Source organism: Girardinichthys multiradiatus, chromosome 23, assembly GCF_021462225.1.
Source record: "Girardinichthys multiradiatus isolate DD_20200921_A chromosome 23, DD_fGirMul_XY1, whole genome shotgun sequence".
Classification (NCBI taxonomy): Eukaryota; Metazoa; Chordata; class Actinopteri; order Cyprinodontiformes; family Goodeidae; genus Girardinichthys; species Girardinichthys multiradiatus.
Window position 1 is genome coordinate 21,896,591 of NC_061815.1, and position 102,957 is coordinate 21,999,547.

At 38.9% G+C, this 102,957-nt stretch overlaps 8 protein-coding genes and 2 long non-coding RNA genes across 11 annotated transcripts in view; 6 read left to right on the forward strand and 4 right to left on the reverse strand.

Annotated features, from left to right (window-relative positions):
* si:ch211-153b23.7 (TNFAIP3-interacting protein 3) overlaps window positions 1-1,609 on the forward strand; it is an 8,209-nt gene extending 6,600 nt beyond the window's left edge. Inside the window, exon 7 of the mRNA XM_047352923.1 lies at window positions 1-1,609. This exon is cut by the window's left edge and continues 181 nt beyond it. Within this exon, the coding sequence (XP_047208879.1) occupies window positions 1-47 (47 nt within the window). The 3' untranslated portion in view covers window positions 48-1,609.
* A 6,513-nt stretch (window positions 1,610-8,122) lies between these two features.
* Window positions 8,123-8,785, forward strand: LOC124860614. The gene is made up of 3 exons (XR_007036401.1): window positions 8,123-8,489; window positions 8,609-8,616; window positions 8,713-8,785. It is a non-coding gene; the product is annotated as an uncharacterized LOC124860614 (long non-coding RNA).
* A 7,539-nt stretch (window positions 8,786-16,324) lies between these two features.
* Window positions 16,325-17,938, reverse strand: LOC124860024 (glutamine amidotransferase-like class 1 domain-containing protein 3, mitochondrial). Its single transcript, XM_047352970.1, has 5 exons — window positions 17,819-17,938; window positions 17,324-17,436; window positions 17,042-17,213; window positions 16,748-16,949; window positions 16,325-16,666 (listed from the first exon to the last, which is right to left on the reverse strand). Exons 2-5 carry the CDS (start codon window positions 17,429-17,431, stop codon window positions 16,474-16,476), a joined length of 675 nt encoding a protein of 224 aa, XP_047208926.1. The 5' UTR covers window positions 17,432-17,436; window positions 17,819-17,938; the 3' UTR covers window positions 16,325-16,473.
* Window positions 17,939-18,001: 63 nt separating this feature from the next.
* Window positions 18,002-23,832, forward strand: LOC124860023. The gene is made up of 9 exons (XM_047352969.1): window positions 18,002-18,455; window positions 19,928-20,041; window positions 20,124-21,800; window positions 21,901-22,000; window positions 22,083-22,231; window positions 22,326-22,438; window positions 22,530-22,619; window positions 22,710-22,832; window positions 22,927-23,832. Exons 1-9 carry the CDS (start codon window positions 18,401-18,403, stop codon window positions 23,137-23,139), a joined length of 2,634 nt encoding a protein of 877 aa, XP_047208925.1. The 5' UTR covers window positions 18,002-18,400; the 3' UTR covers window positions 23,140-23,832.
* Window positions 23,833-35,369: 11,537 nt separating this feature from the next.
* LOC124860058 (threonylcarbamoyl-AMP synthase-like) lies at window positions 35,370-38,059 on the reverse strand. Its single transcript, XM_047353035.1, has 6 exons — window positions 38,039-38,059; window positions 37,753-37,944; window positions 37,167-37,329; window positions 36,845-37,010; window positions 36,199-36,293; window positions 35,370-36,117 (listed from the first exon to the last, which is right to left on the reverse strand). Exons 1-6 carry the CDS (start codon window positions 38,057-38,059, stop codon window positions 36,005-36,007), a joined length of 750 nt encoding a protein of 249 aa, XP_047208991.1. The 3' UTR covers window positions 35,370-36,004.
* Window positions 38,060-38,245: 186 nt separating this feature from the next.
* LOC124860119 lies at window positions 38,246-38,648 on the reverse strand. Its single transcript, XR_007036273.1, has 3 exons — window positions 38,609-38,648; window positions 38,437-38,529; window positions 38,246-38,350 (listed from the first exon to the last, which is right to left on the reverse strand). It is a non-coding gene; the product is annotated as an uncharacterized LOC124860119 (long non-coding RNA).
* Window positions 38,649-41,388: 2,740 nt separating this feature from the next.
* LOC124860907 (cis-aconitate decarboxylase-like) lies at window positions 41,389-45,603 on the forward strand. The gene is made up of 6 exons (XM_047354512.1): window positions 41,389-41,499; window positions 41,986-42,040; window positions 42,343-42,533; window positions 42,774-42,866; window positions 43,195-43,400; window positions 44,056-45,603. The coding sequence occupies exons 1-6, from the start codon at window positions 41,485-41,487 to the stop codon at window positions 44,978-44,980; spliced, it is 1,485 nt and encodes a 494-aa protein (XP_047210468.1). The 5' UTR covers window positions 41,389-41,484; the 3' UTR covers window positions 44,981-45,603.
* A 13,660-nt stretch (window positions 45,604-59,263) lies between these two features.
* Window positions 59,264-61,916, forward strand: zgc:174917 (uncharacterized protein LOC565650 homolog). Of its 2 annotated transcripts, XM_047354461.1 has the most exons (8): window positions 59,267-59,297; window positions 59,441-59,526; window positions 59,755-59,939; window positions 60,356-60,608; window positions 60,696-60,787; window positions 60,886-61,025; window positions 61,111-61,215; window positions 61,309-61,916. In XM_047354461.1, exons 3-8 carry the CDS (start codon window positions 59,810-59,812, stop codon window positions 61,384-61,386), a joined length of 798 nt encoding a protein of 265 aa, XP_047210417.1. In that variant the 5' UTR covers window positions 59,267-59,297; window positions 59,441-59,526; window positions 59,755-59,809; the 3' UTR covers window positions 61,387-61,916. The 2 variants fall into 2 exon arrangements, with proteins under 2 accessions (XP_047210416.1, XP_047210417.1); XM_047354460.1 differs by lacking the exon at window positions 59,441-59,526 and having other exon boundaries at window positions 59,264-59,297.
* A 4,304-nt stretch (window positions 61,917-66,220) lies between these two features.
* On the reverse strand, window positions 66,221-71,309 carry si:ch211-153b23.5 (uncharacterized protein LOC321177 homolog). Its single transcript, XM_047352857.1, has 5 exons — window positions 71,156-71,309; window positions 67,212-67,324; window positions 66,932-67,103; window positions 66,639-66,840; window positions 66,221-66,557 (listed from the first exon to the last, which is right to left on the reverse strand). The coding sequence occupies exons 2-5, from the start codon at window positions 67,317-67,319 to the stop codon at window positions 66,365-66,367; spliced, it is 675 nt and encodes a 224-aa protein (XP_047208813.1). The 5' UTR covers window positions 67,320-67,324; window positions 71,156-71,309; the 3' UTR covers window positions 66,221-66,364.
* A 240-nt stretch (window positions 71,310-71,549) lies between these two features.
* On the forward strand, window positions 71,550-78,122 carry si:ch211-153b23.4 (uncharacterized protein LOC335392 homolog). The gene is made up of 9 exons (XM_047352856.1): window positions 71,550-71,798; window positions 75,046-75,159; window positions 75,241-76,917; window positions 77,018-77,117; window positions 77,200-77,348; window positions 77,443-77,555; window positions 77,647-77,736; window positions 77,820-77,942; window positions 78,046-78,122. The coding sequence occupies exons 1-9, from the start codon at window positions 71,744-71,746 to the stop codon at window positions 78,091-78,093; spliced, it is 2,469 nt and encodes an 822-aa protein (XP_047208812.1). The 5' UTR covers window positions 71,550-71,743; the 3' UTR covers window positions 78,094-78,122.
* The last annotated feature ends 24,835 nt before the right edge of the window (window positions 78,123-102,957 follow it).

Consider the following 102,957-nt stretch of genomic DNA (forward strand, 5'->3'; position numbering starts at 1 on the left):
ACCCACTCTGCCCAAAGCACCCCAACAGGGACAAAGAGTCCAGCTGAAGGACCAGCAAAAGATAAAACAATGGGCTTATCAATGAAGACTGATGTTGATTGGTTTCCTAACCAGTGGTTGTTTTAGGCTAGCAAGATGAGAATCCTGACTTATGAAAAAACTAAGCTAATTTCTTGGAACTCATTTTTTTGTACTTAATACATGTATGTATTTTCTTGAATATCTGTCAAGTTTGTTCCTTTTTAACATATGTTTATTACCGCTTTACTCTGACTTTATTAGTGAGAGAATATTTTATCAGAACAATGCCTATAGATTTATTTTTTTGTTTTTTTTAATCATTTTTGCACTTTGTGATTGAAGTTTTCTTTCAAACTCCCACAAAATACCTTCAGAGTTCAATGGGCATGCACTATAATTTGTAGTGTCATTATAAACATAGTTTAGTAGTCTTTCTAAATTTAATAAGTTCATGTTGACTGAAAGTTTTAATGCCATGCTTGCTGTTTCTTGGCTGAACCTAAATCCCTGATCTGTATCAGAGAAGAAGTGACCTCTTTGCATGTTTTACCGCATATGGATCATGTAACAGAAGGAAATATATATGTGCCTTGCAAAAGTGTTAAAACCACCTAAACCTTTTTTACATATTTTGTAATGTTGCAACCACAAACTTCAGTCTTTTTTCTTGAGATTTTATGTGATAGGGCAATAGAAAGTAGTGCATAATTGTGAAGCTGAAAGAAGTTACATGTTTCACAATTTTTTGCAAGTTAAAATCTGGTGTGCATTAATATTTAGCTCCCCTGAATTAATACTTTGTAGAAGCCCCTTTTGTTGCAGTTGCATATGTTTTGGGGTATATATCTATCCGCCTTGCATATGTAGTGTTTACCCGTTCTTTTTTGCACAGTTGCTCAAATGTGGTGAGACTGTGCAGGGAACATTCATGAACATCAATTTTCAAGTCTTGTCACAGATTCTCAACTGGATTGACTGGGACATTCTTACACAGTAGCTTCTCTAATGTTACTGTGGGGCCTATGCTGCCTCTCTGCTCTCCTTTCCTGGTCTGCCAGTTCTGGTTTTCTTGGTAGATTTGCAGTTGTGCCACATTCTTTCAGTTTTCCTTCATGTCATGATACTGTTTGGGCAGTGATGTTCTATATAATAAATTCACAAGACCTTAACACAGAATGAATTCAGAGAATAAATTACACAGATTTTGACCCTGTTTACTAATTACATGGCTTCTGAGAGAAATTTGTGTAATTACATTTTTTAAGTTATTTTAGATAGAACAAATATACTTCCATCTTATGTTATTAGTTGTAATTAATTTAATTTGTTTAAAACAGCCATAATATTCTGTTATTTTTCACATATTGAAAATGCAGCTGATGCATCTGCAGGATTTCTTTTATTTATTTACTTTTTTTTTACAGACCTTGTACCTTGAAGAATGACAGTAGCACAATATGAGGTAATGTTAACACCATTAGACATTATATTCAAAGGGATAGCACTGTAAAATCTGACAGGAAAATTAAAAGAAAAAACATGCTTCTAGTTTTTTAATTAAATAAACATAATTCATTCTAAAGCTTGACACTGCCCCTTTTCTGCCATTTGTTACATTTTTATTTCATGACTTTAGAACATGGCTCACAGTTATGTATGTGGGAGTATTACATGCACTGAGTGTTTTAAATATAGTAAAAGTTACATTTTATTATCAACAGAAATATAAAATAGTAATGGCTATATATCATAAATATATGTTGCCTGAAATAAATTGCCGTAGTATAGAATACTCACTCCAGTTCAGTCCTGGTTCAGCTATCCGCACACCAATCACACTCATATCACTGATCATAGTTTCATTCTTGGATTCTCTAAGCAGTAACAGAGATAGTAATGATTTGAATGTTATATGACAAAGGGCAGTTATTCACAATGACCCACTTAAAACATCTGAATTAGCCTTCATGTCTGTGAGTTTCACCACACCTACACCACTTTTAAAGCAGTTTTCTGTCATGCATGTTTCTCTCTTTTTCTCCCAGAACTGTGGGTCACAGAAGTGTTTGGCCAATTATTGTAGAAGGTAAAAGTCAAAACAGTTTGCGTCCTGGATGTGTGGGGTCTGTAGATGCTTGAATGGTTGTCTTATGTGTCTCTGTGTTGCGCATTGTTGGACTGGCATCTTCTCCAGGGTGCACCCCACTTCTTATTTATTGACCACTGGAGATAGGCACTAGCCCTTACTAAAGGCAGCTGGATTAATGGGCGTCTAGTTGCTTCTTCTGAATATGTACTCATTGATTTGGGGAGTCTGTTGAAATGTAGCACAAAAACTTGTTAATTTAAAAGCAGATATCTATAATTCATTATTCACTGTTCAACAAATTCTATATTCTGTCCTAAAAGGGGTGACACTAATGTTCATAAAAGTCTCATGCTCCTCTGCAAGACTTTAGACAACACTGATGATGCCCCAAGACATTTAGCATAGAGCTTTCATTTTGCTCAGAGCATAACAACAGCTCCTGCAGCAAACAGAAAACAATGTAGAATTGTTTTAGGTAAACTCTTGAATAGGTTGATGCAAAATCGCCTCATCTGACCACGCAGCCAAGGTTGCTCAACTGTACCACCATGCCTGTTGATACAGATTAACACTAGTGGCTGCCAATTCTGTTCTTCTGAATAACCTGTCACGTTTGTTTTGTAAGTTTCTCTATTGCCACAAACCTTATTTAAATAAATGGGTCAATGCAATCATCATCTTTATCATGGGCACGTCTAAAACATGCAGGATTGTGTGTCCTGAGGACAAAGGTTAGGAACCACCGTTTACACATACCTAGGATCTCATTAGAAGCCCTTTGCTGCCATCTAGCGTTCACAGTTTTATGCAATTATAGTTTCACACATCTGCATACTAAATACATATATTTACATATTTTGTATAGGCTACCTCCAAAGTAACAATCTTGACTTATTATAGAATCAGTTTGACAGCGAAAAAGGTGATTATTTTATAGTTTGTATATATATATTTTTTTAAGTGCCCTAAGATTACATTTGGTATATAATTGGCCATATAAATAAAACAAATTCAATTAAATTTAAAAAACATTTACATTTTTCTATAACTGTAAAAAAAATACAGGCAGTGGGAATAACGTGAACAGTACACAATGTCTTTTATGATGCCTTCTTCAGTGCATGGTAAAAAGGGTTCAGGGGTCACGGGTCAGGGATGGTGGTTCAAGATGTGGACCCTGGCATTGTCATCCAAATATATATATATAAATAGTATATATCTCATTGGATGACAATGCTAGGGTCCACACCTTGATATATATATATAGTACTGCTCAAATGTTTTAGTCATGTGTCATTAAGAACTATCTTGAGCCTAAAGAACAAGACTTACTGGAAGTGATGGTATGGTCCCCACAGAGCCCTGATCTCAACATCATGGAGTGTGTCTGAAATTACATGAAGAGACAGAAGGATGTGAGAACGCCTACATCCACATAAGATCTGTGGTTAGTTCTCCAAGATGTTTGGAACAACCTACCAGCCGACATCCTTCAAAAACTGTGTGCAAGTGGACCTAGAAGAATTGATGCTGTTTTGAAGGCAAAGGGTGGAAAATCCAAATACAGGTCCTTCTCAAAATATTAGCATATTGTGATAAAGTTCATTATTTTCCATAATGTCATGATGAAAATTTAACATTCGTATATTTTAGATTCATTGCACACTAACTGAAATATTTCAGGTCTTTTATTGTCTTAATATGGATGATTTTGGCATACAGCTCATGAAAACCCAAAATTCATATCTCACAAAATTAGCATATCATTAAAAGGTTGTCTAAACGAGCTATGAACCTAATCATCTGAATCGAGTTAACTCTAAACACCTGCAAAAGATTCCTGAGGCCTTTAAAACTCCCAGCCTGGTTCATCACTCAAAACCCCAATCATGGGTAAGACTGCCGACCTGACTGCTGTCCAGAAGGCCACTATTGACACCCTCAAGCAAGAGGGTAAGACACAGAAATAAATTTCTGAACGAATAGGCTGTTCCCAGAGTGCTGTATCAAGGCACCTCAGTGGGAAGTCTGTGGGAAGGAATAAGTGTGGCAGAAAACGCTGCACAACGAGAAGAGGTGACCGTACCCTGAGGAAGATTGTGGAGAAGGGCCGATTCCAGACCTTGGGGGACCTGAGGAAGCAGTGGACTGAGTCTGGAGTAGAAACATCCAGAGCCACCGTGCACAGGCGTGTGCAGGAAATGGGCTACAGGTGCCGCATTCCCCAGGTCAAGCCACTTTTGAACCAGAAACAGCAGCAGAAGCGCCTGACCTGGGCTACAGAGAAGCAGCACTGGACTGTTGCTCAGTGGTCCAAAGTACTTTTTTCAGATGAAAGCAAATTCTGCATGTCATTTGGAAATCAAGGTGCCAGAGTCTGGAGGAAGACGGGGGAGAAGGAAATGCCAAAATGCCAGAAGTCCAGTGTCAAGTACCCACAGTCAGTGATGGTCTGGGGTGCCGTGTCAGCTGCTGGTGTTGGTCCACTGTGTTTTATCAAGGGCAGGGTCAATGCAGCTAGCTATCAGGAGATTTTGGAGCACTTCATGCTTCCATCTGCTGAAAAGCTTTATGGAGATGAAGATTTCATTTTTCAGCACGACCTGGCACCTGCTCACAGTGCCAAAACCACTGGTAAATGGTTTACTGACCATGGTATCACTGTGCTCAATTGGCCTGCCAACTCTCCTGACCTGAACCCCATAGAGAATCTGTGGGATATTGTGAAGAGAACGTTGAGAGACTCAAGATCCAACACTCTGGATGAGCTAAAGGCCGCTATCGAAGCATCCTGGGCCTCCATAAGACCTCAGCAGTGCCACAGGCTGATTGCCTCCATGCCACGCCGCATTGAAGCAGTCATTTCTGCAAAAAGATTCCCGACCAAGAATTGAGTGCATAACTGTACATGATTATTTGAAGGTTGACGTTTTTTGTATTAAAAACACTTTTCTTTTATTGGTCGGATGAAATATGCTAATTTTGTGAGATAGGAATTTTGGGTTTTCATGAGCTGTATGCCAAAATCATCCGTATTAAGACAATAAAAGACCTGAAATATTTCAGTTAGTGTGCAATGAATCTAAAATATATGAATGTTAAATTTTCATCATGACATTATGGAAAATAATGAACTTTATCACAATATGCTAATATTTTGAGAAGGACCTGTACTAGATGGGTTTTCATTGCACTACTAGCGTCCGATTGATTTGTATTTGAGTTGTGATCTGATTACTAACCCAGCTGATGACTTCCATAGCTTCCACAGTTTTTTTTATTTAATTTTTATTTTTACTGCCTAATGGATAGAATTTCAAATGTAACAGTAAAATATTTCAATCAAAACAGACTGAAGAAGAAGTTCAGCTTTTGTAAACTACTTAAAAAATGCAGACACATTGTACTTAATTACTGTAACAAAAGTGTTATTTGTTTCTTTCTACCCCTGCTGGCTTTAGTACCGAAATTTTTTAATGTATTGCTGCCCACTGTTAGCCGGCAGGCCCAGTAGCACTCGTTCATGTCCACTCCGCGGCGCTGAGCGGCTCTGTCTGAATGGATAGAGGAGAGCTGCGTGAAGCTGACACCCCACCCACTTGAAAAATTCCAGCAAATAGACAGAATGGTTAGTGCTTCGTTTGTGCAGGTTTGTGCCGTTAAAATTTTTGTTTGTGCTGTTTTGGTTTCTGAGATATTAAAGATTATTTTTTAGGTCATCCAGAGGTCACCATCCCCCCATTTTACTCCGAATTCAACCGGAGTGGGCTCATTTTTTAGTGCTTCGTTTGTGCAGGTTTGTGCCGTTAAAATTTTTGTTTGTGCTGTTTTATTTTCTGAGATATTATAAGGTTTAATTTCGGCCGATGACGTCACCATCCCCCCATTTTACTCCGAATTTAACCGGAGTGGGCTCATTTTTTAGTGCTTCGTTTGTGCAGGTTTGTGCCGTTAAAATTTTTGTTTGTGCTGTTTTGGTTTATGAGATATTAAAGAATATATTTTTTTAGGTCATCCAGAGGTCACCATCCCCCCATTTTGCTCCAAATTGAACCGGAGTGGTCTACCTTTTTAATGCTGTTTGTGCCGCTTTTAAGTACAAGCTATATAATTTTCTTTCAGGTGATCACTGACGACTTAAATCGATGACGTCTATGGCCTGCGCTGAACATCATCACCACCATGAGGTGGGCACATGACCAATATATTCATAGTTGGACAGTATTTCCCATCCCATACATGAAGCTAGTAAAGACATGGAGAGGTACTTTAGCCTAAGTGAAGCTTTACCTTAAGTGGACAAAAGTACTTTTTTGCAGATCAGAGCTGCTGTTAGACTTTATAGACTAACCATCACTGCTTCCAACAAACAATAGGTTTTCTACTTTCATGCCAATATTGAAGTTTTTATCTGATCAAGTTTTTATCTGATCAAGTTTTTATCTGATCAAGTGTTTACATAAATGTTGTCACCACTGTCACCTGATTGTTCTGCACGCCTAATTTAATATATATAACCTATACCTTACTGATAACTGCACAGTATTGGATTTTTCCTCTCTTTTATTGTAAATCCCTTTCAGCCTTTTTGTGATTGTTTTTTGCACTTTGTTTCTTATAGCTTTTAGTTTGGGTAAGTTTTCTACTTTTTTAGATAAATATGAACTTGTGTACTTTCATTGCCTTATGGTTTGGTGCTGACACACTCAAATGTTCCTATTGTGGAACAATAAAGGTTTTCTATTCTAATTAATTGAGAGAGGTAACCATGACTTCTGAGATCACGCATAACCAAGTTACTGTTTGAAAATGTAATCTACATTATACTTTCAAAGAAGAATAAACACTTCTGATTTGGAAAATTAACTTTATGTTATAAATCACCACAGGCAAAATATGGCATACTTAACCATCTAAGAACTTGTAACAAAGAACATTAAAATAGAACCTATTTCTGGTCAGGAATATCAAACCATGGCAAAATGTATTTGCCTTTTGATCTGGGCTTCTCAGAAATTTTCTCCCAAAATGTGTTGATTCACAGCATTCAGTCTGCTGTGTATAACACTGCATGTGGTTGTATTGTCTTCTTTTCAGACACAGTCTTCACTATATTTGCCAGGTCATCATAAAGCTCCCACACACATGGAGCTCTTCGGCAGTATGCAATGTAATGTCCCAGACCATCTTTAGTCAAGCTTTCCTTGGAGAGCAACAGTGGGGGGAAATTCACTCAAAGGAAACTGAGTTGTGTTTGCAAGGTCAGTGTCAATCCATGTTATTTCTCCAATGCTGTAGCTGTGAGTAACAGTTCCAGCACAGAGCATTTTTCCTGAGGTGCTGGCTCCTGTTTTGAATTCAAGTGGACATTCTGATTCCTTCGGTAGTGGGCGAAGGCAGGGAGACTCCGGAAGGAAGAGTCCATTTTCCACTGAAATGTCAAGCTGAGCTTTGCCAGAGTCCATCAGCACAGAAATGTCAGGAGAAACAAATGGTACTTCCCTTGTTGTTCCTTTGTTTAGCTGGCAGAACTGTGAAGAGCAGTGTTTTGAGATGTAAACGCTGGATATATTTCTCATTGTTTTTCCAATGACCGTGGAGATATTGCACTGGGCATCGATTTGATGGGCACCAGACCTCAACTGGATTTTTTCAAACATTGCACTAAGCAGCTCTGCCCTCTGTGAATAGATCTTTGGGGTCACACCATTTGTTGCAATGGCTTTTACCAGCAGCAAGATGGGGTTGTCACTGTTGTTCCTGACAACATTTTGAAATGCTGAGCTGTCACAGAAAGCACAGCATAAGCACTGACAAAACGCATCAAATGCACATGTGTTCAGAACAGAAATTGTTGATTTCCCAACTCTAATCGGTTGATGCAGGTTTCCATTTTTTAATAGTCCCACTTTCACTCTTTTTGCCCCAAAAGATGGATCTGCATGGAGCCATTCAGTGCAGGAAGTAAGATAAGAAGTTCTCTTCCTTTTTTTGGGTGGAAGAATAAGTCCCCTCCAGTTTTCAACCACGTCTTCATCTGTTGGAGGAATGTTTGTGGTTTCATCGGATTCTACAGATTGGTGAGAATCCATTCTTGTCTTGGCTTCAGCACTGTGGGTAGTCATGGATACAGAGTTTGTTTCGGAAACTTTTGCTAATCCAGATGTTTCCTCATCATTTTTCGCTTTTGCAGAACAAATCCGCATATTTCCTTCTATAAAGGAAAGATGACGAGAAATAAAGCGATCAACTCGAATGGGTAAGTTCTCGTGTTTAAAAAGGCCATGCTTTACATTTTTGAATTCTGCTTCAACAGTGGCTGAGCTTGCCGTGAGGTTGGTGCTTTTGAAGAGGGGGACCATTACTCCTGTCCAAAGTGGTAAGTAACTTGCTAGTCTTATTATGTGTGGAACAATATCAGGGAGGAAATGGATGTTGTCCCTATCCCCATTGGCTGCAGCGAGTGACCTGCTCTCCTCGCATATGTTTGATACCCAGCCACGTAGGTCAGTCTGGATCTCGTCAAAAGAATCCACTTGATGCATTTCATTTGGATCTTCAGCTGGAATGATGATGGAGTCTTCTGTGATCTGGGTTTTTAGATATTTTTTGCACATCTCTGATTCGAGAGGGACTCCAGAACTATCATCACCCTCTGCCTCACTGAGGGCCACAACAGTGATGGCATGTATTAGCTGTTTTGCATGGTCCAAGCACTGTGATTGAAGAAGCTTTGCTATTGCCCTGACAAAGAAATCTTTGACACGGTGTGACTTGTTTTTCAGGCAGTCCCACTGACAGATCATCTTTATGCAGTGTGCCACATCAACCCTGATAAAACAAGGAGGAAGTTTTGCAGACTGGTTCCCAAGTAGCAAACGGAAGCATTCGTTAATGTATGTCTTCAGATCGGGGTAAGGAGTGAAGGCCTTCACCAGAGCACCAAGAATAGCCAGAGAAAAGTCACTCACGGCTTCCTTTGGTATAGCAGCACCTGTACGAAGCCATTCTGTCAGCCATGTTGCAATTGCATTAATGTCGTGTCTCTCTGACAGCATTTGCACAACTGGGACTGAGCAGTTGTCCCCTGTCAGAACACCTTGATATAAGAAGATGTGGCCAGATGTACCATTTGGTCTCACCAGTCTTCTCACAACTGAGCCAGTTGCATCAAAGCAAACTACTGAGGGGCATTTTTTGGACAATGCCTTATACACATGTAGCTGTGTTTGACTCCAATAGTGGCAGAAGAACTTGTCTAGACCAATGTCTCTTATACTACCACTGTGAGGTGTGCTATATTTTAATAACTGCAAAGACAAAATGGGATCTTTGTCACCTAATTCCAAATCTCTTCTCTCCTGCTTAGCTTTTCGTAGGGTGGCCAAATTTGGAAGGTGACTTGGCTCAGCATCTCCAATATCCATCAAATCTGATGCCTTCGCTGACCTCCATACAGCCGGCTCCATCCTGCCCTCACACAGCTCTTTTGAAATCTGTGCACGAAGGTTTCCAGACATGAACCTCTTGGATTGCCCAGTGTGCAGGGAGATATCAATGTCTTCGATGGAGCACTGAAGCAGCATTTGGCTGTTTACCGTTGGCTCTCTAGCACAAGTCATTTTAATATGGCCTTGACACTCTTTACAGAAGCCTTTGATATCTATATATTTGTTTGTGACAGTTGGATAAACTTTTGCTCTCTGGAACACAAATGTACATGTGCTTTTGATCTTTTTCCAAATCAGATGGTTAATTACATGACTCCAAGTGCCAGGCTTCAAAATCATGTATTCCCTTTTGCCAGATGATGAAAACTTGTCATTATATTCCACTTTCTCTGGTACAAATTTGATCCATTCCTCAAAAGGAACTTCAAGCTGAAAACCTGAGCAGTCGTCTTGTCCAGGAGAAATGGAGCCAGAGTCAAACTCTGTGTCCACACTGCTCTCACGATCACTTTCCTGCTCACTGATCTCCAAACATGACCAGATGTTGTGTCTGTTAGATTTTACAAAAGTGTACAGGGCTTTTGGAGACATCTTGTTTTCCAGCTGCTGACTTCATTCTGTCCAAATAGTGGCAGCTGGAGTGGCTATTTTGCCATTTAGAAGGATATCCTCTTTTGAACTGCAGAGAACTGCAATAAGGGAATCCCTGTCTATTGATGGCTGTCGAGGAATCTAGTTAAAGAACGAAAAGGCTTTGATTAGCATTAATCAAAATATTATTCTGGCCTATATAATCTCCCAAAGCCACAAAACATTGATATTTCAGCATTCTATCACAACTCAAAAACTCAGTTTAAATTGTTCTCTCAAATCTGTATGCCATTTATGCTGTGTTGTAATTATAGTATGTTTTTATTTTATTTTAAATGTTGAATTTTTTACTACTACTTGTCTTGTGAATTTTCAATTGAAGTATCTGTTCAACTTTAAAAATGTGTCTTAGTTCTGTGGAGTCTACTGATGTACCTAAACATCGATGACTAAAAATGAATGGAATAGCTGCAAAATGAAACCTTGCCGAATCTTTGTTTCAACATTTTTTAAAAGTCTGGACTTTTAAAAAACAGTGTTTTATCTAAAACCTAAACATTATTAGCTTACTTACCTTGTACAAGTAGTAAAACGTTTAAATTACGGCCAAAACAAGGTAAGTGGTGGGGGTCAGTACGTGGGTGGAGCCAATCCCTATGACATTGCGTGAGAACTTAGTATATCAAAGTTGCCAAGCGCTTTTAAAAATTCTTACATTTAATGTCAGAAATTAGAAATTAATGCTTGATGCATTTTAAAATTTTATTTGAACAAAAAGTAAATTACTTGGTTATGAACTTTGAGCCAATGACCTACTCGCACTTCCGCTTTTGTCCAGCGTACACGAGCTGAATTAGATTATTAAAACCACAACAGTAACACAGAACAGTTATTGAAATTATAAACATTACATCATAGTGGTCGCAGACCATGTCAGGTTTTGGGCAAGGAATGTGTAGCTGCAGCTGGTGGATTTTTCCCCATTTGTGAGAGGATAATATTGAATTGCTGTGTAGAAAGATAAATGTATTGGTGACTTAGTAGACATATTTAAAGCAAATTTCTTTGAGACCAAAAAAGTTTCATAATCTTTATTAAGGAATAAAGTGCAAAACACTATAACAAGGCATACATTTTACAACATCGGATAAAAACACAATTTAACTTGCATGATGAAAGAAAAACACGAAATTAATAACTGCTTGCTTGGTGGTGATGATGTTCAGCGCAGGCCATAGACGTCATCGATTTAAGTCGTCAGTGATCGCCTGAAAGAAAATTATATAGCTTGTACATAAAAGCGGCACAAACAGCATTAAAAAGGTAGACCACTCCGGTTCAATTTGGAGCAAAATGGGGGGATGGTGACCTCTGGATGACCTAAAAAAATATATTATTTAATATCTCATAAACCAAAACAGCACAAACAAAAATTTTAACGGCACAAACCTGCACAAACGAAGCACTAACCATTCTGTCTATTTGCTGGAATTTTTCAAGTGGGTGGGGTGTCAGCTTCACGCAGCTATAGAAGCCGTTGAGGCGTTGAGGCATCGTGGCCCCGCAAAACAAGAGCGTGCTGCGTGACCACGGATCCGAGCGCGACAGCACCTCCACGGACTGAACCACCGCCACTATGGCAAGTCAACAGTGCCACAAAACGCCACTTTTACCACTCATCTGGTCAAAAGGTCCCGCAAAAAAACCCCGCAATTTTATAAGTCAGGACGCGGTAAATACGGCGAAAATCCCATCCGCTGAACGACGATAAAACGGCGTTTTCTGGTCATTAAACGCCGCTTTTTAAGCACTGACAAAACTCCGTTTTTTTTCGCCGCTTTGTGACATTTTTAAGCCGTCTAAAACGGCGTTTTCTCAAATTAAGCAGGGGCCTGCCCACATTCTTTTTATCCAAATAATTTAAAACCTAGCCACCCAAGAGAACTAGAATTGCAGTCCCCACTAATTCATTACAGATCAACTGTGCTGAAAAGAGATCTGTTATTTTCTGATGGATTTCATATATTCTGCCGCACTGTGTCAGAGTTTGCTTCTGTAATCAATATTCTCAACATTAATTTGAATGTCTTTAAAGTCAAAAGCAGAGAAAAAATGCAATAACTGTCTTAAACAACCGAAATGCAATTTTGAAATGGCTGTAATACCTTTCTCCTCCACCAGATGGCACTCGCACGGGAGCTGGTCCACAGAAACGCTATCTGTGGACATTTGGTGGTTGTAATGGTATTAAATACAGGAAAATAAATATTGTATGCTATGTTTCCCGTTATTTTTCTATGAACAACATTAGAAATATAAAGTTTTTTTTGTTTTGCCTTTTTTTAATTCCTAGTGTTTATTACTGTGATTTATGTATTTTCAGAATCTACCAATACACTGCACAAAGAAAATAATTACAATCAAGTTAGACAAGCATGTCAGCATTGAAAAAATTGATGTAAAATATAAAGTGCACTAAATGTTTGTTTACTTGTAGTTCTTATTATTATTATTTTCAAAAAGAAGCTCCATCTGAACCAAAGACTGAAAATTAGACTGCAGGGACTCCTAGACAGTTTCCTTAAATTGCTGAATGTTATTCAAGATAACAAATTTAAAAGATTCGTTTGTGATTTATGAATATTGCATATGGATGGATTGAAAATGATGCATACTATGACATTAAAAAAGGTACAGAAACAAGAGGATATGAAAATCAATTGTTTATTTATGCAGGACTAATTTACAACAAATACTTCAGCATACTGTTCAAAAATTATCAGATACATTACAACCAGTGGTGGAGTCAGGGCAGGTTTCATAAACTAGAATATCGAGACCCCTATTTTTCACCAAAAAAAGACCATTCTACACAGCTTATTTGTACTAATGAGTGTTTTTTTTTAATGTAAAATACTTTATTTCATATAAATATAGGCTTTATTTAGATCTAATATGATAAGGTTTACTCTGTGAGGTTGCTTGGATGAACACTACAATGCAGGAGACTTAGAGCCAGCATTGCAAGTGGTAACTTATTTTAATCCACACAGACCCAATATTTTCTTCAGTGCAAAGTTTATACATGTTTCTGTTTGCTGTGAGCGATTGAAAACCAAGTCAATTCGTTGTTTGTGCACACAATCATGGTCAACAAAGCTGCAATGGAAAGGGACAAAAAGATGTTCAGCAAGTATTGTTTTGTGTTTTCATAATTATTACAATGAACAGTTGAACAAATACCAACGGAGCATAAAATGTTATCAAGTAAAAATGTTTTTAACAATGTAGGCCTAAACACAACTCATTTAGTATGGCCAAAAACTCAGTAGAACTTTATACACATACACTTAATGTAGTATTTAAATATATATGTATCTCAACCAATTATGATTTCAAAATACATTTACACATACAATGTGAGATGGAGACACTCAGACAAAATATTTTTGTAGTATTTCACAAATGTTAGTTTTACATTTTACTATATCTGACACCAGTAGAAGTCTTACATTTTTGTTAAGCAACACTGTTTTCTGTCTGCATGTAGAACAGAAGTGGCTGTAGCAAGGAGATGATGTGATCTGAAATACCTGGGGTTGCCTACTTTAGGATTAAATGCTTATTGACTGAATTATAGAACCAGATAATTTTTTATGCCATCCTGCAAATCTAACTTGAAGCGTGCAGAGAGGGTTTTCTATTGTTATCTGGGCCAGTAGCTCAGGTGAAAGTCCCTCTGTTTTATGTTACTGATTAGCTTTATCTTAAAATTAGACCTTACAGAGTCAGTATTTAGTATTTCACAGCCAACTTCAGCTTGGATGTCCCGCTCAGCTTCTGCCTCTTCCTGTGTACACATCCTCCAGGCTCCCACTTTGCAGCTCTGCTGCTGTTCAGAAATGAGGTGTCACCCTTATTTTAGCACTGTTTGAAGGGTTCAGTGTAACCTTTAGGGTAATGAACGACGGCAGGCAGACAAATCAGGACTAAATTGGTTTTAAGGAATTCTCAAGAGTGCACTCAGTTGCACAGTCACGGTGTCAAATGTGTGCAGATAACCTTTTTTTTCTTAATCTTTTGACTCATTGTCAGGTTAGGTAGATTGGGAAGTGATGATATGGAATACAGCAGAAACAACATAATAACATGCATTATTATGCATGTTATTATGTTGTAATAACATGCATGTAATTACATGTAGGGGTTGAAGTGCGCAGGTTACAAGCGTGCAAAATTGGAGAATTGGGACAGTAAGAGTTAAGTCATCGACTTGCACCACTGCACCGTAACTGCAACATCAAAAAGGGCGGGAACCAGTGCTGTTTTCAGTCTTGCTGCTAAAAAAACTATTTAAAACTGCAACAAGCAATTGTTTTGAGGAGAAAGTGCAGGAAGCAAAGGAGGTTTATACACCAGACTCTCGCCGCGCCAGTGTTTGTTTGAAAGGTAACTTCAGTGTTATGACCTACTGACTGCCCAGATTCACTCTGAACCCAGTGGTTTCTTACAATGTTGAGCCTGGAAAACCAGTAAATATATATATATTTGTTGGCTTGCTGTCTAAAGTTTACGCAGTTCTTATTATTCTGATTTGATGGCTGGTTACGTTGACGGTCGTGATTGGTTTTTGCTCAGAACGTCATCTGCAGCAGTGAATTGTGGGTAATATACTTCGGCGAAGTCCGCTTAGATGCGGGCTTCGCCGAAGGGCGGATGTGGGGCACAAAGGGGGCGGGGCTAAGGACGACTCTGGAGAATTGGGACGCACTACGCACTCGAACCCATCAATGGGAACGCGCAATTCGGGGACACAAGGGTGGAAGTGCGAGTATTGGGACAGGGCCAGGTGTTTTCACCGAGATGGAAAACACTCAATGTCCTGGAGTACTTAAGCAGGAAGCAGCCAGCATCTCGTGGCTCGAGTATTAGCCTCTGTGGTAGCTACTCAGGCTGGCTGCTTCCGGACCAGGTGTTGTGCGAAATTCTGTTCCCCTGAAATATTCTGTTCCCCCTGTGTCGGGAGCGCGCACTGCAGCCAGATAGGCGGAATCGACCGTCTTCACAGATTTTTTGATCGATTTGTCGGTAAAACGACGAAACGTATTCATGTCAATGTTGTTACTTAATTTTGAATCAACAGCTCCTAGAAAAAATAAATCAATACAAAATGAACCTGGTCTTGTGAGGTTGTTTTTGCGCAGTTTTGCGCTGTTTCGCCGAAAGAATCCATGTCTTTTCCAACTTGTGTCATGTTCACTTTAAGCTGACGGACATCAGTCAGCCACCAAACACTGTACCATTATCAAAGCAGTAAAATGTATTTTATAAATCCAGTATTTTGTCATATTTTACATTAGAACGCGATTTACCAGAAAAATAAGCTACACTCTCATCTATTCAGGAAGCCAACAGAGTGAGCATTGTTTTATTTCAGTAATAAAAAAGTATAAATAAACACGACGTGTTGGAAAACAGTGTTTGGTGGCTGACTGATGTCCGTCAGGTTAAAGTGAACATGACACAAGTTGGAAAAGACCTGGATTCTTTCGGCGAAACAACGCAAAACTGTGCAAAAACAACCTCACAAGACCAGGTTCATTTTGTATTTATTTATTTTTTCTAGGAGCTGTTGATTCAAAATTAAGTAATAACATTGACATGAATACGTTTGGTCGTTTTACCGACAAATCGATCAGAAAAGCTTAATAGAAGCATAAAACTACAACAGCAAAAAAAGCTGACAACTTTCCGACGCCTCATGTGATTGAGGGTTGCCACGTCTCGCATAGGTACGAACCTGTAACACCAGTATGCAGAAAAAGAAGAGTCGATCTTGCATTGTGCAACGTTTTTTGGGGTTGTAAATGATTTTATTTACAACACAGAATGCAGGGGCAATGATAGTGGGCAACTGTTTGGTTGCCTATATGGTGTATTGGAAAAGTACTGAGCGGTCAATAAGCAGACCGAGATTTTTCTTCGTTTAAAACAAAACTTCCCAAACAAAGCATATAGGTTGTTTTTACACCTGTTCAGTTAAAACTAAAAATATCAACTCCCCACTCGTTTGCCGTTGGCCAATAATCCATTTAAATGTGACCTGGTGTCAGAGGAACTCCAGTTATCCTGATAAAGATTTAATATTCACAAAATAAAATATATAACAAAATTATAACTTTTTGAAAGCCTTTTATTGAAAATTGCAAACAAGTCACACTGTAACATGTAAATCAAAAGCAGCTGCTGTAGGTCAACATGTTCATGTTGAAACTAGATATTTTAAGGAAATAAATGCAGTCAAATATGTACCAAAACATTTTAGGCCAGTTTCAGTGTTTCTTGAACCATGACGCCGATTCCATCAAAAACTTTGTGAAAGGGAGCATTGCACATGAAGGCACAGGTAGTGACCAGCTTGTTTTTGACGTCAACATGAGCTTCATCCACATCTTTGTTCACATGTTTGCAGCCCATGTCCTTCATATCTCCTGCTGTCTGAGCATACGGCCACCTGAAGATGAAAACACAATGAATGTTCACACAGAATATCTGAATAAATCTCTCTTCAAAGGCTAGATAGAGTAATACTCACTTTTCACACTGTTTGTCCTGCCCCACGGTGAGCTCACAGCCGGGCAGCAGCTTTGCAGCCAGGACAGGAGAAATGCAACACATGCCCAGAGGCTTTCCAGCTTTGTGGAAATCCTTGATGAGCTTCTCCAGATGTGGCTGGATGGTGCAGTTCTTGTTCTTCACGGCCCAGTCGCTCAGGTTCTTAGCCACACCAAACCCTCCTAAAGGAGCACCAAATGATTTGTTCAAAAAAATTACATTTAACACAGAAGTTTCTCAGACATACTTCTGGGTTTATATAAGGTCATCTCACCTGGAATGATGGCAGCATCAAACGCTGAGACATCCAGCTTGGCAAGATCCGTCACCTCGCCCCTGGCAATACGGGCGCTTTCCTGCAGGATGTTCCTCTTCTCCTCAGTAGGTTTCCCCTCACAGTGATTCACAACGTGCATCTGATCTGCATCTGGAGCAAACATCTGCACCTGATAGCAAACAACATTCTACATTTTAACCTCTCCAAAAATGCTGTTTTTAAAACAGACGTGATGTTTCAAAGTCTGACAAATGAATACTACTTTTTTTTTCTCCTTACTTTTGCTTCAGCACGACTCAGATGGACCAGGACAGCTGATGCCTCATGGATTTCGGTGCCATCATAGACTCCACAGCCTGATAGAATAACTGCAACACGCTTTGCCATGATTACTAAAAACAAAAACAAAAAATACATAAAGATGCAGAGAAACAAATTTTTCCCCATTTTCTTTTAGAATGTCTGTTAAGCATTTTGTTTTCCAGCAAAATATGCAGACTTGCCAGTATAACTTTTGCTGAGCCGCATAAGCTTATATAAACATTTACACATTCAGGCAAGAAATTAGTCACCAGAGAGTTGTTGCTGCCAGGTATCACTAATAGGATTGCTGATACATTACAGAATAGAGAGCCTGCTGTCTGTACTAGATTCTTAAATAAACAACACACCTAAAGTTTATTGAGAAACTAGTTTTGTCTACCGTTGTGGGCCTAATCTATGCAGGAAATGGCCATAACATAAGAAGCTAGTGCAAGGAAACAGATGTCTTACCTTGAAGAGGTGTTGAAGGTGACTTGCAACTAACAGAGCTACTCAGTGCAGGTTTGATGGCAAAGCTGCAGTGCTACACCTTTAATAGTCCTTTCTCCTCCCACAACCTTTTGTTTCAGCCACTGACATCATGTATATCAAGGTAACAAGGAAGACCTGTTACCTTGGAGGAGAAACTGCTGACTCATTCCGTCTCATCAGCATAGTAAATTGACAGTAAAACAGCACAATAATGCAGAAGCTTTACTGTAATTGCTCTGATTTGTGACGTGTAACAGAAATGTTTCAGCAAAAGGAAGGACATTACTTTATCTGGGTGAATTTGATTTAGATTAAAATGACTAATTAACCATTCATCTTTTTTTTAGACTACACTGATCACAGTCACGTAAAGGTATCCACATAAGTTTCGAAATATATTTAGATGCGAGACAGAATAAGCACCTATGACCAATTCAGCAGCATTTTCAGTGGCATTCCCATCTCCACTTCCCTGTAAGGTGAGGCTTATTCCCCTGGGTGACACCCTCCCACTCTGCCATATAAAAGCCACCGTACCTTTGATGGACACCCACTGCTGTCATGGCTCAGCACGGCTCACTGGACAAATCTGTCGGTATTCTCAGCATCTCTGCAGGTAAACAGTTCATTTCATGTTTTCTTTTTTTTTGTTTTCTATGAGCTTTAGCTTTTGGGTAGTAATCATCAGCGAATTTATTTTAAGTAGTAACATTAAGCATAACCTTAACAATTTTACCCAAACCTTTGCAAACAATCCAATTTACTGTTTTGCTTTATTGTTACACATTGTAAAGGTTCACACTGGAAGAGAGAGAGAGACAGCAACTGGAAAGTTGTATGGTAGGAAAAGGTCTGGTAGAAAGAGATAAACAAGCAATAGTGATAACTAAAGCATCGAGACGATTGTAAAATAAAACCCATCAGCATATCAGCTGATAGATACACTATAGGCCAAACGTTTTAGAACGCCTTTCTCATTTAATGATTTTCTTTATGTTTATGACTATTTTCATTGTATGTAGATTCTCATTGAAAGCATCAAAACAGTGAATGAACACAGATGGAATTATGTAGCAAACAAAAAATTGAAAAGAACTTTAAATATGCTTTATATTTCTTAAAGTAGCCACCCTTTACTGTGAGGACTCAAATATCAACCTTTGGCCATTTCTCAATGAATCTCTGGGAAGTTCTTTCAAGACTCTTTGGCCACCATTTCAGGTGACCCCCTCATGAAGCTCATGGAGAGCACGCCAAATCATCAAAGCAGTAATCAAAGCAAAGGGTGGCTATTTTGAAAAATATAAAATATAAAAATGTTTAGAGTTATTTCACGCTTTTTGTACATAATTCAATGTGTGTTCATTCATAGTTTTGTTGCCTTTGAGAATCTACAATTTTAATAGTAATGAAAATAAAGAGACCCATTAAGTCAGAAAGTGTATGTAAAACCTTTGACCAGTAGTGTATAAGAAATGGGCAAAAAACTGGCCTCCTCTGGGTGTGTCTTAGATAGTGGCCCCATCTTAATAATTTTTTAAGGTTTGATACAGGTAAAAAGTGGGACCAGTAAGGGCCAGAGATGAGCTACGCAATTTGAAATTGTTTTCCACCCATTTGAGACCCAGCGGAGACCTAGGAATGTTGTCCAACTGGTTTTGCAGGTAGGGGTTGTATTTACCCCACTCAAATAGTTTCCATAGAGGAAGCTTATTGTTATCCCAGGTCCACAAGGTAAACATTTAGCCTGAGGCAAGTCCTAATTCAGCCCATATACACATACTGGGTGTAACATATTACATCTCAAACCAACATTTTCAGGATATTATTAGTGGTGGAGAAGTACAATCTGCACAGCAAAATTACTGATTTATTGTGCTTTCTTCATTTTGCCTATTAGCTGAATATTTTTACAATACATGTAACAGTTAGGTAGTTAAACAAGCAATAATCTTGGGCAGTAATATGTCAAAGCACTGATATGCACTTGTTGTTTAATATGGCAAAGCTTCATGTGTATGCTTGAAAAAATAAAAAGGACTGCTCTTTATTTGAAGCCCTGGATAACAACAGGTTTTTGAATTTCAGGTTCTCTCCTGCTGTTAGTGAACAGCTATGGCAGCTCTCCTGATAAAGACTTCATCCCCCACACTGCACTGGGGATATTACTCCTCATCATTTCAGCCCTGGTAGCTTTCACAGGTTTGTTTTCAACATGTTTCTCTTAACATATTTATATTTCCTGCTTGTTTCTGCCTCTTGACCCTGACTTGTCTCTTTCCAGGTGTCCGTCACAGTCTGTCCCACTCCCAGCTGTTTTCCAGTGTGTGTCTGACCGTCTCTGCTCTGTGGTGTGGGTTGGGTCTGGTCTACATCCTGATAGGACAGAGTGTGCTGCCGCTCTCTGAGCTGAAACCTTCTCTGATCCCTGGCCTGGCGGCATTTACGTTAGCCCTGTTCATCATAGGCACTGTTGCCCTCTTTGTGAAGAAACCAGTTCTTCTGGTCATAGCTGTCAGCATTTCCTTAGCCTGTGCCCATCAAATCGCTGGTCTGTCAGATTCAGGGTTTGGTCAGTCTGCCACGGCTGCAAACTACTTTCTGGTTTGCCTTGTTTGTGCTTATTTTGGCTTTGGACGTCTGCTGTCCACCATCACACAGGGTAAAGTGAGACCTCCAGGTACAGTCATGAAACAGAAATTTGAGCTGAAAACAGAGCAGAACCAGAGCTGCAGTGATGTAGTCAGTGTAGGTTTGGTGATGAACTTGTTATCTGCCTCTGTAATAGCCTGTCCCCTGTTAGGTGTGGTCCCTCAACTCTCTGTTGGCCATGTCCCCTGGCTTTGGACAGCTGGAGTCTTCCAGCTTGGCATGTGTGTCCTCTTTTACCGAGCTATGGACACACTAGCTGCGACTTTCTATGGTTTTACATCCCTGCTTAAATTTGCTGAGGGTTACAGCGCTCTGTTATCTTTGTACTCTATTCAGCCGTTCTCCCCTGTTCCCTTCCCTGTTGTTTTTGCAGTTCTTTTCTCCGTCCTGGCACTGTTCAGCTGTCAGAAGAGCTTATTGGAAGGCATCTACCAGTTATTCTTTGTAGCTTATTGTATTTCCATCGCAGCCCAGCCTCAAGGCTTCTTCCAAGCAGGCACTCAGGGTGTGCAGGGTGCTATCTTTGTAGCTACTGCTGGAGTGCTTTTTGTAACCACATTTAACATGGTCTCCAGTACCAGGATTCCTACTGGGCAAAGCCACTTCAAAACTGTAGTAACCAGAATTCGGAGTATTACTCTCAGTGCTCTCGATAAAGAGCGACATACGCCTCACCTGGGCTACTCCAAGTATGCAGATGCAGAGGTGTTAGGCCATGCCTGCAATGTTCTGGCGGCTTTTGCCATCACAGCCACAGTTGGGGACAGGAACCCTCTGGCTGTGCTGGTTCTGCCCTGGGCAGTGATGGCTGGGGGAGTGTTGCAGCTCCTGTGTGGCTCCGTTGCATTCGCCCGGGGTAAAACCTTTGAGAGCACAGCCTTCATTCTCTATGGGTTGATGTGGACGGTGTGGGGGTTGACACGATTTGGTGGTCTTTACGGTGAGACCAGAGGCTTCAATGTTGCTGTTGGGATCATTTGCTTCATGTTGTTTAACCTTCTGGTGACAATTGCAGCATTGTTTTTGAATGTTGCCTGGTTTGTCTACGCTTTTACATTCCAGCTCATCCTCATTAGCTTCCTGCTGGATGCAATTGGTGCACTGCCTTATGGTTACGATATTGGCGTCACAATCATCTTTGGTCTTATCAGTTTTTATTGTTTCTTGGCGCACCTTTTTAACAGCACCTTCCAATCCCCCCAAATGCCCTTAGGAAGACCTTTAGTCAAGCTAGGTGGGTTCGAAGGAGGAGCAGGGGTCTGTCCGCATGTACCAGCTCGCAAAGCAACATCTGTACAACAGATAGCAGGTGAGAAATATAAGATAATGTTAGTAGTTTTTAGTTTAATCTCTTTACATGTTTGACTTGAGCTCAGTTTTTCTTCTGCTCTGTATTTTTGTGGATGTAGAAATCATGAAAAATGGAGGCATCTGTGGAATGCCAACTGACACTGTCTACGTGCTGGTAGCTGCCTGCAACAGGCCGGATGCAGTGATCAAAGCTTACAAGTAAGTTTAATTGTCAGGAAGCTGTCTATGAGTGTCACAGTTTTCTTGTTTCCTCTGACTGGTCTTTGCTGTTTAAATTCAGGGTAAAGAAGCAGGCTCAGGACCGACCCATGTCCATGTGGATCTCTTCTGTAAAGCAGCTGGAACCTGTTAGACACCTACTAAGTCCCCTGCTCCTGGACTTCATGGAGGCTGCGTGGCCTTCATCTATCAGCATGGTCATACCCAGAGGTGTGTTATTTCTATTTGCATGACAAACACTTTGCAAATCTGTTGCCTGGTCCTAAGTGTGGTGAGTACTATAATTGATTCTTTACGCTAACAGGCCCGTGGTTGGACATATTTGGTTTGGGAGATGCTGCCATACACATCGGGACTCCACAAAGCATTGCCATCAGAAGCCCAGACTGTGCAGTAGCCACACATCTTATTAATCTGGTAAAATCCAAGGTTATGGTTCAATGCCCATCTCGGTTTAAATAAAAGCAATCTTGCATACCCATTAATAACATTGTTTTATTTCTGAAAGGTGGGTCCAATTGCAGTAACCTCGGCCAACCCCACAGGTGAGGCGGACACAACTCACCATAACCAAGTTTACGCCAAACTAGGAAAAAAGGTAATAACCATGACTTAGACGGAATAAATTTATGAGGAAATTAAATTTTTCTGTGATTTTTCTGAAGACATTCTGGGTTTTGTTGGTTAGGTGGAAGGGGTGTTGTGTGATGGACCCTCCCCAGAAAATATTGCATCTACTGTGGTTGACTGCACCAAGATTGAAACTGGACAAATTGGTTTCTTCAGAGTGGGCCTCATTCCAAAATCCAAGGTAATACTAACAAGGCCATTTTTTGCCTATATGTCAATAAAACGTTTTACTAATTTATTTGTGATCTCTGAATTTTGTATTTGTTGTTTTTAAGGTCCTCCAGATTTTTGAGGAGGTTAAGAACCGGCACAGACAAGGGCAAACGAATCCTGCCTTTGAAAACGATCAAGCTCCTCCAGACACCCAAAGTGAGGAAAGTTGGGAATGGAGTGAAATACCTGAGTCCAGAAATGAAACTGAAAGTGAAAATGAAAACTCAACATCCTTTACTACACATGAACAGATTACAGACCTCAATGACTCTTAGTATCTATTTTTGGAACTTTATTTTGCATATTTTAAATATGTGCTTACTTGTATTATGTCAATGAATATAAATGCATGTAATATATATTATACCTGGATGTGGTATTGAGTTGTAGGGTTAAATTTACATTTTGTTTCATCAAATAGCAACATCTTATGTACATCATAAACTGTATTAAAAAAGCTATAAATGTAAATGTGTATATTTTCAGTTGTGCTATCTGTATATATTTGATATAGAGCTCCTGCTGAATAAGAATAGCAATATTGAATGTGCACTATGTGTATTTGAAGGATATTACATGTGACATCTCTTTTACATAAATACAGTCTGATCTACAAAGTAGGTTGATTGCATTAAAATACTTAAAAAAAACACGGCTCTTAATTTATGACAGCAAAGTTTGTTAAAAATTATTTTATCTTGATAAATAGAACAGTAGAATAAAGACACTTTTAAAGTTCACTTCTGTCTCTGATAGTGAGGAATTGCTACATCTGTTGTTCCAATTTGGTTTTAGACAGGTATTAAACATAACTTTCATTAACGCCACACTTCTGTATTAAAAATGTGTTTTTATTGGTCTGTTGTAATATTCTAACCTTAAATGTTGAAATCATATTGACTATAAGCAGAAAATCATAAATAACAAAAGATTGAAAACATATTATGTAATAAATCTATATAATGGGGTACCCTTAGTGTGTCTGTATATACACACGTATATATATATACATATACATATTTTGACAGGACATGTTAAAAAAAGAACAGTATTTATTTGACTTTCAATCTGTATATACAGTATGATTATATGATGTATATATAGCTAGTTTGGGCTGCACGGTGGCACAGTTGGTAGTACTGTTGCCTTGCAGCAAGAAGGGTTTGACCCCCGGCTGGGGGTCTTTCTGTATGGAGTTTGCATGTTCTCCCCGTGCATGCGTGTGTTCTCTGGCTTCCTCCTACAGTCCAAAAACATGACTGTTAGATAAATAGGTCTCTCTAAATTGCCCTTAGGTGTGAATGAGTGTGTGCATGGTTGTTTGTCTTGTATTAAGAAAAAGAACATGATTTATTTGACTTTCAGTCTGTATATATGATTAGTTTGAACTGATCATGTATTTGTGTATGACAAGTTTTTTTGAGAATCAGTTTTATTATTAGCTATATTAAATTATATAAAGAAACTGAATTCAATTGTCCTAATGCTAACCAGTGATGTTAATTTACTTCTTTAAGTGATGAAATCTTGTTAAAAGAAAAACCATAACATTAATTATCAGAAGAACTAAGTAAACACAAAGGTTTTACATTAATCTGACTCCTTGTCATTTTGACCTCAGAGTAAAAAAAACATGATTTTATTTTTATTTAGAGGACTCCTTAGGGAGTAGAACGTGTCTTTTGTTTGAAGCTAAACTGTTTTGCACGTCCTCAGATGATGTTTCCAGGCACGGTAGCATTGTTTATATTCGATAGAGCAGTATTGTTCCATATTTTTCTTAAAGCTACATATTTCTTATTAAATCTATTGACACAACTAGATGGTCCCACTGTGAGAAAGAGAGCCTAAAACTGAGGACTCACTGCACAACTGGTGCAGCCTAAAAATATTTTCTTAAGACCCCGAGTGCGCAGTAACAGGCTGATTTCTGCGGGTATTTGTATGATGAATGAAATACTGCAGATTACACACATAATAACTGCAGGGATCACAGACTGCATGGTTTGTCAAACCAACCGAGGACAACTGTATACATAAAAATCCGAGACAGAGAGGTTAAAATCTGATCTAGGAATATTCCTTTTACCCTGGTAAAACAAATCCTTGGTCTATAGTGTGGTCTGAAAACCAATAATATCCAGAGACCTGCAGCTTGATGGCAGTGGCCAGAGCGGAAAGGGCAGATGATTTGAGTTCATACAGAACCAGGAAGTAGCTCAAATTACCACTCAGAACATGCAAAACACCTTCACAACACACTGAACCTTGTCAAAACAACTGAGGACAATTGAACACATAACATTTTTTATCGAGAATGGTAAAAAGCACAAACAGAGTAAATCTGTTATAGCTCTAATATATAAAAGATAAATATATCAGGGACTTGAACTGATTACATTAATTAGATGTGTTTATACATTAGTGGATTGTAAAATACTGAGTGCATTCTGAGTGAGTAGTTTTTAACATCTTATACTCCATAAGTTCTTATGCAAAGAGATCTTTGAACCAGAGCTATGAAATACTCACAAACTGTGCATATAGGTAAATTAGATGTTTTTCGTAGCTTTTTGTTTAGCTATAATTACAATAATAATAATAATAATAATTAATAAATGAACAGGTGAGGTCACTGATCATTTTATTTAGATCCTGACAGTGTAAAACAAATTCGTCATACCTTCTTGTTTAAACACTCTTTCCCTGAAATCCCCTGAACAATGACGTGTTGTTTGAATTCATTGTTTCCGATGAATCTCATTAGCACAAGTTTCTGTATTTCTGCTTTTGCTGGTTTCCTGGTTGGCAGAAGCCTTTGTTAGCTGCTTTTCAAAGTCAGATTCCAAAGATCATTGCTCTAATTGCCTTTCACGTCACTGTTTAACTTTCCTTTTGAGTGGGTTCATTTCGGTGTCTTTTGTTATTTCAAAAGATTCCCATCAAAAAAGGTGGATACTGTTGCAACAAAATAATCTGAAAAAATTATAAGAACTGTGAGCTTGAGCGCTGTATTAAATTGTACATCAAGTAAATCAGTCACGTATTTCACCATTAATTAAACAATCTACTTAAAAACCTAATGTGAATCATTTTCCCTTATAAATGGACAATCAGTTGACAAATGAGCTACCAATTCATATAAAGTGGAACTTTACCAAACTGTACAGGTACTTACTAATTAAAAATATAAGTAATAAAACTAACTAACACACATATAAGAACAAACAGCTAAGATTGATTAATTGACTTCTAATGATTAAAGATAAAAAAGTGTTCTGAAGTAATGAAGACTTACTGCAGCAATGGGCTTGGCAGAACAATAGTGCTATTGGCTAAATCACTTCTTCCATCTCAGTAATCCTCAACCTCAACTTTTGGTTTGTCACTTTCATTTTTGTGAAAATCTTTAACAAAAATGATGTTTAATAACTGACATGCCATATAATGCAGTCAAGTTTAACATTTGAACGCATTTTCTTGCATGTGCTTGTTGAATAGGGTCAGAACAAATCATTTTAAATAACTAAAAAACGAATAAACTAATAATTTTAAACTGCTCAATGTAATTTGTTAAACACCCAATCAAGAATTTTTAAATGTAGTTTGATCATAAGAAAATAAGGTCTATATCATACACATTGTATACATACAAATCCCCACTGCAAGGTATTACTTGCAGTTCAGTGTATTTTTGTTGCAGCAGACCATACAATAGAATACTGGATGTTTTATTACTTTGTCTTATTTCTTCTTACATTTATTTTAGTTTTTATACCTCAAGATTGAGTGGGTGTCAGTTAGCAATTTATTATGTACTTACATCAACTCAAAAGAGTAAGACAAAAATAATCCTGTTATGTAAGACATTACAAAGAAGTAAAAGTGAGACTCTTGCATCCTGTGAGAACTACATCAACTGAAAGATTCATAAAAAAACATTTTTGGCATTCACAGGTATGTAATTGAAAGGAAAATATTGGAAGAACATAAACTCAAAGAGACAACTTTTTCTAATTCCATGACCTGTGGAACGAAGGAAAAGGTCAAAACAGTATAGTGCATTGATTTTTATGTTATGGAAAGCATGAAAGAAAGCAGCTCTCAAGACACAATCCGACTCCAAGGTTCCTTATAGTCACACCATGAGACATTGGATTGCTTTTTAATGTGTGATTTGCCAGGCAGTTCCTGTGATTTTTAAGACTGCATTCTTACTTAAATTTAAAAATGATAAGTTTAGTCAGTCTTTATATCTGCAACTTTACCTGCTGATATGTTTGCTGCCCAGTTTTTATCTCTACATTACTACAATAATTTGTGTCCTGTTTTCTAGTTTTGTGCAGGTGAAGCACAGTAGACTAGAAAGGAACTATGAAAATCTAAAACAAAACAAAAACATGTTTTAAAGGATTAAAGATCAGGAAGAACTGGTTGAAAGAATAAGATTATTGTAGTCTATTTGAAGGAATAATGGGTTGTCATGATGGCATGTCCAATAACTGTTTGCATTGGACTCTGTTCAACTAAATAGTAAAAAAAAAAGATAGAGCAGCAGTTCACAAGAACAATGTCACAATTGTTCTGCCTTTAACTAATTTAGACCAAATGAAAGATCTCATGTCTATTTTAGAGCACCAAGATTTATGGGGCCTCTAAGCAGAATTTGGGCCCCAAACAACTACTCTACTAAAACAGTTCCAGTTCTTAAAATGGGCTGTGCCTAGAGCCAGTTCTTAACCGGTCTGGTTTGCTTTGGGATGTGTGTATTGATTTATCATTTTCATGACATGGAGACCATAACTCAGTTTTAGAATTGAAAAAAAAAAAAAAAAACTGCCGGTTTTGTGGACAAAGAGATCAATAGAGAGAGAATATCCAGAGCCCTGAGGAACACAACTCTGTTGGGTGCTAATGGTGTAGTGCAAAGTAGTGTTGATAAACAGGACTAAAACTGTTTAAGCAGGCATTTTGTCTCTTTCCAAGGATTAGCATTATATATTACTGTTTAGAGCTATTGCCCTGAGAGACTCCATGTACTGTCTTTTATCCAATAGAGTTTACAACTAGCTCAGAGTGTATACGTTCAGAGGTGTTTATCTCATAGATGAACTCCCTAAATGAGCTCCTGCTGCCATGAAATCTTTACTTTTTCTTTAGTATAGAAAGGATTGCTAGAACAGTGTCTGTCTCTTTTGTTTGTCTACTCTGTCTGACCCAGTTGGTCTCTTTTTTACCAATTTGATTAAGGTCTGGGATCAAACTGGACAGTATCAATGATTGACTTTCAATCTTTATATATGATTAGATTGAACTGACCAGATATTTCTGAGTATGAATGTCATGAGTTTTTTGTTGTTGTTGTTTTGAGACAAAATGTATTGATAATTGGTTTTATTATTAGCTATATTAAACTATATTAAACTACAGTGAATTGTCTTGACCAGTGATCTTGATTTACTTCTTTAACTGATGAAATCTTGTTAAAAGAAAGCCGATACCATTATCTTCCAGAAGAACTAAGTAAACACAGTGCTATGTTGTTATGCGGATGACTGCCAGATCTTACAAAGCCTAATAGTCCATACTCCATCCAACCTCTCCTAAAGTGCCTTGATGATTTCAAAGCATGGATGACTGTGAATTTTCTGTGCTTTAATGACAAGAAAACTGAGGTCATTTTATTCAGCCCCAATAATAATTCACTTACTCCTCTTTCAAACCTTGGTGATCTGGAACCATTTGTCAAACAACAGGTTACAAATCTTGGTGTAACGCTGAATTCAGGCTTCAAGTTCAGTAGACAGGTCAGCAGTGTATTGCAGAAAAGTTTCTTCCAGCTACGTCAGGTAGCGAAACTAAAACCAGTCTTGTCAAAACATGATCTGGAGATAATAATCCATGCATTTATCACAACGTGTCTAGATTACTGTAACTCACTTTATGCTGGGATCAGCCAGGCTTCTCTTTCACACCTTCAACTTGTCCAGAATGCTGCTGCTCATCTTTTATCAGGAACACGCAAACACGAACATATCTGTCCCGCTCTGCCTGTGTGCCAAAGAATTGATTTTAAAATTCTTCTCTTAGCTTTTAAATGTCTAAATGGCCTTGCTCCTCCATACCTTTCTGAATTGCTTCACACTTTTGTTTCACCAAGGGCTCTTAGATCATCCGAACAACTTTTTTTGACTGTACCAAAAACTAGGCAGAAACTCAGAGGAGATAGAGTCTTTCAGTTGTGGCCCCATAATTATGGAACAAGTTGCCATTAAATATCAGCCTGGCTTCTTGTCTTACTTTTTTTAAGTCTCTCTTAAAACCACATCTATTTTCAGTGACATTTGACACAGTGTGAGTTGGTTTGTTGTTCTTCTTTTATTGCTACAGTTTGTTGTGTTATTTACTTTGTTTTTATTTTTGGTTATTTTTCACTATTTTTATTAATTGTATACCTTTTAGTACTGTACAGCACTTTGGTTTAGAACATGTTTTTTGTTTGAAGCAAAACTGTTTTGCATGTCCTCAGATGATGTTACCCAGAAGGGTAGCATTGTTTACATTCAATTGAACAATATATTTCCTGCTGTCCCATATTTTCCTTGAAGCTACATATTTGTGATTAAATCTATTGACTCAACTAGATGGTACCACTGTGAGAAAGAGAGCCTAAAACTGGGGATTCACTGCACAACTGGTGCAGCCTTTAACGATTTTCAAAAGACCCCGAGTGCACAGTAACAGGCTGATTTCAGTGGATATTTGTATGATGAATGAAAAACTGCGGATTACACTCTTAATAACTGCAGCTGATGAGGGATCAGAGACTGAACGGTTTGTCAAACCAACCGAGGACAACTGAATACATAAAAATCTGAAACAGAGATGTTAAAATCTGATCTAGAAACATTCCTTTAATCCAGGTAAAACAAATTCTGGCTCTTTAAAACCTGGGGCTTTCGGGGGAAAAGGGACTATATAGAGTGGTCTGAAAAGCGATAATATCCAGAGAGCTGCAGCTTGATGACAGTGGCCAGAGCAGAATGGGCAGATGATTTGAGTTCATACAGAAGCACAAAGTAGCTCAAATTACCACTCAGAACAACCAAGGCATGCAAAATACCTTCACAACACACTGAACCTTGAAGCAGAGGGCCAACAGCAGCAGAAAACCACAAAGAGTGCCAGGTGAGAACAGAACCTCACTAAAATTGATCAAAAACCTATTTCCAAAATATAGAACAGTCCGTAAAGTCTCAGTTTTAGCTACAACATTCAGATGGTGTAATCAACATTGATTATTGGATTTACCTGAACTGTATCAACAGCTTAGGCTTCAGGTGTGGGGGATATTTTCTTGGCAAACTTTGGGCGCCTTAGTACCTGTTAAGTGTTGTTCAAACACCACTACCTAAATAAATATTGTTGCTGACCATCTCCATTTCTTCGTGACCATTTGGTACCCATCCTCTGAAGGCTACTTTCCACAAGATATTGCACAATATCACAAAGCCCATATCTGAAATATCTCAGACTGGTTTCTGAAACTCCATAGTGAGTTCATATTTATTCTAATTACTTCCACAGTCAACAGATCTCAATCTAGTAGACCATCTCTGGTATGTTGTGGAACAGGAGATTCATATCATGGATGTGCAGCTCACAAATCTGATGCCATCATGTCAATATGGACCAAAATCTCATTGGAAACGTTTCCAACATCTTCTTGAATCTATAGCATGTAGAATTAAGGCAGTTCTGAAGAGAAATGTGGGTCTAACCCATATATCTGTCAGGTGCACCTGAAACATGAAAATATGATTCATAAATTGTCTATATCTTTTTCACAACTGATGGTTGAAAAAAATTTTAATGGTGTTGACACAACTTAAATAAAGCGTTCTCATTGTTTAAGATAAGCAAAATCACCTCTTTACATTACATTAGCCTCTAAAAAGTAAAACAAACAAAATAAAAACACACATTCCAGGTCATATAAAACAGAGGTTTTAGAAATATGTGTTACATCTGATGAACTGAATGAAGTCCCTTTTCCAGTAACAACTTGTAGACGGTGACTCAAATGTGCTGAAATAAGCAACAACTCATTGTTAGGCGTCAACCCACACTATGATTGAGAACATTTTGGAGGAACCAATCAAATCTGAAGTTTGCGACAACAATTTTATCTTATGTAAGTGCAGGTCAGCTGGAGGAAATTAAACGGCTAACAAAGAAAACTTGTGACAACCAAGAAAGCAATGAAACCAGAATGACAGAAACAAATGCTGATGAGAAGATTAATCACCAGGAGGAACTGGTTCAAACAACACCTCATAGTTCAGGGTATTTCAGGGAAACACAGATTTAACAAGAAGCCACACCGATGAATGAAAGTCTTTGCACATTTAGGGTGTTTGGCTTGAAACTTTGGTTTTGGCTTCTTATTTTTTGCAGATGCTGTGATTCCGTTGGTGTTTTTAGGCATGACCTTTAGCGTGCACTGGAGCATCTCATATCCCAGTATGAGAATGTCCACTGGATGCCTCCCTTTAAGGTTTTTATGTGCATGTCCCTCTGGAAGCAGACTCCGAGGCAGATACAGAAGATGCTAGAGTGTCAAGATATATACAGTTTTCCTTCTGGAAAGCCTGGAGATCCCCCAAAATGAATGGTAGAGAGTCACTGTAGTAGTTTCCCTCTTCGAACTACTGGCAATGTGATTGAAAAAGAAGATGGGCAGAAGACTACGGACATTAGAGATTTTTGATAAATAACTGCTGAACAATGCTGATTTCATTCAATGTTAATGAATGAGCTGATCTGGTTACTTTAGTACTGTATAAAGAAACTAATTGATCCAGCATACCAACACACTAAACTGTATTTCCCTGAGCTGTGAGGTGTTGATGGAACCCTTTCTTCCTGATCATGAATCATCTCAGTAGCAAAAGAGTCTGTCATTCTCTTTCTATTTTTATCTGATAGGCACGGGGTTTTGTCCTTTGTTAAGATTTTTTTTTTTTTTTTTAAATCTCTTCCACTTACGTAAGATAGACAACAGGACTAAATATTTTAATTCGGTTATTTCCTTTCTGTGGCAATTCTCTTCCTCATTTTGTGTGTCTGTGTAAGGGTTAATGTTTAACAATTGTCTTTCTTATTCCAGTAAGCTTGTGAGTAACTGCTCACATGATATCACTTCAAAAGTGTCTTTCAAGAAGTACTAAAAAAACTACCTAACAAATAACACAGGTAAAAAAATAGCTAAAAAGATTGTAAACTGAGATGACAATGTGACAAGTATTACACAGATATTTATAGTTTCATAAGTTTGAGTTTTTAAAAAATTACATGCAATTTTAATTTTACCTGAATATTTAGTGCAATTAAAAAAAAATAAAGCAAAGATCTGGAGGTTGCGAGCTTAACTGTTTTGCCACAGCAAAAGCTTCAACAAGTTCCAGAGGAGTATTTGATAAGCCAGTGTTTTCCCTAGATGCTTAATTTCTCATGGGGACAATACAGGTCCTTCTCAAAATATTAGCATATTGTGATAAAGTTCATTATTTTCCATAATGTCATGATGAAAATTTAACATTCATATATTTTAGATTCATTGCACACTAACTGAAATATTTCAGGTCTTTTATTGTCTTAATATGGATGATTTTGGCATACAGCTCATGAAAACCCAAAATTCCTGTCTCACAAAATTAGCATATTTCATCCGACCAATAAAATAAAAGTGTTTTTAATACAAAAAACGTCAACCTTCAAATAATCATGTACAGTTATGCACTCAATACTTGGTCGGGAATCCTTTTGCAGAAATGACTGCTTCAATGCGGCGTGGCATGGAGGCAATCAACTTGTGGCACTGCTGAGGTCTTATGGAGGCCCAGGATGCTTCGATAGCGGCCTTTAGCTCATCCAGAGTGTTGGGTCTTGAGTCTCTCAACGTTCTCTTCACAATATCCCACAGATTCTCTATGGGGTTCAGGTCAGGAGAGTTGGCAGGCCAATTGAGCACAGTGATACCATGGTCAGTAAACCATTTACCAGTGGTTTTGGCACTGTGAGCAGGTGCAAGGTCGTGCTGAAAAATTAAATCTTCATCTCCATAAAGCTTTTCAGCAGATGGAAGCATGAAGTGCTCCAAAATCTCCTGATAGCTAGCTGCATTGACCCTGCCCTTGATAAAACACAGTGGACCAACACCAGCAGCTGACACGGCATCCCAGACCATCACTGACTGTGGGTACTTGACACTGGACTTCTGGCATCTTGGCATTTCCTTCTCCCCAGTCTTCCTCCAGACTCTGGCACCTTAATTTCCGAATGACATGCAGAATTTGCTTTCATCTGAAAAAAGTACTTTGGACCACTGAGCAACAGTCCAGTGCTGCTTCTCTGTAGCCCAAGTCAGGTGCTTCTGCTGCTGTTTCTGGTTCAAAAGTGGCTTGACCTGGGGAATGCGGCACCTGTAGCCCATTTCCTGCACACGCCTGTGCACGGTGGCTCTGGATGTTTCTACTCCAGACTCAGTCCACTGCTTCCGCAGGTCCCCCAAGGTCTGGAATCGGCCCTTCTTCACAATCTTCCTCAGGGTCCGGTCACCTCTTCTCGTTGTGCAGCGTTTTCTGCCACACCTTTTCCTTCCCACTGAGGTGCCTTGATACAGCACTCTGGGAACAGCCTATTCGTTCAGAAATTTCTTTCTGTGTCTTACCCTCTTGCTTGAGGGTGTCAATAGTGGCCTTCTGGACAGCAGTCAGGTCAGCAGTCTTACCCATGATTGGGGTTTTGAGTGATGAACCAGGCTGGGAGTTTTAAAGGCCTCAGGAATCTTTTGCAGGTGTTTAGAGTTAACTTGTTGATTCAGATGATTAGGTTCATAGCTCGTTTAGAGACCCTTTTAATGATATGCTAATTTTGTGAGACAGGAATTTGGGGTTTTCATGAGCTGTATGCCAAAATCATCCATATTAAGACAATAAAAGACCTGAAATATTTCAGTTAGTGTGCAATGAATCTAAAATATATTAATGTTAAATTTTCACCATGACATTATGGAAAATAATGAACTTTATCACAATATGCTAATATTTTGAGAAGGACCTGTATACAGATGTGTCTATTTTACTAAATAAAAAGCCTAAGGGAAAACTAATCTCTGTTCCTTTAAAATTAAGACATTCATAGAGTTATCTACAGCAGGTCAGAGTCATTTCCACAACACTGTCTCTAAAGTGGCATCTTCACCAGAGTTCTTATCAAATCATTTGGTTTAATGAAAAGGAGGGGAAACAAATCTGGGCACACTGTTGCTGAGGAAATTGACCCACTTTATAAACTCAGATTAAATCTATTGAAATTGTACGTTGATCATGTTTTGATGATTTTAATTTGTTCGTCCAAGGTGTCTTTAGATGGAGACCAGAAAACACTTTAATCAAAGTTAAATTTTCAGGGCCAAACTCCCCAGTCTTAATATTGTTGGAGTTTCTACCTTACCACCAAATGTTTTAGTGTCATAAAGAATAATTTAAAATCCTCTTTGTGAACTGAGATAAATTTTAGTTTATCTCACAGTTTATCTTAGATCTATTAACTAACGTATGTGCTCGTAAACAATTTACGTTTGTGTAAAGTGGATAAATATTACGCTTTAATAGTAAAAAAAAACATTCAAAAGTAAAAATGACCAATACACTAAAGAAATCAATACATAAACCTCTCAAGCTCAACAATTGCCAAGGCTCAAAGTAAACAATTGCTGTAAAGTGAGAGACTCGTTGGACAAATCTCAGCTACTTCACAGAGAAAATGGCTGCCAGTATTTTTACATTGTTGATATGTGTAAGCTGTAAGCAAACCTGCCTGTTTTCACAGGAGTTACTCTACGTGCTCCCATCTTTTCCTCAACATTTTGACAAAATCCTTGCTCTTCCTGCAAGAGCACCACTGGAGCATGCTAGTGCCACAGATATTGTATATGTGAAGACAATGTTGTGCAGAGCAATAAAAGTAAATAAGAAGCTCTGGATTTCATTTTATGTTGAATGAAAACATTTGCCTTTTTTGTCTAATAACTTTTTTTAAACATTTTATAAAAGTCTCAGAGGTTACATCTTAAATAATCTAAGCTTTCATTAGAAAAATGTGGACATTTTATTGTTTATATAATTGCTAAGATAGTGAAATCTTTAAACAAAGTTAAACTGACTTGTTCACATTTAAAACCTAAATATTTATTAAGTATTTAAATAAAAGTATGGAGTAATCATATTTATATACTGTTCTGTAGTCAACACAAGACTCGTGTTTTTTGTTTTTGTTTGTTTAATTACAGCAAAAGACAAAGAATAAGCATCAAAAATCACTTAAAAACTATGGGTTTATTTTTTTATTGAAAGTTGCTGTACCTGTTTCCAAACATCTGTAATTTTATTTGAAAACAGAATAAAAATATAATGAAGGTTCTTAGAATGTGGCACTCAAATCCAGACAGGTATGCCGGAGCATTGCAGTAATATGAAGGAATTAAATATAAAAAATAAAAAGTAAACTTACAAAACCCATTGCATGGCATGAGGAGAACAAAACATGATCGTGGACAAAAAACAAAACAGGCATAGCAAATGGCAGGCAACACTGCGGCCATGGAACAGAAACAGAAACAGTAGAAAACGGGAGCTTAAGTAGCAGAAGAGACAGGTGAGTGGCATGAGCATGATGACAGGGACAGGTGGGCTGAATAAACTGATGGCACAATGGCTGTGGAATAGTGGTAAACAAGCATGACGGTGGCTGAACAGAATATATACAAACTATCTAACCAAAGGTAAAATTCATACAGATGAAAATAATCTAAAATGCACAATGAGCAGAATACAAGAATAAGTTAGAAACTAAACCTAAAGGAAAAAACACCTGGAGAACAAAAACATTAATGAACACAGGTAAAATAACTGGAAAAGACTAGACCTAAATGGAATATTTAACAAAGTAAAAGTACCTTTATTTTAGCTTTTTATTTATTTATTTATTTTATACATAGCTCAACATCATTGGAGTAACAATGCAGAACAGCTCCACCCAATGTTTCATTGCAAATAGCTCTAAAGTCATACAGTGTCATAAAGAAACTGAAAGAGCCGATCTTCCCGGCATAGTGCTTTTTACTCTGTCAAAGATCTGTTGAACCTTTGCTGCAGGAACACAGCCTTCCCTGAGAATGCTGATGATGCCTGTGGAAACAGTTTGAATTAGTTAGGAAAAAATGGCAGGGGTTAATTTAGAAATAAATCAGGAACTGCTGTGAGTTTTACCTTCATCAATCCTCAGACAGTTGACCACAGTGGAAGCAACAACCTCATTTGAGTCGCCATCACAGAGAACCCCCTGGATCTTGTGCCCCAGTCGACTGCAGTAAATCAAAAAGTATTTCATACAATTAAAGCTCCGATAGAGCTGCATTTTCAGTAGTACTCAAAAGCATGCCTCACAGATTAAATAAATTGTCTAAAAAAGTTGCTAATGAATCAAGTGCAGCCATGTTCTCCATCATTAAAATGTATTTTGCGGTTTTGAAGATGACTGCTTCTTGTTTATTTTTAAGAACACAAAATAGCAGATTTCTGATTTGGCAGGCTATTCTGCATGTCATAGATACTGTATAAATACGGGATGTGACACCAAATCCGATGCCAAATATTGTCATGTTATTGTGACCCAACTGATGTGTACAACTGCTTGACATTGTCCCAAAGGTCAGGACAAATCTGTGAATGTTAAGATAAGAGTACTGTATTAATGACAAATACTTGAAAGAAAATCTACTGGAAGAAGACAGATGAAACAAAACTAAAATGGCTGAAATGTGTGAAAAGGTAAATATTGTGTTAAAAAAAAACACATCTGTTGAGACTTGCAAAACAAAACGTTCTACTGGCCCCATGAAACATAGTGTCTTACTTGATGACCATGCTGTGGTGGGTGCTGTCTGGTTCACCACTGGGGTTGGCTGATGTAATAGCGAGGGGTCCAGTGATGTCACATAAGTGGCAGGTCACCGTGTGGTCAGGGACACGGATCATGATGCTATCCCTGGTGCCAACACGGTCATAAGCTGCTCCCACTCCTGCAAAATAAATATTATTTCTTATTATTTCTTATTATAAATGTTATGAACATTTTGTTTAATTTCCATTCCATGTAACTTCTATATCTTCTAATTCTGTGTAAGATTTCTGGATGAGCTATAGTAATGGAGTATAAGCTTCGGTAAAAATCTTACCAAGCTGTAACAGCCAGTTTCCTTTGCTGACGATGCAGCTGATGCCTCCTGGATACACATTCCTCATGAACTCCCACAGCAGAGGACTGAAAGGAGGCTTGGCTGCTACCAGCTGCTCTACACTAGAAATGCAAATGCATATAGGCTTCTCTGCTGGCCGGTCCTGGAAAAAGGTCATATTTCAAAAGATGACAATGGCTTCAACATAAAATAAACATAGTTCAATTCAATTCAATTTAGTTTTATTTATATACCATCAATTCACCACACATGTCATGTTAAGGCCCTTTACAAAATCAATTAAATCGAATCATACAGATTTCAAGTCAGGTACATACATTCCAATTAATCCTAACTACAGTCAAATTCAATTTAGTATTCAAATTACCTAAAAGGTTTTCTATCTCAGGAAACCCAGCAGATTGTATCTAGTCAGTGACTTGCAATATTCACTCCTCCTAGGATGAGCATTTAGCGACAGGGGACAGTCGCTTGCATTGACTTTGCAGCAATCCCTTTTACTGAGGGATTTCACATAGTGAAAATGTAAATGTCATATTATATTTTAAAGCTTTTGATTTCTTACTTTGATGTTGTAGATTTTCTCTATTGCCTGGGGATTCTTGCAGGAGGCAGCCAGAGCGTACACAGTGTCAGTGGGAATACCACACACTCCTCCCTCTTCCAGAAGCCCAGCAATTTTTAAGAGGCTGCTGGAGAGGCGAGAGCTAGCCACCGGACAGGGCAGCTCCGGGGATATTTCTGAATTCATTTTTCCCTAAAATCAGACAAAATACAGGGGATATGCTTAATGATTCATGTGTAATTGACGAGTCTAAGAGCATTAAGAGTTTTGCAATTGGAGTAATTACCTTGATGAGGGGAGGCCCCATTGGCAACACTCTTTGTGAGAAGATGCAGTTTATCAGTGAAGCAAAAGTGCCATAAATGCATACGAGAGACACCATAGCAAGCATGGCAGCTGTGGGAAAAAGTAATGTCAAAATGAGCATATATTGAGGTCTATGTAGATTCAAATAACCCATGTTACTTCATTAATGTGGCTTTTGGTAACTTACTTTCAAGCTCATATGGCAGTTTGTGTAGGGTGGAGAGAAGGAAGCAGACCAGAACCACCTCCATGAGTGTTGTTAGAAACAGAAGAACCAGGTTTCTATAAGCAGCTGGAACAGTTAACAAAAAATTACTAAAGTAATCAAAACAAACCAAGACACAAATATCTTCAAGTGAAAACGTGCAGATATCTTACCAATCAATATAAGAAAAGCATTGATGACCAGGAAGGCGATGGCTCCTGCAGTAAAACCATAATCTGCCTCAGTGGAGAGCTGAAGCTGGATACCTGGTGAAACGTAACTTGAGATCAGATTCCTGTTGGCAACAAATGCTGTCATGCTGTTTATATACTTGCACTGACATACCTGCAAATCTAAACCATGTCCACGTTGCCCAAACAACCACCTCCTGTCACTTGCAACCTGCTGACATAGGCCTGGATGACAGCTCCAGAGATCAGGAGCCAGGGGATGGTCAGGTGCAGGAGGGAAGGGTTTATACTCATACTTCTTGAATGAAGAGCTGACAGAGCTGCTACTCCATTTGAAAGATAGAACAGAGGATCTGAGGTCTGATCAGTTTGTGGCAGCACATCCTGATCTCCCTGTTTGGTCCTGCATCTCAATGCCCTACTCAGCTGCTCAGAGGACATTGGCTGTGGTCCTACAGGTATGAGGGACTTTTCTGCAATGGTGTTGATGAGACGGGTGAAGGTGCCGTAGATGGAGACTGCAGTGAAGAGAGAACAAGCTACACCAAAGAAAATGTAGTAACCCTGCAGAGGGATCTGAGGGATTGTAGAGACTGTGAGCAGGACAAAGAGCAAGTTATGGATCAGTTCCAGGACGTCCATGTTCAGGCTCCCCACACAAAGCACCAAGGCTGCCACCACAAAGAACCAGTCCCCTACCATTGCTTGCCTTCCAGAGTCAACTTTACTATCCTCCACTATTAACACAGACACCACAAACTCATCCCAAGCTTTGATGAGCCAATATGTGGCGTGGAACCCAAACTTTGTGGTGTGGTAGCAGTCTTGGCGCAAATGGGCGTAGTAGCTGGAGAACAACTGGGCAACTGAGATGATTGATACCCATGCAACACCTAAACCAAATGATTTCATGTACCCAAAGCTGTAGAAGGCAAAGATGAATGGAGCAATGGAGTCACAGAAGAAACCTAAAGCCATTGGCTCTGCATATTTTGTGTTTTTCTTCTTCTCTTGGCCTCCACTTTGGGCTTTTCCTGAGTTGGGGGTCCCTAGTAGGAGAACATTAAAGAGTGGGGTCCCAAAACCTTTCAGTGCTAGACGCTGAGTCAGACCTTTGATGAGAAGAGCGGCTGAACCATAGATGGCAAAGATCAGAATGAGTAACTCCAGAACCCCAGAGACCACCAGAGCCCAGGAGTCTGCTGCTAGAGCTACTGCTTCAAAGATCAAAGTGGCCGTGATAGCTCCAAACACAAAAGGCATGATGTAGTTGACCGTGGCAGAGCAAAACGCAAGAAGGAAGGACAGGAGAATGTAGGGGACCAGGCCAGCAATTGCTGACTCTTCTATAGACAGAGATAAATAGTGCTTCATGGAGTAATTGAGAGACGTGTTACTCATCATAATGTTGGATGAATTGTTCATTATCTGATCTACCGATGATACCATATTTAGATTTTCAGACAAGGCACCATAGTAGATTCTAGTAACACCATAACTTCCCCAAAGAGCAGCATAGCCAATGAAGGCAGTACCGCTCAGGTGGTCGTATTTACGGAAGGAGAGCAGTCCAGCCACCAACTGGCATACACCACCAATCAGGATGAGATGTACACCTGAAAAAAGAGTTGCAAAATGACAATACGTCCATCTTCTTGGAAAATCTAATTATGCTTTATTTTGTTATTTTGTATCCAATTTTACCTGCAAGAATGTTTTCTACTCCAACTGGAGCTTTGCCACTGTGAGCTGTATTGAAGTTCTGAAGAAGTACAAGGAATGCACTGATCCCATTTGACAACATGCCTAACACTCCCGGTTCACCATAGAAACTGGAAGGAAACCCATCTGATGCTGCCATGATGGTTTCGGTTTTGGACTGTTGTTCTGATAAAGTACACCACAGAGAATAAGTATATGTTCCTATGTCTATAAATTAACACACTGACGACCTTTTCAAAATTATGTTTCACTGTTTAATGCCTTTGCATTAGGATTCAGACACAACGTTTTTGCATAAAAAGTTACACAATAGTACTGCTGTTCTAGGTATGGATGACAATCATTGTTTTCTCAGCAACTGTTTGCAAAATCATACTACTGAAGTGACATATATACTCTAAAACCTGAAGCTGGTGGTATGATTAAACATCTTGGCTTGTGGAATCCATCATATTTGGCACTGTAAATCTGACCACACTGGTTATTCAGCAATTCATGTTGCACTCAAGAAAAATAGAGCAACAAGTCTTTAAATGACATAGTTGTAAGGTTTCCATGACACTGAGGGCACTCTGGTTTCCGCACTGAAGCTAGAAGCTTCTACATTATTATTATTGGTGATTTATTTTAAAAATTAAAACAGTTAAAAATTTTACAGATTCACATTTATTCAAATAAGAAAAATATTGTTGACATAAGGAGAAAACATTTTGGTCAATATTTTCACACATTTTGATATGTATCATATAATCTAAAGCAAATAATTGTATCTCATACATGCAGAGATTAATTGCCACCCAAATTCTAAAGTTTTATGTTTTATGTCCTGCCTAAGCCTATAAATATATTAACCAATAATGTAGCTTTTGATAGTTTTATACAATAAGAGACAAGTTGTACTAAACACAGCTGGATATAAAAAGGAAGACTTACTTGGTCAAGATGCTTCAAAGATGAAATGCTGAGCTCTCCTGATGCACTGATGCAGCGTTAATCAGTATAAGACTCTTCTGATTGTAGGAGGAGTTCCACACATACCTCTTGAGCTTATTCACATTGTGTTGACTTTGTCATCATTTTCTGCCTCGAGATGTTTTAATAATGAACAACACAGAAGTTCTTACCTCCTTCTTTGTTCCTCCTAGGCAAGCTTAGATACCTGGGCTATATAAGGTGACACCATCTCCATTAGAGCAACATCCTACAGACAGTCTGAGCTAACAGCACAGAGAAAGGGAGAAGCACCGAGGGGAAAACAGGCTTTCTTAGAGAAGTAAAAACACAGAGTGAAAAATCGCTGAAGGGATCATGTTCAAGCTGCAGGTAAACAATATTTATGCAATCTAAGAATACACTTAATTGTTTGCTTTCAGGACTGCATTTAAAACATTTTAATGAGCTTTAAACATTCCCCAAAAAGTGAACCAGGGCAGTTTATGTTAACATTTTATTTCCAGTTAACTCATAAAAAAAGGTGTTTGTTGGGTTAAATTGATTTTATCTAGTAAATATAACATCATAAAGTAAGATTTACTCATCTTATTTGCTTTCATCTAACAAAATACAATTATGTGGAACCAGTCTCCTAAAATGTTTTGATTGTATGTCTCATATTTCAGCATAAACTGCTGCAGGGTGTCATACAGCACTACAGCTGTCAACAAACATTTTATTTAAATACTGCCATTGACACTTCACTTCACCTGTGTCTGGCAAATGTGACCAACAGGAACTGATCAGATAAGAATTTTACTCATGTAACTGATGTTGTGTTAGATAATTTCTGCATTCTACTCCTTTACTATACAGAAAACCCTCAGAGCAATCCAGACTGCCAGAAGAATCCACAACTCTGCTGTGGAAGGTGGGATTTTTTGTGTCTGTATAGTGGCAGCTTAGAATATAGCATTAATTTATTTTCATTTGAATATTTTTGATTAGAAGTGTAGCATAGTTGAAGTGAAAATGTTCATTCCTTAAACTTATTTATATCTCAATGAAACCGACATCAACATTCTTTATATATAGTTATATATAGCAAATAATTTAATCCGGTACATACCGATAATGTTTTCCTTTAGCAAAAATGTTCTAAACTTTACTCATCAAATCTTAGTTTCCTATCAACAGCCAAAAAACATCTGTTTTTATTCCGTTCCCTTTCAGTGGTGTTGAGAAGGCCAGCTCCTGAGGAGACAGTCACTGCAAGTTTTGGGAAGTTTGTCAGTGGGGTCAAGTCTGAGCACTTGTCCTCTGTGGTTCTCCACCGCAGTAAAAGGATGGTGCTGGACAGCATTGGTGTTGGTCTCATTGGTAGCACCACCGAGGTGTTTGAAATGGTGCTACAGCACTGCAAGGTGAGACAGAAAATATCTCAACATAAACGCAAACATAACGCAGAAGAAATACTGCTTCGGTCTCTTGAGGCAAAAATGTAGAAACAGCAAAATTATTTAAAGCTACATTTTACATATAATCAAATAATTAAATTAAAATCTTACTATAAGCTAAATATGTGTTTTTTTTAGCTGTGAGTGAATTTTTATTCTTTATGTTTTATGGGAATGTCATTGCAATGTATTTTTCTTGAACCTCAGCACATGTATGGTCCTGATCACGTCAGCTCAGTGTATGGACGCAGAGGGGTCAAGCTCTCCCCAACGTTGGCAGCTTTTGTCAATGGAGTGGCGGTGAGTGTGGTTATATCACTCTATTATTACAAACAGATTGTTAGTATTTGACAACTGTAATAAGAAACATCATAATATAATCAGGTAAAAAGTTTCACATCATCCTTTGTGTACCTTTGGTAAAAGTGTCCAACATTACTTGCTTTGAAGCATCTAAAATCTAAAAGAAACATTACAGTTTATATCCTCTTTTAGACATTGGCTCTTTAACTAAGAGGACTGCCTTTTGTTATTACTAAACAATTTAAAAGAAAATAAATTGTCCAATCAGATCTGTCGGTCTGGTACAGTTTATTGATAGCTTTGAAACAGTTTTATGTCCCCACAGACTCACTCCATGGACTTTGATGACACCTGGCATCCAGCGACTCATCCATCAGGAGCCGTCCTTCCTGCTGTGTTAGCTCTCAGTGACATGATGCCAGCCAGCAGGAAACCCAGTGGTCTGGACTTCTTACTGGCGTTTAATGTTGGCATCGAGATCCAGGGCCGCCTGATGAGGTTTTCCAATGAGGCCCATAATATTCCTAAAAGGTCAGTTCCTCAGAGGGTGGTTGAATTAGGTCTATCAGTCTGTTTGTAGCTGAAATACATTGCCTATGTATTATTTTCATTGCTTCGAATGAATGTTCATTAAAAATGTTTAGTTGTAAATGCAGCAGTCAATAAGTTGTTTGGAAGATTTCTCTGTGTAGAGGAAGAGCTGTGCAGAGTGAAGCAATGAAAGGACTCACACACTTTACTTCATAGTGTTTTTCCACTGCACAGTACAGCAACTCAGAGCTGTTTTCTCTACTGATGTGTTTGCCTCTGGACTGTGATCCCTTTGGCTCATTTTAACTAACTATGTTTGTTTACACTGCTCCTTCCTGAAACAGTTGAAGCTGATCCAGATTTCAGGCAGGACAAAAGGTGGTTTTGATCAGCAAAAAGTTGCACACAGTTTCAATATTTTAAGTCTGGGTACATAGAAAACAACTAGCAGAGAAAACAACTCTTCATGTTTGGCTTAGAGACTTTTTAGGGATAATGAGGCAAGTTTCCTTTGCATCATCTTATTTTTTTTGTTCTCTGCACCCTGTAACTACAAATGTTTAACACACCTAATACTGAAATACCAACCTTTTAAAATACTTGTTACAATGTTTATGAAGTACATATTGAGGTCTCTCTGTGTGTCTATCCTTAGGTTTCATCCTCCCACTGTGGTTGGTCCTATGGGAAGTGCAGCAGCCTGTGCTCGCATCTTGTCTCTGGATCCCTCTCAGTGCAGTCATGCCTTGGCTATAGCTGCTTCCCTGGCTGGAGCTCCGATGGCTAACGCTGCCACTCAATGCAAGCCCCTTCACATCGGCAACGCCTCACGTCTGGGGCTTGAAGCCGCCCTTCTGGCCTCCAGAGGCCTAGAGGCCAGTCATCTGGTCTTGGATGCTGTTGCAGGAGTGGCTGGCTTTAATGCTTTTTATGAAGATTATGTGCCACAGCCTTTAGATTCACCCCATGATGGCCATGCATTCCTGTTAGAGGAGCAGGACATGGGCTTCAAGCGCTTCCCTGCCCATCTGGGGATGCACTGGGTGGCAGATGCTGCAGCTTCTGTCCATAAGCTTCTTGTGGGAGTTGGTCCTGGAAAGGTCTTCACAGATCAAGTCCAGGACATCTTGCTCAGAGTCCCCCTATCTAAATACATCAACAGGCCTTTTCCTGAGTCAGAGCATGAGGCTCGTCATTCCTTCCAGTTTAACGCCTGCAGCGCTCTCCTGGATGGTGAGGTGACCGTGCAGTCCTTCACCCCAGCTGCCATGAGCCGCCCTGAGCTGCATGCTCTGCTGAGCAGAGTTCGGCTAGAGCATCCCCATGACAACCCTGCTAACTTCAACCTGATGTACGGAGAGGTCCAGGTCACACTTGTAGGAGGAGACATCCTGAGAGGACGCTGCGATACCTTCTATGGTCACTGGCGCAACCCACTGACCATCGAGAGCCTGAGGAAGAAGTTCAGGAGCAACGCAGAAGTGGTGCTTCCATCAGAGAAGGTTGAGCGGCTGGTTGAGGTGGTGGACAAGCTGGACAGACTTGAAGACTGCAAGGACCTGCTCTCACAGCTACAATAAATTTACGTTGCAATTAATTTAAATATATAATATGGATAAAGGGCCTCTGGAATTTTTTTTTATTGTCTTATGGCAGTTTCTTTTGAGTTTAGCTGTTACCAATAAACACACATCTGTAAATGTTTTATCATCATCATGCTGCTTTAAAATGTATTTATTCTGTTGCTCAAATTATTTTGTTTTAGGGTCATCTTAATATAAAGGGCTTTTGTTCAGCAGTTCTTATAAGCTGATGTGTAAATAATGTGAAATCCATCAAATGTAAAATTCTTAGTTCAGATGAGGAATTTTGGCTTGAAGTTTATTACATTTAAAAAACTATTTGTGAATAGGATTTTCTGTTAAACTGAGCTTGTTCAACATCATAATGTAAAACTGATGTGCTTGTCAGTGTGTGCTTAACAGCAAAATGTACAAACATAACAAAAAAATATTTCTTTACTGAAAGAGTAAACTAAGTTTTACATGTTGCACTTTTGTAGAATGTGGACATGGTTTTAAAACATGCTTAAAAGTCAAACTATGCCAATTATATGTGTTTCTTTACATTATACGGCTGTATAAAAATATGTGTGAAAATATTACAAAGGAACATTATCTATTGTATAAAAAATGAACATCAAATAAATGTACATAAAAGTTCATCAATAAACCATAGAGTTGTATTCATAAAACTGTTGTCATAATTCTTTGTTACAGTAGTAATACTTTATAAATCTATTAAGATCTAACAAGTACTTTTTATTTTACAACCTTTTTTAAAAGATCCTTGAGACTGATCACTTTGTAGTACAGTAGAAATAAGTTTTCTCTGTATTCTTCTTTTGCAGTTTTTAATAAATTACATTTTCTAACACCATGAACCAGATTTAAATTGTCCCATTGCACTCACCCAAGATCTTACCATATACGCAAGCTTTAAGTTTAGCCACTGAAACAGTTTTTTTCTTACTTGTGACAAGTTGTCTGATAATCTAAGAATAATATTAATTGCCTGAAAAACAAATCTCAATAAGGTGGTGAACTGCACCATGAGGTGGAGGATTTGTACTAAGCTTTACAATGGAAAAGTACTGCTGCCAATCGGAAAGTGAAATTTCACAATAACAACAAATATTCAAAGCAAAACATTTTTCATACCTGCTGTTTATTACTGAATAGAACATTGTAAAAATGTAAGATGCTGTGCTGAAACTAGTGGAAATTCATGATGCTAAATAATTTTTAAGTCCTCTTAAAATAAGTTTTTACTATTAAACTAGACTCAGGGGTTTAATTTAGTGTTTAAGACTCTGACGTGTGTTGGTTATATGGTAACAAGTAATGTTCACAAACAAATATTAAAAGGAAGGCTGGTGTAAGACAACAAGCATTCATCAATTCAGGGGTTTATACCTGAAAACGCCACAGAAAACAGTTAATCTACAAAGCAGGAAAGGTATAAACTGCAACAAACAATTGGATCTGCAGAGAGGATCATCAGGCCTGACCTTCCCTCCAACCATGATTTATACAGGTCAAGGGTCAGAAAAAGACAGCTAACATCTCTGTTGACCCCATACATCCTGGTCACAGGTTGTTTAGACTTGTATTTTCAGGTTAGCACTACAGAGCACTAATGGTAAAACGATCCACCATAGAAACAGTTTCTTCTCCCAGGCTGTCTTTCTGTTAAACACACTGAACACCTAACAGCCAGAGTAGTCAGCTACTCTGCTGGAAACAAATAAGTATGACAACCTGCCTTCCCTTCTCTTATATACATTTAAAAAAAACACTTGTATGTAAATACTGTTCCTTGTCTTTATTTATTCGAGTTTTTTTACACATTAAAGTTGCTATTGTCTAAAAATAGATGTAGGTTGTGAGTAATGGAAACCACAGTCAAATTCCTTGTTTGTGCACTCAAACTTGGCCAATAAGGTTGATAGCTGATTCTTAAGAGTCTTCAGCCAGTAACTCATGCTGACGCCTGTATTTTACAACAGGTGATGAGCAACAGCATCCAGTTAAGAGGAAGGCCATCTAGAGGACACAAAGAACAACAATTGAACAAGAAAGAGCAGCACAATGCTCTTTGTTCTTAGGAATCTGTGAGAAAATCCAGTTTCTCCACATGAATTTCAGCTTGATACAATCGGAATCATTACATGCCCTGCATTTACCTTCATGACTCATTTCCTGAGTATCCTTATAGAGAAATTCATCTCTTTAAAAAACAGTATTCTATTTAATAGCTTTGCTACCAATTAATATTTTATTTAGACTTGGTTATGTAGACTTGTTATCTAGACTTAGTTAGATTTGGTTGTGTCATCTGCAGAAATACTCGGATGATTCTGCAGTCGTGGGGTGGATCAGAGATGGACAAGAAGCTGAGTACAGGAAAGTGATGGACCGCTTTGTGGCATGGTGTGGAAACAATCATCTCATTTTGAACGTGACTAAAACAAAGGAGATGATTGTAGATTTTAAGAGAAACAGGAATAAGTCAAAAACTATTTCCATCATGGGAGAAGAAGTGGAGGTGGTGGAGGAGTATAAATACCTCGGTGTTCACCTGGACAACAGACTAGAGTGGAGATGCAACTGTGAAGCCATCTACAAGAAGGGACAGAGCAGACTGTACTTCTTGAGGAAGCTTAGGTCCTTTGGTGTTTGCAGCAAGATGCTGCATATTTTCTATAAGTCTGTTGTGGAGAGTGTGATCTCTTCTACCATCATCTGCTGGGGAAGCAGCATCAGAGCCAGGGACTTAAAAAAGCTCAACAAGCTGATAAAAAAGGCTGGTTCTGTTCTGGGGACTCCTCTGGAACCTCTGGAGATCATTGTGGAAAGACGGATTCTTCATAAAATGAAGAACATTATGGAGAACCCTGAGCATCCTCTTCATTAGACTGTCCTACAACAACAGAGTGTCTTCAGTCAGAGGCTTCTTCAGATCTGCTGAAAGACGGAGCACTACAGGAGATCCTTCCTGCCCACAGCCATCAGCATCTACAACGGCTCTTTGAAAAAACCTTCGTAATGAGCTACAACAACATTTAATTTCCCTTTGGGATTGATAAAGTATTTTTGAATTGAATTGAATTGAATTATGTCCACTGACCTTTTGGGGGGATCTTTTTTAGGAGAGAGTATCTTGTTTTTTTATCTCTTGTTTGTTTGCAGGTCTGCTGTTACACCTCATTTCTCTGTACTGATTGTCTGACAATAATTTTGTGGTTAATCTTCTCCATTTTTGTGTCAGATGGAAGGTTTGGTTGGTGTTCTCTGCCAACTTCTTTGAGCTAAAGTTTCTCCTGTTTTGTTGCCAGCCAAGCAATTGAAGTATTGTACGTTTGTTTTGGTTAGATGAGATTTGCTGTTATGTATTAATCAGAAGGGGTACTTTTGTATGTTACTTTGGCCGTGGAGACCATGACGTTTATTGCGTGACAAATATTTGTTAAGTCCTGTGTGAACCCTGATTTGAGTAAATAAATCCTTTTTTTTTATGGTGAGCATAGTTTTGTTTAGAATATTTAAGTTCGTTAGTTAATTAATTTACTTTATTAATTTTGTGTTACACCCTGCTACTCCAAGACTTTCATTTAGGGCTTGTTACAGTCTGTCTGAAGGTCTTATTAAATTTGCCTTTTAACTTTAGTAGCTTTTTTCTTCATTTCCAAAAGCCCCTGATCATTTTCAGAAGAAATCTTGTTTTGTTTGTTTTTGTTATCGTTAAATCACTTAACTCTGACATATAAATCTTTCATGCAAAAAGTAAACCAGCTGTGACAGCTATCAATATAGCAATGAGCCAATTTTAAATAGGATCCTTGGGGAATTTGACACAAACATTATGTTACCAAACAAATTTTCTTGCAATTTATTTGATTGAATCGCCAAAAAATTACCAAAGACAAAAGTTTGAAGGAAATATAACAGTATTTAAGCTAATAAACTGAAACATTTTTCATGCAGTAATTATTATGTGTTGTGAAAGGAAGATGGCGAAAGAAAAATGCTGATTTCACTACCCAAGTTTGTGATTTCTTGTTCGTGTTAATTTGTTGTACTGGGATGACTGTATGATCAAACTGTTTATTTTCAGGCATTGCCGGTCACAATACTCATGATTTCTCTGGAAAGGTTGATGAAGAGTCGTCCCACTATATTGCCTGATGATGTCAATGATAACCCTAAACATATATTTTCTCCTAGGTGAAGAAGGCCTGAAAAGGTGGCCGGGACCAGCCTGACAAATGGGTCCATTGACACATTATTACATGAGATCTCTGGGGTTCAGGAACAATAGGAATCCAAAGATTGTGTTTGAGGATTGAACGTGTGATTGAGAAGAGTGTGACAGGAATGAATGAATGCCCAAGGTATGAATGATGAATGATGTGGGCCACATGAGTGAAAGGTTCATGAATCGAAAGGTATGTTTTAGTTTCTGTGAGCTCATTTTTTGTTTTGGGTTTTGATTCATAGTTGTGTTCAGACAACTAAAGAATGTTTTAGAGTGCACCAGGTTTTGTTTTTCATTTGTTTTTCTCTAATGTCGGTGTTCCCTAAATGTGTTCAGATGCTCATTGGAACAATTTTCTGGGTTTTAGTTTCAGAGGGTGAAAATTTAAATTTCTTATGAATTTTCTTGAGGTGAAAGTGGATCTAAATTCTCTTTGGGATGGGAACAGAACCAAATAGAACCTGTCATTCTGTCATAAGGGTTCTGGTTGAATAATTTGATAATAAATGATTTGGCCACCCAAACTTCCTTAAGAGGGGAGGCTGAAGCCGGCATGTGTTGTGTGTCTTAAGTGTTTGTCTAAATTTCTGTTTCAATGTTTGTCTCAAATGTTTGTCTGACTAACCTTTAGACTTCAGAGAAAACAAAAAGAAATAATAATAATCATAGGATGGAAAAATGGAAATGGATATATTAGGAAAAAATGACTGGTTATAGTGATCAAATGTTTAACAGGAATGAATAACTAAATAATGGTATGATTAAGGGTGTAGAGAATATGCAAATAACTTTTTCTAGTATTAGGGGTAGAAGTTACGGGGAAGGACCCCAAAGGTATAATTTAGGTAGATATAATAAAATTATCAACATGCTTGAAAAGTAGGTTTTCCAAAACACTGGACACCTTCATGGTAAATGATGCAAATACTTTGTTCTGGGGATGATTTCAAAAATATTTTATGGAAAGTAACGGTTTGTACATATCTTGGCTACTAGTTAACGGGCAATAAAGAAGCAACTAACTGGGTTACAATATAAATATGATTTTTGGTTAAAGGTGAGAAGATGACTCTATTACATTATCTACATATAAGATTTTCTTGAAACCAGGAACTGGAACATTTCCTGTTCCCAACAAGCCCTAAAGGAAACTGTTATTGATTTTAAGGGTTCTGACAACAGAGTGAAAGGATGTAGAGATGTGCTTGACACTTTCACCAGGTTGGCTGAGAGAGCTAATCACACAATCAAAAAACAATTTGCTAAAGTAATACACAAATTAAGTGGTTGGATGCGCTGCCCTTGGTGATGTTTTACATCAGATCATCCCCCACTGAGCTCATGGGTTTAACTCCACTTGAGCTGCTGACAGGAAGAACCATACCCTGACCTTTCACCTCCTCTCTCCAGTTGGGGTGTGAACCCAGTCTGGATTCACAGAGAGAACAACTGACACACTATGCTCAACGATTCTAATCTGCTGTGAAGTTTTTGTCTCATAACACACAGGAGGCTCTAACCAAAGAACCAACAGGAGAAACAAATGGAGCTCTGGATGAGGACAAAACTAAGGTAAGCAGATCATATTGAAGGAAGGGAGAGCCATCCTCCAAAGGAAACCTCAGAGAAATCAGAAAGCACCTGAGGAAGAGCACACGAATAGGTTCGATTGGATATCTTTTGACTTAACATTTCATTACCAGCTAACACATGAAAAATGTGCTTGTGAAAATAAATTTATTTATTCCAGAAACCATAATGTCAAAAGGTAAGATTAACTCATCTTTTTGCTTTCAACTAACAAAATACAATTATGTGGAACCTGGACATTTTGAGTGGGCTGGGTTACTTCAACAGAGGGAACGTGATAAAAATTAAACAATACAAATTCTATTTGCTGGGTTAAAGCTTGAAGGAGTATGTCCTAGTAAATTTGAAACAAGGACACAAAATCAAAAATCACAGAGGGAAGAAGGATTTCTAAAGTAAAACTGTGTGAATAATGAAAAAAAAAAAAGTGTTATTTCTGTGAATGTGGGAAATTGGAATCATTTGCATGAAGGGTTAAAGGAGTGTTCAACTATTTAATCAATTTGAATAACTTTGTGAATAGAAATTATAACTTCTTATGTGCTTCTGAGTTATTTATTTATAGATGATGTCGTTTGCAACTTAGATTGTAAATTAACTTGATACAAGGCCTTGAAAGTTTACTTGCTGCTGAACAGAACTGATTTATGGGGAATAATTGCTTTAATAATTATTAATATTTGCTATTGACTGGACAGAAAAGATGTACCCTGGTTTCCCTCTCCCTCCAGGATGTCCTGACACCGATTGGCCTACTTCGTCAGGGGGAACCTTTCAGAAAATGTGTTTTTGAATTTGATATGTCTGCTAGAATACAAACTGCTTCCTGTTAGAAACGATTCTAAGCTTTTAAATGACTTCAAGGCAAAACAGGAGAGACAGCTGAAGGCTGCGTAAACGGGATGTTAAAATTATTTCTTGTCAAATTAGAATAGCTTTGGATATTATCCTAGCAAAAGAAGACGGTTTTGTGGTGTTTTTGGAGAGGCTTGTTGTTATTTTATTTGCAACAATTACAGCACATGATGGATCTCTAACGAAGGCCCTAAAAGGATTGCAATCACTGTCCATTGAATTAAAATCGCATTCAGGAATCGATGAACAATTCACAAAAATTTTTGAGACGGGGTTTGGAAAATGGGGAAACCTAATGGTGGGTATATTCACTTCATTGCCTGTTGTCATGATTAATGACAGATTGATTAAATGAAATTAGTTACGCACATGTTATGAATGAAAGTATTAATAGGACCTCGCAGGTTATTTTTAGTTATGTGTTCACCTCTCCATAGGTTGATTTTTAGGACGTGTTAGGTAATAAGTGGAGGCTGCTTGAAAGTAAAACGTTTTCTAATTGTGCTAAACAGGTACATTGTTTTTGATAATGATGAAATATTTTTGACTAAGATCCATATGATTAAGCCACTATGTGGCCTGTTTTAATGATAGTAATAGTAGTTGATGATTACCTACGATTGGGCGTAATCTGCCCAGTATGAACAAATAATTTTATATTCCATTTTAAGACTCACCTTTTCAGGTAGCTGAACCTGCCAAAAGACGTTTGGGGATGGATGTCGCTCAGGCTGGCAGAGAAGACGCATGAAGATAATCAACACTTAGGGTCTACATTAACTGATTCACATGATGTTAGACAGAATTTTCTGCTGTGCTTCAGGCTGTTGTCCTTTCTCTCTTTTCTCTAATTCATGCACATACAGGTTTGATGGGGTTAGACTTGTCTCCACTAGGTGTATCAACTGTTGCTTAGACACAACCATGGGTCTACCGGAGAGATGGCGTTCCTCCTTGGGGGGTGGGGGGGAACCACGTGACAGCTGGAAGGAGATTCCCTGGTCATATATAGGTTTAACACACATACAGGGTTGAATGATTGTTTCGGGGGTGGGTATCCAGTTGCAGGTGGTCCACTACCCAGTGCCAAGGGGATTAACTGATCTAAATTAGTGAGGTGCCTTTAAATTACACCTCATCAGGGGGGATGTTAGAAATAACCTTTATTGTTATGTTCATAGCTGTTTTTCCCTTTTATACTATAGTGAAATAAAGTATAAGTTCTAATGTTTCCCTTTTATTAGAATAGGATAAGAATGCTCATCGACACACAGTACAAGGTTTGTCATAAATTACCTGAGGCTGGGGCACTGGGGTTGATAGTGGAGCAGCCGGTATAACTGGGTTGATTAGAAACCTACAGCACACTTAGATTAAGTATGGACACCCGCTACTACACAACCTAACAGATAGACACCACAATGGTGACACATAGTCTACTGATAATCACTGAGGGAGGGCACATCCATTGCATTGGAGTGCCAGATATAAAAACTGTATGTGACCTTCTATTGAGGCTCTTCGTCATGCTCTAACAGACTGCGACGGTCCGAGACGGGAGCCTCAGCGCTGATCTCTGTAATCATTCCTCTGCCTTAATTTAGAATAAAAGAGCTAAAAGTTATAAACTGTTTGAGAGTCGTTCCTTTAAGAGTCTTTAGATAGAATGGTGACTGTTTCTGGGGTCCAAGGACCGGTGGAGCTCCAAGGCGTCTGACCGCCAACAGGGTGCGGTAGCTTTGGACAGGAGGCTGATTAAGCCTACTTTAAAACCTTATAAGATAGTCTCGCTCCTTTAAAGCAAAGTATAAAGACTTTAGGGGGGGTTTAAACATTGTTCTATTTATCTCATATTTTCATATTTCTACATTTATCATAAAAATCACCCTCTTTATATACTAGTTCTGTTGTAATAGGTCTTGAATGGACCAGGCACGTTCTTATCCAAAGTCTGCAAGCAATGGGATGTGTGGGGTGTAATTGTAAGCATCATAATACCTTTATTATTTGCTAATTCCAGTGTGTGATGCAGACACCCTGGAATTTTCTTATCAAAGTGGAGAGAAGTTGACTCACAAGAAGAAAAAATCCGGACTTTGTCTTTATAAGTTTTATTCAAAGGCATTCAGCGTTTGAATGACTCTGTCACCAAGCAAGTCAGTTGAACAGAGCCCCGACCAACATTCACACACAGTATTTATACCAGAACATGACAGTGTTCTCTCAACTTCAAAGAGTCTGTGTTTTATGACCCAAACCTTTCTTGAGTTCAAAGGTGACAAGGTTATCTAGGAACAGACGTAACTGCCCTTCCTGACATCGTCCTAAAAGATGAGTCTGAACCATTAAACTTCTGATAATGGCTTTTACAGCTTCTTCCTCTAACACAGATGTTCACTGGAGTGAGGTAAACCAAAGGTCATACTCTGTGGAATGCCTACTGAAAGAATTTCCATCGCAAGGACATAACGACCAATTTCACCCTCTTCGCTACATTCTCACACTACTCTCCAATTTTGCATTCTGCATTATTTGCTGTTATTTCAGCTTTTAACTTTGTTCTCTCTCTTCTCTTCCTAGAAGCTACAACTGGCCTGACTCTGTGTCTACCTGTGACACCTTTCTGGAGAGGGGAATCGTCCGAGCTTCTGCTGGCAACAAATTCATGCTCACCCTCTACCGATGATCCACATAGCCCTGTCTTTTAGTATTTAACCCTTTCTCTCTCCTAGACATGGCGATTGACTGAGCTTAACTGTAACAAACTCTATGTGCTCTCTTTCAGACTCTAATCTTGAAAACTGGCTCAGAGTTTATCTGTTCTTTCTTTCTAGGTGAAACAACTAAAGGAGCTACATACATTAACATTACTTTTCCTTCCCATAGAAAGTACTCCTGGATCAGTGCTTCTGTGTTCTTTTGTGTCTCTGCTCTGTTCTCTCAAACCCGCAGTCGGTCGTGGCAGATGGCCGCTCACACTGAGCCTGGTTGTGCTGGAAGTTTCTTCCTGTTAAAAGGGAGTTTTTCCTCTCCGCTGTCACTACATTCATGCTCAGTATGAGGGATTGCTGCAAAGTCAACGCCAGTGACTGTCCACTGTCTCTACATGCTCATCCGGGAGGAGTGAATGCTGCAAGTCACTGACTGGATGCAATCTGCTGGGTTTCCTTAGACAGAAAAACTTTCTATCCAATTTGAATAAATAACTAACTCCGACTGCACTGTTCAATGGTTAGGATTAATTGTAATGTATGTACCTGACTGTTGTGAAGTGCCTTGAGACAACGTGTTGTGAATTGGCGCTATATAAATAAAACTGAATTGAATTGAAATGCTTTTAAAGAAATGTGGGCCTCATGGTTATGAACAAGTAGTTCAAAGGTCTCTGCAAAGGTGTCTTCTTTGATCCAACTGGATCTGGTGGCAGTACCAATTGATCCTGGAGGAGCTCCAGTTATAAAATGTGGTTTGCATCTAACCCATGGGAAGATAAACATGGGAGGCACTGCATTCCCAGTAGCCCTGACTGCACAGACCACAGCCACAAGCTCTCTTCTTTCAGCTGAAGTGACAACCCTTATCTGCTTCTTTCCACTTGCTGCAGCTAGCTATATTGGTCTCTGAACTGTTGTCATACCTGTTTTGTCAGGATTATAAATCATATTTCATTGGAATTTAAACCTACAAAACAAAGGAATGAGCAATGATAAGAATCGAAACCTTTTGTAAAATGTCCTTAACTACTGTATAACCTACAGTTTTTATCAACATTCATCAATGCTATTAACTTTAGCCTATTTAATCTGTCACCGGTCCATCACAGTGGTCAGATTGTTAAAGAACTTTCTAACTGTGGTTTTGTTAAAGGCTTGACCCAAAAAGGTTGCTTGAGCTGTACTACAAGAAAAACATTGCATGTCATAAAGGTATTTTGCCAACCTCGACCTAAAGGAATGAAATTATTCTTGTTAAGAAAATTTATAAAACTAAGAACCTTTTCTAACTCAATAACGTGATGTCTTGCTTACTGTACCAGATTGACCATAAATTTCCTGTTGTTAGGGACAGGCAAGTTGTTTTACTATGTAATTCTTTGAAATAAGGCCATGGACTTGGTCTGCCAGCATTTCGATGTGGTCAGCCAGCTCCTTCTACATCTCTTGTGTAAAGACCCAGTTTGCTTCTGCTGTTTCACTGTAGTCTGTTGCTAGCCATTTTTTGATCTCAATCTGTTTTTTAAACCTTTGCAGTGTTGATCTATCAATGTTTCTGTCTTTTGCCACAGTTCTAAAGGATTTTCCATTCTTAACAGTGCTTTCTCCATCTCTTTCAATTGTGTTAAGCCCTAGTTGGTCCTTCTCTTATACATTATTGGCATAATAGCTCTTATACGATGTGAAAAAAATATGACTAAGTTATTAGCTTTTGGCAAGGGTACGTTGAACCAGTGTTTAAATTTAACCCATGGACTTTGGCTCACTTTGCCCATATTGGACAAATTGGTCCAGTTTAACCTTATTAGCTAAACTGGACCAATTTGGTTTTAAACCATGGACAACAATACCATAAAATAAAGTCACTTCAACGTAACTTTCATTAAACATGAAATGCTAAAAATTTACTTTGGTAAGGGATAATTGGTTAATTGTGTAAATAATATTACCACTTCTCACTCCAGCCTTTTTCATTCTAATTGAAATCATGGCTGCAACCTGAAAGCAAGGTCACATGACCCCAGGCAAGCATGGTTTCTCAGATAAAGGAGGTGGGTTATCTTACCCCTGGCTCATCTTACCCCATTCTCCCCTACTTTCTTTTTACCATGTGTGCCTTGGAGTCTACAGATTGGTCCTACCTGTGGAAGTCAATCTTTTTGTGTAGTTCTTTTATTACTGAATTTATTTATCAATTTCATTTTGCAATTTCAAAAATGTGACATTTGATCTAATTTGTCATCAATCAAAATTTCATAGAGAAATACCATTTGCACAAGCATTTGCTCTGAAATGACGCTGTATTTCATTTACCACGAAATGTGTTTGCAATGGCGTAATGTAGTTAGAGAATAGGATGAATAATCAGTTTTGAAAAGGGCTGTCAATGTTTCCTTTGTTGATGAAAAGATATCTGTGATGGTTTCCTGGTCACAGGTCATAAAAACCAAAACCAATGAAACATATCACCTAAAGAATCAATGTGAACAAAGGAGGTTGAGGTGTTTTTTTTTTTTTAAGTGTTTCTAAGAATATTTACAAGGTTCCTGGTTCAGACCATAAATTATCTCAAAACGTTTCCTTTTGACAGGATGTGAGATCAAGAGTACTTCCTTATGAAAATCCCAGCAGTCATTTTCAGTTTTTTTAATTACTTGTTCTTTCAAATGTAGTCACTGATTGCCTTTAAATTTGGAGGTTATTTTATTACCATTAATTTTTTCTGTTTTTCTATTTTCTAGCACTTTTTTATGCAGATGACTGCCATGTTTATTTTCTGCAAAAGCAACTTGGTCAGTACTCTGTCCAGCATCTCCATGACTGCCTTTTTGACATCTGGAAATGGATGGCACTGAATTTTCACAATTGTAATGAGAACAGGGCTGTTGTAATGCTATGTGGAGCCAGTGGCACCTGCACTATTTAGCATATTGATCTTTTGTACCTGACCTGTACCTGTGTGAAAAAACAACTATTACAGATAAGTAAAAAAAAAATGGATATTGTCCTTTAACTTCTCATGTAAGAAAGAAAACAATCACAAAGTCAGATCCCCTGTTTTTAAAGGTTTAACAAAACAGAATACATATATAAATATATATATATACAGTACAGACCAAAAGTTTGGACACACCTCATTCAAAGAGTTTTCTTTATTTTCATGGATATTGTAGCTTCACACTGAAGGCATCAAAACTATGAAATAACACATATGGAATTATATACTCAACAAAAAAGTGTGAAACAACTGAAAATATGTCTGATATTCTAGGTTCTTCAAAGTAGCCACCTTTTGTTTTGATTACTGCTACGCACACTCTTGGCATTCTGTTGATGAGCTTCAAGAGGTAGTCACCTGAAATGGTTTTCACTTCACAGGTGTGCCCTGTCAGGTTTAATAAGTGGGATTTCAAGCCTTATAAATGGGTTGGGACCATCAGTTGTGTTGTGCAGGAGGTGGATACAGTACATAGCTGATAGTCCTACTGAATAGACTGTTAGAATTTGTATTATGGCAAGAAAAAAGCAGCTAAGTAAAGAAAAACGAGTGGAATCAGTCCGCACAATTGGGAAAACTTTGAAAGTGTCCCCAAGTGCAGTCGCAAAAACCATCAAGCGCTACAAAGAAACTGGCTCACATGAGGACCGCCCCAGCAAGGGAAGACCAAGAGTCACCTCTGCTGTGGATGATATGTTCATCCGCGTCACCATCCTCAGAAATCGCAGGTTAACAGCAGCTCAGATTAGAGAACAGGTCAATGCCACACAGAGTTCTAGCAGCAGACACATCTCTAGAACAACTGTTAAGAGGAGACTGTGTGAATCAGGCCTTTATGGTAAAATAGCTGCTAGGAAACCACTGCTGAGGACAGGCAACAAGCAGAAGAGACTTGTTTGGGCTAAAGAACACAAGGAATGGACATTAGACCAATGGAAATCAGTGCTTTGGTCTGATGAGTCCAAGTTTGAGATCTTTGGTTCCAACCACCGTGTCTTTGTGCGGCGCAGAAGAGGTCAACGGATGGACTCTACATGCCTGGTTCCCACCGTGAAGCATGGAGGAGGAGGTGTGATGGTGTGGGGGTGCTTTGCTGGTGACACTGTTGGGGATTTATTCAAAATTGAAGGCATACTGAACCAGCATGGCTACCACAGTCCAGTTTAATCAGGGTAACTTTGCTGGGTTCTGGTGTCTGTTTTCGCAGTTACTGGGTGACAGGTGAGGTACACAATGAACAGATTGCCTGTCCACCTCACAGACGCAAAGACCAGACAACCACGCAAACACACAACCGGACCTAAGGGCAATTTAAAGTGGGTTGTTGTGTAGAACAACTTATGTGACAAACTGTTGATATTTCATGTTACATTTCCCATTACTGAGAATTGAAAAGGCCACACAATTTTAAACACGTCTGCTTTCATTTTCAATGCTTCTTTCCTCACTGTCTCATGACTAAACATTTTGATACTTTTGGTGCATTATCATGATAGTATAATATAAGGGTGTGATGATGTGTGAAACTAGATCCAGTAATTATGTATTATGATCCACTTTGAACTGTTTTTTTTTTTTATTGTGTTTCTTTCAGAAACTGTATGACTATGTATTCTCAGAATGTTTTTCCTGCTACTGGAATACAGTGGAAACAATAAGAGGTAACATGAGACTGAATGCACATACCTTCAACAAAGAAAAGGTTTAAGAATGGTTTCTGAATTTCCTGCACACACCTCCATGATCTCACAGTGATAAAGCCTTGTGTTACAGGAATAGTATGGTATCCTTGAAATGTTAGGACATAGTTGATGCTGTGGTGGGAGTTTCCAGATTATGCTGTAGAGTATATAGACACTGACAGAAAACAACTTGGCAAAGTGTAGACTCACTGAGAGCAGGAGAAGATTGAGCAGACAGCAGGTATGCTAAGACAGTTTCTTCTGTGGTAATAGTTTAGACATTGCAGAATACAATTTTATTCAACAAAAGGAAGAAGATTGCACCATTTGACTATGTTGCATGCATTATTTGTAAATCAGCAGTATTATTCTGCTTTTGTAAAGGACTTGGACAATAGAAAGGTTTTAGGAGAGTTCTGTGCCTCTGCAATGCACAGATGTTTTTTAGTGCACACTGAAAAAGGGTGTAGGTAGGTGTTTTTATTATACCTACAAGTAAATTAACTTGATTCAAGCATGTAATGAGTTGCAAACTCTGCAAACTTAGCACAGGTGGGTGTGGTAGTACTCATTTATTTTAATCGTATGTTATAAATGTCTTATAACCAGCAGGGGAAGAATCAAGGTCAATTTAAAGACATGGCTTTAATAGCATTTACTAAACTAAAACTCTGTTCAACTTTTAACTCCACCTTCAGCCTATTACCAGTCTTGGAAGCAGAAAGCGAGAGGCATCAGCAGTGAAACACAAAGATGAATACATCTGCAGCTAAACTACAGGAGAGCTACCAGCAGGAGGGCTTCCTCTCACCACTGCCTGTGCTGGACGAGATAGAGCTCAAGGAGGCCAGGGAGGCCTTCGCTAAGCTGGAGGAGGAATTTGGTATGTAAGATGAAAAGGGAAGTTGAAATAGTTAGTCAGAAAAATCTCCATGGTATAAAGGATCCAAAGTGAGTTGGAATAATTGAAGTTAGTCAGAAATTGTGAAAGATGTATAGTTATGAAACAAATAAATTTTCATTTTGCTTCTTATTCTTTTTTTCATTTATTTTCCTGGTGTTCAATATTTTTCCCTTGTGTCATTTCACTTTATTAAACATAGATTAATTTATAGACTTATTTGTTTTAATTTGTGTGGATTTCCAGGGTTGTTATCAACAACTGGTGTGAATTTCACATTAATAGTCTAATTAGGGATATTTCTGCTGAGAAAACTGTTGACATATTCAATACATTATTTTAGCAGCTGCGTCTAATTTTATTTTCTTTAAAACAAAGTATTTGTGTGTATCCAACAGGCACAGAGTACACTAAGTACAGCCTCCACAATGTTCATCTTCAGTACTCCTGGGTGATGAACCTGACCAAACACCCCCGTATCCTGCAAGTGATCCAAGCCATCTTGGGGCCTGACGTCATTCTGCTGGACTCCCGATTTATCTGTAAATACCCGACAGTCAAACAAGCTGATGTCCAGGAGAACGAAGATCACCAAAGCAAACCTGTTACAGACAATGAGCTCCCATATGTGGCCTGGCACCAGGATATGAGGTCAATCTAACTTACCAAAGAGAAGTGAAGCATTTAAAATGGCTGTATTTATTGTTTCCATATGATTAAAACAAATGGTGTTCACAGGTACTGGGGTATTGCTGGTGGACCTGTTCTCTCTGTGTGGCTTGCTCTTGATGACTCACAAAAAGAAAATGGAGTCCTTCAAGTCATTCCAGGTACCTAAGCTGAATTTATTGTTTTGTGCATTTATGAATCATCACTGACAGTTCATGTTAACTGTATGCACCACATACTTGATGTCTGTCCCCTATAGGAAGCCATGGCTCTGGCATGTTGCCCCATCGCCAAGCAACCCGCCCAGGAAACCTGCTGTCAGTCAACCAGGAGATCCCAGAGGAGCTATTGCAGGTGGACAAAGCTGTGATTTGCCCTCTGAAAGCTGGACAGATGTCGGTGCGTACATTTGTTCTTGTGGTAAAACTTTGGGGTTATAAAATGGTCTGAAAACAAGTTTATCTCAACATGACTTTTTTTCCAGATTCATGATGGACTTCTTGTCCATGCAAGTGATGCAAACACTTCCCAGAGGAGGCGATGTGGCTTAGTGATACGTTATGTTCCCACTTGTGCCTACCCCACAGAGGTCAAACAATCATGTTCTCTTAGCTGATGGTTCTTTTAGAGTGTTTGTCTTTCTTTCTTACTAATAATTTTTTTTGCTCTGTTTTCATTGTAGGATCCTGATCGGCCCAGGAAATTTCACGCAACACAATTGGCCTGTGGGGTGGACCAGTTTCACCATTTCTCCAGTTAAAGCACATGAAGGACTTGTGGAGACTTCACAACAACTACTTTGACACTTCGCCAGATAAATTGAATGTCTATTTTACGTTTATCCTGAATTATATTTATATAAAATATATTTTTCGATGGTACATTTTGGAATGTAAAAACTATATTAATTTCTTTTAAATCAGCTTAAAACTTTGCTTAGGGTTACATAATAATAAAAAGCTGAAGTTAACTAATTTTAGATGTTTCCCTCGTGGTCGTACCTTGATGGTTCTGTCATAGATCTATGCAAAACTCTAATGTGATTGTCAATAAAAACACATTATCTGATTAAGTTATTCTTTTAAACTGTCAATGCCTGTTTAAATCTGGTAAATAAATTCAACAAAATGTTGCTGGAAAACATCTAATTTTCTTTTTTTAAGTCACATTTCTGTTCCTTTTTATGTGGCCAACAAGGAGTGTGGTTTTCTATAACTGAATATACAGAACTTTAACTTTGAAGACAAAAACAGTGGCTTGGCTCTAAAAGCGGAAAGGGAAATTAACTGTTCTTTTGCTGATCCCTAAGTAATAAATTTAATTTCTTGCTAAATATGTGTAAAAGTTTTCCTGCTATTAAAATAAATAAATATTTTATTGTAACAGTACAATCTCTGAAAAGTTCTGAAAATTCAATATTTAATAAAATATTAAGAATATTTTTTTCTAAACCTACTTGTGCAATATTTGTTATTTGTAAACCCCCCTTTTGCCACTTAGCATTTTTAATATTTTACAGTTTTTTACGATTGCTTAAGCACAATTTTGAAAAAAGGGCTCAGAATTTCAAAACACTACACACAATTAGGACAGCAAAGTACCCAATATGCAGAATACCTCAGATCCTGTGCAAGATGAAACACTGTTGTAAAAACTATATACACATTTTTAAAAACCTTATTACATTACCATATGAAACACATGCATACATACATTTCATAAGGCCAGTTACACATTGCTGTGTTTAACAGAAAACACCTTTAGCAAATCTGCCTCTCAGTGATTGGATTATTTTAAGCAGAATACACAGGGAAAGCGTAAATATACAACATGATAAATTCACCAAATACAACACAAGATCAATGCTTTAGACTATTGAAAATTTTATTTATTTCTCTACATATACCCAAAATCAGTCAACATAGACAATCACAACAAAACATGCCCCAAAACTGTAAGCCCAGAAAATAAACAAATAAAAATACTGTACTAACAGTACAGGTTAAAAGTACTGTAAAGTAAAAGAAGAAAACAAAAATAAATCTGAATAAAATAAATTGAATACTACACATACATGATATATACATAATATACTGTGTCTAACGTAAACAAGTGTGTTTAGTGTTTCACAAATCACTGTGTGTATTGTTCTGCAAAATGTGTGAGGCTGACTTTGTGTTTATAGTGATTAGAATCTGGTCCAACGTTTTGTTCCTTGAGTTTAATGTGTTGATTATTATGTGATTCTTTTGTTTTTACTGTTTATGCAATCATAAAAAAACTGTAACATTTCACAAGGTTTGAGTATACAAAGAAGGGGACTATTCTTTGCACTTTCTGTAGATCAAGGGTCTTTATCTTCAGTCCTCGAGAACCATTGTCCCACAAAACTGTAGATGCACCCTTGCTCCAGCACTCCTGTATTAACTGAATGGCTCATTATCAGCTGCAGAACTTGAGGAAATGCCGAAGACGCAATTCAGCATTTATAAATATAAATATGTTGGAGCAGGGCTGCATTTAAGTTGCAGGACAGTGCCTGTCCTGCCTCTGCTCCTCTCCTTTCCTGATCTGCAGTATTTAGGTCTGAAAACTGAGCTTGTAAGAAAAGAATACGTGTCTGGTGAATAAATTTTGGGTTAATATGACATTTTTATGACATATATGACATTTCTTGAATAGCTATTGTTGGTAAAAGTCTCAACCATGACCCACTTTCTATTTTTTTAGCAGATGCTTATATTGGGCATGAGCTTTTCCACAAAGCTATTCTTTGTTTCATGCCATACCCAGTAGAGACATGTAGGTCACAGCTAATGGTTGTTATGATGGAACAAGGAGGAACACAGAGGCCAACCTTTACGGCTTTTTACCTCCTTAACTGTCATCTGCATTGTTCATAGTGGTAACGTGAACTTGGGTCCTTGTCCAGCCTGGTTGTCAGATTTCCAGCTTTTTTTTTACTTTTTGATTGATGCTAGTCTTATGAGTGTAGATATGTGCAAGTCTAGGCAGATAATTTATACACCACTAAAACAAGAAACTATGGATTACTCGTTTAAAGATCCTAGGCACTAAAAAATTGAAGTACTATATAAACAAAGGTTTCTTTCACAAACATTTATAGTATAACTTATTGGGGTCCCAATAAGTCTGGCACCAATGCTTTTGTAATAAATAATTATTTCTTAACAGGGCATTCTTCCCACTAAATAGAGATTAAACACTGTAAAATGTGTTGGAATTATGATTATTGATTCATTAATATTTATCAATAATTATAATTGAAAATCATAATTTGACAAAATTTATTTCTTAACCAAAAAAAATCTTTACTTATGAATCGAAATCAGAGATGTCCTCTGGTGTTGTACTTATTGCTCAAAGCCCTTGATAATAACAATTATTAAATTCTCAGTAATAATTGATAACTATTACTAGATGTCACTGTTTAATCAACCGTTTCGGCAGTGGGAAACTTTGACCTTATTTTGACTGACAAATCACTTTTGCACCAAATAAACACAAATGCCTTCTCTTTATCTACGTGAATATTTATTAAATCAACAGTCCTGACATAATTCGCTCTCCAATTCAATAACCTTCACCTAATCAAACATGCAAAGTTCTACACAAAAAGGGGTCAAATATGTAACTAAACAAATAAAACAAAACAGCAGTGGGTGTGTATGGAATCAAACCAGCAGTTATGGCAAACAAATGATAATGTGACGCGGAGCGGAGTTTTGGGAAGCGACGCGCCAAAAAGTGTAGCTCAGCGGGACACAGGCGGTCATAAAACCCCCAAGCAAAGTTGTAAACTCAGCGCACACAAAGGATCATAAACATTTTTGGCGGCAAACCAGGTGTTACAACCCAGCAAAACAAACACAGCTTGAAAAGCACAGCGGCTTAATTCGCTTAGTTTTCTCGTTGGCCAAAGAAGGAGGAAGAATAAAATCCACGTTGGACTTCTTCTCCAGATGGATGCGCTTCAATTGCTGGTCCGGTTTCCAGCGTGAAAAGCAATGGTGGGCTGTCTCATACTCTGGTGTATAGTTGACTGTGGCCTCAGAGCTGCGACGCCCCCGTCCTATCAGCCGTGGTGACCGCTGTAATTTGTAGTAGCGGACTGTCCTGGGATACAAAATGGCCGAAAACGCCGGAAGGCCTGGTGGTGTCCAGCAACGTGCAAATGGTCCAATATTCAGCAAAAAAAAATTGTCCAACAAATGTAAACCTTCAAACACCTTCAAATGGAAAACTTTTTCATTAACTACGTCTTCTGTCAGCTTTAATATTGTCTTGAGTCGCCTGGGTTTGGTGTTTTTTTTTTTGTTTGTTTCTCTGCACTTCCCTATTTATGTTTTTTAGTTGCTGCAATTCTAATTCATTAATTGTATATTAGGGTTGTAGTTAATTCTTCTGTCTTGTTACATTTAGATATTTATGTTACTTCCCTGGATTTCTCTGTGTTCCTGCTTGTCTGTTAATTAGCCTTCCTCCTTCAGATGTTCTGCATTCTCCCTGCCACAGATGCTCCACATTACTTCTGGTTAGCTGTTCTGGTTCATTGGTCATTTCTCCACACTGCCTCTGTTAATAAGCTGTTTGGTTTTCATTGTTCGTCACTGATTCTCCTGTTAGCCTGCCTGCTCCATGCCAGTACCTCTGCCTTTGTTCCATGTTTCTGTGTAAGTTACCATTTGTTTATCATTAAAAGTTGTTCAACTCACCATGTGGCGCCCATGATCCTGTTTGCACTATTGTCCTGCAAACCCCAGTACATTGTGACCAGTGTTGGCAACGTTACTAGTTATAATTACTAGTTACTTATCCCAAAAAGTAACTCCTGTTAGTAACTCAGTCACTGCCCTATCAAAATAACAAGTAAATAGGCAAAGTAACTATTAAGTTACTTTTTAGAATCTCAAATGATGTTACAAGTTGGTGACCAGAAAAAGCATGGTGTAGGATTGTCAGAGCTCCCGCTGGCCGCAGCAAGGCTCGGGGTGTTAGCCACAAGTGTTGTGGAAGGGTGAGACAATGCGAGGTTCTTCATAGGGCTGGAGTTGCTAGTCATGGATGTTGGTAATTTCCTTGTTCCTGGACATAACTTATAATAATCTCTCCGCAGCAGACTGTGCTCTTATTAAACCCCGCTTATTGAGTTGTAGTAATGCATTGTGATTGTAAACATCATTACAGTGAGACGGAAATGAGAAGTAATTGGTTAGATTATTCCTTTACCGAAAAAGTAACGCAGTTACTGATACCATTAATTTGTAACCCCGTCACTCCCAACACTGTGACATACATACTCTGTGTGATCTATAGAGCAAGTCATAAACTAGTAGAGTTTAATAAACCTCTTTAAACTTTGCAGTGACACTCAGACATAAGTAAACAAAGCCTAACAAAATTAAGCTTTTTTCCCATTTTTATATATGACAAAAAACTGCTAAATTATTTAAAAAATCACTGTCATCCATATAGTGTGGAGCAATCGGAGGTTGTTTTAGAATACCATACTGCATACGTTGTGTATTTGTATATATGTATTTGTAGTTGCAAAGAAAAATTGTCTGTTAAACTGTAATTTTCAGGAAAGCTTTTATTGAAAATATCACTGATGCCGAGATAAATTTGTTTAATTGCAGTTTCTGAAGAAATCTCACAGTATCTGTAATGATTTTGTGAAGAAAATAAATAGAACTGATTAAACACCAACAATCTTTTTAGGCCAGTTTCAGTGTTTCTTGAACCATGACGCCGATTCCATCAAAAACTTTGTGAAAGGGAGCATTGCACATGAAGGCACAGGTAGTGACCAGCCTGTTTTTGACGTCAACATGAGCTTCATCCACATCTTTGTTCACATGTTTGCAGCCCATGTCCTTCATAGCTCCTGCTGTCTGAGCATACGGCCACCTGAAGATGAAAACACAGTGAATGTTCACACAGAATATCTGAATAAATCTCTCTTCAAAGGCTAGATAGAGTAATACTCACTTTTCACACTGTTTGTCCTGCCCCACGGTGAGCTCACAGCCGGGCAGCAGCTTTGCAGCCAGGACAGGAGAAATGCAACACATGCCCAGAGGCTTTCCAGCTTTGTGGAAATCCTTGATGAGCTTCTCCAGATGTGGCTGGATGGTGCAGTTCTTGTTCTTCACGGCCCAGTCGCTCAGGTTCTTAGCCACACCAAACCCTCCTAAAGGAGCACCAAAGGATTTATTCAGAAAAAGACATTTAACACAGAAGTTTCTCACACCTGCTTCTGGGTTTATATAAAGTCATCTCACCTGGAATGATGGCAGCATCAAACGCTGAGACATCCAGCTTGGCCAGATCTGTCACCTCGCCCCTGGCAATACGGGCGCTTTCCTGCAGGATGTTCCTCTTCTCCCCGGTAGGTTTCCCCTCACAGTGATTCACAACGTGCATCTGATCTGCATCTGGAGCAAACATCTGCACCTGATAGCAAACAACAAACATGGTACATTTTCTAAAAACACTTAAACCTCTCCTGGTTTTCCATCAACACAACATTTTGACAGATAAATACACTTTTCTTGGCCTTACTTTCGCTCCGGCACGACTCAGATGGACCAGGACAGCCGAGGCCTCGTGGATCTCTGTGCCATCGTAGACTCCACAGCCTGATAGAATAACTGCAACACGCTTCGCCATGATTACTGAAAAACACACACATAGATATGTTAACCTAGTCAAAGCGAGGTCCTTTAAAGTACCAAAAGTGCCCTAAATCATTCATGGTAGGGCTTGAATTTCTTTTTTTTCTCCATTTGGCAAGTAGGTTTAGACTGAGAGATGGCCACTTGGCAGCTGCTGCATGTTCAAATAAAACATTTATAGAGCCAGGTGTGAAATGAGTCTCAGGAGTGCTGCAGCTAGTTAGCAGCACCACCTGACTCTATGTTTTTCATTTTGTGTGAAATTGTATTAGTGGAAATGAATAATCTTTGGCTCTATTACAGTTTTTCTCAGTTGCTAAAACTCTAAATCTTACTGTCTCAACCAAACGCTCAGTTGCCTGAACCCACTGATTGAATCAGTCACTCTTTTGGCAAAACCATAAGCACCATAAGCACTTGCTAACACATTTCATTGTGATGCACCTGTGTTGCATAATGGTGAGCGCTGGTGGCAACAGTCAACCACAGTTAAAGCACAGGTGTCACCGGTTGAACAGAACAACTCAAAATTTTACACACCTGTGGCCAATGATGTGAGGGAACATACTATATATGTCAGTTCAGAGAGCACTGCTTTGTGAGGCACTACAATGGATAGAAATCTGAAGTATATATCCAGACACATTCACTGTTGATTACTGTAAGCAGTGATTCGCTGTAATGGCCTAAAACACTTTTTCTGTATAACGTATAAAACTATATTTATTTCTACAGAGAGTCTTTCAACTGGATGCAATGGAAAGACCCCATGAATACATCTACATGGATGAAGCTAGGTTTAATCGCGCCAAAAGGAGAAGGAGAGCCCATAACGTGATTGGGCAATGGGCCATTGTTGGTGTCCCTGGGCAGCATGGTGGCAATGTCGCATTATGTGCTGGCCTAAGTATTCAGGGGATTTTCCACAATCATGCCAACCTGGGGCCTTGCAATACTCACCAGCTCCTCATTTTCCTCAATCACATGTGAGATGCTCTGTTAGGGCAGCAGAATGAACATCCCATCTATGTTGTTGTTTGGGACAATGTGAGTTTTCACAGACCCCTCCAGGTTAGAGAGTGCTTCAATGTGAACCACGTTTTTTTCAATCGTTGCCTTCCACTGTATTCCCCTTTCCTGAACCCCATAGAAGAATTCTTCTCCTCATGGCGGTGAAAGGTATATGAACGCCAACCTTACACCACGGTAAATTTCTTACAAGCCATGGAACCAGCCTGTAGTGAGATAGTTGTGGAGGCATGCCAAGCCTGGATACAGTATGCCAGAGGTTTTTTTTCCCATGTTGCCAGGCCAGACAAAATGTGACCTGTGTGTCCAGGGGGCAGGTCTATGGCTCCTCACAATCACTATTGCATATTTTTATGGAGAAACCTTGTATACAAAAGCGCGCTCACACTCAGACCCACAGGTGTTTAGATTCAGGTGTTAACAGATAGACAAATGTTCTACATTTAGCCGCATTTACCGCTAAATACATTTGCATTAATAATACCATGCACTTTTGGTAAAAAAGTTGGTAATATGAATGTTTCTGCAGGTGTAGAAGCAAGCAGGGTGTTATCTTGTATTCTCTTCATCCTTATTTCTTTCCACCATTCTATTCTCCTTCTCTGCCCTTTTCCTTTTTGAAATATGTCTTAGCAATTGAGAAAAAATGTTCATCAACTGTTGGTAACCAATTTCTACAGGTTTTCTGTGAACCAAAATTTATAATTATGTTTTTGAGATAACAAATTATGCCCTTTTAATCAATCAAAATTATTCTGAGGTTAATAGCAGTTTTTTCACATGTTAAATGCTAAAGTGTTAAATTAAGAATAATTATTTAAATTGGTCAAATGGTGTTTTAGAAGACTAGGCAACATTCATCCAGTGGGAGATTGTTCATTTTAGTTGTTGGAGATTTGACTTGGACTTGGAAAAAATTACTTGTTAACACCACTTTCCAAATTTAGTTTGTCCCATTAGACACTGTCTAAAGCAGGGGTCCCCAAACCCCCAAATCGAGTCCCAGAGAGCGTTTTCTCCAGACTGCAAAGCATTTTCTCATTTGCTATGCAGATATAGACATTTTATTTCTGTCGGCTGCCATGTCTGTCATTTGAACGGGCGCGATGGGCAGCTATGTGGGTCGGCAACATTTTGGTCCACAACCTGAGCCTGATGGTGGTGGCAATGCACCACATTGTTGTATGCCAACCGCCAGAAGACGACAAAGAAGAAGAAGCTCTGCAGGGGGTTCTAGGCATAGCTATTAATACGTACATACACAAGTCCTGTCCCAATAATCGCACTCCCACCCTTGTTTCCCTCAATTAATAGGTTCGAGTGCATAATGTGTCCCAATTCTCCAGATTGGTCTTTCGCCCCGACCCCTTTGGGCCCTTGATCCACACTTCAGCTAAGGGCACATCTAAGCAGACTTAGCCAAAGTATATTAGCCACAATTCATTGCTGCATGCAACGTTTTGAGCAAAAACCAATAACAACCATCAAATCAGAATATTAAGAACTGCCTAAAGTTTAGAAAGCAAGCCGAGGTGCAAGTCGATGACATAACCCCCACTGTCCCAATCCTTCAATTTTGCATGCTTGTAACCTGCACACTTCAACCCCAACAAGCACTTTTACAAAGTACACACTTCAGTGGCATAGGGTGTAGTGTGGGTATTGGGACAGGGCCATAATACTGTATGTATACGTATTAATCTCTATGGTCTCAGAAGGTGAGGCTCCACTCCACTCGGTCTCTCTCTTCTCTGTACAGTACCAGTTGTGTTTCCACTGACCCACTGATGGCTGGAGCTATGGCGGTTCTACCTACAGCCGTCAGTGTAGTGTGCTGTGGCGCTATTAACGTTACTGTTAATAGCTGCTAAGTTACTAGCTTGGGAGCTCATGCTCCGATTACAGTGACTTGGAGGTGAACAGATGAGTGAGTAAAAGAAGATGGCTTTGTCAAAAATACATAAAGTGGACTATGAAAATCACACATTTAAAGATGAATGAAAAGAAGCATACACTTTCCTTTTAACTTCTGACGGGTGCAAGGGCAGTCTGCCTCATATGTTCTGAATCAGTTGGACTTATAAAAAGTGGAAATCTAAAGAGACATAATGAAACATAGGAACTTCAACCACAGCTATCCACCTGGTAGGACAAGGAGAATAAATTAACTGAGGGGACAATATGAGTGAGTTACACGGCTGATAGCACAGTCTCTCACGGCACAACAGCGAACAAACGAGTGTTCATTGTGAGCACGGTGGATGTTAGGAAAACACGAAAAGCCTTTTCCTGACTGGGAAATGATCAGAGAGTGCATAGAAGTTGTGGCAGAAACACTTTTAAATGGAAAAGAAGGACAACTTAAGGAAAAGGTTAAACAAATTGCCATGCTTGCTACAAACTCAAGGAGAACAGAACTGTTAAACCAAGATGTACAGACCCAGTTCGACAGTGCCATTCAGAGTGTGTTTAGTATTGGTACTTAAATTGGATTGCACTTCTGTAGAAGAGATGATATCATGGGCATATGAATAATTGATCAGTAGTTAAAAAACAAAAACTCTAAATGTCAAATAAATATGAAATAAAATGAAAGAAAATATGTATGTCAGTTGATAGGTTCAACACAAAAATTACTTGTTTAGTAATACAGGTTATGGTTATTCTTTTTAACCCACTTTTTGGTAGCCATAACGTTAGACAATCTCTTTAACCCAGTTTTTACGGGTAAATACCTAAATAGATGAAACCCTTATTTTAATAAATTAAAAGGCAAACGGATCGGGAGCATAGATTACTTACCTTATTAGGTTTTTGTAGCAGGCTGTTTATCCTGTTGTGGAACACAGTAGTGTGTGTAGAAGTCTTTAGTGTTGATTTGAAGGCTGATCTCCGACCGAAGCGTTTTTATAGTCCCCCCCGCTCGCTCGGTCTCCTCCCACCAACTTGCGGTCCAGCACGGTGTTGGTTACAAACATGGGTTTAATGGTTAATATGTGAGATAAAAATGTCGAATCATTGCTCTGAATGACTGTTTCCCCAGCTGTGGTGACGCCAAGATAAAGAGGTGTTTAAGCACACCCTTTCAGACGCACGAGTTCTGTAAAGTTGCGCAAAAAAGGAAAATGAATCAAGTTTAATTACGTCACTACGAAAAGCAAAAATGAAATGTGTGGGATTCAAGGGCATTTAAGAAGATTTAAGAATAAAAACAATATTTTTTCAGGAAAACTGGACTTAAAACTGGAGAACAGCCTCTTGTCCTCCTGCCTATTTCAGTAGGATTATTCCCAGTAATTTCACAGGAAAGCGCAGCTCCAGTCTTCTGTGTTTATGTGACTCACAGGGGTATCAAAGTTCCGCTCACATCGTCAGAGCAGCACTGCTGCTATGGCTCAGTCCAACTCAATTTATGTGTCCGTCGGCATCCTGGGCATTTTAGGAGGTAAGCCTTCAAGTTTACATGATTAACATTTCTGTTTACTTTTAGAGAACATTTTTTGAGTGTTCAAGGGACCCAGGAGATCTATATGATTAGATGTCTCACTTTGTAAATTATATTTAAAGAACTGATACTTCAAAGTTCATAGTTTTAGTTACTTCATAGTTATATCAATAATTACCTTATTTAGATGCATATCAAAGTTACTGTGCATTATCATTAATTAGTTAATGAATGTAAAGTTGTTTTATAATTCGACATGACAAGGAAGCATTTGTCATAAATCCTCCAGAAATAAATGTATTCAACTCTAAAACGTACTTTATAACTTAACGTTTTGTAAAATGTGCTTGAATGTCATATGTTTTTATCAAATATTTTCTTGTTTGTTATGCTGTTACACTGAATAATTATATATATATATATATATATATATATATATATATATATATATATATATATATATATATATATATATATATATATATATATATATATATATATGTATGTATATATCAGTGGGATAGCCAGAAATTACTTTTCAGCCAGAATAGGTGGGCCAAATAATTATAATTGAATGTACGTTTATTCTTAAGTTCCACTTTTGCTTCAACAGATATGTGTCTCCATATACTAGAAACCAACAGAAACAGCTTTGAACAAAGCACTCAGGCCAAATAAAACATAGTAAACCTGTAACACAAGTACCGCTTACTGACATAGTAAATAAATAATAAAAACTCCAACACAGGCACCACTGTGTCATTTGTTTGATCAGGTTCCTCGTTTAAAAAAAAAACAAAAAAAAACGCAATAAAATAATGATATTACAAGCACTAACACAAAACAACTCAAAGTTCCAAAACCAGCATTGCAAGAATGTGATAACCATCACTGTATGTTACAGCAACGCTCCCATAACCTGTTACAAAATTGTCCAACAAAAAAACTGAATCAAAATTAAAAAATGTGGGCCCACCTTTACAGTTGTAATAATACATCTGTCTACAAGACAAGGCAAAGTCGCCGGGGTTTACTGTTGAAGATGGATATTATTTCATTATAATCCAAAGAGTCAGACAGACTTCGTTCAAAAGACAAAAGAGCAAAGTTGTTCAAGCGTGGAGTTGAGATCGAGGCCCTCAGTCTTGATTTTGTTCAATTTGTAGTTGAGAAAAGTCTTTCCACAGTACATTAAGTGATCAGCAGGGTTATGAGAATGTAGAAAGCAACAAACCTGCAGCTAACATTAGTCCATAGGTGTCCTCTTTAAACCTACAGTTCAGCTCTGTTACCTGTCTATCACAAACTGCATTTCACATATGTCCTAAATCAGCATTACTTCCAACACTGGAAGACTTCCTCAAAGAAGTTGTCACCACAGTGTCCTTCAATCTCTCATTTTCCTTTGTCTCAAGGAAACAACATGCAGTAATATCAGTCTTGCTCATCGGTCCTTCAGTTAATTTCAGCACTTTGTCAAAATCTCCATCTGTATTTCATCTGAACTTGGAAAAACTGACTTTCAGACATCCAATCAGACTCATACAGTCTGACACACATAAGGAAGGAGTCCTTTAGTTGCAAAGTCAGAAATATCAAATAGTTTTTTAAATGTCACAAGCAAAAAGATAAACTTTTTGGTCTGAATTTACTTCAATAGAGACTCTCCTTCCAGCTTTGTCTGTCCATTTTCCTCTGAAAATTCAGAAAGAGTTTCAAGAATTACATCGAGTAGCTGCAGTGTTTTGCTCACAGAACCTGACTTTAAACTCCATCAGTGGCTCTCTCCAGCTCAATCAGCTTACTGAAGGAGTGCATTTCTTTTTGCAACTGCATAAACCATGTATGTCTGCGGGCTCCAGACATGAAGCTATGAAGCTGATTGACACTGTCAGAAAAAGTTTAGATGTTTCCTGATACTTGAGCAACAGTCCATGCGAGTTACAGTGCACATAAACAGTGTGCGGGAACAGTTGCTTCAGAAGTACATGCACTCGACCTCTGTTTCCCGACATCATAGATGCCCCATCAAAACAAAATCCTATGGAAACGGATGGATTAAGCTCCAGGGGTTCCAGGACGTCCAGGATCTTCCTTGAAATTCCTTCAGCAAACATATCATCTGTGTCAGTATATCCAAGAGCTCGCTCCTTTATCAGCCCACCATGAATGAAACAGAGACAAACAGCTTTAATCTCAAGTTTAGATTGGTCTTTGTACTCACCTGCTATTATGGCATAATATGTGGATTCATGTAATTCCTTTCAAATTTTTCTAAGTAATAATGAAGCGGCACATTGTTTCAGTTCATTCAGAATGTCGGGACTCATCAGGGTGGCACTGGCTGGAAGCTGTTGAAGCATGTTTTCAACTTCAGGATTATATTTGGAGATCAGCTTGAAAATTTCCAGAAGGTTTCCGCTGTTTAGCTTCTTCTGTTTCTCTGTGCCCCCTAAGAGGAATGTCCTGTTTGGCACACATCATAACAATATCCAACACCACCTTGACATGCTGACGGTTTCTTTCAACAAATGTGGTGTTTCCACCATCTCTGTGCATTTGGTTTAATACACTCCTGCGGCTCTTAGGCGCATAACTTTCTACGTATGCCGCCAGTTTACTGACAGGTAGAACATGTGTGATATGTGATGTCATCGGTCACCAGGTCCTCCATTCTTTGTTTTTTGAAAAACTTTTAAATGGACACTTGTTTTGTCATTTCTAAATTGCCTTTGTCACTACAGGTCACAGTAGCATTAGCAAAACACGCACACAATTAGCGCTAGCTTGCCTTCAGAGTTCAGAAGTCAAACAGTCAATGACAGCAAGTCTTGCAAAGATGGAATTACCTCCTCCAATTACCACCACCCATATATGCTGTTAATTAAAATTTTATTCTGTTTCATTTTATTTTCTTTTATGATGACTTTAAGCAACATCGGTGAAAAATGAAACAAAATGATATATATAATTTGTGCTTCTTTTTTCAAAAAAGCCATGGTACAAAATGGGTGGGTCTAGGCCCATCTAGGCCCACCCATAGCCACGCCCCTGATATACCACTAGACAAAAGACTAGTGGTACTTGGCTTAACAAAGATTGTGGTCATTATTACTGTGGATATTATGGTTGGTAAGCCTTTGTCTTTATTTCAGGAGAGAACATACAATGTTGAATTTTTATTTTAATTGGGGGCATTGTTTTCATTAAATTATGTCAGAAAAATAATTGTGTACTTTACTTTCAGGTTCTCTCCTGCTGTTAGTGAACAGCTATGGCAGCTCTCCTGAAAAAGACTTGATCCCCCACACTGCACTGGGGATATTACTCCTCATCATTTCAGCCCTGGTAGCTTTCACAGGTTTGTTTTCAACATGTTTCTCCTAACAGATTTATATTTCCTGCTTGTTTCTGCCCCCTGACCCTGACTTGCTCTTTCCAGGTGTCCATCACAGTCTGTCCCACTCCCAGCTGTTTTCCAGTCTGTGTCTGACCGTCTCTGCTCTGTGGTGTGGGTTGGGTCTGGTCTACATCCTGATAGGACAGAGTGTGCTGCCGCTCTCTGAGCTGAAATCTTCTCTGATCCCTGGTCTGGCAGCATTTACGTTAGCCCTGTTCATCATAGGCACTGTTGCCCTCTTTGTGAAGAAACCAGTTCTACTGGTCATAGCTGTCAGCATTTCCTTAGCCTGTGCCCATCAAATCGCTGGTCTGTCAGATTCAGGGTATGGTCAGTCTGCCACCGCTGCAAACTACCTTCTGGTTTGTCTTGTTTGTGCTTATTTTGGCTTTGGACGTCTGCTGTCCACCATCACACAGGGTAAAGTGAGACCTCCAGGTACAGTCATGAAACAGATATTTGAGCTGAAAACAGAGCAGAACCAGAGCTGCAGTGATGTAGTCAGTGTAGGTTTGGTGATGAACTTGTTATCTGCCTCTGTAATAGCCTGTCCCCTGTTAGGTGTGGTCCCTCAACTCTCTGTTGGCCATGTCCCCTGGCTTTGGACAGCTGGAGTCTTCCAGCTTGGCATGTGTGTCCTCTTTTACCGAGCTATGGACACACTAGCTGCGACTTTCTATGGTTTTACATCCCTGCTTAAATTTGCTGAGGGTTACAGCGCTCTGTTATCTTTGTACTCTATTCAGCCGTTCTCCCCTGTTCCCTTCCTGGTTGTTTTTGCAGTTCTTTTCTCCGTCCTGGCACTGTTCAGCTGTCAGAAGAGCTTATTGGAAGGCATCTACCAGTTATTCTTTGTAGCTTATTGTATTTCCATCGCGGCCCAGCCTCAAGGCTTCTTCCAAGCAGGCACTCAGGGTGTGCAGGTTGCTATCTTTGTAGCTACTGCTGGAGTGCTTTTTGTAACCACATTTAACATGGTCTCCAGTACCAGGATTCCTACTGGGCAAAGCCACTTCAAAACTGTAGTAACCAGAATTTGGAGTATTACTCTCAGGGCTCTCGATAAAGAACAACATACGCCTCACCTGGGCTACTCCAAGTATGCAGATGCAGAGGTGTTAGGCCATGCCTGCAATGTTCTGGCGGCTTTTGCCATCACAGCCACAGTTGGGGACAGGAACCCTCTGGCTGTGCTGGTTCTGCCCTGGGCAGTGATGGCTGGGGGAGTGTTGCAGCTCCTGTGCGGCTCCGTTGCATTCGCCCGGGGTAAAACCTTTGAGAGCACAGCCTTCATTCTCTATGGGTTGATGTGGACGGTGTGGGGGTTGACACGATTTGGTGGTCTTTACGGTGAGACCAGAGGCTTCAATGTTGCTCTTGGGATCATTTGCTTCATGTTGTTTAACCTTCTGGTGACAATTGCAGCATTGTTTTTGAATGTTGCCTGGTTTGTCTACGCTTTTACATTCCAGCTCATCCTCATTAGCTTCCTGCTGGATGCAATAGGTGCACTGCCTTATGGTTACGATATTGGCGTCACAATCATCTTTGGTCTTATCAGTTTTTATTGTTTCTTGGTGCACCTTTTTAACAGCACCTTCCAGTCCCCCCAAATGCCCTTAGGAAGACCTTTAGTCAAGCTAGGTGGGGTCAGAGGAGGAGCAGCGGTCTGTCCGCATGTACCAGCTCGCAAAGCAACATCTGTACAACAGATAGCAGGTGAGAAATAAAAGATAATGTTAGTAGTTTTTAGTTTAATCTCTTTACATGTTTGACTTGAGCTCAGTTTTTCTTCTGCTCTGTATTTTTGTGGATGTAGAAATCATGAAAAATGGAGGCATCTGTGGAATGCCAACTGACACTGTCTACGTGCTGGTAGCTGCCTGCAACAGGCCGGATGCAGTGATCAAAGCTTACAAGTAAGTTTCATTGTCGGGAAGCTGTCTATGAGTGTCACAGTTTTCTTGTTTCCTCTGACTGGTCTTTGCTGTTTAAATTCAGGGTAAAGAAGCAGGCTCAGGACCGACCCATGTCCATGTGGATCTCTTCTGTAAAGCAGCTGGAACCTGTTAGACACCTACTAAGTCCCCTGCTCCTGGACTTCATGGAGGCTGCGTGGCCTTCATCTATCAGCATGGTCATACCCAGAGGTGGGTTATTTCTATTTGCATGACAAACACTTTGCAAATCTGTTGCCTGGTCCTAAGTGTGGTGAGTACTATAATTGATTCTTTATGCTAACAGGCCCGTGGTTGGACATATTTGGTTTGGGAGATGCTGCCATACACATCGGGACTCCACAAAGCATTGCCATCAGAAGCCCAGACTGTGCAGTAGCCACACATCTTATTAATCTGGTAAAATCCAAGGTTATGGTTCAATGCCCATCTCGGTTTAAATAAAAACAATCTTGCATACCCATTAATAACATTGTTTTATTTCTGAAAGGTGGGTCCAATTGCAGTAACCTCAGCCAACCCCACAGGGGAGGCAGACACAACTCATCATAACCAGGTTTATGCCAAACTGGGAAAAAAGGTAATAACCATGACTTACTTGATAGGTTCCGCAGAGGAAACATTTTTCTTGTTTATGTAGTAAATATCAGTTTTGTTGGTTAGGTGGAAGGGGTGTTGTGTGATGGATCCTCCCCAGAAAATATTGCATCTACTGTGGTTGACTGCACCAAGATTGAAACTGGACAAATTGGTTTCTTCAGAGTGGGCCTCATTCCAAAATCCAAGGTAATATCGACAACATTTCTCATGTTCTCTCCATGTAGATGAAACCATTTTATTTTAGTGTGATTACTTATGTTGATGCCTTCCATTTTCCCTTGCTCTTAAGGTTCTTCAGATATTTGAAGAGGTTCGAAATCGGCATAAGAGAATTTAAGTGCACCCTTTCATCAAACATTTTGACAGGTGGGCGGGACTTCCGGTGAGGGCGGGACTTCCGGTGGGGGCCATGTGCGCGCCATGTGGTTGCCATGTGGGCAGGGGGGTGTGTCCAAGGGGCGTAACAGTGGATGTTGATTGGTTGTCGTCATTAGGGGCGATACCTTAAATGAGTCAATTAAAACACAGGGGTGTGTTTAAGGGTGTTACGGGGAAGGCCTTAAATGAGCCAATTAAAACACACAGGGGTGTGTTTAAGGGTGTTATTAATAATCTGTATGTTTTTTCAGGCGTTAATACATCTAAAAATAAAAAATAAAAAAAAAAGACATGCATCCTTTTATATTTTTAAAGGTATAATCAACTTAATGTTGACCTATCACATGAAATCTTAATAAAGGAACTGTGTAACCTGACAGAATTGTAAGTTAATTTTGCTTTACAGCAGGACCTATTTGTTGAATATATGAGCCAGTCTAAATCCGTTCAAAATAGAAAAGACCTAAAAAAGTAAATAAAAAAAAATTGTGCTTCACTACATCGATGGAACGAGAAAAACCTTCAGCTTCTGCGTCAACATACTGGAAAAGCAGCTGAAATAGGTAAGACGAATATCAGATTAACAGAAAAAAAAAAAGAACATCAGTATACTGTTTCCAAGTTACAAATTGACTAGCAATGATGTGTTTGTTTTTGAATCATGAGAGACTCCATTTTAGGAAAAAAAGAAAGGAATGATAATTTTAGTTACCTGTAGCTTTTCTAAAAAACATTTTACTTTTTCATCTTAGAGTTACAGGGGTTACAACTGTTAGGGGCGATGTCAGGAAGGGGCAGTTACGTCTGTTTCTTAGATAACATATCACCTTTGAACTCAAGAAGGGTTTTGTAAAGGAACTGTGTAACCTGACAGAATTGTAAGTTAATTTTGCTTTACAGCAGGACCTATTTGTTGAATATATGAGCCAGTCTAAATCCGTTCAAAATAGAAAAGACCTAAAAAAGTAAATAAAAAAAACAAAAAATTGTGCTTCACTACATCGATGGAACGAGAAAAACCTTCAGCTTCTGCGTCAACATACTGGAAAAGCAGCTGAAAATAGGTAAGACGAATATCAGATTAACAGAAAAAAAAAAAGAACATCAGTATACTGTTTCCAAGTTACAAATTGACTCTAGCAATGATGTGTTTGTTTTTGAATCATGAGAGACTCCATTTTAGGAAAAAAAAAAAAGGAATGATAATTTTAGTTACCTGTAGCTTTTCTAAAAAACATTTTACTTTTTCATCTTAGAGTTACAGGGGTTACAACTGTTAGGGGCGATGTCAGGAAGGGGCAGTTACGTCTGTTTCTTAGATAACATATCACCTTTGAACTCAAGAAGGGTTTTGGTCTTAAAAACATAGTCTTTGCAGTTGAGATAACACTGTCATGTTCTGGTATAAATACTGTGTGTAAATGTTGGGGCTCTGTTTTATTGGTTAACCTCAGTGTCAGGGTCTTCAAATGCTGAATGTCTTTGAACCATAACACTTGTTACATTGAAAAATACCAGTACTGACAAGAAAAAATGTCTCGAAGTCATATGGGAGCATGAGTGGATTGAAATGAAAAAATCAGACCCAGGGGTGATCAGCTTTCTTGAGAAAGTTAATGCACCCAAACCGCTATCCCCCCGGGATGCGCTGTATGGTGGACGCACCTGTCCTATGAAGTTGAGGTACACAGCGGAACCGGATGAAACTGTACACTATGTGGATTACACATCTCTGTACCCTTATGTAAACGCCAACTGCGTTTTTCCCCTCGGACACCCCACCATCATTTACAAAGATTTTGATGACCCCAGCAGCTACTTCGGTATAATCAAAGCTGTGGTCTACCCACCACGTAACCTGTTGTTCCCTGTTTTACCTTACAGAACATCCCAAGGTAAACTTGTGTTCACTCTCTGCCGCTCATGCGCTGAATTAAATAACCAGTCAGGTCCCTGCATGCATAATGATCAAGAAAGAGCTCTGACGGGAGTTTGGGCGAGTGTAGAACTATGTAAAGCTTTGGAGTGTAGTTATCGTCTTGCTAAAATCACAGAGGTGTGGCATTTTGAAAAGAGAAGTGATACAATCTTTAAAGGTTACATTCATTGCTTTTTAAAGGGTAAGCAGGAGGCTTCAGGCTATCCGTCTGAAGCAGTGGATCAGGAGAGTAAGTCAAAGTATATAAGCGACTACAAACTGCATCAGGGCATCCAATTAGACCCTGAGAAAATCGAGATGAATCCTGCCAAAAGGCAGGTTGCAAAATTGTGTTTAAACAGTTTTTGGGGGAAATTTGCGCAAAGAAGTGATCTGTCTCAGACCACAGTCATCACTAACCCTGAAGACTTTTTCAGCTTCATGTTCTCGAGTAAATACAGGGTTAACTATTTTCATTTTTTCAACCCTGAAATGTGTGTAGTGCAGTGGAACTACAGCAAACGTGTCATATATCCACCAAGTAAGACAAATAATGTGTTTATAGCAGCATTCAACACCGCTTATGCACGTTTAAAACTTCTCAGCAGCATGGAGAAGTTACAGGACAGATTGATTTATATTGACACGGACAGTTTGATTTATGTGACAAAAAGTGGTGAAACTCCTCTGGAATTGGGGAATTATCTGGGTGATCTTACTGACGAGTTAGATGGTGACAGCATTTCGGAGTTTGCATCGACAGGACCCAAGAGTTATGCATACCAGACCAAAAACCGTAAAAATGTAATGATACGTGCTAAAGGCATCACTCAGACGCATGAATGCAGCGAGAGGGTCAATTTTGACAGCATCAAAGGGCTGGTCGAGGGCTACTTACAGGGGTCAAGTGAGGGTGTCATTGAAATCCCCCAACACACGATCAGGAGGGATAAAAAGAGATTCCGTTTGACAAACGCGACATTTCTTAAAAAGTTTCGACTGGTGTATGATAAGAGACGTCTTTTTTCTGACGGGACAACTCTGCCTTTCGGTTATTAGAGTTGAAGAAGAAATAAAATAAAAAGTCACATGGATTTACAGGAGATTGATTTTGATCCTAGATTTAGAGCCCCTTTCTCATGTATGATAGTTGGACCCAGCGGCTGCGGGAAAACTTTCTTTGTAAAAAGTATCTTACAAAACTGTAATCATGTCATGGATATTGTTCCAGAAAATATTGTATGGATTTACACATCTTTTCAACCCATGTATGCTGAATTGCAGAAGATGAATAAAATATTACCTTTGTGGAAGGATTGCCTCATTCTTTTGAAGATGAAAACCTGTTTCCTCCTGATCAGAATCATCTGATTATTCTAGACGATGTTATCGCTCAAGCCTCAGATGATGAAAACGTGATGAAGGTCTTTACCCAGTTTCGTCACCATCGTAATATGAGTGTTATGATGTTGACTCAGAATGTTTTTCATCAGGGAAAGTTCAGTCGCACTATTAGTTTGAACTGTAATTATATGGTGTTGTTTAAGAACCCGAGAGATAAACTCCAGCTGAATATACTGGCCCGCCAAATGTTTCCATCTCAAAAGGGTCTCTTCTTGGAGAGTTTTGAAGACGCAACGAGAGAAGCTCATGGATATTTAATCATCGATTTTACGCCTACCTGCCCAGAACATTTCAGACTGAGAACGGGGATACTTCCTCAGCAGTGGCCTGCTGTGTACGTACCCAGAACAAAGTAAGTCATCATGTCAGCGCGTATAAAAAGGAATTTACCATTATTCAGAGCTTTGTACCAGGCCTGTCCACAGAAACGTAAAGATATTCTCGCACACTGCTCTCCCGACTTTTTTCAGGCTCTGTGCGAGATTGCACTGAATATCCTAAAAGGTAACATTAAACTATCACCCTCTCAACACCGACACTTGAAGAAACAAAGAAATATCATCAGATTGTTGGGTGATAAAAGAACCGGGATAAAAACTAAACAGTTGGCTCTCAAAAAGCAACGAGGTGGTTTTATTCTGCCCATCTTAATGGCTCTTGCACCCTTGATCGGTGATCTAGTGGGTGGAATCATCAGGAGATAATGTCTCTCAGAACATCGCAGAAGATGTTTCTCATTTCCCCTCATCAATTCAAGCGTCTGACCCAGTCAGACACGTCCATCAGACAGACGGCGGAGGAGAATTTGGATGCTGAAATGAGAGCGATATTAAACGAGCCGGGTTTGACTTATGAAAAAATCAAGAGATACGATGCTCTTCTCCAGAGGTATCTGACTTTACTTAAGCAAGGTGTCAAAGAAGAAAAACAGCGGGTCAGTTTAACGCTGCAGCGTGACACAGAGGTTCCTGAACATGAGCGGTCCCAAGAAAAACAAGGCCCAGGGCAGGACGAGGCCCCTAAGGATCAGGTTCTTACGGAAGTACTGAAAAGCCTTCCTAAACACAATCGTAAAAATGCCGAGTACATTTTGAAGAAATTATCCGAAAGAAGTGAGAGTTGGACTTCGCGAGGTGAATTTGTATTTAACGGAAATATTATAAAGGGGTCCCACATGATTGATTTGTTGAAAAATCTCATGCTTCCGTTTAAAAAATCTGGAGCATCACAAACCCGAGGATGGTCTGATTTTCTACACTCCATGTCAGAAGTAAACATACCTATATCTTCAGTCATTAACCCTTATGCTCGTGAAGAATATAGACGTTTCAAAACAGAGGGTACATCGATTGAAAATGGGGGTACACCCCCCAGCGTTAAGCAGAGAAGAAAAAGAAGAAGAAGGCAGATACCTCATTCTCCCTACTGGTCGAGATCTGAGCTGGAAGATCCAAAAAATGCTGATGGGAGATCAAAAAGGTCTCTTCGTAAGACGACACTACCACCCCGATGGATTACATTTTCACCATAAACCGTTATAAGAAAAATGAAACATGTAGTCTATTTCTTTTATTCAATAAAATATTTATTGATTATATTTTTCAAGTCTAACTTCGTTCTCTACTTCACACACTAACATATGATATCATTACACAAATATTAAATCATAAGAAGAAAAAAAAAACAAACAATGAAAAAAAAATAAAAAAAGACATTTTAAATTCCATAACAATCCAGAAACATCTCCAAAGAGCATGTTCCGTGAGTATAAAATGTACAACTTTGATTAATGACACATTTCTGATATTTTTTCACAAAGTTAGATACCATTAAATCATTCCTAATCACATCTCCGGTGTATTTCGACGACACTTGCTGCATTGATAATCCGCACGCTCTATGACATAGATAAAAAATGCAATGGTGACCGCACACAGTGGACAGAGTGTTTTGAAGCTGATTATTATGATACAATATTTTTGAGGATCTGTCTTCTAAAAATGTTACGATGCTTGACGGGTAGAACTCGAAATCCGGAGAGAATCCATAAGAGTCAAAAAAGCTGGATTGACCATTCTCATCCAATGTCAGAGCTAGCCAGTGTTCTCCCGGCATGTGTGAAGGATGTGTATTCACAATAAAGTAGGCCGGCCCTGGGAATTTGTCAGCTAGCAGCGGCAGCTGGTCGCACGGCCACACACCGCAAAACAAATCTCCCAGCAGATGACGCATCAGGCTCTCAATTTCATGATTATTCATGCCTGATTAGATTAATAATAATCCACCAGCACACGCCTCTTTGAATCAATCTCTAAAATAGAATCATAACAAGCGTAGATGATCAGCGTGGTGGTATATGGCAACGGGTTTCTGAAGCGCATTTCCAATCTTAAATTCCCACTGGAAACTGGAGATAGAGCATCTGTGTCCTCACCCGGGTTAAGATTAAATGTGAATAGAGAGTATCCTTGATTAAATTCCTGACGTGATATACTCAGTGGACGATCTTTTAGATGTCGTCCTGTAGCCGTAAACAAGTTGTAATACTCTCTCACTGAATGACCTTGGTTAAAATTTGGCTGGAAGGCTTTAGCAGGAATTTGTCTGCCATCCTTACACAAAGCTAAATATTCCATATCAAAATGATTAAAGTCAAACGGATTGAGATTGCGTGTTCCTGTAAAAGCGTCATGATCCAGTAACGCAATCACCACATACTTGGGAAAGATGCCTAAGAAAAGATTCTCTTGGTTGCATACCCTTGAATTTTCAGGGATGGAATATGTTTTTACATTCACACGTGAAAGTGGATACAGAGCATTTGCTTTCATTAAAGCTGAAGCGTGCCCCAGTCGTACAGCTGGAGAGACAGTAACTTTTTTGATAAAAAGAGATGCTCCTAATATCCTGAGTTTGTAAGTGGAGTCTCTTGCGGCCATGAGACAAAAGGCATCGTTGGCTCTTGTAAGTTTAATTTTAAGGTCAACAGAGTTTAAAAAAAGTCTCTCGCAGAAAAATATGTCGGCATGCAGGGGGCCTAGGAGATGTACCTCCCTGGAATTTGCCGTAAAGCCTGCTCTGCTGTTAAGACCTTGGTTAGGGCCGTTAGTTGTAACAATAGAGTTCAGAGCACCTGCAGTGTCTTTATAAAAAAGACCAGAGCTAAACTGGGTTTTTAAAGAATCCTCAGAAAAGTTTAACAATGTCTCAATCATGGCTCTATATGGATGTGTAGCGCTGGATTGTGAAATCATTCGATCTCCGAGAGTGACGTCACACTGACTGAAGATGGTGTTTAACGGGTAGTTGATGAGCCCTACAGGTGCATCATCTGGCAGGTTTGTTCCATTCTCGTTAGTAATTTTCACTCTGAGATGCAACAGCGTATCGTTGAGATCCAGATACTTTTCTCCGTCTCCCGGAATGAAAAACTCGATCGGCCCTCCATCAGTGATTGCTGATAAAGGCTGGATCTCGGTGTAAATTTTATCTTCGATCGATAGCTGCGTCATCGGGGCAGAAAATAAGTCCAACTCTGCCAGCGTGCACTCTGATGATTTGTTATGTAAAACAGCCATTATTTAAATATATCAAAACTTGCGGATGACTTCCTTCCTCTTCGTTTGTCAGCTGCGACTGATCTCCTTTTTCGCGTTTGTCGTTGTTTTTTAACCGTCCTTAAACGATCACCAGGGGGTCTTGTTCTGGGTCTTTTGGATAAAACCATAATTCCTGAACCTTCTTGACCGTCGATGTGTGTAGAACCACTCATTTTACTCACGGCTCTACCGATGACATCCGAAGCGATATTTGATACAGCCGTTTTAAGATGGGGTTTTGCAATTGCAAATCCTTTTTTAACCAGAGGGGATACGAAGCAGAATTATTTTGAAAATAATGATCCAATTCCGCGTCCGTACATGACCGGGGCCCCATAAAACCCTGGCAGATTACCGCCTGATTGACTTACATAGTAATTTACAAAGCGATTTGGATCACGTCTCAGACTTAGATGTGCCATGTTCTCTCTTGCCTGCTTGATGCAGTGTTGAATGACCAGCGTAATATGAATGATAACCAATCAATCTTAGAGGTTATATACATATCTCTGGAATAGTTTATACAAATAAAATTTATCTCAGGCTACGTTGTGATATCACCGGTCTGAAGTGTAGTCTTATGACGGTCTTTCCATAGACGAAATTTACAGGAACGTTTTGGTCCGATTTAATTTCTATATTGATATTTTCAATATGTCTTCTGGAGACTGGAAGGTAGTGGGCGGGGTTAAACGTCTGAGTAATCATATCACTGAATGTGCCTTGTACTTTGACGGTCCGCAGTAAAGGTGCAAAAGTGTCGCCTACTATTTGTGGGCTGACCACGTCGCTGTAACAGTATAGGTGATAGAAACCAGCCTTTATATCTGCCGGAAAAGGAGCCAGTTTTGGTTCAGAAACATGAATCCATTCCCCTGGTTTCACGCCCATCATATAAGCTAGAGTGCTGAAGAAGCGTATTTCATACGGACTATTTGCTTGAAATGCAAATCTCTTTTGAACTTTGCTGAATTTAATGCGTAAACCCGATTTCAATTTTTTGAAAAACATTTCCATCTCTGTCTCGAGTTGAACAACGCTGTTATAGTAGCCACTTCTGATCCTTTGCGTATTGATCTCCACATCACCAACCTTCCTCCATTCAAAGTAGGCATCATAATCCGGTAAATTATGCCATGTATGAGGGTATGAAATCTCGGCTAATGCAACCATCCATTGGCCTTCTAAATCAATATGTTGAGCTAAATTTACACGGAAACTTGAACTGGTATTATTTTTAAACACTTCCATGCTAGCATTAGATGGAAGAGTAACGTAAAAGCCATCATCCTCTACCTGACGGTTCATGATGCTGTGTCAACTGTGAGGTTTAGTGCAAACCTTTTTTATACGTTTCGAAGTTCATCAAACTTGATCCAACTGTTGAATTTCTCAGGCCAGTTTTTCCAGCTTACAAAACCTGTTTGACTCCCTTGACCGTACGTCGTTTTAATATTTTTTCCACTTGATACATCTTGTCGTTAAATATTTTTACTTTTTGAAGTTCCTCAGCGTAAAAGGAACCCTCGATAGGTTCTCCATCCAAATCTTTGAGTTTGTATACAGGAGGAGAACGGGGTATCCGGTCATAGACTGTAAACACTTCATCCGTAAAACTCTGTTCGTATTTTTTGTCAAACACTCCACGGACCTTGGATATTCTGACAAGATCCCCTTGTTTAAACGTTGTCACTGAGTCCTTGCAATATCTGTTGGACTTGACATCATACAGATTCTGAAACACTTGAAAGGCATTTTCTGGGGTCACTTCCATAGGGCTCATTTTAATGCTGGAGTGGTAGGAATGGTTGTAGCTTCTAGCTAGGTTTTGCAGTACATCGACGTACCGCCGGGTATTGTTAGCTGTAAAATATCTCCACATCCTTGTTTTTAATGTGCGGTTAAATCTCTCGACCACTGAAGCTTTTGCTTCACTCGCTGTGGCAAAATGTTCAATACCGTGTTTCTCCATTAAAACTTTAAATTTCTTGTTAAAAAATTCTTTACCGGCATCAGTCTGAAGTTTTTTGGGGATCTGACTTTCTGTAAAAACTGATTCAAATGCCTTTACCACCTCAGCGGCTGTTTTCCTCTTCAAAACTCGTACATACGCCCTTTTTGAAAAGATGTCAATGACTGTTAATAAATAATTATAACCATCATTTTCCATGGCCAGAGCTTGCATGTCACAGAGATCAGCCTGGAACTGCCTCAATGGTCTGGTGACAAAAACTCTGTTTCTCGGGAACTTTATTCTTGCAGGTTTATGTAGAGTATAGGTATCTTCTCCTGATAAAAAATCTTTAACTTTTTCAACCGCAACCTTCTTTCCCGTTTCATCTTGCATAACCCTCCTCAGCCTATCTACACCCCCAAAACTTCCCGGATTTGAAGGGCTATAATATACTTTCTTCATCAGCCGTCTTCCTGCCATCTCTGCCGATTACTTGTTAAATAATGAGAAAAAACACACAGGAGGGTAGATTTATCCTTATTGTTTTTTATTTTATTTTTTGTATTTAATATAAACAAAAAACAACCAGAAAACAAAATCAGATAAAATGCAGATGAATTCAAACACTACTAGCTTTTTAAACAACACTTTTTGGGAAAGGTTCCTACTTTAATTGTATTTAATAGTAAAAAAGAAAAAAGAAGAAAAATCATATAATGCAGATTAACTAAAGTACTGGAATACTAAAAAAAAAAAATGATACAACAACAAGTCATCAAACATGTGAGATCAGTTTGTCAGTCCATAGCACTCTGAAACAGAGTTAAGTTGTTTGAGATGTTTCTCATCGACCATGCGATCATAAACGTGCGCTATTGCACTGTGGATGCCTTGTACCGATTTCAGTTCATATAAAACCGTCTTGGCAATCGTCTTCACTCTGAAGTCATCCGCTTGTATGCTTCGAAGTACCAGAAGATTCTGAATAGCAGGAATGAGTTTGGGGGTTACGAGTCGTCGTACGATGCGTTGAAAGTTGACTTGGTAATAATCCTCCCCCAGTACCTCCAGGCAATGGTGTTGACGCTGGCTTGGGTGGTTCGTTACACATCCACAGCAGGTTTCTCTGAGATAGTTCAAAGAGGTTATGTTGAATAAATGAAGTATCGCTGTTTTCACCGTATTGATGAGGGTGGTTGAGAACCAACCGTCAATTTCGTCCTCCTGGTTACTCTCATCCTCTGCTGAAGGCTGAGGGTCCTCCATCGGTTCCAGGGTTTGTGTAGGGGCTTCGGTAGAGGGTGAGTAGCCGGTGGCTACCTCCTCCTCCACGACCACCTTCATGTCTTCAGGCAGGACATTCGCGTCTACAGACTCAGCCATGAATAGCGGTGATGGTGAGCAGAGGTCTGGAGAAAGCGGTAGATATTTCATGTTGTATCCTGTAGGTGATGCAGGACTGTAGTGGTTCTCTGAGAATGAGGATGTTGAGGTGGATGGTGAGAAGAGGTCAGGGGAAGGCGGATGATATGGTCCAATGTTGAAGCTTTCATCGTGCTCAGGAGAGAAGTGGATCTCTGCTCGGTGGTTGTAGAGATCCCTGTATGGTGTCGGTCCACTCATTCTCATGATACGATTCTCAGTGTCTGTGAGCTTGCAGTTATCCCCCCGTATATATATCATAGGAAGGGGCGTGTCCTCAGAAGAGGGTTCGTTCTAAACGTAAAACAGGAAACGTCAGCGTTTTTTTCACTGACATGACATCGATCCAACTTCGTGACTTTTGGAAAAGGTCGGAAAGACGATGTCCAATTTCACTCATCTTCTCTGCCCAAGCTTCAAACGGCAGAGCCAGCATTGTCTTGAATATGCCGCAGTCCTGATTGAAAGCCTCCAACACAAACAGATCTGAGGGACTCGTCCGGTTGTTCCTGCGTCTGCTTGCCCGAAAAGACCAGCGGCCATTTGCTGTGGTTTTTGACCCCCACACTGCGCTAAAGAGAGGTTCTCTCTCAGCTATTTCAACATCGGATGGTATATGAAACATTCTCGCCCGTTTTACAGGTCGAGGAGACAGTTCATTTTCTTCTTCTTCTTCTTCCTCCCTCTCTTGCCTTGAGACTGTTTCAGGGCTATCATTAAGGTGCGGGATTGCAAGCTTTAACACAGCCCAGTCGCTGTGGGTGAGTGTACACAGAGCCAGTGATCCATTAAATACCTCATCTTGATCCAATTGATACAGGCAAAGCTCTCCTATTTCATACATGAAAATATAACCCCAGCTGCCAACCAGGCCATATGGCTCCAAAGACCATTCTTCCTGCAGAGTCTTGAACGGGGGTCTTTGTACCCTGCAGATGTAGTATGTTGATTTCTTAGGAGCATTCAATTCACGGGATGAATACTGGTAGACGGTCACTGGGGTTTCGCACAGAACTGACATACCTCTTGGCCGAACCGAGGTCTGATTTTCAACCATGGTTGTTGAAGTTGATTTTGGATCCTCATCATCGGTAGAGTATGTCACGACGGGAATTCCGATAGGTATCTCCGTTGAGGAAGTATATGATGCAGTTGCTTGTTCATCATCATCATCTTGGCACGCGTTGCGTTTCTCCTCCGCTTGACGATAAACTCTCTTAACTCTAGCCATTGTTGAACGGGTGTTCTTTTTTTTCCAACGAATGCTGCATGTAAAGTGCAGAGTTTTATCTCTGTATTTAAAGTAAACACTAAGGCACGCCCTATTGTTTTCATTGGGTTATTCAAGGTTTAACGATGCTTACAAACACACCCCCTCTATTTTTAATTGGTGCTGATGCCAAACAGTTTCCGATAATACCATATTTGTCTTGTTCTATTTATAACAAACACACCCCTGTGTTTTAATTGACTCATTTAAGGTATTGCCCCTAATGACGACAACCAATCAGCATCCACTGTTACGCCCCCCTTGGACACACCACCTGCTTGACCACGTGACCTCCTGCCCACGTGGCAACCACATGGCGCCCATATGGCCCCCACCGGAAATCCCGCCCTCACCGGAAGTCCCACCCACCTGTCAAAAAGTTTGATGAAAGGGTGTACTTAAATTCTCTGGCATAGACAAGGGTATACCAATCCAGGATTTGAATTTGATCTACCCCTACAAGACATGCAGAGAGATCAAAGTTCAACAAACAGGACAGAGTTGGAAAGAGGAACTGGGAACTTAACAGCATACACAGTTTTACCTCCACAGAGTCGAGACGTCAGAAATGGCTCATAACAACCCATTTTAGTGCTGCATACATAGGTGGCTAGTGATCAAGAGTCTGATAAACACAAATAGCTGCTAAATTACCTGGAAAAATACTTAAAATGTGCCACATATAATAGTATAATAAACAGAATTTAACAGGCAAAATAACAAATTTATTTTTTGTACTGAATGTAAGTTTCATATATGTGTTTGCCTTTTTTTCTGATTTTCATGGAATTTTTATCTCTAATAATAAAATGTCTTTGTTGCATTACAGTTTCTGTTGCATTATTACATACTGGTAGTCATGTGGGTTTTTTTCAGTTCAGTTATTGAAAACATTGTCATGAAAACTTTCACAGATCTTTTAAAACTAAAATTCGCCTGATTGAACATATTGTTGTTGAGATAATTGCACAAAAATAAAGCAAAAAAAAAGTAAAAATATTTGATAAAAATATTAAATTTGAGTGAATGTGTGATCATTTACAGCAATGGATTTTTAAGAATTCTCTTTTTGTCATTATGCACCATATTTTCATATACTCGTACTCGTACTCATACTCGTCGTCTTCCGCTTTATCCGGGACCGGGTCGCGGGGGCAGCAGACTCAGCAGAGACGCCCAGACGTCCCTCTCCCCAGACACATCTGCCATCTCCTCCGGGGGGAGCCCAAGGCGTTCCCAGGCCAGCCGAGAGACATACAGGTCCTTCTCAAAATATTAGCATATTGTGATAAAGTTCATTATTTTCCGTAATGTCATGATGAAAATTTAACATTCATATATTTTAGATTCATTGCACTCTAACTGAAATATTTCAGGTCTTTTATTGTCTTAATACGGATGATTTTGGCATACAGCTCATGAAAACCCAAAATTCCTATCTCACAAAATTAGCATATCATTAAAAGGGTCTCTAAACGAGCTATGAACCTAATCATCTGAATCAACAAGTTAACTCTAAACACCTGCAAAAGATTCCTGAGGCCTTTAAAACTCCCAGCCTGGTTCATCACTCAAAACCCCAATCATGGGTAAGACTGCCGACCTGACTGCTGTCCAGAAGGCTACTATTGACACCCTCAAGCAAGAGGGTAAGACACAGAAAGAAATTTCTGAACGAATAGGCTGTTCCCAGAGTGCTGTATCAAGGCACCTCAGTGGGAAGTTTGTGGGAAGGAAAAAGTGTGGCAGAAAACGCTGCACAACGAGAAGAGGTGACCGCACCCTGAGGAAGATTGTGGAGAAGGGCCGATTCCAGACCTTGGAGGACCTGCGGAAGCAGTGGACTGAGTCTGGAGTAGAAACATCCAGAGCCACCGTGCACAGGCATGTGCAGGAAATGGGCTACAGGTGCCGCATTCCCCAGGTCAAGCCACGTTTGAACCAGAAACAGCGGCAGAAGCGCCTGACCTGGGCTACAGAGAAGCAGCACTGGACTGTTGCTCAGTGGTCCAAAGTACTTTTTTCGGATGAAAGCAAATTCTGCATGTCATTCGGAAATCAAGGTGCCAGAGTCTGGAGGAAGACTGGGGAGAAGGAAATGCCAAAATGCCAGAAGTCCAATGTCAAGTACCCGCAGTCAGTGATGGTCTGGGGTGCCGTGTCAGCTGCTGGTGTTGGTCCACTGTGTTTTATCAAGGGCAGGGTCAATGCAGCTAGCTATCAGGAGACTTTGGAGCACTTCATGCTTCCATCTGCTGAAAAGCTTTATGGAGATGAAGATTTCATTTTTCAGCACGACCTGGCACCTGCTCACAGTGCCAAAGCCACTGGTAAATGGTTTACTGACCATGGTATCACTGTGCTCAATTTGTCTGCCAACTCTCCTGACCTGAACCCCATAGAGAATCTGTGGGATATTGTGAAGAGAACGTTGAGAGACTCAAGACCCAACACTCTGGATGAGCTAAAGGCCGCTATCGAAGCATCCTGGACCTCCATAAGACCTCAGCAGTGCCACAGGCTGATTGCCTCCATGCCACGCCACATTGAAGCAGTCATTTCTGCCAAAGGATTCCCGACCAAGTATTGAGTGCATAACTGTACATGATTATTTGAAGGTTGACGTTTTTTGTATTAAAAACACTTTTCTTTTATTGGTCGGATGAAATATGCAAATTTTGTGAGATAGGAATTTTGGGTTTTCATGAGCTGTATGCCAAAATCATCCGTATTAAGACAATAAAAGACCTGAAATATTTCAGTTAGTGTGCAATGAATCTAAAATATATGAATGTTAAATTTTCATCATGACATTATGGAAAATAATGAACTTTATCACAATATGCTAATATTTTGAGAAGGACCTGTAGTCCCTCCAGCGTGTCCTGGGCCATGCCCTGGGCCTCCTCCCGGTGGGACGTGCCTGGAACACCTCCCGAGGAAGGTGTCCAGGAGGCATCCGGTATAGATGCCCGAGCCACCTCAACTGGCTCCTCTCGATGTGGAGAAGCAGCGGCTCTACTCTGAGCCCCTCCCGGATGGCCGAGCTCCTCACCCTATCTCTAAGGGAGTGCCCGGCCACCCTACGGAGGAAGATCATTTCAGCCGCTTGTATCCGGAATCTCGTTCTTTCGGTCATGACCCAAATTCATGGCCACAGGTGAGGGTAGGAACGTAGACCGACGTGTAAATCGAGAAAATAATAAATTATTTTCATATAATTTATTAAAATTTGTTTTTATTATTATTATTTTAAAAGCCAACAGTCATCAGTTATGTTCCTAAACATTGGTGGCTCTAAGCAGATTAAACATAGTTTTATTTACTGTTCTTTAATATTTTGTTGCACATAAAGGGTGAAAAAACGTCACATTTATTATGATAAAAGTGAATAGCCTTATAACATCAGATTATTTGAGAAAACTTTCACCCAATTTCAGATTCAGGATCAGACGACTGAAGAGGTGTTTCATAAAAGAATCTGGAACTACATTCATTATCTAATTTCCAACAACATAAAGCTTTTCATGTGAAGACAGAAGAAGAAAATATGTCTGGAATACAACATACTAACATTGCTTTAATCCTTTTGACAAAAACGACATTAAACCATGTTAGCAGAACATTTGCTCCTATTTAGTCTATGACAGAGAATGTCATGTAATATAAGGCTGATGTGTAATATAACTGACATCAAAAGTTTGCAATAACTACGAAGAGGTCTTTAACATCACAACTGAGGAATTGTACCCCTCTCTCCTTTGCAGGTATGTTTTAATTCAGTAACATTGGAGGGTTTGAGGTTGAACACCATGTTTAAGGTGATGCAGTATCTAAACTGGATTTCAGTCCAGACTTTGGCTACAGCTCTCCAAAAATTCATTTAGTTTTTTTTGAGTCATTCAGAGGCAGCTGTGCTACTATGCTTTGGATCATGGTTCAGCTGCATGGAGAACAAACAGACCGGCACTTTGCCCAGAGAATTACAATTCTACTATTGTGAGCCCAGTCTGCCTGTTATTCCTCACAGTCGTAAATGCAGCTTGAGACAAAAATGTTTATTCAAGAAACAAAACTATTGACAGCCTTCAGGTTGGCAACATCTGTGCTCCACTTCTGAGCATCATCCTTATTCCAATGCACAGGGGCATTTACTAGCATGTTTATACCAACTAAACAATTAAATCTACTACCCAGCCTTCCAGTTAGTTGGCATAGGGTCTTTTGGTTTAAGTTTGCATATGACAAACCTGCAATCAAGAAAATGTATTAGCTGTGGAAATGTTTATTTGTGAAGAAGCAAATGTAAATGCAGCGTTGCTGTTTGCATGTCAGAAAGTTTCCTTTACCCTCCCAGGACTGTGTGAAAAACCTGAGTGTACTTCAGACTGAAAGGTGTGCTTTGTTAACTGACCAACTGTACACTCCTTTCACACTACAGTTGCGGTACAATTATAAGAAGGGTTCAAGCTACAAGTGACATTTGCTGGACTGAAACCTATTGTTCAGGCAGCACTATAAAAACTTGTTTCCTGATTACTTAGATGTTTATCTGAACACTCCATGAGTATTAAAGCATAATTTTCCGTAAAACGTTCCCACCCAACGCATAAGTGAGCAATTACCAAGAAGGAAACTGGACAACTAAACAGTTTATGGTCAGTGTTGCTGTTTGCATGTCATAAAGTTTCCTTTTCCCAACCAGTACTCAGTAAAAAACCTTAGCGCATACTTTCTGAATAAAAGGTGTGCTGTGTAAACTGACCAGAACACCTCAGATAATCTGAGGGCAACGAGTTTATTTCCTCCTCTTTCTCTTTTTACAGAAGAGATTTTTTTCTTTAATCTCTTTCGAGAAGTCAGTTGGAATATTCCGCAACCTCCGAAAGGTTTAATTCAGTCATTAATATTTATATTTCCGGCCTGTTTAACATTAAGGCCAATTAAGTTCATATTAAAGTTGTGCTCAGACATTTTCTGTTTAATGAGTTACCAAAAGATTAGATTTTGAGCTTAAAGACAGTGTGCTATTCCCTTTTTTTACATCATGTATGCTGGGTTGTCGAAAAACACATTACATTATAGAATGAAGGAGACCTCCTGGAATGTGAAGACCTGTCACATCCTTGAAGTTTCTGAAGATATTCAGATCAATGGGGTGGAATTCACAGTGTTCTGCTTCATCATGACTGGGAGTGTTACAGTCTTGTTTTCTTTTTCAATTAAAGGAACAACTGACCTTATGAGAATAAACTAAAATTCCAAAAGTAAATGAGTGTCCCCAAATGGTCATTAAGCAAGTGATGCCTTAAGTTTCGCTTTTAGTTTTAAGTGTCCTGCTTCTCCAGGGAGTGAATAGTCTCTTGTTTAGTAATAGTAGCTTAAGGGATGGTATTATTGTGTCGTTGTTGCGACATTTGATTTGTATTTGCAATGATGTCATGTGAGTTGTGGAGGTCATGTTGGAGATAGATTGGACATGTTCAAAAAAATCCATGGCAGGTTGAAGTGATCAAACTTTGTATGTTACTGTGTCAAATGGTTTTTATGGTGAAGCTGGAACCTTACAGTGCTTTCACACCAAAGATTTGGAACTCTTTGTATCGTGCCAGATTCTTGTTTCTGGAGTGGATTACACCACTGTGAACCCTTCTCGGACCCTGAAATGGACTACAGAACCGTACCCTGGCATCATTACCACTGCCGTTCTTGGCACAGTTTATCCAGACACTGTAGCGGTGTGCTTACAACGTGAACGTGTGCCGTTCCCAGAGTACCATACAATGTGACATAAAAGCAGCATATTTGAGTGGAAGAAGAAAAACATGTAAGAGCAAAAGATTTTTATTTAAATATCAAAGTAGCAACAGATGAGACGGACTTCTTCGTGCTTTTTTCTATTCGATTAGCTTAATACTGGAGCAATACTGTCCTCAAATCAGTCTGTTGCAACTGCATGACATTGTTTGGTCTGATCAACAAATCTCTGTGTAAGAGCAAACCGCACCCACTAAAGATGTGAATTTCTCACTTTACCGACCCCTGGACGAGACCAGCAGTGTGAACAACACCACTGTTTTCCACTGGGTATGTTTGAGCTCAGACTATCATTCATTAACTGGTTGGAGCATAATATCCTTTAACATTTCTTATTTTATTTTATGCTTGATTATTGATCTTTAAAGCATAATGACCAGATGTCTGAACAAATAAAAAGCAATGTAACGTCAACTGGACTGCTCAAATCAGTGACAGCCTGGTACTTGTCCATAAATATATATCTATATATAAATTTATATTCATTCATATCTAAAAATATATATTCAGTGACACATTTCCCATGTCTCTTTTCTCGCTGAGTGTGACCTATTAGATTGACGCATGTCATCATGTTCCTCTTTTTATTAACTTGTGTTTTCTCAGGTCACAGTTTCTCAGATCACATAATTGCTCTATTAAGGAGTATTTTGATTTAAAAAAAAAACATCTGACTTTGCTCTGTAATATACTGATAATAAATTAAATTTACTGTGGGAACTGGTGTGAATCCTTGATGTATGATCTGATTGTAATAATATTTCTAAATTTAATCAAATACCGCTGCTTAAATCTAAAATAAAAGATTTTACGTAGTGTTTCATTGAAACTCACACTAATCTTTTCTCATTTTAGTTATTGTTCTAAATGTATTTATAAAATATGAGTTGTAAGTCAACATAAAGGTTTACAGTGTATGCCATTTATGTACAATATGTAATCTTGCACTGAACAAGTATTTAACTGACTTCTTCAATTTGTTTACCTCAGTTCTTACCTAATTTTCATGTGTTGTCTTCTATAAAACCAGAATAGACAGTATTCATATCCTATATGTGCTTGCAGACAGATTAACAAAGGTTTGTTAAAGCATTAAAATCTGTAGCAGTTCAGTGAATATCTTCATCTATTTGTCTTCGCTTTTTATTAAAACCTACCTGGTGCCCACACTGTATCTTTTATTAAATCTAAATCAGTTTTGGTTACTGACATGCTTAAAATATATTTTTGTCTTGACTCGGGTAAAACTTGAAACAATCTGATTTGTTTATAAATTCAACTTCATTATAATACATTGGTTAATAACTCAATACTTGCCTTATAGGAGTATTTATCCCTGTTGACCATTTTCATGTTTTTTCTTTGTCAAAACGAGAGACATTCCAGCATTTTTATGGGTTTTTATACCAAAACAAGTAGTGCAGAATTCTAAATTCAAAAATTGTATTGTTATAATAACGTTTTATAAATAGAAATCTGAAAACAGTGGTGACAGAGTAGCTCAAGCTTGGTCAAAATGGACAGAGAGCATCTGTGAACAGCAATTTTCAAGTCGTGCCAGAGATTCCTCTTTGAATTTAAGTTCAATTTGATTCAGTTTTATTTATATAGCACCAATTCTCATTTGTGTGTTTGATTTTCATCAATTCAGTTGAATCATACAGATTTCAAGTCGGGTAAATAAATACATTCCAATAAATCCTAACTATCAAACAGTGCAGTCGGATTGAGTTTATTATTCAGATTGTTTTTTTTTTTTATCTAAGAAAACCCAGCAGATTGCATTGAGTCAGTGACTTGTAGAGACGGTGGACAGTCGCTTGCATTGACTTTGCAACAATCCTTCATACTGTGTATGCATGTATACAAAACTCCCTTTTAACAGGAAGAAACCTCCAGCAGAACCAGGCTCAGTGTGAGCGGCCATCTGCCACGACCGACTGGACCATTCTGATACATTAATATGTGTTATGATTTGGGGTTGTTTGGTTTTTGGTTTCGGGTTTTTTCTTTATATGTTCTTCACAGCTCAAGTTTTGAATCATGCGTCTGTTTATTATTTTCCTGTTTATGTTTTTGTTTCATGTTTTTCTAGTTATAGTTCTATTAGTTTGTTTCCTTGGATTTGCGTTCTGTTCAAGCCATGTTTTGCTCCTGACACGTTGTGTTCTCTGTTAATCAACTTTATTCGGTTCACCTGCACCTAGTTAATCTGTCTTGCTTCACCTGGTTCACACTCCATTTATACACACCTGTTCTGTTTACACATCGTGGAAACATTTCTCAGATCATGTCTTGTTGTTCAGTTCATGTCACCTGTTCATCATGCCAAGCCTGTCTTGCCAACCTGCCCATGTCTGTTTTTGCTGTCACCTCCTGTGAGTGAGTTTTTTGTTATCAAATATCTTTTGCACTTACCGTCATGCTGCCTGCTAGTCTGCATTCTGGTGTCCTATGTTGCTCAAGTCTTAATAATATGAATGGATTGAAAAAACATTCATTGTTATCTCTGGCTCTGGCTTTTATCTCTATGTTTAGGAAGATTGACCTCCTGGAATGTGAACCTCTGTCACAATTTGTCTTTTCCAGCTGTTACTGCTTAACGAAGCTCCCCACAGCATGATGCCACCATCATGTTACAACATTGGCATAGTGGGGCTGTAAAGTCTGTTTTCTTGGAATGTCTGGAGGTAATTGATTGCGGTGTTTATTTAGGGGTATCTAAAATAGATGGAGTACAAATACACTACAACCTTTTTAGATTATCATTTGTTAAAAAACAATTAACAGCATGTTTTCTTTTTCTTCCACTTCAAATTATGCACTACATTGTGTTGTTCAGTTACAAAAACACCCAGTAAAATAGATTTTGGTTGTAATGTGACAAAATGTGAAAAAGTTAAATCCTGTGGATGTAGATCCAACAGAGACACTTTTATTTTCTTACTTCCCTGTACATGTGTTCAGGGTGAATATTTTAAATACTATTATTTAACTAGTAATAGTAAGTATTTTATAAATACATATTAAAGATAAGAGTGAGGTATGTTAGAATAATTTATTTTCGAGCTAAGGATACGTTTTTTGATAAAATGTAGAAATATTATGACTTTAACATTACAATCAAATCACAGATCAAGTGTTCTCATCAGTTTCCACAGCTAATTTGGGACATCATGAGTATATTACTGTCTTACGAAACATATTTTCCTGTATGAGGCTCTGGATAAAAGAAAAAAGTCATATTTCTATTTTTACATTTGTCTTTTATTTTTTAGAAAATATTTTTTACACAACATTTAGGCTACCCACCCTTGAAGCTTTGTTTATTCAGTGACAAAGGTGACTTAGCATATGCGTCACTGAATATATGGAAACTTAATACCTATAAATAGACAAAAAGGCTTTAAGAAACAATCCCTGAAAGTGAAGCTTCCTCTTTTAAAAAATGCCATTTTCATAAACCTCTACAAGTGAATATTTATACCACTTGACAGCATTACAGCCAATCAAGAAATCGGTACAAACTGTAATTTCCTTTAAATTACTGCATCTAAACATTAAAAACAAAAATTCACTGAGTAAACGAATTTCAAACAATAATTAAAATAAATGTTCTTTTTTCTGTAAATTTTTTTTAGCTTTGAAGGTTGTTAAAAACTTAAAATGTAAAGAAAACATTCTCAACCTACAGGTAATAATGTTTATCTTTTAAAATATTTGACTCATTTGCATGTTTCCCATTTGAATCGCAACCCAATCCTAGCAGTTTATGGGTAAGAGACAGCGTAACCTGGATGCCAGTGCATTAAGAATTGGCTATCACATGCAAAGTTAACAACCATGCACTTACAATCATATCCAAACGACAGTTTGGAGTCACCGTTAAAGCCCATGTGGATGTTTTCAGACTGCTATGTTGAACATAACCAAATTGTACTAGAATAACCACAGGGACAAGATGACAACATGCAAACTCCTGGTGCAAATATACAGTTCTCCCTTTATTTTAGAAGCTGACCCATCTCTTGAAAGAAACCAGTAGATTGAAACACCTATAGCATGACTACTAAATTCACAATCTTCAATCATATTGCAATTTTGCCATTACCTTTCAGGTCCATAAGCCCTGGCATTCACTGCAGCGATAAGCCTTTATTTGTCCTCCAACTGGGATGGCAAAATCAAATAGATTTTTAGGTCTTAAATATAAAACACCCAACAAAGTACTCATAGAGAATTACCTTCTTCTTTCTTTCCAGCAGTAAATAACATGCTGTTACTTTTCAAAGTAAGCTGTAAAACATGGTCTTTCTGTAGCCAAGGTACAATATTTGGCCCATATAATGTGAAGTTAGAGTTAAAATGACTTAAACATGAGGCTGCTCACACTAGAGTGTTTCCTTACACCTTTATATTTTATTGCACCTCAAACTATGAAACAAATATGGGAACAATACAAAATGTCTCAGCATTGTATTTCTTTCTGAGTTTTTCACTTAAACATGCACAGTATAAAACAGTAATACTTTGTATAGTATTACTGACCAAAATACTCGTATCATAACCTCGGATAAAAATACCATTGTATCCTCACTATACATTGAGAAAAAAAATGGGCAACACGATATACTGTTTTTATTTAAAACAGAAAAGCTGTAATAATGGTGCATTCAATTTGTAATAGGAAGTTGGAATTTCTGACATCCCAGGAGGAAGTTTCTACTGGAACACCCCAGAAAGTCGGAATTACAAGTTGGAAAGTCAGGTCAACATGACCGTACCTAAGTTCCGCATTCAAGATGGTTGCTAATCGCATCAATATTAGTAAAATGTTCTTACTTTGACTGTTTTTAGCAGTTCTTTATTACTTATGTAATATTTAGTTAGTCGTACACTTACTAATTTTCGGTGTTAATAAGACAAGATGTTTCGACACTGTTTATATACAAGAAATAGCGCATAGTACAGTGTTATTGTCATTGTTGTAAGACAAGTTAATGGAACGCTCCACTATTCCTACTGCTGTCAAAATAATGTAACAGACTAATTTGTACAGACATACAGTACAGACCAAAAGTTTGGACACACCTTCTCATTTAAAGAGTTTTCTTTATTTTCATGACTATGAATATTGTAGCTTCACACTGAAGGCATCAAAACTATGAATTAACACATGTGGAATTATATACTGAACAAAAACGCGTGAAACAACTGAAAATATGTCTTATATTCTAGGTTCTTCAAAGTAGCCACTGTAATGGAAATTCTTGTATTAAGTGCTCTAAGGTGTTCCAAAGTATATGACCTTTAGGTTACCTCTCTCCTCAGAACATCTGTGTTAGAGGAGGAAGCTGTAAAAGCCAGTATCAGACGTTTAATGGTTAAAACCCATGCTTTAGGGTGATGTCTTAGGACGAGCAGATGGTCTGCTCGTAGATAACTTTGTTACCCCTGACCCGAGGAGGGTCTAGGTCCATAAAATACAGAGTCTTTTAAGTTGAGGTAACATCCACTTACTCTTTAAATACTGTGTGTGAATGTTGATCGGGGCTCTGCTTCACTGACCAAGCTCAGTGACAGGGTCTTCAAACGCTGAATGCCTTTGAATAAAACTTATAAAGACAAAGTCCGGTTTTGCTCTTTTAATGAGTGAATTTCTCTCCTACTTTGATAAGAAAATTCCACTACAATTTTATCGTCACGAACAGGATCTAACGTGCCAGAGGAAACCGCAGGAGGGGACACGGACGCCTGGCCAGCCTGGAGACTAAGTTGTCCTTAGTCCACCTCCATTTTACAGAGGGGAGTCCTCATGCCCGCCTGCGGCTTCTGGCTGATTGGATCCGAACTATTTGTCTACAAATATATCTGGGTGAGAAGTTGCTCTGTATGATATAATGTATATTATTTTTTATTACACATCAACAATCATCTCCTAACTAATTAATTAGGTTCCGGAGTTGAGAGAGGGAGGACATCAGCTGAGGGCCAAGTCCCCCTGTAAAGGAATACAGGGAGGTTCTTATTGGTAACAATAAGATAAAGCAAAACACAGGGTTTTTTGCAATTTTCTACACCTCATAAAGGAGAAAAGCCAGACGGCAGACGTGCCGCAGAACGGGTAAAAAGGGAAAAAAATGGTTCCGGAACCTTGAGGCATCAGGGGTGTCTCCTTCTTCATACTATAATTTATAAAATAATGAAAGGAAAAGGTGGGGATGATTGTGTTAAATGTGCTTTAATTTGGAAGATAAGTTTGGTTTTCCACAGCGTGGAAGTTTGAGTGTAAATAAGTTAAATAATAAAAAAAAAAAATGTGTTTAAATAGTTTAAAGTAAAACAGTTGATGGATGGAGATGGGAAACATAAAAAACATAAGAAAAAGATTAAAAAGCACAGAGTGCATCAATTAAGGGGTAAAAGAGTTAAAATTTCCTGCAGGTTTCGTTTGTCTTAAATATTGCGATCAGTCGGAAAAGAAGGAAAAAGTGAAAAGGTACATTAGCAAAAAGAAAGTTGTTTTAGAAAGGAGTATAGTACATGTTGTGGAAGGAAGTGACAGGTAGGTGGACAACTGACTGACTGACTGATAATATTTCTGTGTGCAAAATCTGAACCTCTACTAAACTTTTTCTTCTGCCTCTCACACACACACACACACACACACACACACACACACATATATGGGATTTGAGTGCAACATCTGCGTTTTTGAGTCTGAACTTTAGAAACCTGCCCCTCCCATGGCTACTCCACCAGAGACGCTACTTCAGCATGGCCTGAAAGAGAGAGGGTCTGCCTGCCTGTCTGCCTGCTTGCTGCAAATGACAATGTGAGTTTCCACCAGAACGAAACTCAGAAGAAGTCTGGCCCCAAACCCACTGAGATGGACAATGATCCATGCTGTTTGCCAGAGCCAGAAGACCGATACACTGGATTTATATTGAAAGCACATTTTATGCGGGCAGAAGACAAAAAGGCCAGAGCAAAGGTCTTTCTCACTCCTGGAGAAGTTAAAGTGGACAAGAAAGGAGTGAATGCCCCACCAACACACCTGGGAAGGGCCTGGGTTCTTTTTGGACTGATAGAGGACTGTGTGCTATGACAGTCTGACTCTGGAGCGATTAAGAAACTGATGGGGGTATCCAGATATAGGTACAGATATTTGTATCGCACAGGAGGAAAAAACACCTTATTTCCTTGGAAAGACAGAAGGTTGCAAAACTATTATATCTGTTTCATGTGCTTTAATCAACAGACATAAATTTGATTCATGCCCTATCAGAACTGCTGCTTATACCATTTCAGGATCTTTGGTCGCAGATCCCTTTGTGTTAACTCTTAATCTTACAGCCTTTCCGAATGGAAGTAAATTGTTTGGCCAGGCAGGTAAATTAAACAGGGTTCTTGCTACTTTTCCTAGTAGAGATGGGTAC

Excerpts from the sequence above, each read along its gene's own strand:
- LOC124860024 (XM_047352970.1), bottom strand. The coding sequence starts at position 17,431 with ATGGCAAAGCGTGTTGCAGTTATTCTATCAGGCTGTGGAGTCTATGAT. Across the intron at positions 17,214-17,323 it reads TGAGTCGTGCTGAAGCAAAA|GTGCAGATGTTTGCTCCAGA; the intron begins GTAAGGAGAAAA and ends GTTTGCTATCAG. Across the intron at positions 16,667-16,747 it reads CAGGACAAACAGTGTGAAAA|GTGGCCGTATGCTCAGACAG; the intron begins GTGAGTATTACT and ends TTTCATCTTCAG.
- LOC124860023 (XM_047352969.1), top strand. The coding sequence starts at position 18,401 with ATGGCTCAGCACGGCTCACTGGACAAATCTGTCGGTATTCTCAGCATC. Across the intron at positions 20,042-20,123 it reads AGCCCTGGTAGCTTTCACAG|GTGTCCGTCACAGTCTGTCC; the intron begins GTTTGTTTTCAA and ends GTCTCTTTCCAG. Across the intron at positions 22,620-22,709 it reads ACGCCAAACTAGGAAAAAAG|GTGGAAGGGGTGTTGTGTGA; the intron begins GTAATAACCATG and ends TTTGTTGGTTAG.
- LOC124860058 (XM_047353035.1), bottom strand. The coding sequence starts at position 38,059 with ATGGGGCCTCCCCTCATCAAG. Across the intron at positions 37,945-38,038 it reads TGGGGCCTCCCCTCATCAAG|GGAAAAATGAATTCAGAAAT; the intron begins GTAATTACTCCA and ends GTCTGATTTTAG. Across the intron at positions 37,330-37,752 it reads AGAAAATCTACAACATCAAA|GACCGGCCAGCAGAGAAGCC; the intron begins GTAAGAAATCAA and ends ACCTTTTTCCAG.
- LOC124860907 (XM_047354512.1), top strand. Across the intron at positions 42,041-42,342 it reads CCACAACTCTGCTGTGGAAG|TGGTGTTGAGAAGGCCAGCT; the intron begins GTGGGATTTTTT and ends GTTCCCTTTCAG. Across the intron at positions 42,534-42,773 it reads TGGTGCTACAGCACTGCAAG|CACATGTATGGTCCTGATCA; the intron begins GTGAGACAGAAA and ends CTTGAACCTCAG.
- zgc:174917 (XM_047354460.1), top strand. The coding sequence starts at position 59,810 with ATGAATACATCTGCAGCTAAACTACAGGAGAGCTACCAGCAGGAGGGC. Across the intron at positions 60,609-60,695 it reads GCCTGGCACCAGGATATGAG|GTACTGGGGTATTGCTGGTG; the intron begins GTCAATCTAACT and ends TGGTGTTCACAG. Across the intron at positions 60,788-60,885 it reads AGTCCTTCAAGTCATTCCAG|GAAGCCATGGCTCTGGCATG; the intron begins GTACCTAAGCTG and ends TGTCCCCTATAG.
- si:ch211-153b23.5 (XM_047352857.1), bottom strand. The coding sequence starts at position 67,319 with ATGGCGAAGCGTGTTGCAGTTATTCTATCAGGCTGTGGAGTCTACGAT. Across the intron at positions 67,104-67,211 it reads TGAGTCGTGCCGGAGCGAAA|GTGCAGATGTTTGCTCCAGA; the intron begins GTAAGGCCAAGA and ends GTTTGCTATCAG. Across the intron at positions 66,558-66,638 it reads CAGGACAAACAGTGTGAAAA|GTGGCCGTATGCTCAGACAG; the intron begins GTGAGTATTACT and ends TTTCATCTTCAG.
- si:ch211-153b23.4 (XM_047352856.1), top strand. The coding sequence starts at position 71,744 with ATGGCTCAGTCCAACTCAATTTATGTGTCCGTCGGCATCCTGGGCATT. Across the intron at positions 71,799-75,045 it reads CATCCTGGGCATTTTAGGAG|GTTCTCTCCTGCTGTTAGTG; the intron begins GTAAGCCTTCAA and ends CTTTACTTTCAG. Across the intron at positions 77,556-77,646 it reads CCACACATCTTATTAATCTG|GTGGGTCCAATTGCAGTAAC; the intron begins GTAAAATCCAAG and ends TATTTCTGAAAG.